General features: G+C 37.4%; 1 protein-coding gene across 2 annotated transcripts; it reads left to right on the forward strand.

The window, feature by feature from the left end:
• The first annotated feature begins 60,271 nt into the window (after positions 1-60,271).
• LOC122741344 (liver carboxylesterase 1-like) lies at positions 60,272-104,544 on the forward strand. 2 transcript variants are annotated; one of them, XM_043984721.1, is made up of 14 exons: positions 60,272-60,326; positions 63,128-63,332; positions 64,967-65,111; positions 66,585-66,718; positions 68,062-68,215; positions 76,000-76,104; positions 76,510-76,614; positions 77,818-77,856; positions 83,881-84,021; positions 85,828-85,908; positions 87,151-87,298; positions 92,626-92,757; positions 95,314-95,386; positions 104,206-104,544. In XM_043984721.1, the coding sequence occupies exons 1-14, from the start codon at positions 60,275-60,277 to the stop codon at positions 104,435-104,437; spliced, it is 1,746 nt and encodes a 581-aa protein (XP_043840656.1). In that variant the 5' UTR covers positions 60,272-60,274; the 3' UTR covers positions 104,438-104,544. The 2 variants fall into 2 exon arrangements, with proteins under 2 accessions (XP_043840656.1, XP_043840655.1); XM_043984720.1 differs by having other exon boundaries at positions 60,275-60,326; positions 83,881-84,027.
• Positions 104,545-128,976: the final 24,432 nt, after the last annotated feature.

Here is a 128,976-nt window from a genome sequence, read left to right on the forward strand (position 1 = left end):
CTCAGTGTCAACTTTGACTTCTTACTGTCACCTGCTATATTTAGTTCTCCAAAATGTCGTTTCTTCTGCCATGACTTTTCATGTCTATATTTTTCCTTCCACTCATAAGGCCACAACCCTAGTTCAAACTTCTTCTCTGACCTGAATTCTTCCAATACGTTTTTAATTTTTCTCCCATATTCGAGTCTCTCCCATACTTTAGTCTCTCCTTTATAAACTGATAGTTGTGTTCACAATGTAAGCCATTGTCCACATGACCGCCAAATAATACATTCCTGACATTTCTCTATTACTGGGCAATTCATCCTGGCTCACTATCTTAATGTCATCCTCAACTTCACACTCTCACTCATACCATGTTTCCAATATGTTAACAAATATTTTAGCAGCTCATATATGTCCCCTTCTCTCCACTTTCACAACAACTACCCTAGTTCAGTAACTCATCACCTCTTGCCTGGACTATTGCAATAGCTTTCTTTTTAACTGATCTCTCTGCCTTAAGTCTCCCCTACCTGCAATCTACTTCCACTTAGCTGCCAAGGTTCTATCCCTAAGGCATAGATTTGGCCATTTCACCTCCTCCATTCCCCAATCAATAAACTCCTGTGGTTCCTTCAGGTTCAAATGTAAAGACCTCTGTTTGGCATTGAAATTTCTTTGTAACTTGGCCCCTTTCTACCTTCCAGTCTTCTTACACTTCATAATCCTGCATGTACTTTGTGAATCTATGCACATTGGCCTGTTTGCTGTTCCCCGCAAATAATCCTTCATCTCCCATCTCTGTCTGTCTGTCTGTCTGAGTCTTTTCATTGGCTTTTTGAAATGTTCTCTCTCTTCACTTTCACTTCTGGGTTTCCTTTCAGCTCCAATCTGACCTTTTTTTCCCAGGGGGCCTTTCCAAGGTCTCTCAGCTTCTAGGGCCTTTCCCTCCAAGATTACTTTCTTTATTTGCTCTACAGATGGCTTGGATGTTCAGTATTTAGTTATTTTTATATTTGTCTCCTTCATTAGAAAGACGACTCCTTGAGGACAGGGATTATTTTTGCCTTTCTTGGTATCTACAACACTTAGAATAGTACTTGACACATACTTTGTGATTAAAAAACAACTGACTAAATGGTAGATTTCATCTCCCGTCTTTGTATCTTTGAACAATATGTCCCCCATGCCTGAAATGGTCTCCCTTTTCATCTCTACCTCCAGAAATCCCTATCTTCCTTCAAGGCTAAACTGTTAGTAACCCTTCCCTCTAATTATTTGGTATATACATTTATATACATATGCATATATGTATATAGTGTATAGGTGCTTATATGTATACATATATGTATTTTAATACATATATAAAATATTATGTGTCTATTTATCTATGCAGTTAAGTTATATTTATCTTTGTAAATGTTCTCTTCTTGGTACCCCCTCCTCCTCTAGAATTGAAGTTCCTTGAGGACATGAACAGCTAGGTGGTACAGTGAATAGAGTGCCAGGCCTGAAATCAAGAAGACTCATCTTCCTGAATTAAAATCTGGCCTCAGATATTTACTAACTATATGACTCTTAGCAAGCCACTTTATCCTGTTTGCCTCAGTATCCTTATCTGTAAAATGAGCAGGAGAAGGAAATGATAAACCACTCTAAACCACTTTCTGCCAAGAAAACTCCAAATGGGGTTACAAAGAGTTGGACATGTTTTAAATAACTGAATAACTAACAAATAACAACAAACACAACAAGACATGTCTTTTGTATCCCCAGTACCTTCACAGTGCCTTAGGTATGGTAAACATTTAATTAATGCTCACTGAATAGAATTACAATGAATCAAATTTAGCTCATGCTCATTTCTCCCCCTAGTGGGAACTTGAAGCTGGTCCTGGATAGAAGAAGCATGTTCCTGTATGATAGACTGTTTGTCCTAGTGACTATATAGAGTCATCTGAGTATTAGCCTCAAAGCCTAGAGAACCCAGAGTCAAGTCCTATCTCTGACACATGCTGACCATGTGACCCTGGACAAGACAGTTACTCTCTGAATGCACTGGACGGCTGCAGTTGGAAGTCTGCCAGTTGCAGAGAAGGTAATGGCCTGCATTGGTAGAGGGAATTTCCTTACCTTGGAATTTTCTAGACCAATTAAATCATGGGTCTATTTCTTAACCCAATCCCTGTTTCTGTGATCTTGCACAAATCACTACTTGCTTTCTGGACCTTATTTTCCTTTTTATATGAGATGACTGGATTACCAGATCAAGGCTTTTTAACCTGGGCTTTATGAACTTGTTTTTACAAATATAATTGGTATTATTATATTACAATTATAAAATTATACAAAATATGTAAAATTACAACCAATTGTAAAAAAAACATAATTGGTTTGCTTTGGTTTCTTGTGTGTTTTATTTTTTGTGCTTAAAAACATCATTCTGAAAAGGGGTCCATAGGCTTCACCAAATTGCCAATAGAGTCCATGACACAAAAAAAGGTTAAGAATTTCTGCACTAGATAATATCTAAATCCTTTAACTCCTGAGGCAGCTGGGTAGTGCAGTGGATAGAGTTCAGGTCCTAGAGTTAGGAGGAGCTGAGTTCAAATCGGATCTCAGATACTTACTAGCTGTGTGATCCTGGCCAAGTCATTTAACCCTATTTGCCTCATTTTCCTCATATGTCAAATGAGCCAGAGAAGAAAATGGAAAACCATTACAGTATCTTTGTCAAGAAAACCCCAAATTAGGTTACAAACATCAGATATGACTGAAATAACTGAACAACAGCAACAACAGAATTCTCAAGTGAACCTCAACTGTTGTTCAAAGATGTCATCTCCATATAGAAGGCAACCAACCTAATCTTTCTGACCTGTACATAATTGTTTGAATGCTCTCTCTCAAATTTTAATTAATTAATTAGGGTGGGGTCATTAGAACTTTGCTTCATGGCATGAAAATGTAGAAGGCGTTGACATCATTCGTTGTCCTTTGAAAATGTAGAAACAATAAATCTTGGCTTGGTTGGTTATAATTAGTAATTATTTAAAATAGGATACTACTAGAGATTGATGTGGTAGCTTCACCTCTCCCAACCCAATGCCACAGCTTTCCCTGGCAGTGTCTCAGGGTGCATTTTGTGCTATGTACCGTAGACACAAATATTGCTAATTACAATTCTGTAGCCAAGGCTAATTTTTAGTGCAACTCATATGATCTGGCAATATCCTTACTTACACCTTTGATTTGTCATAATATTACAGTGGCCCCACTGCTATGTTACTTGAAGCTGTGAGACTGGCTGGCATACTGGGTAGAGAATGGAACAGAAAATTATGTGCATTCTTACTATTTTTCCCTGGGTTGAATTTTTTATTACAAAGCATTCATTGGGTGCAAGGATTGATCAACACTGGTATCTGGTTTTTGGAAAGGTTCCACACATTGGAAGCTGAGGGAGAGCAAAGGATATTCTCTGCTTGGGCCTAGGATTACTCAGACAGGCAACAGAGTGAGAGCATCTGAGAAATGAGGTACCATCAGAAAGCAAGTGGGTAAAAAAGTAACCTTGCTTTCCCAGGCTTGGGCGTGACAGCTGAAATCAAACCTACTTATAACCAGGAGATTTCTTGGCATTGGATTCCCACTGGTTCATCAGCATGCAGGGATTATAAATGCTTGGGCAGGAAGACAATATGCAAACATCTGTGTATATACAAGATATGTACAGTGTAAATGGGAAGTAATCCCAGAGAGAAGGTACTCGTAGTAGAAAGGGTGGATAGGGTATCATGGGAAGGGGGAGGTGGTGGTTAAGAAAGGCTTTCTACAGAGGTGAACTTTGAACTGATCCTGAAGGAAGCCAAGGAAACCAAGAGGCAGAAGTGAAGAGTTAGTGGACATTTGGTTGTCATAATATTGTAGAAGGGTTATTGGACATGGAGTCAGGACATTTTGCTTCAAATTCTGATTCTGACCTGTACTAACTTGGCTGTGTGATGATGGGCAAATCACTTAACTTCTCTTATCCTCTGTTTTCTCATCCACAAAATGGGGAAAATAAATGTAATGTCTATTTCTTAGTTTTGCTATGAAACAACTGCTTTGTAAATCAAAAAGTGCAATAGAAACTTCAGTTATTGCTCTATCACACTGTCCTCCTTCTTGTACTGGATGCCACAGGCAGACTGGAAGACTTATTGTTCCCTGAACAAGCCCCATTCCACACTTTGTCCATATCTATGCCTTTGCTCACATAATGAGAATTTAATCAAATGTATACAATCTGATGACTTTGTGAGTTATACATTTATCCCAGAGAGAGAAAAAATAAACCCTTCCATAGTAGCATACAGTGATACTTTCAGATGTTATAAGTCTCTTGTTTCCAAGGCAACAAGAGATGACAGACTGCTGCATTAATGCCTAGAACTCTTCCCATGGCATTAGGCATGGATATAGGTGGGGGCCTCAGGAAGAGCTGAAGAAGGATTCCTCAGAATTTCCTCTCCGTTCTTTCACTCATAACACAGGGGAATGAACATTCTTGAGGAAACTGTGGCTTCCTGTACTAAATTACTGCACTACATAGGGTCCAGAGGAACATGGCCTACTTTGGAAGAGATTTAGGCTTAGTAATGTGGAAATTTATTTTGATTTGGGGACCCTACCTTTAGGCTGAGATTAGAAAGCCTTAGGCCCTCAGGGTCTTTTCTGTGTGGGAGGTGCTGGTGCCCCTCCCCCTCTGCTTCAGCTGAGCCAAAAAGCCCCGTGGGCTATACAAGATGCCAGGTCAGACAGCTGGGGGGAAGGGAGCCTGAGCTCCGTCCACCCTGAGAAAATCTATCTGAGAGATCCCAGGCTTGTCCAGGCTGGGCTCTGGCATAGCCCATGCTGAGGTCCCAGATGTGCAGCAGGGGGCATGGGCCCGTGGAGCCCTGGGTATGGTATGCATGAGACACTCGAGCATCCCTGTCCCTCCAGGCACAGCCCTGGCTGGCGGATTAGCTTGGTGTGTATGGGGGTGCAAAAAGCCCTGAGATTTGAGTGGAAAAAAGGAAAATATATATAGACCTAGGAGTTAGACTAAGGGGGTGCTGACAAGATTAAGAGATCAGGAAGGCTGGAGCACTAAGAGACAGGGGAAGGAGAAAAAGCTAAGAGCAAGAAGGGAGGAGGCTGAAGGACTAGGAGGAAGGGGACTGACAAGATTAGAAGAACAGAGAGGACGCTGACAAGATTAAGGGAATAGAGAAGGACACAGGGGAAGGCTAAAGGTCTAGGAGCAAGGGAGAGGCCGGAAGGTTAAGAGGTTGGAGAGGAATGGACAGAAAGGGGCTACAAGGAGGGAACAGAGACTAGAGATGCTGGAAGGAGGCCAGAAGATTAAGAGGAAAGTTCGAAGAAAGTAGCTGAGCAGTGAAAGTAGAACATACCCTTAGGCAAGAGATGGCTATGGCCCTTATTGTATTAAAAAAGTTCCAGGCCCAGCAGGTAGAAAGAGACTTCCAGAATGTAGTCAGGTTGTACATTTTATTTCCCTGTATTTTTATGTTTAAATAGTATCTCATAAATAAACTCTGCTTTGATTATTTAGTTGAGGCTTATTAATCTTTTGCTTATCAATTTGGGGAGTGGAGCAGTGTGGTGGAACGTTATAAATGGCCCATATTAAATTATTAGCAGTAAGATAGCCACTTAGCTAAAAGTCCCCAGATTAGTAATCCACAGATTAGTCCCCCAAAATTAGGCCCAACTAGTTAAAATATTTCTACATTTAAATGGCAACCACGAAGGGATTTATGGCCCAATTATAATTTTTCTAAATTTATAATTTTTCATATAATCATAATTTTTCATGAGTCCAATTATATAGTTTTCAGATTAGATATAGTTATTAATAATTAATTTTTTCACAGTGAGCATCTTTAGAGAGTCAGCAGGAGCCATGAGTGTTTCCAGTCTTATAGGTAACTGACTTTTTAAGCTAGATAAACCTTGGATCCTGTTGCCCCCCAAAGAGAGTTAGGGTAATTATCCTTTGGGACAAGAAGAGAGCAGCCACACTCAGCATATCTGATTAAGGTCCCAGTCCCTCTCCTTGTTTGAGACTATCCATAAGTAGGTTATAAATGCCGAGTCACCCCAGAATTTGGGGTTAGCTTCCTTAAATGACCCTTATACTGAAGAACTGACTCTGTTGTCATAAGGGAGAGCAGAACAGTCAGGTGAGAATTTTGCATCAAGATTCCTTTGTGATAGGAGACAAGACCAAAACAGGGAAGCTCTGAGGAATTCTTGTTCCCTGGGAGACCTTCTCTGTGTGTCTCTGTCTGTGTTCTTGTACTTAGCATGTGTAGCACTGAGGAAGGTCTGGTGCCCTGGATTATATTGGGAGCTAATGGAGGTCTTAAGGCACAGCATATATCAAAGGGATGGTTGGTGATGGATCTATGTCACAAATCCAGTGACAGCTATTTCCTTTCAAGGGATCCTGCTGATCCCTTCTCCTATCTCTACGGCTTACCTGTGTGAGACATTAGAGGACCTTGGAAGGCAGCGGGTACCTTAACGTGGTAGACTTTGGACTTCCTCAAAAGTTTACTTTAAAAGGGAGCTATGACTGGAGGCTGGTCACTGCCTTTATGCTACCTTCTCTTGCTCTTCTTTTCCCCACAGATTCTGTCTCCCATGGGTAAGGGTCTATTCCACAGAGCCATCCTGGAAAGTGATGTGGCCATCTTGCTGTACTTGAAGGCTTCGAATTTTGAAAGGGATTGTGATGTAGGTCTCTCATGGCTAGCCAGTTCCCTGTTGTTAGCCTGTAGAGACCATGATCGAAGAACTGTCTCATCCAAAGTTATAACTTCACTTTGTGACATAACTATCCCAGCTTACTGTTCATAGAAATGTCTGGTGCTCTCTCCGAAAGGGAACCTAAGTTTCTATATGCATTGCCCAGCTTGATGTTTCAGGTATATGATGAATTCTTTGATATGAATAGCTAGGGTGTAAATGTATGCATCTTAGGGTATAATTATTTCCCAACTCATTTGTGAGCAGAAATGGCAGATATGATTGAGGCATCGTGAAGAAATAAAAAGAGGACTGAGCCTACATTTAGGACATATGGGTTCAAATCCTGGTTCTGCCCTTTGCTAGCTATTGTAACCCTAGGAAAATTACACAACATCCCTGAGCCTCTGTTTCTACATCTGTAAAATTCAGGGGATGAACTAAAAAATCTTAAAGGTCCCTTACAGCTCTAGCATCCTATGAATTATTCAGTAAGTATTTACTGAACAATAGGGTTGGCCATTTGGTTCAATAATGAAGCCCCTACTCTGTGTAGAGCATTGTAATCTTTTTCTCCTAGGGCATCTAGGTGGTACAGTGGGTAGAGCACTGGGCTTAGAATCAGGAGAACATGAGTTAAAATCTCACCTGCTGTGTGACTCTGAGCAAGTCCCTTAATCCCAATTCCTTGAAAATATCTAGGCCCATCTCCACTCATCCTGATATCTATCTTGCCACTAGACTCAGATGGCTCTTGAGGAGAGACTGAGGTTGGTAACGTTGCACAGTCCTCCCTTACTCAAAGCCAATTCACTTCAAGTCATGGTATCATCTTGATGTCTTCAAGAATGAAGGACATAGGGGGGCAGCTAGGTGGTGCAGTGGATAGAGCACCGGCCCTGGATTCAGGAGGACCTGAGTTCAAATCTGGCCCCAGTCACTTGACACTTACTAGTTGTGTGACCCTGGGCAAGTCACTTAACCTTCATTGCCCTACCAAAAAAAAATAATGAAAGACAAGCAACAACAACATCAACGATATTTTTCTTCTAAATTTTCCTCAAGGGTTTTGTCTGAATCTCTACTTTGCCCCATCATCATCTACCTCATAATAATTATGAATGTATATGTCACATTTCCCCTTTGTCTATTAGATTGTAGCATCCTTGAGGTCAAGAACTCTGTTTTTCATCCTTATATTTCTGGTTTTTAGTACAATGTCTTCCAAATAGTAGAAGTTTGGCAAATGTCTAGTGAGTTGAATTGAATTGAACTCAGTTCAATTGCTATTTGCTAGAAGAAATGCCAAGTGTATATAGGAAAAGTCCTTTGCCCTCATTAATTTGATAGTCTAGTATTGAAGGTTTGTCTAAGATATGGTTCCTGCCCACAAGGAGCTTACTATCTAGTAGGTGGAAACACCATTACATGCTTTCTGAAAAATCCCCAGAGAACTATAGCAGGGAATCAGCATTCCCACTATATAAGCATGTGATATTTTTGTTAGCTTCTTATGTACTCATTCCATACAATTCAACTCCACAAACATGGTTTTCCAGCTGATTGGTGGTGGAAGGCAAAGGATCAATAGAATCACCTTGAAATCTCAAAGATGGAAATTACAATAGTGGACAACCTTTTTCCTAACTGAACTCACCCTTCCCCCCCACAGCAAAGATTCTGCCACCATTTTATTTGGAAAAACTTTCCTCAGCCTTCCATTTCCTTGAAACTTTCAGCCTCAGCCTTTCTTTCATCTTCTCCCTCTGTTACTGATCCTTGTTTCTTCTCTTCAAATAGCTGCAGGTCCTTGCTTATTTGTGCTCTTGTGATAAGAAGGATTCTGGTCTGGTGCCTCTAGGACAATGCAGAGGATGAGATCCTAAGTATCAGCAGGATGAGGAGAGAACCACATTGGGAAACAAAGTTGCCCTTTGTCTCAGCAGGAGAAAATCCCTGCTGGGGAAAGGGATACCTATTCTTAAGAAAGTGATCATTTGGATCCATGAAAGAATTTCACAGAGATGCAATTCATGAAAGTGGCTTTTTGTTTGCTTTAAATGTGGTAACAGAGACACAAGCAGAAAATAGACCATTGTGGCTTTAAATTCAGAAGCTACGCAGTATAAAGAAAAGAGACCTGGGCTTAGATTCAGGAGACCTTGGAGTCAGAATTTAAGCTTTAATATATGCTAACTCTGCAACCTTGGGCAAAGAATTTTTCTGTAGTCTGGGCCTCAGTTTCTTCATCTCAAAAAGAAAGAGATTGGAGGAGGCAGCAAAGTCTGTTGTTGTTTGTTGATGTGATGATTTGCACTGAATTGGATTTAAGTGAGTGAGAGCTGTATAATGTCATCAACTTCAATCTTACTTCCAGAGCCATGTGGGTCCAGTGGCAATATACATACATACATACATACATACATACATACATACATACATATATGTGTGTGTGTGTATATATGTATGTGTATGTGCATCTATCTATATCTATCTATCTATCTATCTATCTATCTATCTATCTATCTATCTATCTATCTATCTATCTATCTACCAGAATAACTGGAGATAGCCCAGGATATTTTAAGGCAATTTGGGTTCACACAGCTAGTAAGTGTCTGAGGTGAAATTTGAACTCAGGCCCACCCTACTTCAGGGACAGTGCTCTATTGATTGTACCACCTAGCTCCTCCAACAGAAAAATCTAATGACCAATCTACTAGATTTGGAGGTAGGAAACCTGAGCACTAATCCAAGTTCTGCTATTTACTATATACATGACCTGGTGCGAGTTCCTAGATCTCAGCTTCTCCTTTGGAAAATGTGTTCCACTGGACTCTATGATCTCTAAGGCATCTTTTGGCTCTAGATCAAAGGTTCTACTGCCTTTGCCCAAAGCTGCCTCAGTGTTATATTTTTCTACATTCAGGAATAAGGTCCTTATTATCTTCTCTATCACTCATCTTTTAAAGAATTCTAAGGGCAGAGCCTGATGGATCGACGTGTCCTTTCCTACCTCTCTCCAACCACCATAAACCCTTCTTATGTCATAGAATCACAGAATGTCAAGGTTTGAAGGGATTGTAGAGACCATCTAGTTCAACATCAGCCTGCCTAGTTCAATAAGAAACTGTGTGGTGGAGGGGAAAGAAGACTGGATTTAGAATCAAATTACTCCTGTCGCGTAATACATATGTGACTTTGGACAAGTTACCTAAACTCATTGGGTTTCAATTGTCTCATCTGTAAACTGAAGAGTTTGGATTAAATGACCTCTAGAGTTTCTTCCAGCTCTACATGTATGATCCTTTTATAGTATACTTCACAAGTGGTCATCCAGCCTTTGCTTAAAGAACTCTGAGGGGAAAGCCAATCACGAAGTTTTTCCATACATAAAATCAGAATCTGTCTTTTTCACTTCACTTCACAAAACATTTATTAAGCACCTACTAGGTACTTGGCAATGTGTTAAGCACTGGGGATTTAAAAAAAGGCAAAAGGCAGTCCCTCTCCTCAAAGAATTTATAACCTAATCTTTGAACTTTTAGGTTAGCAAAAATCCACTTAGTTAAACCTGGTAACTTAAGTCGTATGTATATTAAACAAATAATCTGGATGAATGCCAGCTTTCAACATACATCATGTAGGCATAGTTTAGGTTCATCTGAAGAAAGGTTCTTATGTACTACAGTCAAATGATCTAGGCTTGGTGGATGAAGGTCAAAATGGGATGAGTCCCAAAGGGGAGGAAAACAAGGACACTTTTATTGGGCTGAATGAACCAGATTTTTTTGAGGCAGAATTCCTTTTATAAATTGACAGAGTCTAGGCTTCCTTTGATGGATTTGGCTTTAGGGTATTTCTTTTCTGAGCAGACATAAGCAGCTGCATTTTTTCTCTTCACTCTGGCAGAAGGTTGATTGCTTCACTTGAGTTGTTGATGGTGAATTTCTTTCCCAAAGTCCCCTGGAGCTATTTTCTGACCCTAATTTCAAAGCTGTGGCCTCCATCATTGGAGTCAACAACCACAAATGTGGCTATCTTCTGGTTAAAGTAATACTCAAAACTTTCCCTTCCCTAGAATGAGTTTAATCTCCTTATGACAGTGGCATATTTTATTGTTCATTTTTGTGTCTTAGATTATCTTGGCCATACAGCAATTGGGCCAGTGGGATCCAGTGGAAAGACCACTGGATTTGAAATCAGAGAACCTGGGTTTGAATCCCAGAACTGAAACATAATAACTGTATCATTTTGAATAATTAAGTCCCTTAATCTCTCTGGACCTCAGTTTCCTCTTTTATAAAATAAGGGATTTGGACTAGATTTCTTCTAAGATCCATTCTTGCTCTAAATCTCAATGATCCAATAATAATAATAATAATCCAATAATAATAATAATAATAATAATCTTATGATCCAGTTATGCTTTCAAAGAAGAGCCCTTCTTGGGAATTAGAAACTTGTATTCTAGTTCTAGTTCTAGTTCTGTCACTAAGTAGCTGAATGTCCTTAGGCATTACTGCTCTCTCCGGTCCACAATTTTGTTATCTGTCAAGAGAAGTGATTGTCCTAGGCAGTCTCTAAATTTCCTTTTTGTTTTTCAGTTGATTCATTCATGTCCAACTCTTTCTGACCACATTTGTTTGTTTTTGTTAAAGATACTGGAATTGGGGCAGCTAGGTGGTGCAGCGGATAAAGCACTGGCCCTGGATTCAGGAGTACCTGAGTTCAAATCCGGCCTCAGACACTTGACACTTACTAGCTGTGTGACTCTGGGCAAGTTACTTAACCCTCATTGCCCAGCAAAAAAAAAAAAAAGATACTGGAGTGATTTGCCTTTTCTTTCTCCAGCTCATTTTACAGATCAGTAAATTGAGGCAAACAGAGTTAAGTGACATGCCTAGTGTCATACAACTAGTAAGTGTCTGAGGTCAGATTTGAACTCAGGAAGACCAGTCTTCCTGATTCCAGGATGGGCACTCTTCACTATAGCTCCACCTAGAGGCCATCTGTCATCAGTCAAGATAAGAGATTGTCATAGATGGGCCCTAAATTCTCTTACAATTCTAATATTCGAATATAATGAGCCCTATAAATCAACTGAATCATGACAGCCTGTCCTAAAAAGAATTTCTAAACTGGGTACTTGATCCTAGAGAGACTATTGAGTTGACTTGCCCAAGGTCACAGAGGTAAACATCAAGAATAGTTGGAAATGATTCTAAATTTAGGGTGCTAAGTGGGTGAGTCCTATCCTCTGGGAAGGACAGTGGTATTGAATGTGCTACCTTTTGAAAGTAGAGGAGAGATACACAAGCTGAGTCAAATCAAGGGCAGGGTAGATGAATGAGTATGTTTCTTATCTAGGGAAAGATGGGACTACATGCCAAATCTCAGATGAGCAAAGAAGAGTCCTTTTTTGTTTTGTTTTATGCTACATTATTAAATTATGGGGGAGGGGGAAAAATCAGTCAGGTCTGCAAGTGTGAAAACCCAGGTTCAAATCCTGACCACCATTTACTAGCTGTGTAATCTTGGGCAAGTTACTTGTTCTCCTGAGACTCAGTTTTCTTATCTTACAAAATGAGAGACCGGGCTAGATGTTGCTCCTCTTTCCACTGTTATTCAGTGATAATGTTTAGTGGGGAAAGATGAAAGTGAACTAAGTGATTGCACTGAAAAGGAGATTTGTCTGTTTTAGAGAGGGAAAAGGATAAGCATTTACATAGCACCTTTAATGGTCAGGCACTGTGCTAAGGGCTTTTTACAAATATTATCTCATATAATGACCTGAAAGGTTTAATGTGACTTCTACAGGCCTCTTGATGGGAACCAGGGAGCAGAGACGGTGCAGGGAGAAGATGGTTTAAATAAACAACGTCTGGATTAGAGTCTTATAGAGCCATATTCTCTTTCTCTGAATAGACAGAGGATCCCAGTGTGACAGCAGGGACCAATGAGGAAAATGCAAACTTGTTAATGAATTCTGGGCTGCATGGTGATATGATTATCACCAAATGGGGATTGCCAAGCCCACCCAGCAGAAGCCAGAGTTCTTGCTGAGGAATTCCCTAAAGAGCCATGGCTACCAGAACTTTTGGCTCCTTTACAGAGGTTTCTTTTATTTGCTAAGCACAGAACCAAAATCATAGTATCAGAGAATGTCAGAGCTAGAAGGAAATCTAGACATTTTCTACTTCATTTTACAGTTGAGGAAACTGAAGACTTGGAGAATGTATTTCCAGACTAGAATTCAGACTTTGACACTTCGTAGCTTGTTGTTCTTATATTTCCCAGTCTCAGTTTCCCCTTCTATAAAATGGGTATAATAATATACCATCTACCTCATATAGTTTTTATGAAGAAAGTATTTTGTAAATCTTAAAATATTTTAGAGAAGGAAATCCTTAGTGGGAGCATTTTGGTCTACTGGAAAGAGCACTGACCCAGGTATTAGGAGACCTGAATTCAAATGTAGGCTCTGGCATTTGTTAGTTTTATGATTCTGGGTAAGTGACCATCTTTTTGAATTTTAGTTTATTTACCTGTAAAATAAATAAATAAATAAATAAATAAATATATGTATATTATATATGTATCTATGTATCATCTATCTATCTCAATGTATACACACACTACCTACTCCATATAGATGATTTTAGGAACAATGCAAGCTTTTGTTTTTGTTTTTGAAGATCTGAAAAATGCCAAAAAACACTCTTCTCAAAAAAATTTCTCTCTCATTCACCAGTTGGCCTGTGAGAAACTCTCACTTTGGTCTCTTTTCTTAAAGTTTTGAAGGTCCCTATGAAAATGTAAGCAGATTATACTCCTAGGTATTCTTATGAGCTTTGTGGAACCAGAAGGTACCTCAGGCACTCTAAATAATTAATTTTGCAAAAAAGGAAACTGAGGCTCAGGGAGGAAAAGTTAGTGCCAGTGTCATGACTAGAGCCCAATTCTTCTATCTCTAAGTTCAGTGTTTATCTCATCATACCATCTTCCTTGTCACAAATTAATTTGATCAGATAAATGGTTTCCTGAACAGAGGCTGAGGAAATGAGTCACAGGAGAGGTAAGTTTTGATGGGGAGGGAAGGTCAGACAACAGCTCAACTATGAGTTATTGTAAGAGGAAGGGGAAGGATGGTAGAGGAAGGGAATAAGTATTTACAGAGGACCTACTATGTGCCAGGCACTGTCCTAAGTAAGCCTTTTTTCCCAAATATTATCTCATTTCATCCTCACAACCACCTTGGGAGGCAGATGATATTATTAATCCCATTTTCCAGGTGGGAGGCAAACAGAGACTAACTGACTTGAACAGGGTCCCTCAGCTAGTAAGTATCTGAGGCTAGATTTGAACTCAGATCTTCCTAAATCCAGTACCACTGCTCTAACAATTATACCACTTAGCTCCCTAGGATCAATTGGGTGGGGAGACAAGGTTCAGCAGTAGAGAGCTTGTTCCATCCTGAGGACAGGTACCAGTGGATCCTTAAAAACAAGAGTGGGCTCTCTAGATGAACTTGGCTTACTTTTTAGTTTTGTTGAGTGTTGACTCTATTTTTGAGTGGATTTAGGAGGGTGATAGAGCTTTAAGGAAATTGAAATCCATGTACTTTTTCTGGGAGAAAGAAAGATGTCTCTAAAATGTTGTAGGAGACCAAGCCAAGTCATTTGTCACCAGGTTGATGGTGAATATCCTGCTCATATCGTTCTCACAGAACATTCCCTCAGAGTTTTGGGGGACTGTGTCTGATGAGTACTTTGGAGCCACTAAGGACCCACTGGAATTAAGAGACCAGCTGCTAGACATGATAGGAGATGCATTCTTTGTCATTCCGGGGCTGAAAACATCTGCTCCACAGAGGTGAGACTCTAAATCATACACTTGAATTACTCTTGCCTAGTGCAACCTTCTAAATGAGATCGAGTCCATTTTCTGGCAAGAAGCGACTTTGGAACCCCATTGGAAGCTCTGTTATCCATCTGAAGTTCAATGATAGGTTAGATAACCAATACAGCCTCATATATACCTCTTATATCAGAGGCCAGATTTGAAATTGGGTCATCTTGACTCCAAGGCCTGCATTCGATAGAATGCATTACATCCTCTTGCTGAAGCTTCTAGTAGACCTAGAAAAATCCCTGAAGTCAATGCATGAATTTGCTTTTGATTTGATTGGGAAGGCAATTTTTTCTTTACTCTCTTACAGTTTGCTGCTTCCTGTTGATATCTACCACTCCCGATCATGGCTCATCTAGAATCATAAGATCATAGGATTTTAGACTAGAGGCACCCTCAGATTTTATCTAGTCCTATCCCCTCATTTTGCAAATGAGAAAATTGAGGTACACAAAGGTGAAACATCTTGTCCTAAGTATCAGGATTTTAACCCATCACTTCTGACTCCAAACCCAGTGCTCTTTGTTCCATACCTTGCTGTTCCATTTTATTTAGGGTAGGATACACTATGGTAGAGTAGGTTAGGGTAGACTGGGAAAAATCCAAGATGTCAGACCATTGGTTGATTTTCAGGTGATGGGTCACAGTTGTTACCTCTCTATCTTGGAAAGGGTACAAAAATGCTGGCTTCTCTACAAAACCAAGTGATAGATATCTAATTGCCCTATGCAGAGGAATTTTATGCTGACTCCATTTTACCTGAAGCCCCATTACAGGCTTCCAGGATTTGATCTTCTAAGTTATCAGTATAACTTCTAGGTTTTGCTTGTGTGAGATGGAGGAAATTCTCTCTGCCAATGAAGATGAGCAGCTGCTCTGGAACTCAGAGCCTAAGAGAGTTTCTGGATTCAATGAAAGGTTAAATGATTTGCCCAGGCTCACAAATCCAGTATGGGTCAGAGACAGATTTGAACCCAGATCATAATGGAACCAAGGCCTGCTTTCTTTCTGCTACATCACCCTGTCTTTGGCTAAAGCTCCTAAGGGGTCTTTAAAAATCAATGAAGTCGAGAGATGCAAATTAAAACAACTCTGAGGTACCACCTGACACCTATCAGATTGGCCAAAATGACAAAAAAAGAAGATAATAAATGTTGGAGAAGCTGTGGGAAAATTGGAAAACTAATTCATTGTTGGTGGAGCTGTGAACTGATCCAACCATTCTGGAAAGCAATTTGGAATTATGCCCAAAGCTTTATGCGATAAAGCTGTGCATACCCTTTGACCCAGCAATTCCACTTTTAGGTCTTTTCCCCAAAGAAATCATGGAAGGGGGAAAGGGACCCACATGTACAAAAATATTTATAGCTGCTCTTTACGTGGTAGCAAGGAATTGGAAATTGAGGGGGTACCCATCAATTGGGGAATGGCTGGACAAGTTGTGGTATATGAATACAATGGAATACTATTGTGCTGTAAGAAATGATGAGCAGGAGGAGTTCAGAGAAACCTGGAGGGTCTTGTGTGAGCTGATTATGAGTGAGATGAGCAGAACCAGAAGAACATTGTACACAGTGTCATCAACATTGAGTGTTGACCTACTGTGATGGACTATATACTTCTCACCAATGCAATGGTACAGAAGACTTCCAGGGAACTCATGGTAGAAGAGGATCTCCAAATCCAAGAAAAAAAAAAGAACTGTGGAGTATAGATGCTGATTGAACCATAATATTTCTTTTGTTTTGGGTGCTGTTGTTTTTTTTTTCTATTTTGAGGTTTTGCATTACTGCTCTGATTTTTTCTTTTATAACAGGATTAATGCAGAAATAGGATCAATGTTATTATGGGTATATATATGTGTGTGTATAGATAAATATATATATATATATACACATCTATATGTATATGTATATAGATATATAGATATAACCTATATCAGATTACCTGCTGTCTAGGGGAGGGGGGAGGGAGGGGAGGGAGGGAGAAAAATCTGAAATTGAAAGCTTGTATAAACAAAAGTTGAGAACTATCTTTACATGTAAGGGAAAAAATAAAATACCTTATATGTAAAATAAATAAATAAATAAACAAATAAACGAACAAATAAATAAATAAATAAAAAATCAATGAAGTCAACATATAACTTTGTCTTTGATGTGGTTGGGATAACAATCCATTCTATAGCTAGTGTCTGAGGCCAGTTTTGAACTTAGGAAGATGAGTCTTCCTGACTCCAGGCCTGGTACTCTATCCACTATGTCGCCTAGTTGGCCATTTTTATTTTACAAGTGAAATAACTGAGGCCTAGAGAGATTATGTGACTTGCCTAGAATCATATAGCTAGTAAATGTTAGAAAAAGGAATTGAGATGGTCATCTTGACTCCAAGTCTAATACTCTATCCACTATAACACACTGGCTATCTTCTATTTTCATTATTATTTACTATAAAATTTAGACTTTTCACTGTTATACTGGATTCCCCATTAATTAATAGAAAAATTAATACATTTTGTTCCTAAGAGCAGTGATTCTAGTGAAAAGTTTCATTTGGGCTCTCTTTAGGTATCTTCAGTACTACCTCTTGGTGCAATTCTCTAGGCCTCCTAGGAATTCAGATTATATGCCTTGGCTAAGAGCTGTTGTCATGACCACTTCACCTTTTCCTTGAAATGGGCCAAAATTAACTCTCTGTTGTTTTTCTTTCTTTTATGCTTCTTATCCTCTTCATCTTCTTCCTCCTTTTTATCTTGTTCTTGTTCTTTTACTCATGTCCCCTTCCTACTTCTCTTTACCTGTGATTCATTTTCATCTTTCTCTTGTTATTTTACTTTCTCTTTCTCCAATCTGTTTTTCTCCTCTTCCACTTCTCTTTCTATTATTTTAAAATTTCTTCTCATTTTCCTCTCCTTTCTCTTTTTCTCCTTGCCTTCTCTTTCTCCTCCTCTCTTCTTTTTTCTTTTTCTTCTTTTTTGTTCCTCTTTCATAGCTTTAACTTCTCTTTTCTTCCTCCTCCCTTTACTCTTGTTCTTATTCTCTTACCTTCTACTCATCTTCTCTCCACACTTCACTTCTTCAGTTTTTCTTCCTTTTCCTCCTTTGACTCTTCTCCTTTTTGCTTCCCTCCTCTTTGTCATTCACTACATTTTTTTCTTCCTTCTTTCCTTTACTTGAAGCTACTGAAAAAGAGCAACAACTTAGAAAAAAGATGATGTGGGGGCAGCTAGATGGCGCAGTGGTTAAAGCACCAGCCCTGGATTCAGGAGTATCTGAGTTCAAATCCAGCCTCAGACACTTGACACTTACTAGCTGTGTGACCCTGGGCAAGTCACTTAACCCCCTATTGACTGCAAAAAAAAAAAGAAGAAGAAAAAAGATGATGCAATATTGGGTCAACTTTGGACTGGGTAAGAGCTTTAAGTAACATCTCCACATGAATGGAGTATTTGAAGAATGAGTTTGTCTTCAATTGAATTCTTTTTTTAAAAAATAAAAGTATTTTATTATTTTCCAGCTACATGTAGAGATAGCTTTCAGCATTTCTTTACATAAGATTTCCAATTTCAAATTTTTCTCCCTCCCTTCCCTCCCTTCCCCCTCCCCCAGACAGTAGGAAATTCGATATTGTTTATATATATATATATATATACACATATATACACATACACACATATATGTATATATATACACACACATATATATATACATATACACATACATAACAACATTAAACATATTTCTGCATCAGTCATGCTATAAGAGAAGAATCAGAGCAATAAGGAAAAACCTCAAAATAGAAAAACAACAGCATCAAAAATAAAAGAAATAATATGGTTCAATCAGCATCCATATTACATATTTCTTTTTTTCTGGATTTGGAGAGCCTTTTCCATCATGAGTCCCCTGGAACTCTCTTGTACCATTTTATTAGTGAGAAGAATCCAGTCCATCACAGTTGATCAACACACATTCAATTGAATTTTTGACACTGTCTTCTCTAGATGTCCCCATCAGGAAGGTTTGCTGCAGTGGCCAGTTTATGACCAGACTGAGCAGTACTTAGACATTGGTACTCATTATTGGAAACAAGCTAAAGAATGAAAGTATGGCATTTTGGATAAAGACAAAGACTGTGTTACTTATCATCCTTAGTCGGGAAGCCACTTTGCTATGACTTTTCAATGTTTTTCCTACTTTGCTACTTTTAGTTGGTTTGTTTTTCCCCACCTTGAACTTTACTCTCAATCTTTAGTCTCCTCATATTTTAAATGACTGATTTATGAGGAACATTTTGAGAGAGAACCTCTTTGATAGTTCTTTATGGATAATGCCTTTTAGACAGTTCTTGTATCTTTATTTTCAAAGTAAAAGAATTGACTTTGTGTGGGAAGGCTGCCAGATTCTCCCAGTAAATTTGAAGTGGAATTGCATACTATTTTGTACATTAATGCCCATAAAGGTACATGTTATCCATATGAAATAAAACAGTAATGGGACAATTTTTATTAGAAATGGGTTTAGTATTATTCACTGTGTTTATACACATCACACACACACACAGACACACACACACACACGTGTTAAAGGCTCCTTGCCCCATTCCATCAATCCCTTTTTAGGGGTAGGCTCTGCACAAAAAGAGAGGCCACTTGCCTTTCTTTCTTGGTAGAACCTCTATCTTGGGTTGTGAGTCTCAGACTCAGGAATCTGTTGGTGCATGAATTCACTCATTGTTTGAAACAGTTAGGTAGCTAACACAGTTCAAAGGGTCAATAGCAAAACCAATTCATTAGCAAAGGGTGTAATCAATATGAGGAAAAAGAGAAGGGCCTAGGTAATGCCTGTCAGCTTTCATGGTAAAGTGATGGGCCTAAAATAAGGGGATATGAAGAGAAGAGGACCAAAGACATATAATGATTGAACAAGCAGATATAGATGCTCAGTTTAATGGGTTCATGCCACAGGAATTTTGAGCCAGAGGGCACAGCATTAACTACACTTACCTATTATGTTCAATGAGCTACAGCTTCTATTGCAGGTGGTAGTGACACTGGTACTGATCAAGAGGACAGCTACATAGTACCTGGATTTGGAATCAGGCAGATGTGAAGTTCAAATCCTGCCTCAGATACTTATTGGCTGGTGGGACCTTGAGCCAGTCACTATATTTCTCTTTGCCTTAATTTTCTTATTTGTAAAATGAGGGCATTAGAACCTAAGGTCTTCTCCTCCCCACCCCAAGATCTAATTGGATGATGCTGTAAGGCTTTGTTCCTTTCATGTCAGCTGTTATCTGGAGTTACTTATGCATATGGAGAGGTAATAGTGTGTATTTCCCACTGGAGGAACCATCAATCCTCTTGGCTGTTAAAGTTGTTATTCCAAAGTTTGCCAACATAAACAAACTTACTGCTACATCACAGGCCATATGTGTTTCCAACTTCAGACATCATACTGCTTTAGGATGCAACTTTGTTATCCTCTGGTCCAGTGGTACCCCAAGAGTGGTGTGAAAGGAGATATCCTTGTGAGCAGCTTTATGTCCATTAGAATTCTAAGGCAGAGGTGTGCTGGAGTCAGCTTGAACCAGCTTTAGAGATGATACTTAAATGTTTAAAATGCATTTAATGCATCAGAAAGAAGCACATGTTACAAATAAGGTCATGCTTTGTTGTTTTGTTGATTTTTAGACTTAAGAAAGTGATGGAGAAAGTGTAAATGATGCAGATTAAAGTAGGATGAGGGAGACATAAGATTGGAGTGAATAATAAGGACTCCAATCGGGCAACAGATCATCAGAACAGAAAAGAATCTCTGGGGCTCTGGATTGTGCTAATTCCACCTCCCATATACTGATCTGACCCCCAATGTTTAATTTTTTTGACCAGTTAACCTGATTTCCTAAGTAAGCCTTGATAGTGTAAGAAGTGCTATAAACCTGAGTTCAACTTTGGAAATATTAAATTACAAGAAAACATGGCAAGACTTGTATACAGGTAATGAAGAGTGAAGAAAGTGAAACCAAGTCAATGTATACATTGAACACAATAATGTGCACCCTGTGGCACACTCTTAGTCTGGGTCCTTAGTTAAACATTCCCTATCTTGTGGGTCAGAATTTGTTTGGGGAAGCTAGGTAGCACAGTGGATAGAGTGCCAGGCATGGAATCAAGAAGACTCATCTTCAAGTCTGGCCTCAGACTTGTGACCTTGGGCAAGTCACTTAACTGTTTGCCTCAGTTTCCTCACCTGTCAAATGAGCTGAAGAAGGCAATGCCAAACCTTTCCAGTATCTTTGCCAAGAAAACCCCCAGTGGGGTAACAAGGAGTCACACATGACTGAAAGAATTGAACAATAACAACAACAGATCATAAGCCCTCACAGATGCTTTGTACACATACCAACCAGCCAACTATAGAACTTTTAGTTCTATAGTTTTTAGTTTTTAGTTCATAGCAAATTAATTAGCAATGTAAAAATTATGATACCCTTTCCAATATTGAGTACACTTTTCTTTGAATGTAGTGGGAAGAGTGGACCTTTAAAGTGAACAGGGGGAGAGGGAAGGGAAGTGAAGGTATGAGGGAGAAGCTCAAAGGACTGTAGCCAGGTGGGAAATGAAAAGAAATAGCTAGCCTGGGGGCCCCCCTTAAATGGAGGTTTGGGGAGGAGCTCCTCCCTCTAATCAAAGATGTCCCAAGGGTAGAGGGTATTGATGAAGTGTGAATATGAAGATTAATATTGTCAGCTGGATTGAACCCCACTAATCTGTGGATGGCTGGAGCTGAACAGAGCAGGCTAGAAACAAGAGAGTCAGGAATGAAACAGAAATTTAATTTCAAAGTGAGGGAAATGGCTTGCAAGCAAGAAGGGTAGACACATGCACCAGGCCCTGCCCTTAGTAGGGAGACCTGCTGTAGGTGGGGAAATTTCAATACTTATACCAATGGCTACGCAGTGAGCTGTAGCCCTGACAATGAGGGGCAACAGCAACAATGAGACAAATGTGATTCCTACTGGGGCTTTGTGACCAGAACACGGGGACTTTCACAGGCTTGCCCAGTGCTTCTCCAAGCTCAGAGAACACCTGGTGCTGGTCAAAGCAATACAGTAGTTTTATGATTTTGTTGGAGAATGAGATCATCCAGAGGGTGAGCACAAAGGATTGTTGTTATGTCAAGTTCAGAGCACAGCTTGCTTGCTAGTCCTTTGCTCTGGAAAACAGGGTGTCTCCTAAGATCTTGACAATATGTATTTGCAGGATGAGTTTCCTGAAGGCATGATGGAGAAAGAAGTACAAAGCAGAGCCATCTGGGTAAGAAATGAAAAATGGCTGTCCTGGGGCCCCATCTTAAATGGAGGTTTGGGGATGAGCCCCCTGCTCTCCTGTATAATCGGAAAGGTTTAGCCAGAATATGTATGGCCATCTGGTCCACATTTGTAACAGAAGATAGCTTTGCCTCCTAGATGGACTTATATTGGTTGTATCCTTGCATCAGATTGTTGTGATTTCTTGTCCTCTGATCTTTTGTTTTTCCAAATAGAAAATTCTATCCATGTTCCCTTTCTTAGAAAGCTTTCTATAAACTCATGTTCAGGTTAGCCTAACTTTTTTGGCCCATGAATTAGAAGATGTTCTTCTGGAGTTAGTCAAAGCTGGATTGTCCTGCATTAACTCATTATTTACAGACCCAGACTTGACTTCAAACCATTTATTCTTCCTTTCTTTCTCTTTCTTTCTTTCTTTCTTTCTTTCTTTCTTTCTTTCTTTCTTTCTTTCTTTCTTTCTTTCTTTCTTTCTTTCTTTCTTTCTTTCTTTCTTTCTTTCTTTCTTTCTTTCTTTCTTTCTTTCTTTCTTTCTTTCTTTCTTTCTTTCTTTCTTTCTTTCTTCCTTCCTTCCTTCCTTCCTTCCTTCCTTCCTTCCTTCCTTCCTTCCTTCCTTCCTTCCTTCCTTTCCTTCCTTTCCTTCCTTCCTTCCTTCCTTCCTTCCTTCCTTCCTTCCTTCCTTCCTTCCTTCCTTCCTTCCTTCCTTCCTTCCTTCCTTCCTTCCTTCCTTCCTTCCTTCCTTCCTTCCTTCCTTCCTTCCTTCTTTCTGTCTTTCTTTCTTCCTCTCTCTCCTTCCTTCCTTCCTTCCTTCCTTCCTTCCTTCCTTCCTTCCTTCCTTCCTTCCTTCCTTCCTTCCTTCCTTCCTTCCTTCCTTCCTTCCTTCCTTGCTTGCTTGCTTGCTTTCGGATGAGGCAATTGGGGTTAAGTGACTTGCCCAGGGTCACACAACTAGTATGTGTCAAGTGTCTGAGGCTGGATTTGAACTCAGGTCCTCCTGACTCCAAGGCCGGTGCTCCATTCACTGCGCCACCTAGCTGCCCTAAACCATTTATTCTTTATAGCAGTTGTTCACGAGCCAACTGTTTTCGTTCAAATAACATACCAATTTGGAGCACCCTCTCTATTAATGGGTAAATTAGGGGAATAGAAGGGCATTGGATCTGGAGTAAGGAAAAAACTTTTTCAAATCCTGCCTGAAACAATTACTAGCTATGTGACCCCATTCAAATTTTTGAACTTCAGGATTTCTTAATTTTCACATTATTCAACTTATTTGTACTTCTATTTTCTTAACTACCTTGTAGGGATAATAGTAGCACTTATCTCAGGGTTGTTGTAAGGATCAGGTGAGACAAAACCCTCACAAACAGTGAGGCACTTGTTAAGTGTGAATTATTTTAATATTATTTGTTATCTATAGGATTCTTAAACATAGCTCTTGTCTCATTGTTTCTTTCTGGGAGGTAGGGAGGATAAGTAGGCAAGGAAATACAATGAAATGTGACTAATGACAAATCTGAGAGATAAAGTTTATGGGTAATTAATAATTTATTAATTAGGCTAGGAAACAGTCAATATATTGCTAGTCAGTGGTCTCTCTTGGTGACCAAAGACAAAACCATGGAGGTCATCAAATGCTTAAATACCTTTGGAAAAGTGGGTGCCCCAACAGGTAGAGATCAGCCCTGATTAGTGAACAATTAATGAAGGGGTGGAGGAGGTGAGCTAAAAGTATTCAGTTCCTCAGGCAGAGAACATAGCTTAATCATGAGACTCACCTGCCTCCAACTATCTGGATAAAGGCATCTATCTCTACCCAGACCACTCAAATTGAACAATGGGGAAGTGGGTTTCAAGGGTGTGAGACTAATGTTTTTAGATCTGGGATTCACCTAGAGTAGATTTTATTTTTTACTTTAACCAAAAGTAAACTCTCCTAGTTGGATGAGGTCCCATCCAAGATTGAGGAGAATGTTCCCAGAGGACTAAGCCAATCTCATCATCAGCCCTGTCCTTCAGAGACTGACTGACCTACAAGGACTGGTCCCTAAATGAAGAAATGGAAAGGAAAAAACCCTCAGTCCTAATCTAATAATTGGTTAGAATAGAAAATAATAATTTCTCTCAGAAGCCTAGTGATAGGAGTAAAGCTGTCAGGTGCTCTTAGTCACATCTGGCTTTCTGGAAATGATGGATTTTAAGCTGTAGCAAAAGCACAAGGAGGGTGAGGTTCAACAGAGAGGGTTGGGGATCATTTGAGATGGGATGAATGACCTAGTAAACGTCACTTCATGCATAGGTCTCCCCAAACCCCATTTAGGGAGTTCAGGCAAGAGAAGAAAGGGATGATTTGGTTCAGTTTTTGTTTTTTTCTCCTCTGATGGACGCAGGGAAAAGGTAGTGAAACATCAGAGACTTAGGCTCTAGTCTGATTCTTTCATTAAACATCTGTGTGACCTGAGAAACCAGCTCTCCTTTTTGGTCCTCAGTTTCTTTATCTGTAAAAAGAGGGGTTTATACCAGATAATCTATAAGGTCACCTAAAACTGACATTTTGTGATTAGGGTTTTCTTAAGGCATTATCCAGGATATAGTTAGGAAGCCCTAACAAGTCCATTTGGTCTATTTGATGAATAAGAAGGACATAGTATCCTGGGTAGGTGCATGTGGAACACATCAGAAGCATTGGGGCCAGAACAAAATCACTAAGGGCATTTTCACCTGAGAGCTGCATCCAACCATCTCACTGTGCCCATGGAGATGAACAAGCAGATCAGAGTGAGGGCATACCTTTGACCAGTACAGCATTTCTCTGTAGCTTGTGCTCCATGGCCTAGGAAGGGTAGTGTGGAATCCTCCTACCTCTGGTGGGCTGTGATAATCAGTGACACTGGGGGAGCTCAGACTTGATTCAGGGCACAGTAGATGGGCCAGGGCCAGGGCCAGGGAATCCTAAATAGTTATGCTTTTTTGTGTTTCCTTCCTTTGTATCTTATTGAGACACTTTAGTGCTTCCCATTAGGTATAGTCTGAGAGTCACAGCTGTGCCACAGAACACAACCATGCATATCCTTGGCTTCTGATCAAGTACATGACACCTATTCCACACTTTGTTTTCCTTCTTTTGTTTTACATAAAAGCAGGAATGGCCTTAGAGAAAGTCAACCCCACAAAGCTCAAATTCTTCAGTTGGTTTCTTATTTAATTAGCTTTTAAATTGGTCTGAGTTACAGCTTTTCCAAGGGTGGTGTGTATGTATGTTTATATGGATGGATGGATACATCATCTAGCCACCCACCCATCCACCCATCTAGCCACCCACCTATCCATTCATCATCTCTATCTGTCTGTTTGTCTGTCTTCTATCTATCTATCTATCTATCTATCTATCTATCTATCTATCTATCTATCTATCTATCTATCTATCTATCTTACTGGGAAATGAAGATCATTACACTTGAACCAGACTCAAGAAGAAACTTTTGACATCATGTAGTTCACTCTCTTCATTTGAAGAATGAAAATGAAGAAACTGAGGCTCAGATAGGAAAGAAACTTTCAGAGTTGGGGAAAAGGCACGGAAGAGGAAGAATAAGAAATGAAAAGATCTAGAACTGGAAATTATTTGTCAGATGAACAAACTAAGGATGAGAATAGTTAAATAAATTCCCTAAGGTCACAGAGCTAACTGGAATGTGAGGCACATTCAAACTTAGGTCTTCCTGATTTGAAAACAGTGATCTATGTGCTGTACCATCTAGCTGCTTAAGGAGTGGCAGAGATTTCAATAGGGCAATTAGATGGTATAGTGGATAGAATGCTGGTCCTGGAATCAGGAAGACTCATCTTCTTGAGTTCAAATCTGACCTCAGACACTTAAAACTATGTAACCCATGGCAGGTCACTTAACCCTGTTTGCCTCAGTTTCCTCATCCACAAAATGATCTGGAGAAGGAAATGGAAAACCACTTCAGTACTTCTTCCAAGAAAACCCCAAATGGGGTCATGAAGAGTCATATGTGAAAGAGAATGAAAATTGGCACAGGTGTGAGTATTAAATACTTGGGGAGGGAGGATCATCTAAGAACCTAGAAGTAAAAGGCTAAAAGCCATGTTGAAGCTCACAGGAGTTTGAGATCATGTTTCTCTAGACAGGGAAAATCAACATTCCTTAGCTAACCTTTATTGAAACTTGTAGAAAACTTTCTACCTAGCATAGGGGCCAGGGCCTATGAGGAAGAGCACAAAAGTTGACTCTTTGACTACAGATCCCATGTGAACATAGGATATCAGAGCAGGAAGAGACTTTAGAATTTGTTTAGTCCATCCTCATTTTCCAGAAGAAGAAATTTAGGCTTATAGAGTGGAAGTGACCACAGTACATGGGCTGTTAGAATGGGTATAGGTTTTAAAGCATTTAATATTAGAAATAGAATCTGGAATGGCAATACTGAAAGGGAACTTAGAGATCAATAGTGTCACCCTGCCATTGTCTTACAAATGAGAGACTCAGACAGCAGAAATGACTTCTTCAAATCCTAGCAATAGCAGGGGCAGAGTCAGGGCTAGAATTCATGTATTCTGATTTCACTATTCAGAATACTGGGGCAGCTAGGTGGCACAGTGGATAGAGCACTGGCCCTGGAGTCAGGAGTACCTGAGTTCAAATCTGGCCTCAGACACTTAACACTTACTAGCTGTGTGACCCTGGGCAAGTCACTTAACCCCAATTGCCTCACTAAAAAAAAAATAGTTTCAGAATGCTACACAGTCCCATGAGGTATATATATATATATATATATATATATATATATATATATATATATATATATATATATATATATATATATATATATATATATATATATTCCTCCTACTGGTAGAAAACAAACTCCCTGAGGGGAAAAAATGGTCTCATTTTTGTCTATATGTCCTTTCCACCCAGTACATAGTCAATGCTTAATAAATGCTTGTTGACTGATATGTACAATGAAATATCAAAATATCTTGTCAGTTGTTTTCCAAGTATTTAAACCCCTTAAACTCCTTTTCCATATTTCCCTTCTCATATGTCTGGGCCAGATATGCAAATAATAACAATGATGTCTTATACTTCTGCAGAACTGTTTCACTTTTTCAAGGTTTTCAACAGATCTTATCTCACCTGAGCCTTTCCCAAACCTTCTGAGGTAGGTAGGGCAAAGATTTTTATCCTCACTTGACAAATGGAGAAACTGAATCCCAAGGATGTCAAATGATTTGGTGAATATATAGAAATAAAATGCAGAAGTCCTTAGTGTTTACAACACAGATTGAGTATGTTTTCTACCCCTACACATGGAAGTGTCCTTATGTCCTGTCTGGTGTGAATAATACTTTATGTAGTACTTTAAGGTTCCCAAACCAAACCAACCTATCTTCCTCACAACAACTTTGTACAGTTGGCAGCAAAAATATTGTTGTCACCACTTTATATATGAACAAACTTTGTTGGTGAAGGTGGAGCAAATCAAGGTCATGTAGCTTGCATTAGAAGAAGGAAGAAGGAGAACCCAGATATTTTAACTCCAAGATTCCCACTGTACTGTGTTTAAAACAAAGAGTGATAAGAGAGTTAGTCTGACAACTTTTTCTTTCGACTCTGTAAAAACCCTTCCCTGTTTCCACCTTTACTCCATTACATCCATTTTTTTTCTTCTCAGGTCAAAGCACAAAGTGTTTTAAACCAAATTCAGTTAAATTCTACTTTTTAAAACAAAAAAGCTTTTTTTTTTTTTTTTGGGTGGGGCAATGAGGGTTAAGTGATTTGCCCAGGGTCACACAGCTATCAAGTGTCTGAGGCCGGATTTGAACTCAGGCCCTCCTGAATCCAGGGCTGGTGTTTTATTCACTGTGCCACCTACGACCATACAACTTTAACAAAAATTACAGCTATGGGAAGTGAGAGTTACAGCGGTAAAGGCCTGAGGGATTTTTATATGATCAGCATGAAATTATTTTAGTTGTTTGCTTGAAAAAATGAAGCACAGTTATGTTTAACCTCAAAGTCTAATAGAATTGAATTTGTTTAGTTTCAGTCTTCAGGTCAATAGGCTATGGCACAGAGTCATCCACTACCCATGACCCCAAGGATGCTGGGTCAATACAGAATAGGATTAATCCTGGGTAACTGACTTCAAGACTCATCATCTCTCTTTGTTTCATTCCCAGGAATATATCCTAATATGTTCATTGCATAGTTTGTTTCTAGGTTTCTCCAATTATAGGTAGAAGATAGACCCACCTCCTACCTAAGCATTCGAGACACCAGATGCATATCAGGTAGAGGCGAGATTTTATTTTTCCTCACAGAAAATTCAGATGGAAAGGCTCATAGGAGTGAATAAAACACTCAGCTTGGTAATTTGCCCTCAGAAGAAAAATGAAATTGGGGTTATTATCAGGTCAATCCTTTTAACATTCTGGTCCCTTTCCTCCAGATATTTCAATAGCCTCCCCTCCCCTCAAGATTTACAGTACTACCCTGTGATTTAGACTTCCCCCAGAAGATAACACATGATGGGGGCTGCTGACCAACCACCCAAATTTCCATCAAACTTATAATGTAACTCATTGGTTCTGCTTTCCAAGAGGGATGATGCATAGGGAATATGTAGCCGATAGTCTTTGTTCTCCAAGTAACATGTTACACCAGGAAATCCTCTTCTTTCTCTAAAAGGTCTTGAAGTAGTTTTTCATATTATTTGAATACATTTAAGTGAATTCCTTTCTCATCCATATCTCTCCAACTTCTCTACAGGAATTAGATATTTTATCAAATGCTTTGCTGAAATCAAGGCAGACTACATTTATAACATTCCTTCATCAAGTAGTTTAGTAATCCAGTCATAGGAAAAGGTTAAGAACCTCCATTAGGGGGAAAGTATGGTTACTTATATCTTGCTCATTGCCAGAGGGATGCTCCCTAACAATGTCATCCTGTGGTGTGTAGGGCTGGACCCCATGATACTTGATGTGGATATGGTGGGCCATATTGCATCCCCAGCAAGCAGATACTGGAGTGGGTACCTCTGTTCTGTAGAATTCTCCAATGACAGCCCACTTTACCCCTGACCTAGCTCTCCCATCCATGCAAAGTGGAAGATTTTCCCAGGACTGATTTGGGAAGGTGCTGGATGGACAAACACTTAATTGAATTTGCCACTAAAGGGAAGCATGACAAACACTCTCCTCCACCCCCAGTAGAGGGCACTTAGTGCATTCCATTATGGAGTATTAAGAATTCTTGGTACCACTAACCACCCTTTTGCTTTCTCCTTGTTCTATGAGAGTACACATGGCACAATGGAAAGAATGCTAGATTTAGAGTTCAGAAGACTTGAGTTCAAATCCTGTTTTTTTCACTTATTACCTGTGAATCCTTAGGCAAATAACTTATCTCTTCCAGACCCCACTTTTCCCAAAATAAATAGTTGAATTGATAGTTGGCAAAAGAATTATGAATAGCACTATTATCAATGACATCACACTTTGAGGAACTTTGTACTGATCAATAAACTCATCCTGCATTTTAGTAATACTATTGTGACTATTATGTGTCAGGCACTGGTGTTAATCATCAAGGATAAAAGAAGGGAAATAATAGTTCCTGACTTCAAGGAGATCATATTCTCATGAGCGAGATAGCCTATGATCATACTATAATATTCTATGATCATACAAGATACATACAGAATAAATGGATGCCGATATCAAAAGAAGGAGGTGTAGGAGGGGGGCACTAGATTGAATTGGGAATGCCTTCTCTAGTAGGTGGGCTTTGAGCTGAGTCTTGAAGAAAGCCAGATAGAGAGCATTCTAGGTGTGAGGGAAAGCCAGTGCAGAGATGGAGCACTGTGTTTAAGAAATAGAATGTAGACCCATGTAGCTGAATTGTAGAGTGTGTGGAAGAGTGAAGTGAAAGAAGACTAGAAAAGCAGGAAGGGACCACTAAGCACTGAAGAGAGGATTTTATATTTGATCCTAGAGGTAATAGGAAACTATTGTTTATTTAGCTCAAATGGTCAGATCTCTGCTTTAGGAAAGCTCACCACACTTAAGGAAAATTACTTTGGTAGCCAAGTAGAGTATGTATGGGAATCATAAGGAATTTATCAATAAATCATTATATCTACATGTTATATTACATAATTATACATTAAATATTTGTGTAATAAGAAAAATGTAAAAAAATTCTTAATTTTGTTTGAATCAAGTACAAACTAGGGAAATTATTTGCAAACATTGTAATTTTTTTGGTTAAAAAATTACTTAAATGATTAATGTTTGGAAACTGCTGTATTATAACAAGTTTAGAAGTTATTGTTCTCCTCTTGGTAGAGAGAGCCCCTATTAGATTTGTAGATAATTGAAATGTCCCAATACTATTATGCCTCTACTTTAGGCTTCTCTTCTCTTTCCTAAACTCACCTATTTCCTCTTTTTTTTTTTTTGCAAGTGATCTTCAGCTTATTCCAATGATAAAATCACTTTCTCCTTTCATTGATCTTTATCCAAGTACTTTCCATCATTCTTTTCCACTTTGCTTTCTAGATTTCCTTCCAGAAATATTCCTTTTTGATAAGCAATTCTCTCCTCACTTTACTTATTCATTTTTTAAAAATGAATAAAGTATACTAATTGAGCGATAGTGTAGTCATGGGTTCCATCCTATGATGCCTTCATGATATCCATGGGGTCAAATGGTCTCATTGTGTTAATATTTTTACTCTCCCTTGCTTGTTGCCTAAACTATGAGCATCAGTGCATAGATATTTGAGGTTATAGTTTTTGCTACTAGATCCTTTCTTAGAGTTTGTTGACTGAATTTCTACATGTCTGAACTGTTCTTCTGTCACTGTAGTTGCTCTCTAGCTATATAGAAGCAGTTTTTTCTATTGTTCCTTTTTGTCTAAAACCTCTTTTAAACATTAGATTCGCACGATGCCCCATTCATATTCTTACCAACCTTTGTTAGGTATATGCAATCCCTTGTCAGAGGTCTGTCATCCTTATATTTTAATCCATGGTCCAGAAGTCCTAATTCTCAGACCCCATATAGATAAGACTATCCAGCTGTTCACTTCTCAAATTAATTTTTGTCTTCTATATTCCTTGACTTCAATGGATAATAATGAGAAAAACACAACTTTGGTTTTCAGTTTCTTTTTTTTTTTCAGGGCAGTGAGGGTTAAGTGACTTTCCCAGGGTCACACAGCTAGTAAGTATCAAGTGTCTGAGGCTGAATTTGAACTCAGGTCCTCCTGAATCCAGGGCCAGTTCTTTATCCACTGTGCCACCTCTCTGCTTCAGTTTTTAGTTTCTTATACAAGATTATAAAATCGTGGACATTACTTTTTTAGATTTATTTTTCTGGAAGTATTGTTATGGTCTATGTGAATAACTAGAAGAGGGGAATAATCATCCATTTGATGGGTCTTGGGAAATTATCCATTATTTCTTGGATACATACCTTAGGAAGACAACAAACCTCTTTATTGTTATCATGTTGACACATGGTTACCTCAGTACCCTTGAGCAAGGAATCACCAACCACCACTACTCTTTGCTTCCTTCTCTGATCCTTACTTCTACCTGATAGCTTCTGTAGCTCTATGATATCATTCCTTAGAAAATAAACAGCTTCATAATTCTCAAAGCACCTAACTCTTTCCTTTTTAAGAAGACCCACAAATCTTTTCTTTTTAATTTCCTGAAGTACTGCTGGTATACTCTGCTAATATTCCATTCTTCTAATGAGCATTGACCTAACCCATTGAAATTGTTTTTGTTCAGTCCAGTTGTCTTGTACCCCATGTATGATTATATTTTGTCCAGTAGATGGCAGAAGTATCATGGGAAAAAATCACTTTTGTTCCCATTCACTTTAGCCAATGCTTATTAAGTATTTGTTTGCAAAGCATCATGCTAGACACTGGGTAATATACAATTAAAGAAGGGGCAGCTAGGTGGTACAGTGGATAAAGCACCAGCCATATATATATATATATAATTAAAGAAGATATAGTTCTTGCCTTCATGGACCTTATATTCTAGTAAGGGGATAAGGGGATAAGGCACAAACACAGGTAAAGATAATGCAGTATAATAGATCAACCAGAGAAATTAACTAGAGAAGCACAAAATGTAAAGTAAAATGGTGTGGAGGTGGCAGACAAAGAAGTAAGCAGTTAATGAATTGTGGAGATGTAAGAAGGCTTCCTGGAGTGGATGGTATTTCAGAATCAAACATTTTATTGAAAACTTAATAATCAACATTAATACAACTTCTTAAACATGTTTTGAACCACTTAGATTTAAATGAATTCATTTCAATGAACAAAATATAAAAACTTCACCCCCCCCATTTCTTTTATTTCCAATTATCTAAACTTCAGCCTTCCATCCCAAATAGAAAATGTCCCTTTAAACACATATGTGTAATCAGACAAAATGAATAAATACACTGGTCATGTCTAAGAAATCATGCCTGGTTAGGCACCTCTTATCTATCACCTCTTTGCCAAGAGGTAGAAGGTAGAAGGTTACTTGAAGTTATGATTGTTTGTTACTTTGATCAGGTCACTCAGAGTTGTTTCCCTTCATATTGCTGTTGTGGTCATTGAGCTCTCCATATTTTTTTTTGTTTGTTTTTTTAGTGAGGCAATTGGGGTTAAGTGACTTGCCCAGGGTCACACAGCTAGTAAGTGTTAAGTGTCTGAGGCCGGGTTTGAACTCAGGTATTCCTGACTCCAGGGCTGGTGCTCTATCCACTGTGCCACCTAGCTGCCCCGAGCTCTCCATATTTTTGTGAGTCTATGATATTTTTCATTTTTTTTTTGCAACCCATGACTCAAAGCCCAATTAAATAAGATTCTTTTCATTGCTGGAGATTGATTACTCGATGTTCTAATAATAGCATGAGCAGAGGAGTTAGGGAGAGCTAAAGAGAAGAGAAACCCTGGTCTTTTGGCTTCCAGATTTGAGATTGAAACATGTGGTTCTAGATTCTCTTAAGGTCACTGAAAGGAAAGAAAAACTCTGGGAAGAAGTCCACATTTAGAAGATCCAGGACATCAATCATGTTCCTGGCCTCAGTTTACTGTAGTAATCATAGCTAATAGCTGATATTTATGTAGTGCTAGTAAGCTAGTATATGTGCTAGGCATTGTGCTAATCATTTGAACTTTACAATAACTCTGGGAAGTAGATACTATTATTATTCCCATTTTAAAATTGAGGAAATTGAGGTAGACAGAAGTTAAATGGCTTGCCCAGGGTCACACAGCTAGTAACTATTTGAGGCTGAATTCAGACTCAAGTCTTCCTTATTGTAGGCCCAACATTGTATACACAGTGCCACCCCTTGGGTGAAATGTGGCATTCTCTCTTGATTGGATTAAGAAATTGTGTTCCCAGTGGGAGAACTAATTCTCTCTGTGTATGTTTTGGTATATTATCACCTGTATGATTCTCCATATTTCTATTTGCTATCAGCTTTGATAAATGTATTTTATTTTCTATTTTCTACATGTGTTTTTTGTTGAACTGGAATTTGGTGGGAAGAGAGTTAAACCTTGAATACATAGCTTGGCGGCACTTCTTTCCTCTTAAGAGACAGCACGCAAAAGCTCAGCTTGAATCTAAAAAATATTTCCCCTAGATTAACAGTATTTAGGAGAGCAGATATATGTAATTCAGTTTGGTATCCCCTCTCTCTTTGGAGAACAGCATGGTCAGCGTCTGGCTCCACTTTTCTGTTTTGCCTCCTGGCAGGAATCAGATAGGCAGAGGAGACTCTACACATAGTTATCCATATCTCCCTGTGAGGTTAGACAAACTTGGATAGACACATATAATCGACAGGGGCTACATAACACATACCACACCCTTTACAAGTGCTTATTTAGAAATAAAATTCAATTATATTCATATACTCTGATTTACTGGGCCATCCCCCAATTCATGAACATATATTTTGTTTAGTAGGTAGCATTTGAGTTGGGTTTTAAAGGGTAGGTAGAAAATCAATAGGCAAAAGGGTTTTGGGGGTGGGGAGAAGTATTCAAATCTCTGGCAAAATTTTGACAGAGCATAGATGTATTCATTCATTCAACAAGTATTTATTAAATTCCTGCTATAGTAGTGAACAGTGTTATATACAATCCCTGACCTCAAGGAATTTGTGTTCTATTGGAGGAAACAACATGAAGACAGGCAAGCAAATGAATGACTGAATGACTGAATGAATAAATGAATGTATATTTATATATACAGAAACACAAGGTATTTTCAGAGGGGGGTGACTAGTAATTTGTGACAGGGAAGGAAGCAGGACAATGCCCATGTAGCTTGTGGGGTATCTAAGCTGAGTCTTGAAGGAATAATGTAGAACAATCTGTGATAACATGGAGACAGGACATAGAGTATCATGTGTGGGGAAAATCAAACGGTCCAATTTGGCTGGTTCATAAAGAGTATGGAGAAAAGTAGTATTCAATCAAGGCAACAAGTCAATATGTGCCAGCATTGTGCTAACTTGAGAATAAAAAATGCAGCAAAACCCCAAACAAAACAAGAACAAGAACAATCAAACAAACAAACAAACAAAACCAACCAAAAACCAAAACACCAAGACAAAAAAAAACCCCAAAACAAAAACAGTTGTTGTTCTCAAGGAGTTCAGTATAATGGAGGCAACATGTACACAATTATGTAAAATAAGATGGACACAAGACAAAGTATTGGTAGTCTCAGAAGGAAGGCACTAAGATTAAGTAGGACTGGAACAGGCTTCTTGGGAAAGGTTGAGATATGAAGTTAAGGAAGCTAGGAGGTGGAGACAAAGAGGAAGAGTTTCAGGCATGGGAGTCAGTCAGCGTAAGGGCAATCTATCTGATAGGCAGTGTTGTGTGTGAGGAAAGGCAAGGAGGTCAGTGTCCCTGGATCACCAAATTGTGTGTGTGTGTGTGTGTGCGTAGGAAGTAGTAAGGTGCAAAAAAGTTGGAAAGGTATGAAAGAGTTAAGTTATTTCTATGCAATAAGATTAGAAAGGACATGGGAAAAATATAATAAGTCCAGTCTTTTATATACTTTACATTTAGGCAAAATGACCTGCTTGGTCTTCTCCAAAGGTGATAGTTCATTTTCTCCTTCCATGCCTCTGTACAGACTGTCCCTTTTCACCTTTTCTTTTTATAATCCCTTGCTTCCTTCCAGACTTGATTCATGTACCATAATCAGTGGAAAACTTTAACATGATCACAAGATAGATTATATTATCTTTAAAGAGTTGTAGCTGAAAAGAGGGTAAAGCAACTTCAAAAGAAGGCAATCTGTATCAGAAAACAAATGGAGCTGAGGTGGTTGTTATGGAAACACTTTAATATAAATTTTATTGTTTATAATATGCAGTAAAATTGTTGGTCAGGAGAGAAGTGGGGGATCTCAAGTAGAAAGATAAACTCACACACACACACACAAACATCTAAAGACTCAGCTGGGCAGGAAAACTGATGATAAGTGGAAACATTTTTGAAAATAAATGTAATTATATTAGAGGGTGATCATGATACCACATAACTGTTTCTTCTTCCTGAGTCTTCATGAGTCAAAACCCATCCATCTTTCTAACTTCCCTATTTCTGTTGAGAGCATTAATATCCTTCTAGTCAACCCAGATGATGACCTTTAGAGTTATAATTGATTCTTCCTTTACTCCTCCAATCCATAACCAGTCATTAGTCAAGATTTTGTCTAGCTCTACTACATACTAAAGTCTATCCCTTTCTTTCCATTCATGTGTTTATCACCCCAGTTCAAACCAGTAGCACTGCTAGCCTACTACAAAAGACTTTCAATTGACTTCCTTACCTCTAGTCTTTCTCATCAGTCTTCACACAACTGCTATATTGATAATGTTAAGATGTCACTTGTGCTCAAAATTCAATTTAACCAGTCTATAAGTATTTTTGAAAAGACTCCTTTGTGCCAGGCACTATGCTGTTCATGGGATAAAAATATTGAATTGAGACAGTCTGTGACCTCAAATAAATTATATTCTATTGAGATAGAGTAGATTTGTAGATAAATACATGTGGTGTATATGCAACATAAATACACAGTGCTTTGGAGGCAACAATACTAAAAACTGAATGAATCAGGAAGGAGGTGGCACTTGACCTGACTCATGAAGGGAGTTGGGGTTCCAAAAGGGAGAACATTTTAGGCATGAGAGACAACTTGTGTAAAGGTGTGGAGAGAGAAGATAGGATGTTGTTTAGGCAAAAATAGCTAGGTCATTTTGGCTAGGACATAGAGAACTTGAGTGAAGGGTCATGATCTATAGTTTACTTGGAAAGGTAGATTGGAGATAGACAGTGAAGGATTTTAAATGTCAGAGGCATTTTTATTTAATTTTAAAGTCAATGGGGAACCACAAGTTTCTTTGAGCAAGACTTACACTTTAGTAATATCCATTATCCATTTGACATCTGTTTGGAGAAGAGAGAGATAGGAAGTGAGGGGATCAATTAGGAGATTACTGTATTAGTTTAGGCAAGAGGACATGAGGATTTAAACTGGGGTTGATTTTTATATAAGAGAAGGAGGTTATTGGAGAGATGTTTTGGAAGTAGAATCTACAAGATTTGAAAACTGATTGGATGTAGGGGTAAACTCCTGGGTTTTGATTTGGGCAATTAGTAGAACAGGGTGCCTTCAGTAAAAAATAGGGAAGTTAGGAGGAAAGGTGAGTTTGGAGAAAGATGAGTTTTGTTTTGGACATGCTGAGCTTGATGCCCATAGGACATCCACGTGTAGATGTCCAGCAGACAGTTGGAAATGTGGCAATGGAACTAAGGAGAAAGATGAAGATGGATATATAGATCTGGAGTCATATGCACAGAAACAATCATTTAATTCACAGGAAGTGATAAGGTAACCAGGAAAAAGAATAGAGAAGGAAAATGTGGACCAGAACAGAGCTTGGGGCTACATAGTATCAGAGTTAGGACATAAAGGATAATTCTGCCAAAATCAATAGGGACTGATCCAACAAAGGATAAGTAGGTCCTTCTTGTTTCCAGAATAAAATACAAATTCTTTTGTTGGATATATAAAGCTCTTCACATTCTCCAGCCTATCATTTCTAGACTGATTACATATCACTTTGCCTAACTCCTTCTATATTCTGGCCAAACTGGTTTATTTACTGTTCTTTGTAACTGAATACTCCATTTCCTGCCTCAGAAGTGTTTTCCCACAGATTTCTCTCCTTTCTCCTTTCTGTCTCTTGAAAGCCATAGTTTTACTCAAGATTCAGATCAAATTCCATTTTCTGTACAAGTACTTTATTGATTCCTCCCCATACACTCAAAATTGTTTTGTATAAACTTTGTATTTATTTTTAGATTTACTTATTTGTATACATGTTGCTTCTACCCCAAAGAATGTAAATTTCTATTTTCACTTTTGTCTTTGCATCCCCAGAACCTAGCTCAATGCTTTATGATATCTGTTGAATTGAATTCAATGACATTTATTATCACTATTTTACAAATGAGGAGTAATTAGTATAGCCAGAACTAGAATCTGGTCATAAGTCTTCTGACAGGCACAGCTTCTCCCCACCAAGAGTTCACTTAGCTTTGTCACCTAGTGTACCAACCTATGGAAGAAGGCAGGCAGAGCAGCACCTCTTCCCTCTCCCTACCACCAGATGGCAAACCAGATCTCTAACCAGCTTTCACAGTTCTCAAATACCCTCAGCCAAACCCTCTTTGGTGTTTCAAATTCCTTTCCCTACCTAATACGGCAACAAAGGTATTCTGGATTGTGACCCTCATGCCTGTGATCAATATCTATTCTATAGGCTGCCACTAACTTCTTTCCCAATGTTGCCAGGAGAGCATGTGATCACTGAGCACTGAGCAACTTTCTTCCAGGTGGGATGAGAAACAGATGAGATCTAAGCCCTTGGAAGTAATTCCATAAGTCTTTGGACTTGTTATAATAATATGAAGACAGGTCAGATGGGCTTGTGGTCCAATGATGCCCTCACTGTTTGGTGCTTTTTTTATTGGAAATATAAAAGAAGGAATGAAAATGGAGTTAGCAGAGTTTAAGTAATAACCTCATAACCTTTTCAACTGTATTATTCCTTATGTAGTTTAATATCGTTTATATAGTTTAATCTTCATCATAATCCTATGAGATAGGTGAGGCTAGTTACTGTCCTAATTTTTTGATTAGGCATTGACTCCCTTAAGGTCACATAGAGTGACAAAGTTGGAATAGGACAGTTGTGAAAGGTCATTTTATAGCCTTTGTCTATACCTTGTATGGCATTGTGACTATGATCCTCTCTTACCTGGTCAGCTTCCTCTGGATATGCTCCAGTTTGTCACTGTCCCACCTAAAATATGGAACAGAACACTGAAGGCAATACAAGAGAAGTTATTTGATTGGGGCATAATACAGTGAAGCTATCACCTCCTGTATTCTAAGCTGTCATGGAGTACTCTAAACTTGTTTTGGGCTTTCTCTCCATGAAAGCCACAAGAAGGTCTTTTCCTCATGTATTGTTGCCCAATCATGCTCATTCAATCTTATAATTAAGATGTGGATGAGTTTTTTATTTTATACAAATTTATTTTAATTTCCATGGACAAATAGGTGTTTAAGCAAATAGTAAAGAACATAAGAAAAAGAAATAAGAAGAATGAACATGTGAGATAAAAAATGATAGGAAAATAGGCTGTAAATGATTATTTGCTACATTGTTCTGGTTTCTGAGAAGTTCTATGAGCTTCTACTAATTTTTGATTTAGTTATTGATTTATTCCAAAAGGTGAGGATAGTGATTTGAATGTAGTAAACAAACAATCAACAAATATTTATCAAATACCTCCTGTTTTCCAGGAAATGTGTTAGGTGCTGGGGATATAAAGTTCCCATATTGTCCTCCCCCCTCCACCATGATTTAAAGAAACTAGTTGTCCCTCCTCCATCTACCCCACCACCAAGCAACTCTCTTTACTGTGTATATAAGTTTAGCAAGCATGTTCCCCATCCAAGCCTCATGATACCCCTTCCTCTTAGAATTATAGGTTTATTCCTAAGGGGATACCTTTTCTCTACTGCTATAAGCTTTAGTTGTTTACACCTCATTAGCCACCATTGAGTCACTAGTGCCCCATTTCCATTTAAACACTTAACATCATTTAGCTTTTAGTAGGAGATATTTACGTCAATTTTTTCAAGTGCTCCCCCCCCAATTATATATAAAAACATTTTTAACCATTTTTTGGGTAAACTTTTGAGATCTGAATTTTCTTCTTTGCTCCCTTCCCTCAGGCCTTCAATGAAAAGGCAAGCAATTTGATATAGCTTATACATGAGCATCCATGCAAAAATATTTCCATATTAGTCATGTTGTTTAAAAATAACACAGACCAAAAAAAATCCCAAGGGAAAAAAAAAAGGTATGCTTTGATCTGTATTCAGACCCCAGTAGTTCTTTCTCTGGAGGCGGAAAACATTTTGCATCATAAGTCCTTCAGAATTGTTTTAGATAATTGTATTGCTGAGAATAGCTAAGTCATTCACAGTTGATTATAATATGATATTGCTATTACTGTGTATGATGTTTTCTTGGTTCTACTCACTTCATTTTGCATTAGTCCATGTAAGAATTTCCAGATTTGGGGCAGCTAGGTGGCACAGTGGATAAAGCACAGGCCCTGGATTCAGGAGGACCTGAGTTCAAATCCTGCCTCAGATACTTGACACTTACTAGCTGTGTGACCCTGGGCAAATCACTTAACCCTCATTGCCCTGAAAAAAAAAATCCAGATTTTTCTGAAAGCATCCTGCTTGTAATTTCTTATAGCACAATAGTATTCCATCACAATCACATACCACGATCTGTTCAGTTGTTCCCCAATTAATGGTCATTTCCTCAATTTCTGATTCTTTGCCACCATTAAAAGAACTGCTATAAATATTTTTGTATGTATCTTTTTCCTTTTCCCTAATATCTATAAGATACAGACCTTATAGTGGGATTGCTGGGTCAAAAGACATGCACAGTTTGATTGCCCTTTGGGCATAGTTCTAAATTGCTTTCCAGAATGGTCAGATCAATTCCCAACTCCACTGACAGTTGTGACAAGTAAAACTGAATTTGTGGAAGCCTATTTCTGTCCCATATGTACGGAAAGCTAGCTAGGGTTTACTTGTAAATTAGAAGCTTTAGGACCAGTCTTTGGGCGTTAAGCATTTATCAAAGAATAAAGAGAGAACATGTGGAGTTCAGAATGATAGGAAAGCCTAGCTAGGATCTATGAGAGAGAGAGAGAAAGAAAGCTGCCTTCACCCATGAGTCCCGGGCCACCAAGAGGAAGTTCCTGTGAGCAGAAGCTCCCTGTGGGTCCATATGACAGGCAGTCCCTACACACAGTTTCAAGCTAATTGGCTGGTAGCATTGAAGTCCATTGAGTGACATGACTTGAACGTGGTCCATGAATTGTGAGGTAACTTCCTGACACTGGGTTGACCTTAAATCAAAGCTCAGCCTGGCATTCTCAGCAGGGGGCCCCTGGTAATAATTTTCTCACACCATGCTTGTGTCCCAATTTTCCCACATCTTCTGCAACATTTATAATTTTCCTTTTCTGTCATATCAACCAATCTGATGGGACTTCAGAGTTGTTTTAATTTGCTTTTCTCTAATCAATGGTGATTTAAAACATTTTTCATATGACTATAGATATCTGAATAAAAATAGATATAGACATCTGAAAACTGTTCATATCCTTTTATGATTTATCACTTGGGGAATAACTTTTATTCTTATAAATTTGACTTAGTTTTCTACATGTTTGAGAAATGAAACTTTTATCAGAGACATTTGCTGTAAAAATTGTTTCACAGCTTTCTGTTTTTCTTCTAATCCTGGTTGCAGTGGTTTTGTTTGTGCAAAACCTTTTTAATTTAATGTAATCAAAATTATCTATTTTATATTTTGTAATGCTCTTTCTCTCTTGTTTGGTCAAAAATTCTTCCCTTCTCCATAGATCTGACAGACAAACTATTCCATGCTCCCCTAATTTGCTTATGGTATCGCCCTTTATATCTAAATCATGTACGTATTTTATAACTAAATCATGTACCCATACTTTATCTTGGTATATGGTATAAGATGCTGGTTTATACTTAGTTTCAACCGTACCATTATCCAATTTTTCCGACAATTTTTGTCAAATAGTGAGTTTTTATCTCAGAAGCTGGGGTCTTCAGGTTTATTAAACACTAGATTAGTATGGTTATTTACTACTGTATCTTGTATACCTAATCTAGTCCATTGACCCACCATTCTATTTTTTAGCCAGTACCATATAGTTTCGATAATCTGGTATGGCTACGCCACCTTTGCATTTTTCATTAATCCCCTTAATATTCTTGACCATTTGTTCTTCCAGATGAATTTTGTTATTATGTTCTATAGCTCTATAAAATAATTTTCTGGTCGTTTGGTTAGTATTGCACTGATTAAGTAAATTAATTTAGGTAGAATTGTCATTCTTATTACATTGGCTTGATCTACCCATGAGAGGTTGATATTTTTTGAATTATTTAGATCTGACTTTATTAGTATGAAAAGTGTTTTGTAGTTGTGTTCATATAGTTCCTGTATTTGTCTTGGCAGGTAGACTCCCAAATATTTTATATGATCTACTGTTATTTTAAATAGAATTTCTCTATCTCTTGTTGTTGGGCTTTGTTGGCAATATATAGAGATGCTGGTGATTTATGTGAATTTATTTTATATCCTGCAACTTTGCTAAAGTTGTAAATGATTTAAGTAGTTTTTAGCTGATTCTCTAGGGTTCTATACTATTATAGCATATGCAAAGTTAATAATTTTGTTTCCTCATTGCCTATTCAAATTCCTTCAATTTCTTTTTCTCCTCTTATGCTATAGTCAACATTTCTAGTACAATATTGAATAATGGTAATGATAATGGACACCCTTGTTTCACTTCTAATGTTACTGGGAAGGCTTCTGTGCTCTCTAGAACTCTGTGCTCAGTAGAGTTTGAATACTTGGCAGTTTAGCTCAAGAAAGGACCTGAATGTCCAGTACTTCTTGCCAGGTGATCTTCAGATTTTTCCTAAGACAATTCAAATGCACTATGATGAAAAGAAGCAAAAGATACAGTTCATTTTTTTTGCTTTTATATTAATTAGAGATACTAGTCTTTTGATATCTTTTTCTACTTTGTCTCCATGAATTATATATCTGGGTCATATGGCTCTCATAGAAGAAGCTTGGTTGGATAACATCTTTCCTTATTTTACAAATAATTTATACAAAAATTTAAATTGTTTTTTGAAAATTAAAATAATTCACTTTTAAATACATGCAAGCATGTTTTCTTTGGGAGTTCATTTATGGCTTATTATGTTTTCTAAGATTGGGTTGTTTAAATTCTCTAATTCTTGTTGTAAATTGGGTATCATATATTTTGCAAATATTCGTCTATTTCATTTATTGTCAATTTTCTTGGCAAATTGTTGGATAAGATCGCTTATAATGGTACTTTTAATTATAATAATACTTCATTAATTACAAATTACCTTTTTCACTTTTGATATTGGTAATTTGCCTTTCTACTAAAACAATCAAATTGACTAATCATTTACATGTTTTATTTTTAGAATGGCTCCCAGTTTTATTTATTAATTAAAATGTCTATTTTTAACTAATTTCTTTTTTGAATTCTAGTATTTTATTTAGATGTTTAATTTTTAAAAGTTATCAATTTTTTAGGTTTTTTTTTTGTTGTTGCATCCCCAATTTGCTGATCTGTTCTTTTTCTCTCCTCTTAACCAAAGTGTTTTGAGTTATAAATTCTCTCCTAAAGTCTGCTTTGGTTGCCTTTTTTTTTTTTTTGAGGGGCAAAGGGTGAAGTCACTTGCCCAGGGTCACACAGCCAGTAAGTTTCAAGTGTCTGAGGCAGGATTTGAACTCAGGTCCTCCTGAATCCAGGGCTGGTGCTTTATCCACTGCATCACCTAGGTGCCCCCTGGCAGCTTGAAATTATTGATCATTTCTATGATATGTTATTTGACCCATCAGTTATTTAGGATTTGTTTATTTAATCTGTTTAACTTTTATTTTTTTCAATGACCCATTATTAAATATAAGTTTTCTTGTAGTATTTTCAGTAAAATATGTGTTTAATGCTTATGCTTTTCTCCATTTGTGAATTTTTTATGGCCTCATATATGGTCAAATTTTGTAAATCCATCAATTACATCCATAGTTGATATACAACTATATATACAACTATATATACAACTATATATATATATATATATATATATATGCATATGTACACATATATATAGGCATATGTATATACATATATGTATGTGCATTTACATCCTTTCTATTCCTCAATCATAATAACCAGCATTTTATTATATTTACCTTTTGTAAAACACTATTTAAGATCTTAACTTATTTATTTTTGGGTTAGATTATCTAGTTCTGTAAGGGATATGTTAAGGTTCCCTACTATTACAGTTTTACTATCTATTTCACTCTGTAATTATTTAACTTTTTCTTTAGCCTTTAGATGCTATGCCATTTAGAGAATATCTGTTGTGTTGAAATTGTTATTGTTTATGTTATCTTTCTGCCAAATGTAGTTTCCCTGTTTATCTCTTTTAATCAATTCTATTTTTGCTTTTTCCTTCCCTGAAAGATTCTGCTTCACATCAGTTGAAGTATAATAGATTTTTCTTGTCTCTTATTTTAACACTTTGTGAATCCTTATGTTTCAGAGTATTTTTTATTTATTTATTTATTTTTTGTGGCGCAATGAGGGTTAAGTGACTTGCCCAGGGTCACTCAGCTAGTAAGTATCAAGTGTCAGAAGCCAAATTTGAACTCAGGTCCTCCTCAATACAGAGCTGGTGCTTTATCCACTGCTTCACCTAGCTGCCCCCTCAGTATTTTTTTATAAAAAACAAACATATTGTTAGATTCTACTTTTTAATCCATTCATATCCTTTTCCATTTTAGGTATGAATTTATCCCATTCACATTCATAGTGATGATGGTGAATTACATACTTCCTCTACCCTATTTTCTTTTGCTTTTTTTTCTCTTTACTCCCCAGCACTTTTTACAAAGAGGGCTGTGGAACCGGAGTGTGCTCAGCATCAGTACTCTATCCTTGATACAATTAGCTTCTGCTTCCTTGCTCCTTTTCTTTTCCACTTACTCAGGCCCCAATCACAGGTTCTTAGTCTTTCTTCCTTTCCTTTTAAATCTTTTTCAGACCTTGAGATTTATTTTGCTTAAATCTAATCTCTCCCTTAATCTACCTTCAGCCTAATTTCTTCCTTTTCCTTCTTCCTGTTCTCTCCTGTTTTTCTTTTGAATTCAATGTATTTCTATGCCAAACATTTTGTGTGTATATGTGTCTGTGTTCTATCATCCTTTAACTAGTTCAGATTAAAATGGGGTTCAACTGATGCCTGCTCACCCACTTCTATCTTGTTTGTATATACTTGTATCCTCAGCCATGTGAGATAAAAAGTTTTTCATCCAAATTCATATCCTTTTTTTCATAGTGTATCCTTGATTTGCTTCTTTTCCTTTCTTTTTTTAAAAAAAAAGATGATTATAACATAATCACTCTCAGACTTTCTTTCTTATTTGATTCCCTCTATAATTTCTGCTAACATTAAAGTTCTGAGGGGATGCTTGTATCATTCTATTCCCTGATAGGATATAAACATTTGATCCATATATAGTCCCTTCTGACTCCATTTACCTTCATATATTTCCCTTTACTCCCACATATGTATCTCAAAGTTTCTAATCATTTCTGGACTTTCATCAAGAATATTAAGAAGTCCTTTATTTCATCAAACATCCATTTCTCTCCTTTAAGATTTTACTCAGTTTTTCTAGATAAATTATGAATTGTATACCGATGTAATTTTCCTTTTGGAATATTACATCACATGCTATCTCCCCCTTTATAGTAATAATTGCTAAAAAGTCAATAGTCAATAAAAATTTAGTAACTGCCTCCTGTGTGCCAGGCACTGGACTAAATATTGGAGAAACATATAGGAAAAAAAGAAAGTTCTTGTCGTTAACAAATTTGTAATCTAATTAGGGAAGACAACACACAAAAAGAAGACAAAAAGCAAGTAGACAGTGAGGTTGTCAGAAGAACCTTGGTATGGTGGCATAATATTTGTGGAATAAAACCTAATTAGAACAGTTGATGCAAAATGGAATTTGCTAGAAAGTTCTGAGTCCTATATAAAGAAAGGCTTTGATAGGAGTTTATTGCTCTGTCCCCTGGCTCTCCAATCATAGGGAAGAGGCATCTGAGGGTGATGAAGAGATGTTGAGTATCAAAACTAGATCAAAGCTGGATCAGTCTCCATGATGACGAGATTTTAGGCTATGATAAGCTTATCCTATGGGGCGGCATGATACTTATGGAATTGAAACTAAGCAAAGCAACTCAGAGAAAATGGAAAAAAAAAAACATCTGTATGAATGAGCCTTACAGTGATTCATTGTTAAAGAATGCTGTATTATTTTTTATTTGATTTGGAAGTTTTGAATTTTGCTTCTGAAATTCCTGGAAATTTTCTTTCTGGAGTTTATTTTAGGGGATTATTGGTGGATTGATTTTATTTTTACTTTACCCTCTTTTTCTAATATGTATGAACAATTTTCTTTGATCATTTCTTGAAATAGAATACCTAAACTTCCTTTTATGGCTTTCAGGAAGCCTCAAAATTCTTCAGTGATCTCTTCCTGATTTATTTTCCAAGTCAGTTGTTTTTGATATGAGATACCTTATATATAATTTTATTTTTAAATCTTTTGACTGTATATTTCTTGTGTTGTGGAGACATTAACATCTGTGTGGTCCAATCCAGTTTTAAGAGAATACGTTTACTTGGGTAAGGTTTTGTATCTCATGCTCTTTCCAAGATTTTCTCCTAAAGCTGGCGGGCTAATGTATTTGTATTATCCTTAGGAGAAATAGCATTTCAGTGGCATAGGCACAGTAAAGATAGCTACAGCCAGAAACTTCACACTTGCAGTCTAGCTTCCATACCCATCACTCTGTTGAAATTGCTCAGTCCAATGGCCTGTTCTCATTTTTCATCCTCCTTAACCTCTCTGGAGGTTTTTACATTATTGAATAGTTTCCTGAATTTCTTTTTTTTTCTTGACTTTCATTGCACTGCTTTCTCTCTGTTAATTTTTTTAAACCTATTTGACCACTTTGTACTATTCACTTCCTTGGTCCATTATCATTCTTTCATTTTCTCTGTGTCACTGACTCCTAAGGTTTGTTCTGATAACTCTCCTCTCTCTATCCTTTCTGCTGATCTCATATACTCCTATGGGCTTAAACATAATATTTATGCAAGTGTAAGAGAGGCAGTATGCTTTCACGGGTAGAGAGCTGGTCTCTGAGTCAAGTCACCTAAATCGAAGTCCTACCTCTGACTCATACTGACTGTGTGGCCCTGGGCAAGTAATTTAACCTCTGAGGTAATTCCTAAGACTATAAATTAAAGACATGTTTCTTATCTGTGTTGGTAAAAAGGAGTCTCCTCTATTGGGAAATAGCCCTACAGCAATTAAATTATATATAATATTTTTTCATAAATTTCTTCTGCAGTATTTTGAATTATGACAAAATAGATTGCTAGACTCTGAGCTTTATACGGACAGGGTGTTAAACTTTCTATTTCTCCTACCCCTGGAACAGGACTGTGTACAAGGTAGATGCTTTGTTTGTTGATTGTTTTGCCTTAAGGGGGCCTAGTTATAAGGAAAAGGAAGCTGATTTTTGAATCCAGAAGATGTGGATATGATTCCAGGCTCTACCTCTATGACTTTGAATAAGTCATTAACCATCCTGGGGACTTAATTTCCTTACCTATAAAATGACAGAGCTGGGCTAGATAATCTTTACAAACCCTTCCCAATCCCGTTCCTATGATTCTAAGTCTTGCTGGGCTGGAGGGAGCTCATCTGACAAATGGAAATAGTAATATTTTTTCCACCTGTCTTGCAGGGCTGCTGTAAGAATCAAATATGACCATATATTTGAAGGTGCTATAAAAAGTACAAACCTTGTCACAAATACAAGGAATTGCTATTAATCTTCAGCTGTGATTCTTATATAACTAAGTTAGGGAGAAGTGCTTTGAAAAGAACAAGGATTTGTAATCTAAGATCTGCGTCTCACAAGAGGTTTTGTTTGTTTTGTGGAGTAAAAGGCCTTTTCTCCCCCATGTTCTCACCTGGTGCCACCTCTTGGCTAAATATTGTCCTTTGAATAGGTCATATGGTCATGCAGGGTACCTGAAATATTCACACCCAGCCCAATGTCTCCATGCATGTGACCTTCTGTAAGCCTCCTGGCCTACCTCTGGTGGGGTATAGGAAGGTGTGGGATTCAGGGTAGAGAATCTGTCTCCCTTCTCTCTCTGTGGCTCTGAATTCTTTGTCTTCTACATCTTTTATATTTAAAAAAAAATTTTCAGTGAACAAAAATTGATTTGCTCTCCCACCAACCATTCAACATTGGGGAAAAATATGGTAGAAAAAAACCTTTATGACAAATATTCATAGTCAATTAAAACAGGTTTCCACATTGCACATGATCAAAGATCCTATGTCTCATTCCATACCTCCAAATTCATCAGCATGTAGGTAGCTTGGTTCATCATTGATCCTCTAGCATTATGGTTGATTTTTACAGTGATACAGTGATCAAAGTTATTATGTCTTTTAAAGCTGTTTTTCAGTGTTGCTATAAGTGTATAAATTGACCCCTGGTTCTTTTCACTTCACTCAGAATGATTTCACATGTCTTCCCAGGTTTCTCTGTGAAACCATTCTTTTCATCATCACTTATGGCATAATAATATTCCATTCCATTTACATTTCATTCCATTACTATTCCTCAATTTATGGGCACCTCTCTAAGTTCTAACTGTTTGCTACTATAAAAAACTGCTTATAAATATTTTTGCAAATATGGAGTCTTTTCATCTTTCTTTGATCTCTTTAAATTGAGTATTGCCCTAATAGTGGCATTGCTGAGTCAAAGATTACGTACAATATCATGACTTTTGGACATAGTTACAAATTACTTTCCAGACTGACTGGAAGAGTTTTCCTTTGGTTCCTTTTTAAAATCCAAGTCCAAGGACCACCTGGATCATGTAAGTTCTGTGATTAATGTGTTGTCACCTCATCGTAGCTGTTTCAACTTAGTGGGTCAATTATATCTGAGGTGAATTTGCACCTTGGCCAGAGAACTCATAATCTGTTCAGGAGACAGTAGATGAATATATTTTGTTTCAGGGCTGGGCAACAGTAGGGAAATGAGTGTGGAAATAATATTTTATTCCTTTGTATTTCTGCTGCTTAGCCTCAATAAATGGGGGTGGAGGGTTGGGGAAGTATCTGGATACAGGATAATAGAATTATTAAACACTTAGAGGATAAGGAGATATGACTAGGAGGAAGAAAGGGTCATAAAAGGGAGTTTAAAGTGCTCCAAAAATCAGCTTCCCAATTTTGCCTGTTGCTGGTTATTTCTTGAGTGGGTGGAAAAAGCACTGGAGATCTGGATTCAAGCCCTAACTCAGTTACTTACTATACAGGTGTGGGTAGGTCACTGTTAAGGGCTAAAATTCTAGCTAAACTGTCTAAAATATCTAATGAGTGGTCGCCAATAAATTATAAGCCTTAGCAAGAGTTAGGCTTTTAAGCATTTATTAAGGAGAATAAGAATTTGGTAAAGACAGAGAGAAAGGCCTAGATTCCTATCTATTAAAGGGAGAGCACATTTCTAGCTCCCTTCTCCGCTAGAGTCCCCAGGAAAGAGCGTGAGACTGTGCGCCGGTCTCTTCCTTCCTCCTCCCACTAGCCCGCGTCACTTCCTGACGCCAAAGAAAAGACTCCTGGTCTTGCCCTCAAAGACCTTCGCTTCATGGGCGGAACTCTTCTACAGTAAGTCTCCAATCGTTACATCACTAAACCTTTCAGTGCATCAATTTATTTAACTGCAAAATATAAATAAAAACATATGCCCTGCCCATCTCTGAGTTGTACTGAAATTGGTAATTTGAAAACTTTTGTTCTTAAGTAGGGGTTTCCAAGCTATTTCTGTCCCCATATACTTTAGCTTTCAGTAAACCTTCTTATACCTCCTTGTTCAGTAGGAAAGGAGATAAATTCTAGGTTTGCATTGCATACATACATGAAAAAAATAAAGAGATTGATTATGTTTATAAAGAAAATTTTATATGGTAGACTTTTTAAAGTATCATAAAGTTCTTAAATGTTTATCAGAACACAAAATAAATTGGTGAGATTCTTGATTCTGTCTTTTCAACCAACAGTTTTATTCTTGGTATAGTTTCTGAAAGACTCATTCACATAGCATATGCATTGTCTTTTTTGAATTTTCTTTTTTGATTTGGATTTGATTGAAAATAAGACTGAGACTCCTTGTTCATGGAAATGAGTAGCTGTGAGTGGTTTTAAAACCTCTTGAAATATCCCTAGTGGATAATACATTTATTTACCAATATTCCCCTTACCTCCTTAACAAACCTCTCCTATCCCCCTGAGGGTACATGTATAAAAGATTGGGAATCCCATTGCTAGAGAAATGTGAATTATTATTTCTATTATGTTGTGATTATTTAAAATTGTTTTCCAGATATTATTAATAGCTCAGCAAACTTTTGATTAGAGGAGTTCCTTGATCAGTTTGATATTTTTACTGTAACAATAGGACTATTTTTTAAAGTCAGAAGGAATCTGAGAGGCTATTTAATTAACCCCTTTCTTTTTATAGATAAAGAAAATGAGGCCAAGAGAAGTAAAAGGACTTGGCCAAGTTCATATCAGTAATAAATGTCAGAGCCAAAATGTAAACCTTTGCTTGGGACCTTTGACTGTAAATATCTCTCTCCATAGGTGGTATTGACTTAGCCATGGGCTCTTTTTAAGGGGAAAAAAAAAAGAAATGGCTTGATTAAACACCATTGAGTGAAACTTCCCTGATATGAATTAGGTTGGACCCTTGGGAAGATGGAATCTGTTGGAAATAGTCACTCATTGTGTAGTCCTACAGAGGTAAGCCAACAGAACTCAGTCCTTTCTGAGATCCTTTTTGCCTTTTTCCTCTATATTCTGAAGAAGCATAACCCTTGGGGGAATTCGGGAGGCATATTTCTGCAAACTACCCCTCCCTCCCCACCCCCAGAAACCTTCAATGGCTGCCTTGGAGCAGAAACAAATGGGAGCTCTGTGTGTGTTCATCCTCACAGCCAGGATTGAGAGTTCCTGACTTCATCCTGCCTTTCTTTTTTTCTTTCTAAACACCAGGCAGACCTGAAAGCATACTTTTATGGGTCTAGAGATTATGCACAGCTTGAGCTGTGGTGCAGTAATGAAGCTCCATGGACTCAGCCTGAGGGGGAATTCCATGGATCCTGTCTTCTAGGTATTTAGGGAATTTTTTAGGTTGCATAGTCCCAGATAGATCCTGCTAGTTGAAGACTTCTTGGGCAGCTTCTTGAGCAAGCCCGAATTTGAGAGTTCAGAGGTCTGGCTTTCTCTCCAAAGAAGGGGAATTTCCTGAGCAAGTGTGTTTCTTAATGAGAGAAGGTTATATACATTCCTACCACCATCCCCACTCCATAGCTGGAGGAACAATAAGGACCTAAAATTATGACATAGGAACACAAAAAGCTTTGATTTTTTTTCCTCACTGTTATAATGAGTTATTCTGACAGGACACATATGATGAGAAAGAGGTAGCTACTACAAAGTTTATTGCCTTTCCTGCGGAAGCCCCTCGTCCCAGGGTTCTATGCAGTATACTATGTAGTACCTTGAGGGAGAAAGGGAGTTTCCAAAATAATAGTGTTACTTCACTGGTAATCTGAGGCTCACTGCCCTTCTGAAAGGAGTCCAAACCACAAGGTGCTTCTGAGCCTTGAGGACTTTGGGAGCCTGTGGGAAAATAAGACCCACTGGAAAGAAAGAATTAAGTTGCTTGTTTGTGAATTCTTTTATGTGCTTTCCACCTTTGTTTATATATTCCAGAATCTTTTGTGCTTTGTACATTTTCTGTGATGTGAGATAAAGACTTTATTCTACCTAATATCATTTGTCACCTAGAATTCAGGAGGCACATACAGGAACTATGAATCCTGTTATCCACATCCCCAAGAAAAGGGATTTTTAATCTTTTTGTTGTGGACCCCTGTGGCAGTGAGGTGAAGATTGTAGAACTCTTCTTATAATGATATTAAAAAAAATTGGAGGTAATGCTATATTTTAATTAAAGCTTAGTATAATAGTGATTACTCTGGCCTCCACTGCATGAAAGCCAGATGTGTTACATGACAACCCTCCTCCAGGGTTCCCTAGTACCATTTAGGAGGTTTGGAATTTTGTAGGCCCTCTGTCATTGGCTCTAGCCAGTGTTCTGGTTCCCCTAATTGGAAGGATGGTCCTATTTATTGCAATTTCATTTAACCACTTAAGAGTCAGATTAGATTTTACAAAGACAGACCAGAGCATAGGGCAGGTGAGCTAGGAACATGCCTTTCCTTAAATCATACCACCTGAGACCCTCTGAAGCTTGGGACAGTGTGTCCTGGAAGCAGTGCCCCACTTTAAGAAGGAGTTAAAAGTCAAGATAGAGGCTAGCTGAATGAACAGACAGAAAAAGAAGTAGACCATAGAAAGTTTCTTTGGTGACAAGGAAGATCAAAATACACCCTCAGAAGAAGATAAAGCCAAAGCTTCCAAGAAAAATTTGAACTGGTATCAGGCCATAGAAGTGCTCAAAAAGGACTTTGAAGATAAAGCAAGAGAGGTAGAGGAAAAAAATAAGAGAGGTAGAGGAAAAAAGTGGAAAGACAAATGAGAGTGATACAGGAAAGTCATGAAAAAAAAGTCAACAGCTTCAAATGCCAAATGGAAAAAGTGTCTGAAAAATATGATTGCTTAAGCATTAGGATTGAACAAATGGAAGCTAATGACTTTATGAGAAATCAAGACACAATAAAGCAAATCCAAATGAATGAAAACATAGAGAGCAATGTGAAATATCTCCTTGGAAAAACAGCTGACCTGGATAATAGATCCAGGAGAGATAATTTGAAAACTATTGGACTATCTGAAAACCATGATCAAGAAAAAGCTTATATACAATTTTCCAAGAGATTGTCAAGGAAAATTGCCCTGGTATTCTAGAAGCAGAAAGTAAAAGAGAAATTGAAAAAATCCACCAATTATCTCCTGAAAGAGATCCCAAAAGGAAAACTTTCAGGAATATTATAACCAAATTCCAGAGCTCTTAGGTCAAGGAGAAAATATTGCAAGCATCAAGAACCAATTCAAGTACTATGGAACCACGGTTCGGGATAATGCAAGATCTGGTGGCTTCTACATTAAAGGATCAGAGGTCATATAATATGATATTCTGGAGGGCAAAGGAATTGGGATTACAACCAAAAATCTCCTATCCAGCAAAACTGACTATAATCTTTCAGGGGAAAAATGTGACTTCTGTGAAAAAGAGGACTTTCAGGCATTCATGATGAAAAGATCTGAACTTAATAGAAAATTTAACTTTGAAATACAAGACCCTAGAGAAGCATAAAAAGATAAAACAGGAAAAGGAAATCATGAGGGAGGTTAAAAGGTTAAACTGTTTACATTCCTAAATGGGAGGATAATACTTCTAACTCATAACAACTATCTCAGTATTAGGACAGCTGAAGGGAATAGATTTAGACAGAAGACACAGGTGGCAATTGATTATGAAGGGAAGATATCTATGAAGTATTTATTTTTTGTTTATCTTTTTTTTTCCTTTCAGGGTGATCAGGGTGGGGTGGCATGTCCAGGGTTGCACAGTTGGGAAGTGTCTTAAGTCTGAGGCCAAATTTAGGCTCAGGTCCTCCTGGGTCTAGGGTAGGTGCTTTGTACACTGTGTCACCTAGCTGCCTCATGATGACATCTTTAAAATAAAGTTAATGGGTAAGAGGAATGCACTGGAAGAAAGGGAAAGGGAGAAGTGCAAAGGGGTAAAGTTTCTCACATAAAAGAAGCAAGAAAAAGATTAAGGTGTGGAGAGGAAGATGGTGGAAGAGTGGGGGAGTGATTGACGTTTACTGTCATCAGAATCAACTCAAAGAGGGAATAACATACACACTCAAGTGGGTATAGTAATATATCTTGCCCTGTGGGGAAGTGGGAGAGGAAGGGGATAAGGGGGGAAGAATGAAGGAATGGAGGGCAGATTGGGGGAGGGGAAGTCAGAAGCAAAACACTTTTGAGTGGGGAAAGGGTGAAAGAAGATAAAAAATAGAATAACTATTATGGGCTGCAAATAGGATGGAGGGAAACACAGTTAGCCACAATTACTGGGAAAAAAAATTAGAAGCAGAGGCAAGAGCAATGTAAGATGAATATGATGATAATTAAGGTGGTACTTACTTTTCTGGACTATTGTAAAGAAAATTCTAGAATATCAGGACAATTTTCCCTGACAGTCTCTTGTATAAGAACGTACCTTGTATAAGGTACTATATATTATTTTTGTAACAATAATAAACCTCATGAGTGTTTTGCAAGGAAATCTCCATTTAAAGTACTATATAAATATAGTTTACTATTAAAAAAAATGAGCAAGATGCTATCAGAAAAACCTGGAAAGATGTACATGAGCTGATGCAAAGTGATATGTACTATATACAAAGTAACTGCAACATTGTAAGATGATCTGCTGTGAATGACTTAGTTACTTTTTTGGAGGGGGGGGGCATGGCAATGAGGGTTAAGTGAATTGCTAGTAAGTGTCAAGTGTTTGAGGCCGGATTTGAACTCAGGCCTACTGAAACCAGAGCTGGTGCCTTATCCACTGTACCACTTAGCTGCCCCAACTTAGTTACTTTCAGTAATGCAATGATTCAAGATAACTCTGAAGGACTTATGAAAAATACAATACATCTACAGAGAAAGAACTGATGGTATCTGAATACAGATGGAAGTACATTTTGTTGTTGTTGTTAGTTCCATTTTCTAAAATTTTTTGTCTGCTATGTTTTGCATCACTGCACATGCATAACTTATATTGAATTGCTTGAGTTCTTAAGGGGTCATAGGGAGAAAGGAAGATAATTTAGAACACAGTTTTAAAAACTGATGTTACAATTGTTTTTACATGTAAGGTAGACAAAAATTCTAAATAAGTAATTTTTTTTTAAGTGTACTGACAAATATGCAAACATATTCCCCAATCCTTGGAGTAGAATCCTCCCCTGCATTACCACATTATGGGGGATTAGGTTCATATCTTAGTTCATATGTAGTACACAGTCCAAAGCTACCCTTGTGCTCAAGTCTTAGGCACCCTGGCTTCTCTAGGCTTTCCTGCTGGACTGGCTAGCTGTAGCATTCAGCCATGAATCTTGGCTCCAAGGTCACCATGGCTTGATTCTGAGTCTTGTGGGGATTAGTGCTTGGATGTGGAACTGAGAAGGACAAATGAAACAGACCAAACAGAAACCTCAGGCCTAATTCTCAGGGTCATGGGGACTAAAATGAGAAGAGAAAATGTAGCCCTTCCCCCTCTCACCAGTTCAAGTCATAGTGCCCATGCTCCAGCTAAACCTTCACTGTCTCTGAATACCACAAAGGAAAAGAACACACAGAAAACAGAACTGCAGTTTGGCAGTTCAAAGATGTTGCCTGCTCTGGCTACACAAGTAAGCTAAGGGAGTTACTCCCACCCAGGCGGGAGGGGAATGCGGGATGTCTTCTCCCAGAAGCAAGATGCCTTTGTCAACCTGAAAATTAACAAAATAATCAATATAAAAAAATGAAGGTCTTTAACTTGGGATAGTGCAGAGCAGATGCTAAAGAAAACACGAAGATGGGATTTGGGGGCAAGGTTTATATGAGGTAACAGAATAGAGAGGAAAGACATTGCCTCTTTGAAGAGTATGTTTCTCACAGATAGGAATGGAAACCAGGTGAGGATCAGTCAGTAAATTGTGTTTGTCATTTCCTTCTCTTGGTCAAGAAAAATTCTGGAACACTGTTGCTAACCAAAAAGTGCCAAGGATAAAGAGTTATCCCACAAAAGTTGACTTACTTTATAAAGGGGATTGATTTTATACACATTTACCAGTTCTGTAAAGGAATTTACTCATGGAAATAGACAATACAATAACAATAACAACTAGAGTATATTCAGTATCTGGTACAGGGACATAGGTTACAAAAGTTGAAAATTAATGCAAACTCAGGCAAGGAACACAGGATTCTCAGCCCATGTCTGGTGTCTTGGGAATGTGGTCTCTCCTTGCTGTCATCTGGTTATTTTTCCAGGTTAGATGAAGTTTGGTATTGCTAGGGGTGGTCCAGCCAACCATTCAGGCTTTGGAGCCTTCTTCAGAAGTGATAGGTGTATCCAGTTGTTAGTTCCTTTCAATTTTGTAGCAGAGTGGTCAGTCAGCAAGACTTGGTAGGGACCTTTCTACCTGGGCTGTAGGAAATCTTTGCATAGGTGCCTTTTCCAATAGACCCAGTCTCCGGCTTTCAACTGGAGGGTCGGCTGATTTAAGGTTGAGTCTCTAGAAAATGACTGAGAGACAAGATGGTTAAGGTGATGAAGAGTTTGGGTGACTCCTCTGCAGTAGGACAGAAGAGAGATCTTGGTGATAAGGAAGTTGCTAGAGGAAAAAAGGAGGGGTATAGGATGTGCAGTGATTACTTCAAAGAATGAAAGAGAACATTTACCAAAAGGGGTTGCCCTAAAATTCAAAAGAACTAGGGGAAGGGCTTTTGGCCATGGCAGACCCACGTCATTCATGAATTTGGCAAGCTCTTCTGGGGTTAATATTAATTTGAGATGGGCCCAGCAGATATAAAGGAAAACAGGTATCAAATACACAAATCCATCTTAATATTTGAATGCTACAAGAATGAAAACTTGAAATACCTGTGAAGCTTAAAAAAGACAATAAATTTTGTTTTTAACTATCACACCATTATTAAAGAGTGTAATATTTCACTAGTATGTAATTGGTCTGACTTTAGATTAGAAAATGCTTAACAGAGCTATTTTTTAAAAGCCTGTCAAAATCAATACTATGGCTAAGTGGAACAAATTTCTCTAGCCTATTAGGGAAACCTCTAATTATCAATTTTTTTAAACTTTTCTTGCTATTTACATGGAGAAGGCAAATCATTTTGCCCAGGGTCGCATATTCCTTAATGCCTAGCGAATATCCCAGAGGGGAAACTTGAACCCATGTGTTACTGACTTTGAGATCACTTCTTTGTGAATTTACAGTAATATTGTATTTCTAAACAAGCAGTTTCAAGTACCTGATGTCAGTCTTTTAACAGTTGAATCTATAATAATTTAACCCAAAAGAATACTGATATATAATTATCAAATATCCACATTATAGATTGGTGAACTGAAGTAACTTGCTTTAAGATCATACTATTAACTTCCAGATCCATGAAATTTTTAAACACTTTGTCTTAATGCAAATATCAAAATAAATACTGACTTAAAAATCCATCTTATTAGGAGACATATTCCACTTAAAGTAACACTAGATTTCCATTACAACTGGATCTATTTTCCCAAATGTTATAATTCCCAATTTATCTAAGGCCCCATATACTATTAGCATTTCAATGTAATCATTATTATCAATAAACTAATTTTTACATGGTAATAAAAACTGGTGACTGAGGAGCCAGACAGTTCCCCAGATTTAAATTGAACCTGATCTATTAACTTCAATTTGGGGGTCCATAAAAAAACCTGGATTTATAATGTCTAATATTGGAGATTAATGTCCAATTTAAATTTTAACAAATTTCTTAAAAGGAGTTTAAAAAATCAAGCTAGAATCACCCTGTAACTGCCTCTATGTGTAAATTACCTTTTGTTGTTGTTGTTGTTGTTTTTTTAGTGAGGCAATTGGGGTTAAGTGACTTGCCCAGGGTCACACAGCTAGTAAGTGTTAAGTGTCTGAGGCTGGCTTTGAACTCAGGTACTCCTGACTCCAGGGCCAGTGCTCTATCCACTGGGCCACCTAGCTGCCCCTTGTAAATTACCTTTTTGACAATTCTTCTTTGAGTGGCAAAGAGAATTGCATAACTCAATGCAAGATAAGGACTTAGCTTGGATAGCAAGGGCGGGGAGAAGAAAAGGAAATTTAAAAAAACAAAACTTATTTTTTACTCAGGGACACACACATACACACAGAGAACATTTTTAACACAAATAGAACTCTACAAAAAGAGACACAAAAACAGTAAACAGTAGTGGTAAAGATTCTTATAATAATTTAGCATGCACAAATTAAGTCTTTCTCTAATCTGCAAGATCCCATTAATTTCAGCCAGATCAATTGGTCTTTCCTGTCTTTCCCCCTGCCTACAATTTCTTTTCCCTTTTTAAATTTGGAGACCTTTTACTGAGAGACAAAAATCTTATTCCCTCCCTGCCACCCCACACATTTTTGGACTCTATAATATCTGGAAGGGAAGAGAGTTCAGATTCCGATTCCTGCTTAGTTTATTCAAAATGCCATCTAAAAATAATGAGTCCCACTCAAGGCCTTTTATCGTGGGACCAGCTAAATCAAGATTAATCTGCCAAAGAAAAAATCAATTCTACTGCAGTCAAAGGAGCTCAACTTTGATCAACAGTTTTGTAGGTCAGACTCATTTAAATTTTGCCAGTTTTCCAAGTATGTGCAAGAGCGTGGTCCATGATTTGAAAACATATAACTGGCAGCAGTCTGTTCTGGTGGACATGCTAAAGTGGACCCCAAATTACCCATGGGTTTTGCCAGATCCCTGATCAAAATGTTTTTTTGTTTGTTTGTTTGTTTTGTAGGGTAATGAGGGTTGTTAAGTGACTTGCCCAGGGTCACACAGCTAATAAGTGTCAAGTGCCTGAGGCTGGATTTGAACTCAGGTCCTCCTAAATCCAGGGCTGGTGCTCTATTCCCTGTACCACCTAGCTTCCCCCATCCCTGATCAAAATGTTGAGGGGACTTGTGACCTAGATCAGGGGGTAGCTCACCCAAAGAATTGGAGGCTCATAGTGAATCTTATAAGATAAAAAAGATTTTTTAGGAGAGAGGGATATATGGCCAGGAGACAGAATCACCATGGAGATTGTCTACCTTGGGAAAGTTTAAGGATTCCTTGGGGGTTTCTTGGAGTCCCACATCCCATTACAAAGGAGCTTTCTGACATTAAGGGGAAAAGACTTTTAACTTGGGGTAGTCCATAGAAGATGCTAAAGAAAACCCAAAGATGGGAACTAGGACAGGGTTTCTATGGGGTAACAGAACCGAGAGAGAGAAGAGATTGCCTCTGCACAGAGAAAGTTTCTCACAGATAGGTTCTTTTGCATTACATAGTTTCTTTTGCATAATAAGCTAAAGTCTAGGAAGAAAGCTTTGGGAACCTCTGGGAGGGGAATAGTTTGGGAGATCCACAAAACAATCTGAGTATGGAACTGACAAAGTCTACTCAGTATCAAGCAATTCATTGATCTGGGAATGGAGATCAGTCAGTTCTTAGTAAATTATATCTGTTACTTCCATATTAGGCATCTGGGCATACATAAAGCAAGACCATATCATAAGAGTGAAAAATAAAGATGAAATTTTTTCACTATCTGATATTGGGAGAAAGCACGTGGGTCCTTAGGATTCCTCTGTAAAGAATTACAGTCTTGCACAAGTCCTATTTAGGAATAAAAGAACAGGTTTATTGGGGTACAAGAGAAACTGGCTGGGAGGAAGGTTTTAGAAAAAAATGCTCTCCTCCCCTAGCTTGGGGAGCTCCCTTTTACAGGGCTAAAATGGTGTGGGTAAAAATGTCCCTTATTGGACGATGAGTTGGAGGTGGGCTGGGGTAGTTTGATGATGGGTCATGGGCAATCTGGTGATGGGCATTAACTCCATCCTGGTGGGTCCTAGCAGTCTGCTGGTGGGCGGTTCCTGTGTCTTCTCCTAGTGTAGCCACGCCTAACTAGATTACCTCATCCAGGTGGTGAGGAGGGCTGGAATGTAGGGTGGTGGTCCTGGAACTTGCTGGGTCCTGCTTATCTCTTTTGGATGTGCTTGTCCTTGGTTGAGCTCAAGGAGAGGCCTCTTTGATTTCAGGGGAAAACTCCTGGGATTTCAAGGAAAAAGTTCCTTGACCTCCCCAGACAACTTCTGGGGTAACTGGGGCCCATAAACCTCCTATAACACCATCCAAGTTAATGGATCCACAGAAGACCTCTGGGCCTATACATGAGTTATACTGGGAAAACTCTCAAACTTGGATCTAGCATATGTGAGTTTAGCATTTTGGGAGGCCCTAGGGCATAGATTACATGGGTTCCTTTGAGAAAGGCACTTCCTATCTTGTTTCCTTCAGAATCTTCTCCAAACTATATACAAGTTTACTGTCAGCACTCATTTTTAATTTTTTTTTTTGAGAAATCACAATGCTTTTTTTTTTTCTAAACGACTCAGACTCCCTGACTGTTAAGGATTCATACCCATTCTATTGATGAGAAAAGAACATCGACAAAAAGTTAGGAGGCTTCTTCAAGTCATTAAGACAGATAGTTTGGGTGAGCCTATGGGTAGACCCAAGACTTATTTAAGTCTTCAGTCTATCCCACTAGACCTGACCACCTCTTACACCAAGATATGTGACTATGTCCATCCTTGAGACAAGGAGAAAAGTCAGATTGCATGTAGGGTTAAAATCTACTTAATGTAATTTTTACCATATTCAGTGATCTGGAGGTTGAGTTTGTAATCTGAGTATTTTGGGAATAGAGCCAAGCAGGTGGAGAGGGTGGGTTATTTACAGGGATAGCTTCCAAAACCCAATACTTTCTAATAGAAGAACAATATTTGGAAGGGGATAAATTCATTTATTGTTTTTGTCTGATTTTACTTTGACCTTTTCAGTCAGTCAGACATTTGTGAAGCTCTTTAATACAGGGAAGCACCTGCAACTTTAATGCCTGTACCAGGCACCCGGGAAAGCATTTTTCCTGATACAATGTGGTTGCTTTCTTTGGTCTTGTGTTCCTGCCTTGCTTTATCAACTTGGGGTAAGTTTTTTTTCCATTCTATATACCTTCAAAAATAACTCCAAAACTTTGGATATTGCCTGGCAGAAAACTAGGCAAAGACTGGAATTTCTGCTGGAGTTCAGTACCAGAATTTGCCTTCCTGTGGTTTTCTTTGGAAAGAAGTTGGGGGTTTTATTAAAGCAGTAGCAACTCCTTTTGCTGCTGACACTGTACTCCCCTGCCACCTGCTGGATGTCCAAGTCCTGCTGGCTTTAGTTTGGTTTAGTGGGTGGATCTTTGGGGGAATGAATCACTTAGAGAAGCAACAACCAAGTAGAAGTTACATCTACTTAAAATAAAGATGATGTGTTATTGGCATCTGCAAATGTGAAATTGGAAGGTAGGGCAATTATAAAGACAAAATTAAAAAAAATATGCCTGCTGAAAATACAAAAAAAAATTTGGCAGTATAGTGTTTTATCAACTTTGATGATCCAAGGGTAGAAGGAAACATCACCATCATCTATTTTCCCTATTGGGCTCCAATTTAGCAGATTCATTTGTCACATATTTATTCTTCCTCTGAGGCATAAGTATGAATGACTAAGGGGCTGAGAAAGGAAAAGGGATGACTGAATAACTGATATTATACACTTTAGACAGTCTGACAATATAAAAGTGAAATTAGACAGTTCTAATATTCTATTGGTCTGTAAGTTCTCATGGAGCAAATGAAAGATGGATATTGAGGAAAAGAAGCCAATAATAGCTAGGAAATAATTTCTTACAGTCTTCTGGACTAGGCAAGAAATGTCAACTTTTGTAATCAGGAAAATTGAACTAGTTTGTCCTTATTAATTTAATGCTATTCTCCAAGCTGTAATATCCACTTTTGTAAGAGGAGGGAGCTAGACTAGATAATAACAAAGGTCATTTTCAAGTAGAAATTACATAATTTGTGACTTTGATGGTGCTGTATCAGAGCTTATGGGAATAGGAGAAATATAGAGATATTCAGACAAGCAAAAGAATCCTTACATAATATTTAAATGTTTTTATCTTTCCTTCTTCCTTTGTTTCTTTCCTTCTTTTTTCAAGTGTCTGAGGCCAGATTTGAACTCAGGTACTCCTGAATCCAGTGCCAGTGCTTTATCCACTGCGCCACCTAGCTGCCTCCTCTTTCCTTCCTTCTTAAAGTCAGTATATACAGAGCTTTGGTTCTGTGATTTCATTCCTGCAAAATATTTACCTTTATAATTCTTACCCAATGGGCCAAAGAGCAGAATTCCTGATAGCAGATTTTCCCAGAAGAGATGACAATAACTGCAATAGCAACAGAGTTCCCATAGAAGTAATGACAATTACTTGCAAGCTGAAAGGAATTCACATGCATTGTTCCTGAATCCTCACCTGCTGTGTAGAAGAGGAGGGGGGGTTTTTATCATTAACTAGTTATCATCCTGGGTCCATGTTCTGCCTCTGACATGAACTTCCTGTGTGAAGCTGGGCAAATCTCTTAACCTCTCAGTGCTTTAGAAAACTCTCTAAAACTATAAGGTATTTACGTGAATTGATATAGGGAGTTTCCTCATCTGGGAGTTTTCCATAGCAATGAAATTGCATCTATAAATATACATATATGTATATATATATATATATATGTTCATGTATATACATATTCCTCCTTCTCTTCCTCTTCTTCCTCTTCCTCCTCCTCTTCTTCTTCCTCTTCTTCCTCTTCCTCCTCCTCCTCTTCTTCTTCTTCTTCTTCTTCTTCTTCTTCTTCCATTATCGCTATCACTACTATTAATTACTATCCCTGATTTGTGTACCTAGAAACAGCATGATAGAGGATATGGAACAAAGTGCTGAGTTTGGATTTAAGAAGTTCTGGGTCTGGAGCAGCTAGGTGGCGCGGTGGATAGAGCACCGGCCCTGGAGTCAGGAGTACCTGAGTTCAAATCTGGCCTCAGACACTTAATACTTACTAGCTGTGTGACCCTGGGCAAGTCACTTAACCCCAATTGCCTCACTAAAAAAAAAAAAAAAAGCAAAAAAAGTTCTGGGTCCAAACACTGCTTCTGATACTTCCTTGCTATGTGACCCTGGGCAAGTCACAAACCCTGTGCACTTCAGACAACTCCTTAGAATGTAGGTGTTGTCAGAGACAGTCTATGGAATCTGTTAATGATATGATAGTTGCTGTTTAAGCTTCCTCCATCAGGGACTGGGTGTTATTCATCTGTGCTTCCCTTAGCATCTAGCCCAGTGCACTGTGTATAACAGGTCCTATTAATATGTGTTGGATAAAGGAACTCAGAGATTCTCAGGAAAGGAAATTGTATAAACGTGCATTTCTGTTAAACCTCATTCTTAAAGGCAGCTGTGGCATAGTGGAAATGCTCAGAACTTGGAGTTCAGAGATGCCTACTAGCTATATGACCTTGGGCAGGTGTTTTAACCTCTAGGAGCTTTGGTATTTCCAGCTATAAAATGCGGCCCATAATACTATTTACTTTATTCAGTTGTGAGCAAAGCACTTTGTTGAATCTTAAAATACTGCAAAAATGAGTTGCTATTATGACTGTGGTATCTCTATGGCATTTTCACTCATTTTTTCTCATTTGATATTTATAACAGGGAGATAGTATTGTCTCTAATTTACAAGTGAGAAAACTGAGGCCCAGAGAGATTGTTAACTTTCTGAAAGTTGGCACATAATTAGTGAAGGACTGAGAGGGGGAAAGATGCCCAGGTCATTTAACTAGTTCAATGTGATTCCACTCTACCATGTTGTCTTCTCAAGTGAAATCACTTTTTCCTTTCTCAATGTTGCATAGGGCAGCAGGCCTCAACACCTATAGTGGATACTCAGTATGGGAAAGTCCAAGGCAAATATATGAGCCTAAAAGGATTTAATAAAGCTGTCCAGGTTTTCCTGGGTGTCCCTTTTGCCAAGGCTCCTCTTGGATCCCTGAGATTCACTCCACCTCAGCCTCCTGAGCCCTGGGACTATGTGAAGATAACCACTACATACCCACCCATGTAAGCCATCAGTCATCAGTTTTTTCTTGGTATGGGAGGGATTAAGTTGGAGGCAATCATGGGGAATTCTATTTTTATTCTTTGGTTTTTCCATATCATTTCATTACCCCAGGTCATTTCAAAATCCCCTATATCACCTCTGGTGAAATGTTTCTATTTCTTCTTCCCAACTAAATAGAGAGATAGATATACAGAAAGAAAAGGAAAGAAAGAAAGAAAGAAAGAAAGAAAGAAAGAAAGAAAGAAAGAAAGAAAGAAAGAAAGAAAGAAAGAAAGAAAGAAAGGAAAAACATTTATGGAACACTTTTTGTATGTCAGACACTGGCCTAAGCGCGGGGATAGAAATACAAATAAACAAGATAGACTCCTTTCTTAAGGAGCTTATGTTTCTATTAGGTAAAAATACCACATAAAGGAGATGCTGTAAGAAGGAGGCAGGAATGGTGGCCCAAGCAGAGACAGTGTAGTTTGGAGCTGCTAGTTGCAAAGGGAAGTGGAGGCCTGGTTCCAGGCAAGATAAGGGAAAAACTCACCTATCTAGCTCCAAAGTCTCTCCTTTGGAGGGGAACCTATCAAGGATTCCCAGTGGACTGTTTCCTGATTTGCAGGATGATTCACCCATCCTAGAAAGTCCAGCCAAGTTGAATTGCTATAGCCTCCAACCTGGACAGATGCTGCTGATATTCCTGATAACTAATGGCTTGTTTGCTTTCTCACAGTCAAATCCCTATGAACACACTGCCTGGAAAAATGTTGGATACCCTTACCTTCCATTCTTCAATAATATCAAGACCCTTTGAATCATAAAACCATGACTCCTTTGCCACTGATCTGTCTAGTAGTTTTAAAAATAATGCTTTTGGAGAAAGAACACGTGGATGGAAATCAGGACTTCAGTTCAGACTCTGCCATTTAATAACTATGTGATAATGGGCTAATTGCTTATCTTCTCAGTTTCCTCATTAATGCAGTAGGGACAATGATGACTCCTCTAGTTGCCTCATAGGCTTGTGTGAAATAAGTCATTGCCGTCTTGCCAAAATGCTGCCATTTGGCTATGGTCTGGAAGACCCTAGAGGCACCACAATGTTTCACATTTCTCTGGCCCCTCTTTCTTACTATAATTACCCTCCTCCTTCCTACTATGTTCCTAAATTCACTAAGTATTTATCCATAGAAATCATTCATTGGGAAGCCAGAGATGGAAGAGATCTTAGAAATCATTTAGTGCAAACTCCTCATTTTTTCAGAGAAGACTAGGGCCTAGAACAGGGAATGACATACACTGGGACACAAAGAAATTTAGGGTCTCATTCCATAAACATGAAGAAAAATAATGTAAGGTCTTTTGTTAAGCCTTCACTGGAGTAAGTGGAAAAAGAAGAGTAAAGGGAGGAGTCTGATGACCCGAGATGGAATACTGTCTCTGTTATTCCCTGTATGATTTTAAGCAACCACATTTCTTCTCTGTGACTCAGTTGCCTCATCTCTAAAATAAGGGTGCTTAACTTGATGATCTCTAAGGACCCTTCTAGTTCCAAAGCCTAAGATCTAAGATCTGTGATACTGTGACCCCAAGTTATGTTTCCATAATGTGCTGTTGAAAAGAAATGATCTCATGTTTCATTGCACAGGTGCATCCAGGACAAAGATGAAGGACAGTTATTCTCTAACCTTTTTACCAACCGGAATGAAAAAATTTCATTGGAAATGTCTGAAGACTGTTTATACCTGAACATTTATAGTCCAGCTGATCTGACAAAGAAGATGAAATTACCTGTAAGGATATTAAATCTAGGGTTGATCAAAGCTTTGGATTCTGTGGGTTATGGTTACTTCTTGTATCTATAGCGGGGAAGAAATGGAAGAATCAGTATGTTGGGATCCTTAGTTCTCCCTTGGTCAGTCCATGTGACCTGAAAAAACCTCCCACCAATTTCACTTAGCTGAAACTCAATTTTCCTTGATTATGGATTGGAGCATGATGGGACACTTACCCTGGTACATGATAGAAAACAATAGTAATGCCTTTAATTTGCAAAGGACATTTATACATGTTCTTCCATTCAATCCTCAGTCCACATCTGACAGGTAGAGATCAATGTTATTATTCTTATTTGAAAAAAAAAGAGGATTAAGAGAGGCTAAATGATTTGCCCCAGGTCACATAGCTGGTTAGTGACAGAGTTGGGACTATCGGTCTCATAGAATCTCAGAAATGGAAGAGCCGTCTTAGTTCATGTAATTCAACCTGTACTTGAAAAAGAATCCCCTTAAAATACCTTCAGTGGTGGGGAACTCAATCTATCTTAAGGAAGCCCATTCCATTTTTTGAGAGCTCTTATTGTTATGAAGTTTTTCCTGACATTGAGTCTAAATCTATTGGTCTTCAAGTTCTACCCAGACTGTACCATGTTCTGTTCTCCAGGACTAAGGGGAAAAAATCTAATCCTTCTTCCACATGACAGACTTTCAAAAATTGGAAGACACAGTTCACACCCACTCTTCAGTTCTTCTTTTCTTTGTGCTAAAAATCCCCATTTTCTTCTTCTTCTTCTTCTTCTTCTTCTTCTTCTTCTTCTTCTTCTTCTTCTTCTTCTTCTTCTTCTTTTTTGCGGGGCCATGGTGGTTAAGTGACTTGCCCAGGGTCACACAGCTAGTAAGTGTCAAGTGTCTGAGGCCAGATTTGAACTCACGTACTCCTGAATCCAGGGCCAGTGCTTTATCCACTGCGCCACCTAGCTGCCCCCTCCCCATTTTCTTCTACCCATCCTCAAACCCTGGTTTCTTGACTCACAGTTTAATGCTCTTCTAGTAGACTAGGAAAAGCAGTGAGAAATTCTCTCTCTCTCTCTCTCTCTCTCTCTCCATCTCCATATACAGACATATATGTATATCTGCATGTATGTATATACATGTATATGCATATATTTCATACAGTGAAAAGATCAAATCGAATATAGCTCTCAATTGTCTGCAGCCAATCAAAGGGGAATAGTAACATGAATGATGCAATTTAGTTTTTCATATTGTCTTTGGCCTTTTTGCCCCGTGCCACCCCCCGCCCCCACTTTTCCTGAAGGCAGTTTACCTTTCTAATTCTGTTTTCCTCTGGAAGTTCTGAGAATGACTTCACATTCCCTGAGCACAATGGGAGAGAAGTATTCCCAGGAACACATGGGAAACTTTTGGTTAGGACTATAATATTGGCTGGGTTTATATGACCAATAAGATTTCTCCCTTCTTCCCCAGGTGATGGTGTGGATCCATGGAGGGGGTTTGTTGACAGGTGCTGCATCAACTTATGATGGGCTGGCTCTTTCAACCCTTGAAAATGTTGTGGTTGTGACCATTCAGTACCGTTTGGGAATTTTGGGATTCTATAGGTAAGATCTAGGGTCCAAGAACCTGGTGGACATATTGGACACACCTACTAGCATGGCCCTGCCTTTAGGCTTATGGCAATGACTCTCTAGTAGCCCTCTAAAAATAAATGAATGTGGTCAACTTTCTTTAGCAGAGTATATTTCTACTTTTTCCCCTTTGGTCTCTTGGAAATTGACCTGTGTCTGTATGGGCCTAATGAGTTTCTTCTATGTCTTTTCCTTGAGATTAGGTACTGTGGCATATGGTATCATACACATCTTACTATTATTGTCAATGTTACTGATATCTTATGATTATTTGGTTATATGAGGGTAGGGGTGTCATTTGCTGTCAGCTCAATTCAACAAATATGTATTGAATGACTATTATTTCATTTAGTGAATTCTTATTGAACCCCTTGTATACTCAAATTATATGATTCTTTTTTTTTTCAGGGCAATGGGGGTTAAGTGACCTGCCCAGGGTCACACAGCTAGTAAGTGTCAAGTGTCTGAGGCCGGATTTGAACTCAGATCCTCCTGAATCCAGAGCCAGTGCTTTATCCACTCTACCACCTAGCTGCCCCCAAACTGCTACCTCCCTCCTTGAATTTTTTTTTTTTTGGCGGGGCAATGAGGGTTAAGCGACTTGCCCAAAATCACACAGCTAGTAAGTGTCAAGTGTCTGAGGCCGGATTTGAAGTCAGGTCCTCCTGAATCCAGGGCCAGTGCTTTATCCACTATGCCACCTAGCTGTCCCTATATGATTCTTAATTGAATAATTGAAATAAATACTTATTAAGTATCTTCTGGCTTCTAGATCCTGGGAACGCAAAGATAGATATGACATAGACCTTTTAAAGAGGGGTTTATGATAAAAAAGGTTGTGTTTGTGTGACCCTGGGCAAGTCATTTCTTACCTTGGTTCTTAGTGACCTAGAGCAAAGACTTTTTCACCTGATGCATGAGCGGGGCATAGGTGGGGTCAAAAAGAAGATGGCACTAAAAACATGGAGATTTTTATCTGGTCTTTCTTAGGGGATCCAGTCATTAACATTGAAGAAACATATAAGAGAAAGGTGGCTGGAAAGGAGAGGGAAGGGAGGTCAGGGAAACGTTCTCAAATCAAGAAATAGGTCAGTGAGTTTTGGGTGGGAATAATAAGTAATTTGGGAAATTGGGATGCCAGCTGACCTTCCCACTTCCAGTGAATTCAGGCCATCCCCCCACTTTGTTATTTTTGCACCTTATTTGTTGGTCTTGTTTGCTTATTAGATGTAATCTCCCTGAGGGCAAGGACAACTATATACCTCAACTGGCCCCTGAAGTGCTTTATCAATATTTATGACTCCTCTCTCTTGCAGCACTGGTGATGAGCATGCTGGGGGAAACTGGGGTTACTTAGATCAAGTGGCTGCACTCCACTGGATCCAGAAAAACATTGCTAGCTTTGGAGGAGATCCAGGCTCAGTGACCATCTTTGGTGAGTCAGCAGGAGGCGGATGTGTTTCTGCACTGGTGAGTTTTCAAGATGCTATACTTTGATTCAGGAGGGTTCAGCCAATGACTGTTGATATAGAGGGTTAGCCTCAGATATAAGCAGATGTCATTAGTATCAACAGATGATTTGGCCCTTCCGACAGTCCCCAAGAATCTATTCATGTTTCTTGGCACTGAATTTCTTTCTTAAGTAGGAAACCTAGAACCAGGGAGCAAAGTGTCTAAGACTTGAAGGGAAAACTGGCCATGAAACTCTTTTTAAAAAATTTTTAAAAATTAATTTAATTTTTTTCCTGAGACTCTTGATTGAGGTAAGCTACTGGTAAAAGTTTGTGTCAGGGTGGCATATATATATTTTGCAATATACTGTTCCTCTTATAATAATACATTTTATAATGCTTCAAAAAGAACTTTCCTCATAGCAATCTCATGAGACAAGGAATGCAACTATTATGGTTCTAATTTCACAGATGAGAAAACAGAAGTTCATTGATGGTCTTTATGTTATCTAAGCTCATACAGTTAGGGTATGACAGATCTTAGAATCAAACTCAGGTTTTGATTCCAAATCTAGAGATTTTCTGTCACAACATGCAAAGTGGCTCAGAAAATCATGACAAGTAACCCAGTGTCTTTCTATGGCAGCCCACATGGACTGTAGGAAGGCAGAATGAGACCAATTTCCTTTAAGCTTTATTTTCAGCATTAGAAGGCATAGACTGAGATATGATAGTAATACAGCTTTGTAAGGGCTTTTCAAAGAACCACTTTCTGAGAGAAAGGAAACTATTCTAAATCCTACGGAACATTTCTCCCTGACTTCCCTATGAGATAGGACCAGTCTCAGAATACTTGAGGAGAAGGCAAAGGGTGATTTTTAGCACCCAACTTCTCCAGTTTCATTTACCTTTCTCCTTTCCTCTCTTCATTTCCTTCTCTTTTTCTTTATTCATTTATTTAATATTTTGAGATGTCTACTTGCTATGGAATTTTGTACTAGTTACTATGGAAAACACAAAATTGACATAAGAAAAGTTCCCCATACTAATGCAGTAGAGGTAAAAGACACAAATAAATATCCATAGCACACAATATGCAATAATAAAACCAGTAAATACTGGTTAGGCTATAAAGAGCAAGCATACTCATTCACTCATTGCTGGTGGAATTAAAGGAGTACAATATGAAAATATACCATAAAAATTACCAAAAGAAAAATCATACATATATTTAACCCAATCATTCCATTGTTGGAAACACAACATGAAATATTATGAAAAACAAATAGAAGAACTCTCCATTCAAAGACTCTTAATCACATGTTCCTATCATTTTTACTTCACCTGCTCTTTTTCTGAGCTTCTCCACTCAGAAATATAACAACATCAAATGTAATTCATAATAAAACAGAAAAAACAACATCTGGGAAACAACCTATTTTTTAAAATAAGGGAATAAAGAGAAGTTCCACTTAAAATAACTGCTGACACTATAAAATACTTTGGATTCTACTTGCCAAGACACTCACAGGAACTAGATGAACATAATTGCAACATGCTTTTTATACAGATATATCCAAACAATTGTAGAAACATTAATTTCTTATGGGTAGATTATTTAGTAATAATAATTTAATGCCTTTTCAATGCATAGGGGAAGGTTTGGAGGGAAGGCGAGAATTTAGAACTAAAAATTAAAAAATAAATGTTGAGAAATTAAAAATAAAAGTAACAGAATGGTTAGATAAATTTAGAAAAATTGATATAAATAATTTTATGAAGCAATTAAAACTACCATGCATGAGAAACACAAAGAAATCTAAGAAAATCTTCATGAACTAATGCAAAGTTAAAAAAAATCAGAACCAGAAAACTAGAGTACATATTTACTATGCTCATTTGAACATAGTGATTGTAGAGTGTGTGGACCCTATGTGGCAAATGTATTCCTTCTCCAGTCTGATTGGCTTAGTCACCTTAACCTGTACTCATGATGGAGGGTCAGGGCAAGGAGGGGAAATCCCAGAAGGGGAGACAACCATTGCTGTCACACTCTTATATATCATTCTCAGAATCCTAGGGCTACCTCCAGTTTGGGGGAAAAATATACATTAAAATAGTGACTGTAGCTTGTGAGAGTCTACCATCATATTTTCCATTTATACAAATCAATAAAAATAATCTCTTTCAGTCTTCAACATATAAAGCAATTCCTAACAAAGAAGCAAATGCTGTAATATTAAAATATATCAGCTCATTCATAAATCTGGGTCACTATCTCTCACCAATACCCACATTGTTTGTGGGGGAAATGAGAAGAAGCTTACAGAAATGTAGTAATGGGTCACATTACATCCTATGTACTCTGGGCAATTCAAAACTCTGGACATCAAGCCTACATGTCTATGCTCTCTTTAAGGAAAGGTTTGTATCATCCATCAATTGTTCCTCTTTTGAGCCTCTCTATTCTGCAGGACAAAGCCTTTTTCCCCTTATATCTTCAGGCCTCTGAAGTAGTGCTAAGTTCTTTTAACTAATGGTAACCTTAAGCTAGAGATCTACAGAAGTGCTGGAGTCCTATCCGTTGTTTAGGTGTTAAAGCAGTATGAAAATCTTTCATGGATGGGATTCTCTGGAAAGGGAAAAAAAAAACCAGTTCCTTTTAATCCTGGGAACTGCAAAACTATTCAAGTCTTGGGTTCAGCTTTGATGAGTTTTTCTCTCTGAAGACTTAGAGGACAGTAAAGAGCAATGTAGGCAAGACTCTCAGGAAGCTCCCTTTCTCTAGCTCTAGATAGCCCTAGAGATCTAAATCTTTTCCCCAAGCAGCAATTCTCACAACATAGAATGCTACTTTTTGCCACTCAGCACCCAAAATGAAAAATTTCCTCCAAGCCCTTATGTGAGGAAAACTAAAGAAGAATAAATGGACAAAGAATATTGATTGGGACTTAGAAAGACTAAGAAATGAGTTACAAACCATTAGGTATTGAAATTAATTAAAACATCATATTAAATTTAAAAAGGTTTTGTACACATATTATTTTTGCAATATGTCTGATATGGGGATAAGTTTTTCATGACTTTATTTGAATAATTGATATTCTATCACTTGCCTTCTCAAAGTGTTGAAGGGAAGGAGAGAATTTGGAATTAAAAATTTAAAAATAAATGTTGTAGCCAACAACGTGTCCAAAAATAGAAGGAAAGCAGAAAATTGGGAAAAAATTTTCATAGTCTCTCAGATAAAGTTCCCATATCTCAAATATATAAAGAAATTTGTCAAATTTATAAGAATAAAATCATTCACCAATCAATAGTCAAAGTTTATGAATAGCTAATTTTCAATAAAGAAATCATAACTATAAATAGTCATATGAAAAAATCCTTTAAATCATTATTGATTAAAAAAATGCAGATCTTTTTTTCTTTTTTAAAGTATTTTTTCCAATTACATGTAAAGATAGTTCTCAACTTTTGTTTATACAAGCTTTCCAATTTCAGATTTTTCTCCCTCCCTCCCCTCCCTCCCCCCTCGCCTAGACAGCAGGTAATCTGATATAGGTTACATATATATATATACACACACACACACACACACACACACACACACATAATAACATTAAAACATATTTCTGCATTAGTCATGTTATAAGAGAAAAATCAGAGCAATGATGAAAAACCTCAAAATAGGAAAACAACAGCACCAAAACAAAAGAAATAGCATGGTTCATTCAGCAGCTATACTCCACAGTTCTTTTTTATTTTTTTTTCCTGGATTTGGAGATCCTCTTCTATCATGAGTTCCCTGGAACCCTTCTGTACCATTGCATTGGTGAGAAGAATATAGTCCATCACAGTAGATCAGCACTCAATGTTGATGATACTGTGTACAATGTTCTTCTGGTTCTGCTCATCTCACTCATCATCAGCCCATGCAAGACCCTCCAGGTTTCTCTGAACTCTTCCTGACCATCGTTTCTTACAGCACAATAGTATTCCATTACATTCATATACCACAACTTGTCCAGCCATTCCCCAATTGATGGGCATCCCTTCAACTTCCAATTCCTTGCCACCACATAAAGAGCAGCTATAAATATTTTTGTACATGTATGTCCCTCTCCCCTTTCCATGATCTCTTTGGGAAAAAGACCCAAAAGTGGTATTGCTGGGTCAAAGGGTATGCATAGTTTTATAGCCTTTTGGGCATAATTCCAAATTGCTCTCCAGAATGGTTGGATCAGTTCACAGCTCCACCAACAATACATTAGTGTTCCAATTTTTCCACAGCTTCTCCAACACTTATTATTTTCCTTTTTTGTCATTTTGGCCAATCTGATAGGTGTCAGGTGGTACCTCAAAGTTGTTTTAATTTGCATCTCTCTAATCATTAGAGATTTAGAGCCTTTTTTCACCTGGGAATAGGCAGCTTTGGTTTCTTCATCAGAAAACTGCCTGTTCATATCCTTTGATCATTTCTCAATTGGGGAATGACTTGGATTAATATAAATTTGATTTAGTTCCCTATATATTTTAGAAATGAGGCCTTTATCAGAAGTACTGGCCATAAAAATTGTTTCCCAGCTTTCTGCCTCCCTTCTAATTTTGGATGCATTGCTTTTGTTTGTATAAAACCTTTTTAATTTAATGTAATCAAAATCATCCATTTTGCATTTTATAATATTCTCTATCTCTTGTTTGGTCATAAACTGTTTTCCTTTATAAAGTTTTGATAGGTATACTATTCCTTGTTCTCCTAATTTACCTATGGTATCACCTTTTATGTCTAAATCATGTATCCATTTTGATCTTATTTTAGTATAATGTGTAAGATGTTGGTCTATGCCTACGTTCTGCCATACTATGTCCAGTTTTCCCAGCAGTTTTTGTCAAATACTGAGTTCCTATCCCAGAAGCTGGAGTCTTTGGTTTTATCAAACACTACATTACTAGTGTCATTTACTACTGCATTTCCTGTGCCTAGCCTATTCCATTGATCCTCCACTCTATTTCTTAGCCAGTACCAGATAGTTTTGATGACTGCCGCTTTATAGTAAACCTCCAGGTTTGGTACTGCTAATCCACCTTCCTGTGAATTTTTTTTCATTATTTCCCTGGATATTCTTGACTTTTTGTTTTTCCAGATGAATTTTGTTATTATTTTTTTCTAGCTGTATAAAATAATTTTTAGGTAGTCTGATTGGTATGGCACTGAATAAGTAAATTAATTTAGGTAGTATTGTTATTTTTACTATATTAGTTCTGCCTATCCATGAGCAATTGATATCTTTCCAATTATTTAGATCTGATTTGATTTGTGTGAAGAGTGTTTGGTAGTTGTGTTCATAGAGTTCCTGGGTTTGTCTTGGCAAGTAGACTCCCAAGTAGAAAAATGCAGATTAAAAACATCTTTGTGATATTATCTTATATCTATCAGATTGCCTAAAATGATAGATGCCCTTCATTTGGATAATGGCTAAACAAGTTGTAGTACATGATTATAATGTAATACTACTGTGCTATAAGAAATGATAAACTGGTTGAATTTGGAAACATGGAAAGATTTACATGAAATAATGAAAAGTGAAATGAGCAGTACCAAGAGAACATTGTTCAAAGTAACAGAAATATTGTCCTAAGAACAATTTTGAATAACTAATTCATCTTGAGTATCATAAAGACTCAAATGAAGTACAAAGGACCTATGTAGGAAGATGCTATAGAACTCCAGAGAAAGAACTGAGAAATAGAGATATGTATAGTATGGTTTTACATATATAAGTGTGTGTGTGTGTGTGTATTTGTTTTTAATTGTAGCCTTCTCTATAATAGGCTGGGGAGGGACAGAGAAAACAAAATGCAGAGAATGAAAGAAAAGTTAGAGGTAAAAGCAGGGTACTTTTAAAAACAATATGTAGCATGTGTTACATAGTGGGGTTTTTTTTTAAAGTAAACAGTCTGAAATGGAAATTCATGGTTTTATATTGAATCCTCTCTTTATGATCTGCTGTATACATATAAATGTTCTCTTTTTTCTCTTTTTATATTTAATTTCAAAATGAAAAAAATTTTAAAGGAATAAATTAAATATTAATAATTAAACAAGTTTAAATTTTTTTCTATTTATCTACAATGTTTTGACTAAAACTTTTAATATAAATAAAATGCATTAGAGATAGAGAACAACGTGTTATTTGAGATCTGAAAGTGAAGGTTTTTACTTAATTGAAAGTATTAGGGGAGAGTTTATGGCATTTGGAAAACTGGAAATAAATTAAAGAAGAAAATTCTTTTTTCTTCTCTTCCTCTTTTCTCCCTCTTTTGGTCTCTGTTCTCTTGTCTTTTTCTCTCTTTCTGGTTTGGTTATGGGGAGAGACTGTTTAAGGCTTTTATAGTGAGGCATGAATAAAGCCAGACTTTCTAGTTCCTTTTTACCAGCAGGTACTCCACTGAGAATCATCTGAGTAATACAGCAAAAGAGGAAATGACTCATCTGAAGAAATCCTCTGTCTCTGTTGATCTCAGCCTTCTGAATCCTACACTGACATAGCAAATTATTCAGGCCTTTCTTGACCTACTACAATTTTTAATCCCTTTTAATCCTTTTGTAGCAATGAACAGTTTGGCAGCAGATGAGTACAGAACCAAGCTTATAGGCAGCCACAATTTCAGGGCCTCCCAAAAGGTTCCCTTGTCCAAAAAGACATCCATTGGTTTCTGATACTTTATTAGAGCTTCACTACATTTAAACTTTGTTCACACTTAAAACCTAAGTCACTCTAGGAGGATCAGTGTATTAAATTTCAGCAATAATCTAAACTTCTGTGTGAGCAGCTTTTCTTAAGAGTGGGTTTTCATAGGGAAAAAAAAGGAAGGAGGGTACAATGAGAATTGCAGAGGGACATTGAAAGGGAAGTCTAATGATGCTGGAAGAAAAATTCTACTCATTTCAGTTTTTCCTAAGTTTTAAAAAAATGCTAGCCCTTTTACACATTCATCGCTTATATCACTCACACTTATGCTACTTGCTTAATTTTTCTGAGTTTTTTTTTTCTGAAAAACTAAATTCTAGGAAAGACAGTCAACCTTGGCAATATCAGGACACTAAAGAGGAATGAATAAAGGAACAAAAAAAGCCTCCTAAATTAATTGATTCTTGGCCCTAAATAGTGGGCTAGTCATCCATTAGCATTTGTTAAGGCTAAATAGTCCTACCCTGACACACCCAACTAGTTGGCTAGGTTAGTATGTCTAGTCATTTGGGCACCTAGGGCAAGCTTCACAAAATGTGTCTAAGGCAAGTAATATGAATCATTGGACAGATTATCTTCTAAAGACAAATTGAGGTAGAGGGAAATACTTTGGGGACAGAAATATTCAGGTGGGGATTGGAGAGAGTCCAGAACTCTGGTTTGTTTTTTCCAATAAACATTTATAAAGTACACACTATATACAAGGCAATATGCAAAGAACTTGAGATTTAAAGACAGAAAGAAAAAGTTATTGTTCTCAAGGAGCATAGATTCTCTTGGGGGGCAAAACCACATACTAATTTAGATGTTTTTTTTTTCTGGATGTGTTGTAGATTGGGGGGAACTCATCTGGGGGAGGAAGTATAAAAGCAGTTAGCTTCCTATTTGAAATAATTGCTTTTGATAATTAGGTACTAGGCTCAATTATTTGATGCTGTGGACAGAATAGCCTTTGTCATGTTCTCTGGGGAAAAGTCACAGTTGCTTCAACTCTGTTATGGCTCTGCTCTGAAATCATTATTTTAATTCCCCTCTGTTCCTCTTTCAGATTGTATCTCCTTTGGCCAAGAATCTCTTCCACCGGGCTATTTCCCAGAGTGGAGTTGTCCTTATGGAATCTCTGTTCAGTTCTGACATCAAACTAGTAACTGAGGTAGCCTTCTTCCATTTTGGGGCATCACATACTGGCATATATTAATAGAATTACAAGATTTAGAACTAAAAGGGCCATCAGACATTTTCTAGACAAACTAGCTGTTTTATTTTACAGAACAGACAAAAAGTCTAAAGAGATGTAACTTGCCCAAAGTCACACAGGTTATAAAGGTGCAGAGCTGGCATTTGAACACAGGTCCTTTGACTTCACATCTAGTACTGCTTATGCTGCCCCATGCAATCACATTTTTAAGAACATCCTGGTTTGCTTATAGCTATTCTCCCTACATAGATAGACAGAAACTGCTCCTGGAGTATAGGAATGATAGAGATAGATACAAAGATATCAATAGATGGGTAGAGATAAAAATGAAACATAAAGATAGATTTTTTTTTTTGGCAGAAAATTACAAAACTGATTGGATGTAAAATAACTACTTCAGCCAGCATGGTTTCTTGCATTCGGCAGAAAACAGAGGAAGAGATCCTGAACACAACTGTGCAGATGGTGGGTGACCCAGTAGTTCTTACACAATACCCCTTTAGCATGTTTCATTGTACATTATAACTTTGGATCCTCTAGTTGCCCCAGGCAGCATAGATGGCCTCCCATGTATGAGAAGCTCTGACCTTTAGAGTTGCATGTAGCCATGCTTTTAAGAATGAACCTAAACATCTCTTCAATTCACCTTGATTGATGTGAAAATTTTCCCAAGTCATGATGTGGGAAATGACTTTCAGGCTTTTATATCTGCTGTCCTTATGTCCACCTCTCTGAGGATGAGGAGGGTAGACCAGAAAAAAAAAACACTAGAAATCCCTCTCCATTTACTTATTCAATAGTCAAATATTTCTAGAATATGTCATCCCAGGGAAGACTAAGGTAGAGGACAGTGGGATGTGTCTTCAGGAGACTGTGGAAAGCCAAAATATTGGTCCCTTCTCTGTAGAGAGTAGAGAGGGAACTATGTTCCACATGGAAGGGAGTGAAGAGAATAAACATTTATATAGTGTCTGCTATGTGCCTGATACTGTGCTAAAGGCTTTACAAATACTATTTCATTTGATCCTTACAACAACCCTGGGAAGTAGATACTATTATTATAGTATTATTATCATCGTTTTATAGTTGAGGAAACCAAAGCAGGGCCTTGAATGACTCGGATAACTGCCACAATTGTCTGCTTTTTTGCAGAGACTAGTGGGGAATCTTTGGAGAATTCAAAGATTCTGGAACATCCAAAATGTCTTAGATAGTGCACCTGTTCCTGTGTAATTTATAAAGTGGAAAATGAGGGGACTGTTCTTAGATTTGTTCCAAGGCCACTGACAAAAGTTTCTACCAAATGCAACCTTACTTGCAGGATCATGTGAATAAAAAATGCTGTATTTTTTCTCCTTAGCTTTACACCTAAAGTAGTGAGGTGCCTTATACAAAAGAATGAGAAAAAAAGTGACATTCTTCTAATTTGTAGGCCTGCATGTCTCAGATCTGTCTTTTCCAGAATCCTAGAATTAAGGATAAGTAGGAGAAGTGGTCCAGAGCCTAGAATGATGATGACTCCAAGGTTGAGTTCCAACAGACCTTGTCACTCTTAATGGAATTTACTGCTCTGTTGTGAGGGGCTCTCAGAGAAGCAACCTAATCTTCAGGTGAAATAGCAAGAAAAGCTCTTTTTGAGAAATTCATTTATCTTTTTTCCCCCTACAGAAATTATTCACTGTGGATTTTCTTGGAGACCCTACACAGGTAAATTGTTCTTGTCTTTTTAATTAGGAATTCTAAGTCTGGGCTTCTTTAAGCTCCAGTTAACAAAAGGAATGAAATCATTTACTACCAAAATAACAAAAGGAATGAAATCATTTACTACCAAAAATCAAAAGGAATGAAATCATTTACTACCAAAAAGAATGAATTCCACTCTCCCAATGGAATAATTTCAATCCCATGCCCTGCAATATTGACTTGTCCCGTCTAAGATACACAATTACCTAACTACACATACAAAGTTTTATGCCCCTTCTAGAAGTTGACCTTATGTATTTCAGATAAACACTTGGTGAAGCTCCTGAGCTGGGCTGCTGACTCCCCTTAACTAACTTTCAGAGATAAGGCCAAGTCCCCAAGTAAACATGGCTGTTTTAAAAAAAAAAAGTCCCTGTGAAGTTAATATTTGCTACAGCATGGCCTAGTTTGAACTCATTACCAAATCAAAATTAGAGAGATTTGGAATGTTAGAGATTCCAAACCTCTTAGTTCAGCAATAAGTAACATTCTGCTCAGCCCTTCTTCCATCACCATCACAACAAAGTTATTTGTCCCCAGACCTAGTCTCATATTCATAGAAGACATTCAAACTTTTTTTCTTTGAGTTGTTCCTGAAATCCCACTTGTTCAAGATGTATTCCTAAGTTAAATGGATGATTATTTAACCCTCTAACTTCACTGTCTCTAAATATGGGCCTCTCCTGGATTTCTGTAGCTCATCACCCATGACTGTCCTCAAATCCTGGCTTGCATATAATGGAAATATTTATTTTCTCCTTGACTTAGTGGCCATAATAAGAAGGCCTATCTCGGTATTCTGTCTTGAATAAATGACAACATGGCAAAGTAGAAAGAAGCTTGGTTTAAGAGTTAGGAGATTTATTATCATTCCAGAAGTCCTGGCTTTGCCACTGACTAATAAAGAGACCACAGTCAACTCATACCCTCTTCCTGAGCCTCAATTTTTTCATCTGTAAAAGTAGAGAGCATAGAAGTCTTTATTTTACAGTTGAAAATAAGTTTCTTGAATGCAGGAACTAATTGGATTTAAAATTTTGTCTTTCTAATGACTAGTACATAACAAACATATTTAAAAAACTATGGATTTAAGATCTAAAACAGACCTTAGAGGCCATCAAGCTGCAACCTCCTCTATTTTACACTTGAGGTAATTGAGGCACAGAGAAGTTAAAGCTACTTATTCCGTGTCACATAGGTAGTATTTACTGAGATAGGGTATGAACTCAGGTACTCTTGATTCCAATTACACTACATAACTCTGACTTTTTTTAAATCATAAAAGTATTTTACTATTTTTTCCAGTCACATATAAAGATTGATTTTAAAATTTGTTTTTATAAGATTTAGAATTCTAAATTTTTCTCCCTCCCTCCCCCCACCCCCGCCAAGACAGCAAACAATCTGATATAGGTTATATGTGTACCATCACATTAAACATATTTCTACATTAGTCATGTTGTGAAAGAAAAATCAGAACAAAAGGGAAAAACCTCAAAAAAGAAAAACAATAAGCAAAAGAAGTCAAAGTATGGTTCAATCTGCATTCAGATTCCACAGTTCTTTTTTCTGGATGTGGAGAGCATTTTCCATTATGAGTCCTTTAGAATTGTCTTGGATCATTGTACTGCTGGAAAAAGCTAAGTCTCTCATAGTTGATGATCTCACAATGTTGCTGTTACTGTGTACAATGTTCTCCTGGTTCTGTTCACTTCACTCCACATCAGTCCACTTCAGTCTTTCCAGGTTTTTCTGAAATCTGTCTGCTCATCATTTAGAATTCTAAATTGTACTAGTCACTAGAAAGATAAAATTTAAAACCCAATTAGTCCCTGTATTCAAGAAACTTATTTTCAACTGTAAAATAAAGAATTCTATGCTCTCTACTTTTACAGATATGAAAAGGCAGTTTTCAGATTAAGAAATCAAAGCTATCTATTATCATATGAAAAAATGCTCTAAATAGTTTTTGTTTAGAGAAATTCAAATTAAAACAACTCTGAGGTACCACCTCACACCTATCAGTTTGGCTAATATGACAAAAAAAGGAAAATAATAAATTATGGAAAAGCTGTGGAAAACTTGGAACATTAATGCATTGTTGGTAGAGTTGTGAACTGATCCAATCATTCTGGAGAGCAATTTGGAACATAGCCCAAAGGGATATGGGACTGTATATACCCTTTGACCTAGTAATACCACTATTAGGTCTTTTCCCCAGAGATCTTACAAAAGGGAAAAGGACCCACATGTGCAAAAATATTTATAGCAGCTCTCTTTGACCATTTCTCAATTGGGGAATGACTTGCATTCTTATAAATTTGATTTAGTTCCCAATATATTTTAGAAATGAGGCCTTTATCAGAAACACATGCTGTAAAAATTGTTTCACAGCTTTTTTGTTTCCCTTCTAATTTTGGCTGCATTGCTTCTGTTTATACAAAAAGTTTTAAATTTAATGTAATCAAAATAATAATTTTGTATTTCATAATATTCTCTATCTCTTCTTTGGTCATAAATTATTCTCCTTTCCATAGATCTTAGAGGTTAACTATTCTTTCCTCTCCTAATTTACTTATGGTATTACCCTTTATATCTAAATCATGTACCCATTCTGATTTTATTTTGGTGTACTTTCTGAGATGTTAGTCTATGCCTACTTTCTGTCATATTCTCTTCCAGTTTTCCCAGCAGTTTCTGTCAAATTACTAAGTTCTTATCCAAGAAGCTGGAGTCTTTGGGTTGATCATAAAGTAGATTACTACAGCATTTACTACTGTGTCTCCTTGCCTAACCTATTCCATTGATCCACCATTCTATTTCTTAGCTTGTTCCAAATATGACTCTTACTGTTTATTGAATTGAACATTTGTTGAATAAGGGATCCTGACCTACTGGTGGTACAGTGGTTAGAGCACTGGCTCTGGAATTGCGAAGGCCCAATTCAAATCTAGACTCAAATACTTTCTAGTCATGTATCTCTGAACAAGTCCTTTAATCTTTGCTTGCCTTAGTTTCCTCACTTGTAAAATGGGGATAATAATAGTAACAAGCTTGAAGGATTATTGTGAGGATCAAATAAGATAGCATTTATAAAAAACTCTTAGTACAGTACCTGATAAAAAGGAGATAACTATATAAACACTTAGTTCCTTCCCTTCTCCTTTCCTTCCTTGACTAGATTATCTCTAAGGTCTCTTGCTGCTCTACATTCTATGAACTCTCACCCCTTTGTGACTGTTTCCTCACCTGTAAAATGGAGATAATTCTGATACTGCCTAATTCACAGGCCTGTGAAAACCAAATAAGATACTAGATATTAAAGGGATTTGTCAACTGGAAAGAATGATTTACACACACACACACACACACACACACACACACACACACACACACACCCTGATATATATGATATTACTTCTGTTTCTGATATAGTAGCCAAAAATTAAAAAAACAAAGCCACTGAGATCTTGGGCTGCTTTAATAAAGTTATAGCTTCACCTCAATTAAACTTTAAAAAAAGATCAGAAGGAAATCCAGGAGACATGGACAAGCAAGATGGTATTAGTATCATCATGTCAAACTTAATATGTACTTCAAAAATAGCTATACATAATAGGAATTTGTGGTTTTATATTAAATCCTTTTCACCCACTTTGGGCAGGGTAGAAGCATTTACTAAGCACCTACTATGCAGGTACTGTGCTAAACACTTTATAAATATTATAGCATTTTATCCTTACAACAGCCCTGTGAAGTAGGCTTTTATCCCCATTTCAAAGTCAAAAAAACTGTGGTAAACAGGTTAAGTGACCTGTCTAAATTCATACTTCTAAATTCATAATTCAAAAAAGGAAAGAAAAACAGAAAGGAATAGCAGCCACACACAAGGATCAGGCAATACCTTGGCTCTCCTCTTCTGCTCTGGTAAGAGCAAATCTTGAATATTTATTCATTTTGGGGGGCCACCTTCTAGAAGACAGGGATGAGGATGGTGAGAAGTCTACCTCTGGTTTATGTTATCTAAGGATGTGGGGAAGGAAGTAGGGATATTTTGCCTGTAAAAGCCTTGAAGGATATCATAACTGTCCTTGGGTGCTTGAAGGTGTATTATTCCAAAGAGGGATTAAATATGTTCTGGTCAGCATGGAGGTTAATTTAAGTTGGATGTCTTAGGTAGGAGTGAATTCTTATTCCCTACCCCTATTTGAAGTCTTTATGGAAAGGCTAGAAAAACACCCGTTGATTATATTGAAGATGCAATTTTTTTTCTGATCTAAGTTAGATTAGATATTCCTTGAGGTACCTTCCAACTCTGAAATTCTGTGATTCTCTTTCAAGACATAAAACAGAGACTCAAAACAGAGTATAGACATATAGACAAATGCAGCGTATAGACTTAAAATAGAGTATAAGTTAATGTAAAGTGGTATCAAGATGTGAACAAAAATTATGATGGAATGCCACCTCAAATATCTATAGGATTTTTCTTTCCTTACAACCCTAAGAGACAGGCAGTGCAAATATTACCATTCCCATCTTAGAGATCCAGAGGGTAAGTAACTTGCTCACAACAAATAAACAGGAAGTATTAGAGTCAGAACTCCAACTTGGATCTTTTAAAATTCTAATTTCAGTGTCTTCTTTATGTCCCAAGGAATACTGGATAACTTTGGATGAAGAAGAAAGATGTATAGATTAGAATGATGAGGGAAGGCTTTCTGGGGGTTATGGTTGGGGTGAAGCTTCAATTTGGTCTTGACCTTGAAAAAATGGGGTGACAATGTATATTTGGTCTGATAATCACTTGGCGCTTTTTATGAACTACCAACTGAGACTGGCTAACTATTCCAAGGGATCAGATTTTATATTCTCATCCTTTCCTTTATTTTGACCAGAAGTTAATGATTGTAAGATGGGCAAAAGTAATTGATTCATTATCCATTTATTGGAGAGGTAAAGACACTGCCTTTGGATTGTATTGTGGTTCAGAGACAGGGTAGTGCAAAATTTCAGGTTTTCTTCCGTGTTGACCTTACCCTTGGGTATGGTTCATTCAGCATCTATACTCCACAGTTCTCTTTTGGTTCTGGATTTGGAGATCACCTTCCATCATGAGTCCCCTGGAACACTCCTGTCCCATTTCATTGGTGAGAAGAATCTAGTCCATCACAGTTGATCAACACACAATGTTGGTGATACTGTGTAAAATGTTCTTCTGGTTCTGCTCATCTCACTCATCATCAGTTCATGCAAGTCCTTCCAGGTTTCTCTGAACTCCTCCTGCTCATTGTTTCTTACAAAACAATAGAATTCCATTACATTCATATACCACAACTTGTTCAGCCATTCCCCAATTGATGGGCAACCCCTCAATTTCCAATTCCTTGCCACCACAAAGAGAACAGCTATAAATATTTTTGTGCATGTGGGTACTTTTTCCTTTTTTATGATCTCCTTGGTAAAAAGACCCCAAAGTGGTATTGCTGGGTCAAAGGGTATGCACAGCTTTATAGCCCTTTGGGCATAATTCCAGATTCCTCTCCAGAATGGTTGGGCCAGTTCACAGCTCCACCAACAATGCATTAGTGTTCCAATTTTTCCACAGCTTCTCCAACATTTATTATTTTCCTTATTTGTTACATTAGTCAATCTGTTAGGTGTCAGGTGGTACCTCAGAGTTGTTTTAATTTGCATCTCTCTAATTGATAGTGATTTAGAGCATTTTTTCATATGGCAATAGATAGCTTTGATTTCTTCACCAGAAAACTGCCTGTTCATATCCTTTGACCATTTCTCAATCAGGGAATGATTTGGATTCATATAAATTTGATTTAGTTCCCTATATATTTTAGAATTGAGACCTCTTTCAGAAGTACTGGCCATAAAAAATGTCTCCCATCTTTCTGTATCTTTCTGCATGCAATTCAATTCTTTGGGAAAGTGAGAGGGAGGTAGAATGGATGTGTAACAATTTTTTTCTTACAGAAAATTGCATTCATACCTGCAGTTCTGGATGGTAAATTTTTCCCTAAAAACCCCAAAGAGATCCTTGCTGAAAAGCAGTTCAATCATATCCCCTACATTGTGGGAATCAACAACAATGAATTCAGCTGGCTTCTTCCAACTGTAAGAGTCCTTTGGTTTCTTCTGGAATCTCATCATTCCTTTCCTTTCCAGGACCTAGAAAGTTCCTCTAATTAAGTCAGGAAAACAATCTATGACTTGATAAGGCTATCTGCTGCTTCTTCTTAGTGAACTTTATTCCCTAAAGCCTCACTTCTAAGAATAGGACTATATTCCCAAGGAATTGATCTGAACACACCAGGAGATCTTAATTATCTTGGTGTAATGGACCCCTTGTACAGCTTGGTGAAGTCTATGGAAAGTTTTTTCAGCATGATGTTTTTAGATGCATAAAATGAAACACATGACATTACAATACAAATAAACTATCCTGAAGTACAAATAAATTTTTTAAAAATCATGGACCCCACTTTAATCATGGACTCATGGATACTCTAGGCAGTAATCATATTGTTGCAGAGAACAAGCTGCTCTCTTACTGATAGCAATCTTTGAACTTCAGAGCTGGAGTTGATCTTAGAGATCATATAATCCAAACTTTTCATTTTATAGATGGAGAAACTGAGGCCAAAAGGAAAAGGAACTTGATTTGCATGGTAGAGTGAGTTAGTGGCAAAGCTAGAATTAGAATCCAGACCTTCTCACATTTGTGGTTCACTCCACTACCTTCCCCCAATTAGGTGACCGGTGCCCTAACAATGGGCAGTTAGGTGGCATAGTAGATAGAATGCTGGGTCTATAGTCAGGAAGACTCATTTTTTCTAAGTTTAAGTCTGGCCTCAGACAATTACTAGCTGTTTGACCCTGGACAAGTCACTTAGCCCTCAGCTTCCTTATCTGTAAAATGAGCTGAAGAAGGAAATGGCAAACCATTCCAGTATCTCTGCCAAGAAAATCCTAAATGAGTTCATGAATAGTTGGACATGACAGAAATGAATGAACAACAATTTTTTTTTTGATCTGTTTAATCTCTTTTCTATTAAAAGTGGAAAAAGATTTGTATTGGGCCCTAGGTTAGAACCCAAGTTTCTTCTCCAATATAGGGGCAATGTGATATGATGGAAATAGCACTATATTTGTGATATGAGGACCTAAGTGTGAACTGTGGCTCCATTCCTTCCCACATTTATGACCTTGAACAAATAATTTCTACTGCACCTTGCTTTTCTCATGTGTAAAATGAGGTCATTAGACTTTACTAGATGATCTCTAAGGGTCCTTCTAGCTCTCAATTCTGTGATAAATTAACTAACAATCAGCTACAAATAATTGATGTTCAAGTGTGAATGAATGATTCAGTGTATTACCTGTCCCAATGAGACTTGCATTCTAATAAGGGCACACCTGTGACCTAAAAGAATGAACTTTTGCTTGTGGAACTTTAGTATCAACAAAAGACAAATGGAAGAAATATACTCTATTGTTATTGTTAGAAATGGAAGTAAATAAACAAGCATTTATTAAACTCCTGCTATATGCTAGAAGCCATGCTAAGTGTTTCACAAATATTATCTCATTCAATCCTCACAACTTCATCTCAAATACTTTCAGGTTCTTCATAGATAAGTACTAAGAGACAGGAAGCTAGCTGGGCACTGATCCTCTCTGGGCTTAAGATATCGTATCTCCTATTTCCATGATTAAAAAAAGTTTCTTATATTACTATTTTTGATTTTTCCTGGTACATGTTGTAAGCTAAATAAATTCGCTGAACTAACCCAACTCATCAGAGAGTTTGGTTCCACAGCCTAAATTGAAAGTTTTTCTTCCTTGTTTCTCGCAGACTGCTTTAATTTATTTATTTATATGCTCATACTTCTTTATGTGAAATTTATTTCTTTTGTGCAGCTTATGAAGTATCCTCCATTTGAAGACAGAATGGATCAAGAGAAGGCAATGCTTCTGGTTTGGAAGTCCTATCCACTTCTTGTAAGAGATCTTGAATCAAAGGCAATCAGGACAGGAAGGGAACTTAAATCATAGATTGTCAGAGATAGAAATAATCTTTAGAACATAGAACATTAGTCCTCAAAGGACCTTAAAATTTATCTAGTTCGACATCTTTATTTTACAAATAAGGGAAAACCAGGGTCCAGAGCAAAGAAATGATTTCCCTAAGGTCGCACAATGATTTTGATTTTTTTTTTGTGGGCCAATGAGGCTTAAGTGACTTACCCAGGGTCACACAGATAGTAAGTGTCAAGTGGCTGAGACTTTGTTTGAACTCAGGTCCTCCTGAAGCCAGGGCCAGTGCTTTATCCATTGAACCACCTAACTGCCCCCTACACAATGTTTTGTTTTTTTTTTGGGGTGAGGCATTTGGGGTTAAGTGACTTGCCCAGGGTCACACAGCTAGTAAATGTCAAGTGTCTGAGGCTGGATTTGAACTCAGGTCCTCCTGACTCCAGGGCCGGTGCTCTATCCACTGAACCACCCAGCTGCCCCTACACAATGATTTTGTGACCGAGCCAGGACCTGAGACCAAATCTTCTAACCCCCAGGTCAGTGTAGTTTTCACTTCATAATGGTTTCTCCCATTCAGATTAAAAAAAGGACTCAGAAGAAAGTGCTTTAACTTATTTTCCCTATGGTAACATAAAAGCCTGTGAGAAAATTCATGTAATGGTTTAATGAGGTGCTCTTAATTCACTCCTTCCCTAAGTTGAAAGTACTCTCTCCTACTGCAGTAGCACCATGACATGTTGTTCATATCTCTCTATTTTATACTTAGTTTATAAAATCTTTGCTTACAGTTATGTTTGTTACTGTCATCTCTCTACTAACTCTAAGCCTTGAAGAGAGGTGAATTGTCTTATTCATCTCCATATCTTTCAAAGTACCTGACACAGGAGCCCAGCACATACTAAATGCTTGATAGGCATGTTCTACCTAATATCAACAATTCGGTTCACAAAACAGGATATTAAGAAGAACAACATTGTAGGGGACATTATTTTTAACAGGAATATGATAAATGAGTTATTAGCTAATTGGGATTATTATTATAGGGTTTCATGGTTTTAGGGTGAGTTATATGCATTAACAATGTCATTGTAAAGAAAAGATGAGTTGTGGCAACGTTATGTGGAGTATATAGTTAGTCAATAGAAAAAAAAATAAATGAATACCTATCCAAATACTTTTCAGTTCTTACTTAATTGATCTTTTCAGAAAATCCCCCAAAATCTTATTCCTTTGATAACTAAGGAGTATCTTGGAGTTACCAATGATCCTGTGAAAAAGAAATATCTATTTATGGACATGATGGGAGACTTCTTCATTGGGATCTCAGCTGTGATGGTGGCTCGATTTCATATGGGTGAGTTATGAGGAAAATCAGGGAATAGGGTAATGACAAAACCAACCCTATCTCTCCCATGTTTTAGCCAAGGATGCTTGATCTAAAGCTACTTGGAATAGGCATTGCCTAGATGTTGAGTACACTTTTTTCTATGTAAGGAAAAAGGTGCTGGACTTGGATTTGGAAGATCTATGTTAAAATTCTCATTGGAACATAGAACAGTGAGGAAATTCTTCTTTTACCATTTTTTTCTTTTCTGGCTCATCATTTCACACCATACACCCCAACTATGGGTCTACACCAAGTCCCTGTCCTGTGTCACTAGGTGATTATATTAGTTTCTATGAAATTAATTATTGTCCTTGGAAGATGACTCCCAGATTTCTGTTCAGCCCTGTCTTTTGACAAAATTCTAGTCACCATCTGCCTATTGGGCATTTCAAAGTATATGTTACAGAGATTTCTCAAATTATATTTGTCTAAAATGAAACACATACTATTTTCTTCTCCACCTACTTTTCCCCCACTTCCAGTGGTTCCTTTTCTAACCTTCCCTATCCTGTCAAAAGATCATTGTTACTCTAGTCACCCAGGTTTAGAACCTCAGTGTCACCCTTGAACTTTTAGTTTCATTCACTCCTTTTGGGTAATCTGCTAACAAATACTATCTCTTCTATCTTCACATCTCTGACATCTGCTCTCTTCTCTCTACTCACCCAGCTAATTCATATCTTTATCACCAGTTGCCTGATTATTGTAGTGATCTTCTAATTGATCTTCCTACCCCAAATCCCCCTGCCACCACTGCATTTTATACTCCATACGCTAGCAAAGTAATTTTTCTTAAGTACATGTATAACCATATCACTCCCATACTCAGTATGGTCAAGTGGTTCCCTGTTGCCTGTAGGAAAGAATATGAATTCCTTTTTGTCATTTAAAACCTTTCAAAAACTAGACCTAATATATGTTCCCAGCCTTATTGTATACATCCTTCCCCTTCCTGCATTTTATAGAGAAGATAAACAGTCCTTTTTGCTATTCTTCATATCCAGAACTTCTCTCCCATCTCTTTTACTTTGCACCAATCCTACTCCATGCCTGAAATGAACTCACTCTTTGTTTCCACTTTTTAGAACCCCTTGTTTCCATAAAGGCTCAGCTCAAGCACCATTGTCTACCCAGAGTCTTTCCTGATCCTCCAGATACTAGTGTCCTTCCTCTCAAAACTACTTCAGATGATGGTGGAGGAAAGGCAGTAAGCTCTCAGAACTCATGACAGGATCACTCCAAAAAACTTACAAATAATGCCATTGGACAATTCCTGGAGCAGCAGAACCCACAAAAGAAATAGCTGAGATCATTTTCCAGCCAAAGATGGCTTAGGTCAGCAAGAGGGGGCTGCTGTGCTGGGGCAGGAGTGGAGCCCAACCCAACAGTCACACTGACACAGATCTAGTCCCAGACAGGCTGAGCCAGGGAAAGAGACTCCTGGAGCCTCTGAATCATCTGCAGTACAAGTGTGGTCTACAACTAAGCTCACAGTCTGGTGAGAGGACTGAGCAATTGACAGTGGGGAGATTACAGGGGTCTCTGCTGGTGCTGAGGTGGAACTTGGGTGTTTCACCCCTGCTGGGAACCAGGAAGTAAGCTTGAGTGGTGGTGGCCCATGTGGGGAAGGGGCATAGACTCATTGTAGCTAACAACCACAGCACACGATGTTTTGCTGCCTGGTTAATTAGCAAGTTGGCCTAGGGTTATCTACAGACCAGGGAACAGGCCAGGCAAGTGAAGAACCTGCTCCTCCTAAAATCATACCACCTAGGATCCCCTGAAGCTTGGGACAGTGCAGCCTGGAAACATTGCCCCACTTTAAGAAGGAGTTAAAAGTCAAGTAAAATATAGGCAAGATGAGCAGAGAAAATTGAGGACCATAGAAAGTTTCTTTAGTGACAAGGAAGATCAAGGTGCACCCTCAGAAGAGATTAGTAACATCAGTGGTCCTACATCCAAAGCTTCTAAGAAACATGAATTGTTCTCAGGCCATAGAGGCACTCAAGAAGGACTTTGAAGATGAAGTAAGAGAGGTAGAGGAAAAAATAGAAAGAGAAATGAGAGTGATGCAGGAGGATCATAAAAAAAAAAAATCAACAGCTTGAAAAGCCAAATTGGCCTAATGTAAAAAGGGGTAGAAAAGCTCTCTGAAGAAAAACATTGCTTAAAAATTAGGGTTGAACAAATAGAAGCTAATGACTTTATGAGACATCAGGACACAATAAAACAAATCCAAATGAATAAAAAAATTGAGTGCAATGTGCAACATCTCCTTGGAAAACCAGCTGCCCTGTAAAATAGATGCAGGAGAGATGATTTGAAAATTATTGGAATACCTGAAAACAATAATCAAGGAAAGAGTTGAGACATCATCTTCCAGGAAATTGTCAGGGAAAATTGCCCTGATATTCTTGAAGCAGAAGGTAAAATAGAAATTGAAAGAATCCACAGATCACCTCCTGAAAGTGATCCCAAAAGGAAAACTCCCAGGAATATTAAAGCCAAAGTCCAAAGATCCCAGGACAAGGAAAAAATGTTGCAAGCTGCTGATGAGATAAACAAGTCAACTATTGTGGAGCCACAGTCAAGATAGCACAAGATGTAGCAGCTTCTACATTAAAGGATCAGAGGGCATGGAATATGATATTACAGAGTCCAAAGGAATTGTGATTACAATCAAGAATCACCTATCTGGCAACACTGTGTATAATCTTTCAGGGGAAAAATGGGATTTCAATGAAAAAGAGGACTTTCAGGTATTCATGATTAAAAGACCTGAACTGAATAGAAAATTTGACTTTCAAATACAAGACCCTAGAGAAGCATAAAAAGGTAAACAGGAAAAAGACATTAAAAGGGATGTTAAAAGGTCAAACTGTTTATATTCCTACATGGGAAAATGACAGTATCAGGGCAGATGATAGAAATAAATTTAGACATAGGGCAGAGATGGGAATTGATTATGAAGGGATGATATCTGTAAAGTATCTTTTATTGTGTGGGTGGTTGGAGTTGGGTGACATGCCTGGGGTTGTGCAGTGGGTGAGTGTCTTGTGTGTGAGGCGGGATTTGGACTCGGGTCCTCCTGGGTCCAGGATGAGTCTTTTGTCTACTGTGTCACTTAACTACCTCATGATGACATCTTTAGGGTAAAATTGAGGTGTGAAAGGAATTCGCTGGGGGAGAGGGAATGGGAGAGGTAGAATGGGGTTAAATTCCACATGAAAGAAACAGGAAAGGGATTATGGAGTTGGGGGAGAAATGGGGGAAGAGCCAGGCAGTAAAAAACCTTACACTCATCAGTATAGTCTCAAAGACCTTAGTCTCATCAGGGTTGGCTTAAGGATGGATAAACATACATACACAAATGGGTAGAGTAATCAAAGATGTGCAGTGAATGAGCTTCACACTCATCAGAATTGCTTCAAAGACCTTAATCTCATCAGAGTTGGCTCAAAGAGGGAATAACAAACACACTTAATTGGGTGGTATAATCTATCTAACCCTTCAGGAAAATAGGAGGGAAAGGGGATAAGGAAGGAGGGGTAAAAGAAGGGAGGGCAGATTGGGGGACATTGCAGTCAGAAGTAAATCCCTTTTGAGGAGGGATAGGATGAAAGAAGATAGATAATAGAGTAAATATCATGGGGAAGGGAATAGGATCCAGGGAAACAGTTAACTATAGTAACTGAAAAAGAGAAAAGGGAAAAAAAAATTGTACAAAAAATATTTATAGCAACTCTGTGGTAGCTAACAATTGGAAATTAAAGGAATATCCATCAATTGGAGAATGGCTGAATAAGCTGTGGCATATGATTATAATGGAATATTATTGTGCTATAAGAAATGACAAGCAGGGGGCAGCTAGGTGGCGCAGTGGATAAAGCACTGGTCCTTGATTCAGGAAGACCTGAGTTCAAATCTGGCCTCAGACACTTGACACTTACTAGCTGTGTGACCCTGGGCAAGTCACTTAACCCCTATTGCCCTGCCCTCCCCCCCCAAAAAAAAATAAAAATCAGGACTCTTAGAAGTGACAAGCAGGATGATTTCAGAAAAAACTGGAAAGACTCATATGAACTGATATATAATTGAATGAGCAGAACCAAGAGAACATTGTGCACAGTGACACAGTGTTCTATGAGCAATTGTGAATGACTTAGCTACTCTTAGCAATACAGTGATCTAAGACAATCCCAACAGACTAATGATGAAGGAAACTATCCACCTCATAGAAAGAACTGCTATTAATTGAACACAGACTGAAGCATGCTATTTTGTGCTTTTTCTTTTTTTTTTGCCTTGAGTCTTTTTATGTAAAATGACTATTATGGTAATCTTTTACATAATTGTACATGTATAACCTATACTGATTGCTTGCAAGCTTGGGGAGGGAAGAGGGAAGGAATGAGAGAGGTATATAATTTGGAACTCAAAATTTTAAATAAACAAATAAATGAACAAATATAAAAAACTCTACCTCATGTTTTATATATATCAAGCATAAAATTTTGAATAATATTTATATGTTATCTCCCTCAATAGAATGAAAGCTCCTTGAAGACAAGGATTATTTAATTTTTTTTCTTTGTATCCCTAGTGTATTGCACAGTGCCTGCCACTTATCAGGTACTCAGTAGTGCTTATTGATTAAAATGATTGCTGGAGGTAAGAGGGATTGAGGCACTGTTCTGCCTAGATTGGGGGCATTATTCTGCTGGGCACATCATGATGACACCCAGAGCCTGGAATCTGGAATAAGTTGTTTTGCTCTAATAATCTTGATGACTATTAGTTGGGAATGCCATAGAGTCCTAAGTCAGATGAGACACTGCACAATATAACCTCTAAGTTTTTAGCCAACTTTAAAATTCTTTGATCAGGGAATTGGAGAACACATTTCTTACTGAATCACCATGGGATGGGCATCAATATTAAAGTGCCTTTATTCAGTATGGGCCATCACCCTGCATGCCTCCATTGGCATCTTCAGGTGTATTGTGTCCTTAGGACCTAGGGTCTTAGGGTCCTAGTATCATAGATCAAGAAACAGAAGGGAGCTACTTAGCCTAAGCTTTTATTTCAGATAAGATAACTAAGGTCCAAGAAGGTGAAGTGGTTTGCTCATATAGGCCATACAGGTAGTAAGTATCAAAAGTGGGAGTTAATTTCAAATAAGGTAGCACATACATTTTCCACTGTCCCTTCTGAACTCTCCCCACCATGTAAATATATCCAAGTTAGGGGCCTTGGAATACTGAATTTTCCATAATTTACTTTTTTTTTTTTAGCTTCAGGTGCACCCACCTACATGTATGAATTTCAACATCGGTCAAGTTTTTGGGGAAACATGAAACCAGAAACTGTGAGGGCAGACCATGGGGATGACATTTTCCCTGTCTTGGGAGCTCCATTTTTAAAAGGTGATGGATCTATACTGGCTAGAAAAACCTCATGAAAAAATTTGAAATAGCCTCTGTTGTCTAACTTAATTCTTACAGTAGCCCTGTGAGATAGACTGAATCAAAAGAGATAAAAGTTATGAAGATCTTTTGGTCAAATAAAAGGGCTGAATAAATGTTAGGGCTACTTATTATTTAGCCTTTATTATCCATAACTTATTGGTAAGAAAACAAGGACCAGAGACGGGAAATGATTTGGCTCTGGTTACTGGTAGACATGGAGCCAGAGCAAAGGTCTTTTGTCTCTCAGTCCCAGGTTAACTTGACCTGGCAATCCGTCCTAAACCTGATGTGTAATCACTAAACAAACATCTCTTCTTGCTTAATTTAACCTTGAGGATACATTAACAAAAGAAAACTTTTGAGAAGAGAGATAGAGGCTATTTCTGCTCTACTCCTCCCTGATCAACCACACCTGAAACATCTTCTTCAGTTAGGGCACCACATTTCAGTAATGACACTAATGAGCTAGAGAATATACAGAGGAAAGTGAAAAAGATGGTGCAGGGCTTTTAGAGGCAGGCTCTCTTACCCTCTTAGGTCAAGCTCAATTTTGAGGCAAAATGAGGCCCTTATATTGCAGTGAACTATTAACAATATGTGATTCACTTGGACCTACCATAGCAAGGTCATATAACAAGTATACAGTAATATTTAGTTTCTATATATATAACCCTCTTGTCTCAATAGGACAGATCATGATTATTCTCAGGTCTTCAGATATCCATAGAGTCAGAGGTTCTGGACTCCATATTGGTGGGTCTGTTCTATGTCTTTAGGTGATTGCAAAGCTGCATTAAGGGAGACCGGGGCTGATAAGATCTTAGCAAAAGATTTGTTGCATTTTGGAGAAAATTAATCTTTATTGTAGGAAAAAAACGGGGAGAACCTTAGTCCTGTCAGTGGGTCCTTATTATCATACCACATGAAGAATGATAGAGAGAAGAAGGGATATTCAGACTTTAGGGAAGATTTTGGTGGGACTTAATGGCTATCCTCAAATATTTGAAAGACCGTTATGTGGAAGAAGTATTAGATTTATTCTCTTTCTTTTTTTTTCCTTTTTTTCTTTTCGTTTCTTTTTTTTTTAAGTGAGGAAATTGGGGTTAAGTGACTTGCCTAGGGTTACACAGCTAGTAATTAAGTGTCTGAGGCTGGATTTGAACTCAAGTCCACCTGAATCCAGGGCTGGTACTCTATCCACTGCACCACCTAGCTGCCCCAGACTTATTTCCTTTCAACAGAACTAATAGTAATGAATGGAAGTTGCAGTGAAGTGGATTTTGGCTCCAATCTAAGGAAACATTTCCTAACAGTAAGAATTGTCCCAAAGTGTTCTTGTTTTGCCTCTGGATGTAGTGGGCTCCCCATCAATTGTGGTCCTATATCAGAGGGTGAATGATAAATTTTTGTGTATATTATTGAGAGGATTCCTTTTTTACGATGAGTTGGACTAGTTGTCCTCAGAGATGTTCTGATTCTGAATGCATTTCCATTGGTCTAATTCTGTGAGTGTCCAAAAAAGTTTAGATCCAAGGGCTTAATCTGCACTGCTCACCTGTTCTGTTTTGGAGGATGGTTGGGGAGAGAAGTGGATAGATGTTGATGTCATACAAGTTTACACAATTCTAGGTGAAAATACCCAATGACACTTTTGAGTTTCATTATATTGCCATGTGACTGGAATTCCTTCCATCTTAGAGCTTTGGCCTCTATAATTTCCTCCAGGTTTTGATTCACATTTTCTCATCATCATTGAATATTTGAATTTCAGCATAAAGCATCATTGAACATCTGCCAATTAAGTATTCCATACTCTTAGAGAAAAACCTGAGTCCTGGCTTCCTTTACCTTTGCCTTTCAAGGGCCAGTACTAGCAATGACTTTGACAGTAATACTGTGTCTTCTCAGGTTTTAGATGCAAAGCTAAAAATAGTATAATTACACCAGTGGATTTTCAATTGTGGTCTCAGGGTTCAAATCCTATCTCTGCTCCTTATTACTTGTATGACATTGAACAGGTCCTTTAGCTTCTCTGGTATTCAGTTCCCTTTTCTATAAAATTGAAGGAGTTAGACTAGATGGAGTTCCTTTGAGCTTTAAAAACTAATGTTTTTACCTTTATGATCCTTCTCAAAATCTCTCTACTACTAGTCTATTGCTGATACCTGAGAGTTTACATTAGAAATTCATTTCTTTAAGTTATTATCTTTTGTTAATATATAAATGTCTTAAAGAATGATAGTATATGCAATGTAACTAACTCTTATAATTATTAGTTCTGAAAGTTAATTCTTGGGAAGAGTTAAAACAAAAGCCTGGTAGATTTATAGACAACTTTGGGGCATTGTCTTGGTATGGTACATTAGGATAGGACACCACATAAGGTAGAAGATCAAGGATAGCCAGGAGGATAAGAGGAAATGTAAGTGAAAGGAAAGTGGGCTATGAATTAAAAACAAATTTTGTTCCTTACTATATTCATACCATACTAATATCTATGGTATTCATCTTTAGAGGGTGCTTCTGAAGAAGAAAAGCAACTGAGCAGGACAATGATGAAATACTGGGCCAACTTTGCTCGGAATGGGTAAGATTTTTTAAAAAGGAAGGGGAGAAGGGCAGCTCGATGGCACAGTGGATAAAGGACTAGCACTGGATTCAGTAGGAACTGAATTCAAATCTGGCCTTAAACACTTGACACTTACTAGCTATGTGATCCTGGGCAAGTCATTTAACCCTCATTGCCCAGCCAGAAAACAAAAACAAAAACAAAAAAAGGAAGGAAAGAACTTAATATTTAAGTACTAGGGCATTTGCTTTAGCATTTTGGTGGGTGTCCTCCTTTGTTTTCTTTTTTAAGATGATAGATTTAGAGATGAAAAGCAGGATATAATCCATCTAGTTCAACCTCTTCATTGTTCTTTTTTCTTCTTAATTTGATTTATTTGAATCAGCAAATATTCGTTCTCCCTTTCATTGAAAGCAAAAACTTTGTAAGAGATGTGTATGGTCAAGCAAAACAAATTTAGTTATTGGCTATTTCATCCATCTATCTGTCCATCTATCTATCTATTTATCTATCTATCATCTATCTTTTATCTATTGACAGAGATGTATAAGTTATATACAAGTTATATATGTGTATTTGTAAACACATAATGTATGTGTATATATATACACATACATATATGTATATATGTGTATATATACATATATATACATACATATATATATATAATGTCTGTACATTTATAGTTATATTTGCACTCAGAATCCACAGACATAATAGGAATTAAGGAGCATGTTCATCATAAGTCCTCTGGAATTGAAGCTGATCAAAGTTCTTCAATCTTTCAATGTTGTTTGTCTTTCCATTATTGTTGTTATTGTACAAGTTGTTCCCTGGGTCTGCTCACCTTCTTTAACTGTTCATACAAGAAAGCTCAGTTTTTTCCTCCCCCCACCCCAGGTTTCTTTAAAAATGTTCCTTTTGTTTCTTCAATGATTATGGCTTTCAATCATTTTCAAATACCATAATTTGTTTCCCCAATTAATGGCCACCCCTCAGTTTACTGTCCTTTGCTACAGCCAACAGAACTGCTATAAATCTTTTTGTAAACATGGATCTTTTCCCTCTTTCTTTGACTATATAGTGGGTAAAAGGTGTACATAGTTTAATAACTTCTTGTGTATAATTCTAAATTGCACTCTGGAATGGCTAAACCAATTCACAGCTCTACCAATAGTGCATTAATATATTTGCTTTTCCATATCCCTTCCAACAGTCATCATTTTTTTCTTTTGACAATTTTGACATTTGTATGTGGTGAAGCCTCAGAGTTATTTTAATTTGAATTTCTCTAAATATTCATGATTTGGAGCATTTTTCATCTGATAATTGATAGCTTGGAATTCTGCCTCTGAAAATTTCCTGTTCACAACATTTGACCATTTATCAAGTGGGAAATGGCTTTAATTTTTATAATATTGAATCAGTTTCCTATATATTTCTGAAATGAAACCTTTATAAGAAAAAATTTCTTCAAAGAGCCTTCTGAGCTAATTACTTGTTTATTTTCTAATTTCAGCTACATTGGTTTTGTTTGTGTAAAAATTAAAAAAAAATTTTGTAATCAAAATTGTCCATTTAACCTCCTATGAACCTCTGTATTCCTCATTTGGTCATGAACTTTTCCTCTATGTATAGATCTTCCTTTTTATTTGTTTAGGATGCCATTCTTAATGTTTAAGGAATATATCAATTTGGAGCTTTCTTTGACCTAAAGTGAAATCATGTTTCATAACTAATTTCTGTCAGATTCCTTTCCAAATATCCCAAAAATTGTTGTTGAAGAATGAGTTCTTTGCCCAATAGCTGGGACCTCTGGGTTTAGCAAACACTAGGCTACTGTGCTTTCTTGCACTGTTTGTTGTATAATTTATTGAAACGAGGTGGCATAGTGAATAGAGTGCCAGGCTTAGAGTCAGGAAGACTCATCTTCCTGAATTCAAATCTGGTCTCAGATGCTAACCATCTTTGTGATGCAAGGCAAATCACTTAACCCTGTTTGTCTCGGATTTCTCATCTATAAAATGAGCTGAAAAAGGAAATGGCAAACCAGTCCAGCATCTTTGCAAAATAACCCCCTCAAATGGTGTCATGAAGAATCCTACATGACTGAAAATGACTGAATTATAACAACAAAATATTGTGTAGTTAATATGTTCCACTGATCAGGCTCTCTATTTCATAGTACTAAATTATTTTGATGATAACTGCTTTGTAGTAGTTTTTGAAATCTCATATTGCTAGGTTTCCTTCCTTCCAGTAATTTCACTATTTTCCCTGAGATTCTTTACTGCTTCTTCATCCAGGTGAATTTTGTTATAATTTTTTTCTAGATCTCTAAGTTAATCCTTTAGTAGTTTGATTGGTAAGGCAATTTTGGTAGTATTTTCATTGTATTGCCTTTACCTACCTCCCCACCCTATTACTATTTCTACATTTAGTTGTGTATTTATTTGTATAAAGAGCATTTTGTAGTTATATTCATTTAGTTCTTGAGTATCTTGGCAGTTATATTCCCAAGCATTTTATAAATTCTATAGTTATTTTAAATGCAATTTCTCTATTTCCACTAAATTTTGTTGTCAATACATAGAACTGCTAATGACTTCTGTGGGTTTATTTTGTCTTCTGCAAACTTGCTGAAATTATTATTTCAATTAATTTCTTGTTGACTCTAGTATTCTCGAAGTAAATATTATCTGCAAAGAACAATGGTTTTCTTTTCTCTTTGCCTATTCTTATTCCTTCAATTTCTTTTTCTTGACATTGCTATAGCTGATATTTCTGTCACTACATCAAATAATAATGGTGATAATGGGCATCTTTGTATTACCACTGATCTTATTGGAAAGGTTATTAATTTATTGCTATTATAGATAATGCTATTTGATTTAGATATATAGATATTTTGGCTTTAGATAGATATTACCTATTTGAAAAAATATCCTTGTATTTTTATGCTTTCTAATGTTTTTAACAGAAATGGGGCCATATCTTATAAAAGCTTTTTAAATATCTACTGACACAATCATATGATTTTATTTTTTTCTGTTATAAATGTAGTCATTTTTGAAAGAAACTTTCCTGCTCTTGTACCAGTCCTTCATTCTGGGTATAAATCTAACTTGGTAATTGTATATAATCTTTGTGATATGTTGCTTTAGTGCCCTTGGTAGCATTTTATTTTAAAATTTGCATCAATATTCATTAAAGATATTGGCTTATAGCTTTATTTCTTTGCTTTTATCTTATTTTAGATACAAACATCCTATTTATATCCAAGAAGAAATTTACTAGGTTCTTTTCCTATTTTTAAAAATAGTTTTGATGACACTAGAATTAATTATTATTTAAATATTTGATAAAATTCACTTGTAAATCTATTTGCTCCTGGAATTGTTTTGCTTTAGGAACTCATTTGTGGCTTTTTAAATTTTTTTTTTAAATTGAGGTATTTGGACCTTATTCTTTTCATCAGCATATTTTATATTTTTATATCTTTTTCCATTTAATTTAGATTGTCAGTTTTGTTGGCATATAATTTGGTGAAATATTTTCTAGTAATTTAATTTATTTCCTCGTTGGTTATAAATTCATTTTTTATTTTTGATACTGATAAATTTAGTTTTTGTCTTTCCTTTTGTTAATCAAATTAGCTAATGGTTAAGCTATTTTCTTTCTTTTTTTAAAGTTAGCTTTTAGTTTTATTTATTAATTAAATTAGGTGTTTGCTTTTGATTTTTGTTAATCTCTTCCTTGTTTTTAGAATTTCTAATTTGTGGTTAAATCAGAGTTTTTCATTTTTGTTTTTTAGCTTTTTATATATGTATATGTATATGTGTATACATATATATATATGTCCAATTTGTTGATGTTTTCTTTCCTTTATTTGTTAAAGTGTTTAGTGATATTAATTTCTCTCTAAGGCCTACTTTTCATGCCAAAAATTCTGATGTTTTCTTATTGTTGTCCTCATCTATTTATTCCAATAATTTTGTTTTCCAACTCATCTTTTAGAATTGTTAGTCTCCACCTAATTTTGATCATTTATTGAATATAATTTTAAATTGATTACAGTCTTCAAAAGATGTGTTTAATGTTTTTCATTTATTTGTGATGTCTTTATGTCCAATATATGTTTGAATTTTACAAAGTTGCCATACACAACTGAGAAATATACTCCTTTCTATTCCCATTAAATCATCTCTAAAGGTCTGTCATATGTAAGTTTTTTCTAAAATTCAATTCAAGTCCTTAACTTATTATTTTTTGAGGGCAGTTAGTCTTGTCTAGGTATGAAAGGGGTTTATCTAATTCTGCTACTATTATTATTATTATTAATTATTATTATTACTTTGCTATCTATACCTGTAATTCATTTAACTTTTTATTGGAATTAGTCATATGCTATGGCATTCATTATCTTTGGTACCTTTCAGCACAACATAATTTACCTCTCCAACTATTTTGATTAAAATTCATTTTGTTACCTTGTCTGAGATCATACTTGCTACCTCTGCCTTTTTTAAAAATTTCAGCTAAAGCGTAATAGATTTTGTTCCAACCACTTATTCTTTTTTTTTTTTTTTTTTTTTTTTGCGGGGCAATTGGGGTTAAGTGACTTGCCCAGGGTCACACAGCTAGTAAGTGTTAAGTGTCTGAGGCCGGATTTGAACTCAGGTACTCCTGAATCCAGGGCCGGTGCTTTAACCACTGCACCATCTAGCTGCCCCCTCAACCACTTATTCTTAACTCTGAATGTATATTCTTTCAGGCATGATTTTATAAGCAACCATATTCTTTGAATTTGCTTTCTAATCCTCTTCCATTTTTATTAGAAGATAAATATTCCATCCAACCCTCTCTGCTATCTTATCCCATTCACAATTATGGTTATGATAATTAATTTTGAATTTATTATTAATATGCTTTCTTATTATTTTGATTTTCTTTGTTTCATACCCTGTCAATATGAAGAGGGTGGCAAAGAACAGGAGTGTGGTCAGCATCTGCTTCTGTTCCCCTGCTGCTCTTTCTTTTCCTCCTCTCAGAGGCTAAGCACAGCATCTTATCTATTTTTCTTTCTCTTTAAATACCACTTCAAGATTCTCTTCTGATGATAAAGTTTGTTTTGTTTATGACTAATTCTTTCCTAACCTACCCTCCCATTTTTTCCATTTCCCCCTTTCCCTCTTACTTCCATTTGAGCAAAATGTATTTCTACAATTAGCTGTATGTTTTTTCCCTCCTATGACTGGTCTAGATGATGGTGAGCTTCAAGTGTCATCCACCTTCACCACCCCTTTCTTCTTATTTGTATAGTTTTCTACTTGTGCAACATAATTATTGCAATAATTTTATTTACCTTTCTTCTCCCTCCCTATCCTATTCTTTTTCCCTCCCTTTCCTTTCCTCTTTTAAGATAATCAAAACATTTAACAAAACACCCCAAGGGCCTCTCTCTATCATCCCTAATGATGATAAGATTCTGAGAGTGCACAAGCCTCATCTTCCCATATTAGAATGTAAACAGTTTACCCTTGTTTTATTCCTTTTTGTTCTCTTGACTCTTGTATTTGTATTTCAGTTCTGGTCTTTTCATCAAGAATATTTGGACATTCTCTGTTTAATTAAAGACCTATTTTATCCTATGGGTTTATACTCAGTTTTTCTGGGTAAGTTTTTCTTGATTGTAAGCCTATATATTTTACATCCTGGAATATTGTGTTCCAAGATCTTTGCCTCTTTATCTTAGTACCTACTACACTTTGTGTGATCCTACCTCTGGTTTCCTAGTACTTACTTTCTGGTTGATTACAGTATTTTTTCTTTGATCTGGAAGCTCTGGATTTTTACTTTATTGTTCTTGGGAGTTTTGGCATTTCTTTCAAAAGGTAACTGGTAGATTTTATTCTCCCATTGTCCTCTGTTTCTAAGGAATCTGGGAATTTCTCTTTCATAATTTCTTTTTTTTTGTTTTTTTGTTTGTTTGTTTGTTTGTTTGTTTTGTTTTTTTCGGTAAGGCAATTGGGGTTAAGTGACTTGCCCAGGGTCACACAGCTAATAAGTGTTAAGTGTCTGAGGCCGGATTTGAACTCAGGTACTCCTGAATCCAGGGCCGGTGCTTTATCCACTGTGCCACCTAGTTGCCCCCATAATTTCTTGAAATGTTATGTCTAAGCTCTCTTTAAGTTTTGTCATGTCTTTCAGGTAGTTCAGCTATTCTTAAATCATCTCTCCTGTTTTCCAAGTTTTCCAATCTGTATTCTAAGTCAGCTGTTTTTGCTAAGGAGATGTCTTATATTTTTTTCTGTTTTTGTAGACTTTTAACATTAAAAAGGATTGTTGTTTGTTCAGGTCCTATTTGATTTATACTAGTTTTCAGGGAATCTGTTGCTTGGATAACGTTTTCTACCCATTGTACAAGCTATAAATTTTCTTTCTAATGCTTCCATAGATTTCTTTTCTTTTTTCTCTCTACAACTCTCATTTCATCTATGAAATCATTTTAACTTAAAAACATATACTTTACTTTAACATTCAAAAATTCTGAGTTGCAAGTTCTCTCCTTCACTTTAGCCTCTCTCCCACCTACTGAGAAGACAAGCAATAAAACTCATGCAAAACAAATTTCCATATTAGCCTTACTGCAAGATAAACTTGAAAAAGTATGCTATATGAAAAGAATGCTATAAATATTTTTGTAAATATAATTCTTTTTCCTTTATTTGATGCTTTGGGGATATGGACCTAGTAGTGCTATTGCTGGATTAAAGGGTATGCAAAGTTTTTTTAGCCCTTTGGGCATAGTTCCAAATTGTTCTCTGGAACATTTTGACTTTTAAAAATACCTCATTTTTTTCTTTTTTTGGCTATCTTTTGAAGCCATTATCTTCTTCTATTTTTGTGTTTTGAGGGGTTATGTCACCATATTAACTCTTTATGGTGGGATTCTTTGCTCATTATTCTATCTACTATTTGACTTTGTACTTTATGTTGTGCCCAGAATTTCCATACTTCTAGAGGGAATGGTGAGGCAATTTCTGTATCCCATTGTTGCTTTCTCAGATTATTGAGTATTGTGATATTCCAGTATCTCAGAAATAGCTCAGACTAAGAAACTACAAGATTTTAGTATTCCCCAAATGGTATATTCCAGGGAAATTCTGACCATCCTTCCCTTCCTAGTCTGAACTCTGCAAGTTCCTGATCTGGGTTTGAGTTTGAGCAACGTACCTTTGGAGAGAGATGGTAGAATAGTAGAAAGAAACATTATCAAGTTCTTCCTTACCACTTCTCCACAAAGATCTAGAAAACATACAAAATGAAATTCTTCCTTGGAAATACAAAGAAAAGCATGAATCACTTTTCTAGCTCAAGTCTTCATACAAGACAAATAGAAAGGTTTGGAGACTCTGGAAACTGTGTATAGCCAGGAACACATTGCATGAAATCTGCCAGGTCAGGACTGAATAAAAGTCTGACTGCAGTAGGCCAAGAGGAGATCCCCTACTTACCTGGGGGGACTTGACCTGATGGCAATATTTCTTTCTATCATTTCACCATCTTGTTTGGTCTTCCCCCACCCCATTTTTTGAATGAGGCCCCTGAGGCTTATAGAGGTTAAGGAACTATCCAGGATCAAATAGAGACTAAGTGACCAGGGCCTTGGACTCTAAAGCCATTCCTCTTTCTACTGTGCCATGTTGCTTTCATCATTTCCTCCTACTGATCTGTTTCTCCTCTTCTTTTGCTTCTCTTCTGTCTCTTGTTTTTTCTTTTCCTTTTGTTTTCTCTGCTTCTGATGTTGGTTTTCCTTCTTCAGATTTTCTTTATCTTCTTTTAATATCTGTTGCTGATGTTTCTTCTCTTGCTGTTTCTTTTTCTATTATTGCTATTTTATACTTCACCTTCTGCTTCTTGTGTTTTAACATTTGTTTCTTCTACTTCCCTTTTTTCTCTTCTTGCTGTTCTTCCTTCTGTTTCTCTTCCTTTTTAATCATTCCTCTTCTTTCTCTCTATCTTGTCTTTTTATTTCTCTTCCTTTTTCTCTTTTATTCCTCCTCTTCCTCCTTTACTTTCTCCTCTTTTCACTCATCCTCTCCCTTTTCTTTATCTTCCTGTTCCTCTCTTGAGTTGCTACTGAAGAAAAGAAATAGCTTAGAAAAAAAATAATGATTTACCAGTCTAATTTTGCTTGGCCAAGATAAAAGCTATAACTTCTACTTCTACATAAATGGGGATTCAAATGTTTGAATTTGGCTTCAATTTAATTCTTTTCAGAAGTAAATTTTATTTTCTTTTACATTGCCTGGATTTTTCTCATTTATTTCCCTATCTACCTCCCAGAGACCTTCCCTTAAAACAACAACAAAAAGAAATAAAAAAGAAGTAAAAAGAATCAACAAAACTGATCAACCTATCAATGAAAAAAATCTAACTACATGTGTAATATTCCACGTACAAGTACAATAATCTCTGGCAAAGGATCAGGGGGAGGTATCTCTTCATAACTCTTCTTTGGGGCCAACTTGTTCTTTATAATTCCACAACATTCAGTTTCTTTTTAAAAATTGTTTTTGCCTTTACATTGTTGCAGTAATTTTGTGTTTTTCTTTCCTGCTTCTGATTACTACACTTTGCAATAGTTCATGCAAATCTTTGCATATTTCTCTGTTTTCATCATATTCTTTTCTTATAGCACAACAATATGCCATTGCAGTTAGGTATCATGAATTGCTTAGCCTTTTCCCAATTGCTAGGCATTTAATTAATTTACAGTTCTTTGCTACCATTGCTATAAATATAAAAGTTAATTCCAACAATTTCATTTTTAGTGATCCTAATGGAGAAGGTTTGCTGAAGTGGCCAGCTTATGACCAGGATAAACAGCACTTAGAATTTGATATAAATCTTGCTATTGGAAAGAAACTGAAGGACAAGAGGCTGGAGTTTTGGTTAAAGACCCAAAGACAAGAGATGGTATCTTCTGCTGTCTTTCACAGCTCTTTTCACTCCCTGGCTGCCATTTCTCTATTGCTGACTTTGATATCTTCTATCATTTCCTAGGAAAAATGTGTTTCTCTGAATTTAAAAATTCCCTGGCTTTCCCCTCATAATTGTCAAAATTCCTTTTAGTTGGAATATTCCCTTAACAACCCCCTCCCACACCTCACCCACAGTCTTGTTCCTGAACATTATCCTCTAATTTGTCTCTTCTTATTTTAAGTGACTAATTTATAAGAGATTTGTTATTTTGTTCAGAGAAATAAAAATTTAAAATGTATGGATATTTTTCTCATTTCAAAAAATCTCTCTCCTGCCTTCCCTATCTAGCAAGTAATCCCTGCAAGGAACTTTTTTCCAAGGAGAATCTTTTTATTGACATAGTACACTTTTGATTGTCTTTGAACATTTACTTACAAAATTAAATAATTAGTTGTTTGTTTATTTTATTTTTGTGAAAATACTTTTTCAACAATCTTGGGGTGAAATTTCTAATAATGTTATATATCCCTGCCTATTTTCTATAATTTAATAATATGAAAAAAACCTGAAATATATATGTGTATATATGTCTATGTGTAGGTATATGTGTGTGTTTGTATATATGCATATATTTATATATGTAATGGTGTAGTATTATTTATTTAGTTCAAGTTCCAACTTAAAGGATGTTGTCCTATTCCACCAAGAATCTCTTGAGGACAGGGTCTGCAAAACAGGTAGCTCAACTTCCATTCTTGGTGTACCCTTCACCTGAAGCTTTGATGGAGGAGAAGAAGAAGCTGATACTGGGGCCAGCAATTTCTCAAAATAGCCAAAGATCAATCCATGTATAGAGAGGGATTCTCATTTAAAGAAGTTTGGCTACAACAAAAAATGAGCCCATGTGACTTTAGCCAAACAGCTGGCCTGAATCAATGTGGACTGCTTTTAAATTTAGGGAGCTTAAAATATGTTATTAATAAAAAATAAAAATAATAAAAGCCGTAGCTCAGGGCTTTCAAATCATAATCAAAATACGGTCAGTAGGACGAAGTTAAATCACCCTGACCTCATTTTTATCTTGGTTATTGTTAATGCTCTGCATTTCTATCTATCTATTAACTTCCATAATTCCCCATTTCCAAGAAAAAATACACGCGGTACAAAACATTAATGATCAATCTTGGGTTTTATGTAAAGCAAAATCAAGATAAAGAAACCACTTACAGAAACAGTAAGAAGAAGAAATCACTTTTTAAAAAGAAATAAAATAAAAAGCTATTAGCAAACATTCAAAGGGAGAGTGAAATTGAAGAAAGATAAAAACTCACTATAATTCTTCAAGAGCTAATCAACGGATGAGCTCATTTTAAGTTCTTTGAGACTTGTCTCTGAGGACAGCTTTACATATGAAGTGCTCGGTCCTAAATATATATACTGGAAGAGTTCTGCAGGAGTCTGATGGCTATTCATTCTGCTATTCCCATGTAGATGCTTCCCCACCATAACTGCCTTCTGGTATGTCTTTCAAGTTTCAGAGGCAACTCAAAATTCACAATATACAATACTCTTCCTTCCAGGATGGGGATAAAATAACACTTCAACTTTTACACACAACCCCTCCCCTAATTTCCTCAAAACACGGTCTAAAAATCACAACCACACATGCCTTCAGAGTAAGCTGACAACCTCTTTTTATCCTGTTTTTTTTTTCTTTTTCATTTTCCATTGGAAATTGAAATGGAGAAAGTCAGTCCCACAAAGGTCAAACTTTTCTCTCACAATTGACTCCACTGGGGGAAAAATTGTACCCATAATATACTTTTAAATTGAATTGCCATTATTAATATTTTTCCATCATTTTATTATGATGCAATCCAAAAAACAACAAATCAAGCCACAATTTTTAATATTTGTTGATTTCTAAAATGTAAGTGCTCACAGTAAAAATGTAACAATAGTTGACAGTTCAAGCTAGTTTAGGACACCCCTGAATAGAGAGCATAATAAGGGACATGCATGTCTTGAAATTTCATCCTAGTTATGGATATGATATTCTATAGATAGATGGTTCATTCAATTTTAAAAGGGATGCTTAGTTACATGTTGTAAATGTAATAGCCAGAACTGGGAAATGTAGTGCCAACTGGACCAGACTCCAGAGTAAAGTTGTATGTTTTCTATCACTATTACTCTATATGACCTATGATCCCACTAACTGCATGAACATGGAAAAAGAATTGCAAGAGAATCATGAAAGAGATGCAAGAGAATCACAAAAAAAAGAACTAATAGCTTGATTGAATTAAGTACAGAAGTGGAAAAAAGACATATGAAAATATACTAAAGAATATAATTCCTTAAAAATAGAATTGGCTAAATGGAAAGGTAGCAAAAAAGCTAATTGAACAAAATAACTTATTAAAAATTAGAATTGGTCAAATGGAAATTAATGACTCCATGAAACATCAGGAAACAATAAAAAAATAAAAAAAATAGGAGGGTGGAGCCAAAATGGTGGAGGAAAGGCAGAAACCTCTGGGAGCCCCCCACAAGATCACACCACACCGAAAACCTCCAAATAATGCCATAAAACAATTCCTGGAGCAGCAGAACCCACAAAAGGATGGGGTGAGATCACTTTCCAGCCAGACAGCTTAGGAGGTCAGCAGGAAAGGTCTGTTGTAACTGAATGGGAGTGGAACACAGCCTGCAGCCATGCCAACACAGATCCAGCCCCAGGCAAGCCATGCCAGAGAAAGAAACCTCCAGAACCTCTGAATCAGATACAGTGGCAGCTTCTTCTGGAATTCAGCTCACAGTCTGGTAAGAGGGTTGAGTGGTTGGCAGGGGGAGATTATATCAGGCTCTGCTGGTGCTGAGGTGGAAATTGGTTGTCTTGCCCATTCTGGGAACCATGAAGTAGTCTTGAGTGGCAGTAGCACATGTCGGGGAGGAACACAGACTCACCTGGACCTTGCAACCACAGTGAAACAGAATTTTGTTTCTTAGCCTTCGTGATGAAAAGACCTGAACTGAATAGAAAATTTGACTTTCAAATACAAGACCCTAGAGAAGCATAAAAAGGTAAACAGGAAAAAGAAATCATGAGGGATGTTAAAAGGTTAAACTGTTTACATTCCTACATGGGAAGATGATATATCTAACTCATAAGAACTTTTTCAGTATTAGGGAAGCTGAAAGGAATAACTTTAGACAGAGAGCACATGTGGGAATTGATTATGAAGGGTTGATATCTGTAAAGCATTTATTTTTTGTTTATCTTTTTTTTTTGGTGGGGCAGTCAGGGTTGGGTGGCATGCCTCATTAGGGAGTGTCTTATTTCTGAGGTCAGATTTGGGTTTAGGTCCTCCTACGTCCAGGGCAGGTGCTTTGTTCACTGTGTCACCTAGCTGCCCCATGATGACATCTTTAAACTAAAATTAAGAGGTGAGAGGATTGCACTGGGAGAAATAGAAAGGGAGAGGTGGAATGGAGTGGAGGGGAAGATCAGGGAGAAGCAAGGAAATGAATGAGTGGGAGAGGAAGAGGATAAGGGGGGAGGGATTAAGGAAGGAAGGGAAGATTAGGAGGGGGCAGTCGAAAACAAAACACTTTTGAGGAGGGATAGGGTAAAAGAAGATAGAAAAATATCGTGGGGAGTGAATAGGATGGAGGGAAACAGCAATAGTACCTGGAGAAAAATTAGAAGCTGAGGCAAGAGCAATGTAAGATGAGGATGATGGTGGTGGTGGTGGTGGTGGTGGTGGTAGTGGTGGTACTTACTTTGCCTGGCTATTGTGAAGAAAATTCTTTGTCAGGTATAAGGTACTATACAAATGTTAGCTATTGTTGTTGCAATAATCAACCTCATGGGTGTTTTGTAAGGAAATCTCTCTTTAATGTAATACATAAATGTAGTTTATTATGAAAAACAGATGAGCTGGATGCTATCAGAAAAACCTGAAAAGACTTACATGAGCTAATGCAAAGTGAAATGTATTGTATACAAAATAACAGCAATATTGTAACATGATCTGCTATGAATAACTTAGTTATTTTCAGCAATGGAATGATCCAAGACAACTCTGAAGGACTTATGAAAAATGCAATCCATCTACAGAGAAAGAACTGATGGTACCTGAATAGAAATGGAAGCATATTTTGTTGTTGTTGTTCTTTTTTCTAAAGTTTTTTTTTGTCTGCCATGTTTTGCATGACTACACATGTATAACATATTGAATTGTTTGAGTTCTTAAGGGGGAATAGGGAGGAATTATGAGAATTTGGAACACAAAGTTCTTTTTTGTTTGTTTTTTGTTTCTTTGTTTGTTTTTTTAGTGAGGCAATTAGGGTTAAGTGACTTGCTCAGGGTCACACAGCTAGTTAAGTATTAAGTGTCTGAGGCCGGATTTGAACTCAGGTTGTCCTGACTCCAGGGCTGGTGCTCTATCCACTGTGCCATCTAGCTGCCCCCAGGACAAAAAGTTTTAAAAATGGATCTTATACTTTGTTTTTATATGCTAGGAGTTGAAACATTCTAAATAAATAAACTGAAAAAAGAGAAAAAATAGAAGAAAAATGTTTTATTTCATTAAAAGCAACCTTTAAAAGTGGGAAATAATCTGTAAATATAAGTAATATAAAAACAAAAGACATCAGTGATCAAAAAATAAATAAACTATGTCCAAAGGGCTATAAAATTGTGCATGCCCTTTGATCCAGCAATACCACTGCTATCTAGACATCCCCAAAAAGAGAAAAAGACCTATTTGTACAAAAATATTTTAGCAGCTCTTTTTGTGGTGGTTAAGAACTGAAAATTGAAGGAATGCATATCAATTGGGGAATGACTAAATAAACTGTGATATATGATTGTGATGCAATATTATTGTGCTATAAGAAATGACAAACAGGATGATTGCAGAAAGGCCTGAAAAGTGTTATATGAACTGATATATAGTGAAGTCAGCAGAAACAGGAGAATGTTGTGCATAGTGATAGAAATATTATTTGATGAAGAACTGTGAATGACTTAACTATTCTCAGAAATACAATCATCCAAGATAATCTCAAAAACCTAATGATAAAGTATACAATACACCTCCAAAGAAAGAACTGATATTGATTGAACACAGACTGAAACATATTATTTTTCACTCTTTCATTTTTTCAAGTTTTCTTATACAAAATTACTAATGTGGCAATGTTTTACATAATTGCACACACATAACCTATATTTTATCGTTTACTGCTTCAGGGAAAGAGAGGGGAAGAAGAGAAGGAGGGATAGAATTTGGAACTCAAAACTTTAAATAAAAATGTTTATTATACTTTTTTTTTTTTTAGTGAGGTAATTGGGTTTGACTTGCCCAGGGTCACACAGCTAGTAAATGTTAAGTGTCTGAGGCCAGATTTGAACTCAGGTACTCCTGACTCCAGGGCTGGTACTCTATCTACTGTGCCACCTAGCTGCCCCTATTATATTTTTAAAAAGCCCAATTAGTTGCAGAGAAGAAGGTAGATTTCACAGAGAGAGACTGATAAAGGTGAAGAAAAAGTCTAATACACATAAGTAGTCCTTTGGAGTTTCCTTGAATTTGTTCAACCTCAATCTTTGAGGTATGATATAGACCATGGTGACTTGAGATAACAGAGAACAGTCAACTAAAGCTGGGGAAGGGTGTCTTCAGAAGGAAAATGAAGGTAAGAAGCATTTTGTCATCAAGGACAACTTAGGAAAAATGGAGGGAAAACGAACAAACATTTAAAGAAAAGGGTAATCTTAATGGGTATCTTTAAGCAGCAGTGTGGTATAGTTGCAACAGTGCTAGTTTCGGAATAAGGGAACCTTGATTCAAATTTCAGTTCTCTCACTTGATACCTGTGTGACTTTGGTCATGTCAGCATAATACAATTTAAAAAATAAAGAAAGAAAATGAACAAAAAGATAGGCTTAGATGAAGACTAAGTAATGGCATCGAGTAATGAGTGTACCATAAAACAAATCATGGAAAGAATAAATAGCTACATTAAAGAGAATGACAGTGATAAGACAGCATATCAACATTTATAAACTGCAACTAAAGCAGTGTTCTGAGGAAAATATATATCTCAATCAGAAATAACAAAGCAGGGGTGAATGTGGGAAAATGAAAACATATTAGGAAGCAAAAAAATGCCAGACCCCCTGAAAAAACTCCATCAGGGCCCAGAAATGCATACATCTACTTTGCTATAGAAAGAATCATCTAGTGGACTCACCTCCCAACCCAGGAATACAGATGAACCCCCTACAGAGTAACTTGAGACACAGGGCAGAGGACAGAGCACATGCAGTTATCCCTAAAATAAAACTCTCAGCTTTACTCTTGCAGCATTACCTGCCTGAGATCAGGGGAACCCAAGCCCAACTAAGCTGGAGATTTCCCCATGGCCTGTAATTACACAGAGTGACCGGGGCATTCTCAGAAAATCTAGACCCTCTCGATTCTTCCTCAAACATATGGTTGGCTGTGTAAGCCTGGCTAGGGAAAGAGAAGCCTTGAGACTTGGATTCAATGTAGTATTCCAAGAAATAGATTGAGATTGGTCCTCTCAGTCTAGCTGAAAAAAGAAACTCGGGAAGTATCAGGTAGGACCCAACACATCACCAATAATCCCAGTCAAGCTATGGAAGAAAGGACCTAGGCAAAATTTATCCTAAGCCTGATGTAGGATTCTTGTACAGATGTATATCCTAAGCTTAGCCCTAGAAGGGAAGGACTGCAGATGGATCTTTTACAGTAATGAGAGGTCCCAGAGCCTTTTTATGAAGAACTTTCAGGAAAGCCCTGTGGTCCCTTGACGGAGAATCCTAACCTGGGTGCTATGCTCAGAACCAGGCAGACCCTGACCAAATTATTCAGTTGTAGAGCTTAGGCCAAGTACAAGATCCTCCAGGCAGGAAGGGACCCAGATTTCATCATAAATACTCTTATTCGATGACAGAGAGCCTTGGAAGAAACTAAATAAAGCGTGATTCTATCTTGGAGTACCCCCCTTAGAGCAGAACTAACTATAATGAATGAAGAACCCTGACAATTAGAATTGCCATAGCACACACTATCTTATGAGATCACTAGAAATGTATTGAGGTTTAAGAATGTAAATATAGAAACTGCAGAATATCAAAATGGCCTTGTCATTTCTGTACTGTTATTTAAAGCAATATTACTAGAAACCCATAAACATGGATGATTATGCCATGTGTAAATAGAACAATACTTGAAGCTATCTTACTGTTTCCCTCTGTTAATAACTAAAATTGATATGTTCTATGTCTTTGACATCCCATATTCTTCGGTTGTGGTGACCTTCACAAACTAAAATAACATGTCTCATCTCAGATATTTTCTATAGGCAAGTAGTCACACCACACATGAATCTATCTTTCATGCACAGATATCTTTACATAAAAGAGGCAGGTAGGTGACTCAGTGGATAGAGTACCGGGCCTGGAGTCAGGAAGACATGGGTTCAAATCTGGTTTCAAAGACTTGCTAGTGGTGTGAGCCTGGGCAAGTCACTTATCCTCTGTTGGCCTTGATACACTGGAGAAGAAAATGGCAAACCATTCCAGAATTTTTGCCAAGAAAACTCTATGGAAAGTATTGGTGTGATATGATCCATGGGAACATGAAGAGTCAGATATGACTGCATGACTGAACAATAACAATCTTTACATTAAACTCAACTAAACTTACTTGAGATCCCTACCAGTAGCTGCCCCTCAAGGGATCCAGCCTGTGGGTGCTAGTCAGGGGAATAGATACAATAAAATGGGGATAATCATGCTTGCATTACTTATACCACATAGTTGATGTGAAAAGGCTGGTTTATAAACCTTAAAGTGTTAGTGAAATGTGATTATTATTTCTTTTGTGTTGCCATTAAATTTTATTTTCTGAGGGTGTCTATTTTTCCAGTCAACTTGAATTTCCTTTGACCAGGTACATACCTTGATTTTTCCTTAATATCTTTTCATATTATACTCATCCCATAATTGCACTTAGGGATCCTTAGTGAATTATATTCATTCTTTAGAGAATTTAGCCTATTTTATAGACAGGTATTCATACCCTTTTCGTGGATGAGAAAAGTAAGAAGTTGGATGAGCCATTCAAAGTCATTCAGCCAGGCAGTGTATTTGGGCCTAGGGGTCAAGTTTTCTGGGGCTATTTATTTGCCCACCAGACCCAACTCCTCTCATCACATAAAACTATGGGACTGACTTTGCCCTAAAAACAGGGTGATTAAGTCATGAGGTATCTCGGCATCCAGCATTAAAGTTTATCTTATGTAACTTGTCTTGATCAATATTCTGATGATCATTTGCAAACTGAGCATGGGGGTGGGGGTGTCTAGAACCACACAAATCATCTGTTCCCATTGAGATGATCTTTGTAATGAAATAAATTCCATTTTTGTTTCTATTTTATGCCCAATTAATGAATTGGGTTCACCTGTGCATAACTTAAAATAACTGAAATACCAAGAAATACTCTAGGAAAGCTTAAGTCCTTGACCAGGCACTTGGAGGGGGTCAGTTCTAAGATGTGGGCCCTTTCCCTCGTCCTGTGCTCCTTCTTTCACTTTATAATTCAAGGCAAATTGCACCACGAATTCCACCCTTCAACACTGCTAGCTATAAGAATGTTGGCAGAAAACTAACAGGGACTGATTTTTTATGGATATCAAAGCTTTCTTTCAAGAAAACAAAGTTTCCTTGGGACGAAGTTTATTTAAACTGCTTGCTTGTGTTTTTCCTTGGGTAGAGGTTTTACTAGAGCAAGAACTGACAGCATGGGTCACCCACCTTCTTCAAGAATAAATGGTGCCGGGGGCAGCTAGATAGCACAGTGGCTAGAGCACCAGCCCTGGAGTCAGGAGTACCTGAGTTCAAATCCGGCCTCAGACACTTGGCACTTACTAGCTGTGTGACCCTGGGCAAGTCACTTAACTCCCATTGCCCCGCAAAAAACCCCCCCAAAAAACCAAGAATAAACGGTGCCCTACTTAGTGTAACTGAAAGTGCTTCTGGCTTTGGTTTCTAATGAAACCTTGAGAGAATGGAACACTTTAAGAAAAAAATGAGTCCCTGATTAAAATAAAATCAGTGGAATGTTGGTGTCTGTACCTATAATGTAAAATGGAAAACTGAGATAATTATTTAGATCATGGAAGATATAGAGAAACTCCTCTCCCTCTCCCCCCTATTCTAAACAGTTAAACTACTGCGGGGAGGAGAAGACCCTGGAGCAGTAACTCTCCTTTTCTATTAAAGATCCATATCTGCTCTGGATTCTGCTATGAGGATTGAGCTAGTTTAGTCCTTGGGGAGCTTGACCTCTATTGAGAAATGTTAGACTCCCTTTTCTTATACTTTTTGGCTTGTTGTATCCCTAACCCCAGGTGCTCTGGAGAAAAGTTGCAAAAAGCTTAGGTTTTGGTAAGAGGGTAGTAGAAAGATACTCAGAGTCCAATCTGTGGTGAGTATGTTAGTCCTACACACAAAAGAAATGCCAAGAACACATTAAAAAAGACTTAAAACAATTTAATGATGACTTGTAATATCATACTGTTACTATTTCCCTAGGACCCATTTGGTTTCTTTGTTTAATTATAATCAAACAAATCCCTGGGAACAGACTGCCTAGCAGGATGCTAAATGCCTTTTGTCTCCATTTATCTGTTGTGCCAGGACTATGGTGAGTCAAAAGCAAGTTACTCTTGTACCAGTGATGGTCTTGACTTTAAAGAACATTATTTTGGAGAAAAAGCCCTTTAATAAGAATTAGGATTTTAGCTCAGATTGACAATTCATAACTGTGTGACATTAGGTCTGTTTGTACAATGGGATCAAAGTTTATTCTTCTACTTAAGAAAATCAAGGACCAGACTCTTGCTATAATGCAAAAGAGCTTTGACAAAGTGTATGATATTCAGTATGGACAAATTATAATGGAAGGTTGAGGGTCCATAACATAGGAAGGCACCTAGAAAATGGGCAGGCAGATCTCTTAAATCCATACAGGAGCTTCTCAAAGGTGTTCATTTGGCTTCTGGCTATCTTTGGTGCTGGCTCATTGTTTTAAAAGGAAGCCAGACATCTCCATATCCTCTGAATCACTAAGGCTCACCTCACCTTTCCCACTCTGTTGTTCCTAATTCTAGTATCTAGTGTATTATTCATAGAATATTTTAGTTAGAAGAGATATTAGAGCTATGTACTCCAAATGACTCATTTTCTGGTTTCTTTTGGTCTCTGTTTCCTTCTCTGTAAAACAAGGGAGTATAACAAGATTTTCTCTGAGTCAGGCAATGAACATTTATTAAGTACCTAATGTGCATCAAGTACAGTGCTAAGCACTAGATATACAAAGAAAGGAAAAAAAAACAAGCATAGTTCCTGTCATCAAGGAGCCAACAAACTACTAGTGGACAATGCATGCAAATAATTATGGCCTGTGATCTATGTAGAGTTTCTCCAAGATGCTTCAGAAAATAAATGATTGTCTCATGTTTTATTTTACAGGTATTCCCAAAACTTAGGTGGAGAACAAGCATTCTGTGATCAGCAGAATTAAAAAAATTTTTTTGAACATTTCTGAAGACTGCATGTATTTGTGTATTTTTAAGATAATAAACATTTTTAAAGTTTTCAGTTAAAAATATTAAGGTTTGAGTTCCAAATTCTATCCCTACTTCCACACCATCCCCTCTTCTATCCTTTCCTGAGGCAGTAAGCAATCAGATATAGGTTATGCATATATACTTCTGTAAAACATTATGAAAACTGTATTTAAACATTTATACTCCAGCTGCCTTGACAAAGGAGACCAAACTATTTGTAAGAAGTGTAGGACTTGGGGAAGCAAGGTGGTGCAGTGGATAGAGAACTGGCCCTGGATTCAGGAGTACCTCAGTTCAAATCCGACTTCAGACACTTGACACTTACTAGCTGTGTGATCCTGGGCAAGTCACTTAACCCCAATTGCCTCGCCAAAACAACAACAACAACAACAACAAAAACCATTTATCCCTTCCACATTGTGATTTCCCCCATTGTGGTTTTGAGATATTGGATTGGCATAAGAAATTAAATGGGAATTTTGGGGGAGTTATTGTGGAAGCTGCAGACAACATGCAAAGGCCAGCATATGACAAAGGAAAAAAGTTTATAATCTCAGAAATGATTAAAATATATCTATAGTATTGTATAATATCAACTCAGATCTTACAATAAGATACTCTAAATACCCCATAAAAGAAAAAGAAAATAATTCAGACTTCTCTGGTATGAAGGGAGGGAGAAAAAATTTACACAGATTTTCTAGATCTCAGGAACTCCACACCCCTAATCCCCATGATGTGGAAGGGATAAGTGTAGTCCTTGGTATGGATGTGACAACTGTTGGAATTCTTTGTGCATGCTCTTTGTGCTCTTCTGGTCCTCAGTGCCTTTACTGTGACTTTAAAAATGACATTTAGTTTTCCCACATCTCTGGACTGGGGCAGGAGTGGGAGGTTCACAATAAGGAAAAACAATAACAATACTATATAATAATATAAGTATTACAACAAAATAAATATGAAAAAAATATAAAAATAAATACATAACATGTGCATATATTTATAAAAATATAAATAACAAAAATAATGTATTTGCAAAACAGTTCTCTTACATTATTCCATTTAACTTTCAAGCTCTTTACCCTTTTAGGTATGGATAAATATGATTTTTCTTATTTGACAGGAGAAGAAATTGAGGATCTGAGATGCTGAGTGACTTGCCAAAGGTCACATAGCTGGGATTATCAAAGTATCACAGAATTTCAGAGTTGAAAGAGAACATCTCAGAGTCAATCTTGTGCAATACATACCCAAACAGGAATCTTGTACAACATGCCTGAAAAATGGTCATCTGACTTCTCCTTGATAGTCTCCAATGAGGAAGAACCCACTAACTACCTCTTGAATAGTCAATTTCACCTTTGGATAGCTCCATTTTAGATAGATTTTTTTTGTTTGTTTATTTTTTTGGGGGGGTGGGGCAATGAAGGTTAAGTGACTTGCCCAGGGTCACACAGCTAGTAAGTGTCAAGTGTCTAAGGCCGGATTTGAACTCAGGTCCTCCTAAATCCAAGGCTGGTGCTTTATTCACTGCACCATCTAGCTGCCCCCCAGAATAGGTCCATTTTATAGAAAATTTTACTTACATTGAACTTTTTCTGGCCTCACTGTGACTTCTAACCATTGTTCCTGAATCTGTTCTCTAGGTCTAAGAATGAAAAGTATGAATTTCTCTTACATATGACATATTTTCAAATATTTGAAGAGACCTATCATGTTCCTTGCTCATCTTCTGTAAGCTAAATATCTCCAGTTCCTTAACCAGTCCTTGACTCCATGTCTCAATTCACAGGACTCTACTAAAAAGGTAGGAAAGTCAGAGAAAAGATTTCTTCAGAGAACAAAAAGATTATGTTAGATTAACTCTCAATTATCCATACTAATGGAAAAGCATAATAGCAATATGAATTATAATTTAAAACACTGCATCTGGTTTCTGTAGCCTACGTTCTATGTTTTTCTTGAGCATTCCCTTCTGTTATATTTTTTTGGCCCGTGCACCTCTGGAAAAGAGTCTAGATTTTCTGAGTATATGGAGAGGATGGCTGTCACTGAAGACTTTTAGGAGTGTTGGAGTGTCAGCCTTAAACCTAATATGTATTGTAAAAGATAATGCCCTTGAGCATCTTTGCATCCCAATATATCTCATTTAGACAGAAGATTCTGCCTCTCTAAATATAAGATATAAACTCAAACTCCTTTGCTTATGTCAGTACCCAACTTCTTACTCTATAATACCGTTAGTTTATTGTTGGACAGCTCTGATTGTTGGAGATTTTTCCCTTGGAGTGAGCCAAAATATACCTCCAATTGGTCCTAATTCTGCTATCTGTGATCAAGACAGTGAACAAGTTTGGCCTGGATTTTCACCAAGTTAAACACGATATTCTGTTAACTAATCATCATGGGAGTTTGGAATCTTCTCAGCATGCTAGTTGCTCTCCTCTAACTTAACTACTCTTAGAGCTTAAAAAGTCTTATAAATTATAACTCCACAAGTGTCCCCTTAAAACATAGCTAACAAGTAGCAATCCAGTTAACTCAGAAGGGAGCCTGTTACCTACTAAGCTATCCTGCCTTGGAACAGCTATAATTGTTAAGAAGTTTTTCTTACACAGAGCTAACATTTACTACTCTTTGACTTCCACTACTGATCCTATTTCAGATTTGTAGGCCAAACATAATAGGTCTAACTCTTCAGTTTTGTGACAGCCTTTCAAATACTTTAAAGACAGTTTTCATGGATACCTTAGGTGTTTTCTTCTCCAGGCTTCAATACCCCTTACTTTCTTCAACTGATTAGAATTTGAAAAGCTCAGTGTTTCTTCCTATTTTCCTCTATCACCAATAATTTCTCCTTCAAATTAATCAGATGTGGGACAGCTAGGTGGCGCAGTGGATAGAGCACCAGCCCTGGATTCAGGAGGGCCTGAGTTCAAATCCGGCCTCAGATACTTAACAATTACTAGCTGTGTGACCCTAGGCAAGTCACTTAACCCCAACTGCCTCACCAAAAAAAAAAAAAAAAAGAAGAAACAAATTAATCAGATGCATAGATCTGCATTATGTATATGTATGTATATACATAATGCTTAGACCATTAAGATGTGAATTAATTTATTTTTGTTGCTTAACATATTATTTGACAATGTCAAGGACAGAGGTATTTAGAATAGAAAGGCATTGGCTCAAGGGGAAAGAATATTCTTTCCTTCCCTCCCTCATTCTCTCCTCCCTTCCTTCTTCACTCAGTATCTATGGCAGTGCTCTAAATTGCAGAACACACAAAGTAAGTGTTTAGGAAAAGTTTATATTTCTAGTGAAATATAAACCCTGGAGAGTTCTACTAGGCTGGAAAGGCTTCATGTGCAGGCCTAAGAGTTTATTTCATTCATGGGTCATCTTAAATAACTTTTGAAAATCTCATCTTTAGATCAATGGCTACTAAATGAAAAGCATCTACTAAAGTGAGAAGGGGTTTGCTGTGATTTGTGTCAGTGGAAGAAGTCTCTCACCAATAAAGACTGTAGAAATATTTTGACTTACTTGCTGGCCTAATTTGGGGGGCCTAATCTGACTGGAGGACTAGTCTGGGGGGTTTTGACTGCCTGGCTATCTGACTGCTATTAATTTAATATGGGCCGTTTATAAAATTCCATCACACTGCTCCACTCCCAAAATTGATAAGCAAAAGATTAAGAAGCCTCTTCCATTTTAACAGCAGAGAGTTTATTTATGAGATACAATTTAAAATTAAGAATACAGGGAAATAAAATGTCCAACCTGACTGCGTTCCAGAGCGTCTCTTTCCACCTGCTGCACCTGGAACTTTTTTAGCCTCCTCCTGCATACCAACTGACCTTCTCCTAGCGTTCTCCTAGTGTTCCAGTGTCCCCCTGGCCTCCTTGCTTTCTCCAACCTGTACCCTGTGCTGACTGCTTCTGTGCTCTCCGCTGCCTCCTAGTCCTCTGGCGCCCCTTTCTGTCCATTCCTGCTCCGTTAGTCCGCCCCCCGGGTTTCTATAACCTCCTGTACTGTCTCCTCCTCTGTCTACGTAGCCTCACTCTCCTTAGTGTCCTTGTAGCCCCTTTCTGTCCGTTCCCTTCCAACCTCTTAACCTTCCAGCCTCTCCCTTCATATATGTTCCTTCTCACCCCTCAAATCTCGGGCTCCCTGCGGCCCCACACACACCAAGCTAATCTGCCAGCGTCACTAGGGCTGCGGCTTGGGTGAATGCTCTAGTGTCCTGTGCGTACCACACCCAGGGCTCCAAGGGCCCGTGCCCTCTGCTGTGCACCCAGGTACCTCTGCACGGCTATGCCAGAGGCCAGCCTTGACAAGCCCAGGATCTCTTGGATAGATCCGCTCAGGGCGGAGGGAGCTGGGGCTTTTTCCCCCAGCCATCTGACCTGGCGACTTGTACAGCTCACAGGTACTTTTGGCTCAGTTGAAGCAGAGGGGGAGGGGCACCAGCCCCTCCCACACAGAAAAGAAAAACCTGAGGGCCTAAGGCTTTCTAATCTTACCCCAATGGTAGGGTCCCCAAATCAAAATAAATTTCCACAAGACCATGGCTTTTCTGAAGTGTAACTCCTCAGGTCACCCAATTTACAAATGGCTCTCCCCACCATGGTTAACAGGTTCAATGCACTCCATATATCTGCACGAACTCAAAATCATAGCTCACAAACCCCCACCAATGTTTGTTTTCACTGGTCAGATAGAGGACATAATTAATCAAAGGCAAAGGCATTTAATTAATTTGCATTTTACAAAAAGGAGAAATGATTTATTCTCTTCCATGTAAACATGTAAAATTTTCCACAAATACCCACAGAATCCATGGGAATAATGAGCATACACAGATACCTGAATTCGGGGATACTCATGGAGGGAATATATGTGATCAAGGTGTGGCAGGTTAAACTATATGTGGTAGCCTTATTTTTGTCTCAAGTTTGGGAAAAATTAGCTGGGGTTTCTAATATGGTTATTACTTATAAATTAGAAGCTTTAGCACCAGTTTTGGGGGCAGTGAGCATTTATTAAAGTATATTAGATATTAGTAAATGTAGAGCACATTGCCCTGAAAGTTAGGAAAGCTTAGCTATCCTAGAGGAGAGGATAGAGCTCAGCCTGGCCTTCTAGCCTGGAGGGGAGGATAGAGCTCAGCCTGGCCTTCTAGCCTGGAGGAGAGGATAGAGCTCAGCCTGGCCTTCTAGCCTGGAGGAGAGGATAGAGCTCAGCCTGGCCTTCTAGCCTGGAGGGGAGGATAGAGCTCAGCCTGGCCTTCTAGCCTGGAGGGGAGGATAGAGCTCAGCCTGGCCTTCTAGCCTGGAGGAGAGGATAGAGCTCAGCCTGGCCTTCTAGCCTGGAGGAGAGGATAGAGCTCAGCCTGGCCTTCTAGCCTGGAGGGGAGGATAGAACTCAGCCTGGCCTTCTAGCCTGGAGGGGAGGATAGAGCTCAGCCTGGCCTTCTAGCCTGGAGGAGAGGATAGAGCTCAGCCAGAGTTGTTTCTTCCTCTAAGTCCTCTGTCACCAAGAGCGCCTCTGAGAGAGAGTCTAACTGAGAGTAACTCCCTGTGGAAGCTTTTTCTGGGTCAGGAGGAGAGGCAGTCCTTACACACTGCTTTAAGCTAATTGGCTAGCATCAACCAAATCCATTGGTTCACTGGACTCGAGGGTATTCCTGTGTTGAGGTCAGAGTTCACACCCTCTTGAGGGCCAGACAGGTATGGTCTTAATTGAATTAACTTTAAGTGAGTTAATCAGTGAAGTCAGTCAATCAAATCAATCTTAATCCAATTAATCTCCTCCACTGGGGCCTTTGGGCATTCTCAAAACCCTATTATTTTCTCACATTGGCCAATATATAAAGGGACAATTTACACCTTTTCTTCACATACCACTACTCAATAAACTCCAGTGGTTCCTTATCTCTAGGATCATATACAAAATCCTCTATTTGGTGTTCAAAACCCTTCTTTTGTATTTTTTTTTTTTTGGCAGGGCAATGGGGGTTAAGTAACTTTCCCAGAGTCACACAGCTAGTAAGTGTCAAGTGTCTGAGGCCAGACTAGAACTCAGGTCCTCCTGAATCCAGGGCTGGTACTCTATCCACTGAGACACCTAGCTGCCCCCCAAAGTCCTTCTTAATCTGTTTCTCTGCCCAGTCTTTCTAGTCTTCTTATACCTTATGCCTTACCATGTACTCACTAAAAGACACTCTACTTTGATTTAGGACTTGAAATTTCTAGTGGTTCCCTGTTTAATTTCCAATTGTTCAACTATTTATAGGTTGCACTTTCAATAAATTATCAAGGACTGTATTGGTTCTGAACCCCACTGTGAGCTTTGAGTTTCTTAGTTTGGTGTGTCTATGCTATCAAATACAGTGTTTTGTTACTAATAGGAAGTGGGTTATGTTCTTATTGTCTTCTTTCAGAGACAAAAAGTGATATAAACAACATGCCAAAAATACACTGGTGCTTATACACTCTAAGAATATAGCATAAATTGGCAGGACTTTATTTTGAATTTATTGGGCATGACTCTCACACTTCTTATATACATGGCTGTCATTTGGAGCCAGTAAAATATGTGCCTTATTTGCTCATGTTCTCTCTTCACCCTCATATTGAGGCTGCTTTGGTAATAAAGTGAAAAGCTTTAATCAGGACTACTTCCTTGTACTGCACATGGGAGAAATTCAGTCTACCATAAATTGCCCAGTTCCAACTTTTGACATTGTTTCAATAGTTAGTTAACTTCCTAGAAAGAGGCTTGAATACTATTGCCTTGAATTGTATCATTTTGTGTAATTATTCACCAAGTTCTGTTGTTGCCACCTGTCCTCTAAGGGCAATTTTCAAAGGTTGGTTCAGTGTAATAAAGTTCACAGACACTAATGAAACAGTCCTAAACACTACACCAACTCCATTTGACTACATTTCAAATTCCTCAGTATCACAGATAGTCTTCATTAATTCTATGGGTATCAATTTTTATGAGTACATTGGAATCCTGAGACTGATGGGACAGAACATCTTCCCCATTTATCTACTCTTGAATAATAGCATATTTTGAATCCATAGTTGGTTAGTTCTGCTGCCAGTCTTTGGCTATTCAGCTTAGTTATGGTGAAAAAAATAATTCAGCAGACTGTTGTGTGTCCATACTTGAAATTCAGCACCACCATAAAACAACAGTAACTAGCATTTACACAATGCTTTAAAGGTTTAGAAGGCATTTTACATATGTTAGTGAATTTGACCCTCACAACAATCCTTTGAAATTTTACAGTTGAAGAAAGTGAGTATAAGGGATATAAACTGATATCCTTAGTCACATAGCCACTAAGTTTTTAAAGCAGGAATTAAACATGTCTTTCTAATGTCAGGTCCAACATCAATCCATTGAACCACCTATTTGTGTCAGCAATAATTTTTTGAAATTACATTTTCTTTTATTTTCAGATCCACATTCTCTCTACCCTTCCTTCCTGCACAACCTCAACTGAGAACATAAGAGAAACAAAATCCCTGTTATAAATGTGTACAATGAATGTTGGTCAGTACTCTGAGTCCATTACCTTTCTTCAGGAAATGAGTAATATGTTTCATTTTGAGTCCTCTGGAGTTGTCTTGGTTAGTGTATTGATCAGAGTTCTTAAATCTTTCATAGTTCTTTGCTTTTTACACAATGGTTGTTATTATATCAATTGTTCTGGTTCTGATTATTTCACTCTGTATGAGTTCAGACAAGTATTTATAGGTTCCTCTGAAACCATCCTTGCCATAATTTCTTTCAGCATAATAATATTCCATCACATTCATATGCCATAACTTGTTCAGCTATTCACCAATTGATAGACATCCCTTTAGTTTCCATTCCTCACAAACACACACACACACACACACACACACACACAAAACCTAAGAATATTTTTATACATACAGGTTCTTTTCCTCCATTTCTTCGAAATATATAGCTACTAGTAGTATTGCTAGGACAAGGTATATACAGAGTTTAATAGATTTTGGGGAAGAGTTCCAAATTGCTTTCCAGAATGACTGAACCAGTTCATAGTTCCACCAACAGTACATTGAAGTACTCATTCTCCCACAGACCCTTAAGCATTTATCATTTTCCTTCTTTGTGAATTGTGCCAATTTGGTGGATGTAAGGTAGAACCTGAGTTATTACAATTTACGTTTCTCTGATTATTGATTTAGAGATTTTTTTCCCAGTGGTTATTGATATCTTGGATTTAGGCCATTCAAAAGGGGATGGAAATAAGCATTTATAAAATGATTGCTATGTGCCAAGGCATTATGTTAAGTACTTTAACAAATATCTCATTTGATTCTCATAGCCAGACTTTGAGGCAGGTTATATTGTTAGCCCCATCATGTATCTTAACTAGGGTTACACAACTAGTGTCAGAGTTGAATTTGAACTTAGTTTTTCTTGACTCCAGGCCCAGCACTCTATTCATTTTAACATGTCATTACCTTTAAGTCATTGTTCATATCCTTTGACCATGTATCAATTAGAGAATGGCTTTTATTCTTTTAAATTTAATTCAGTTCTCTATATACTTTAGAGATTAGATACATATAAGAGACAAATGATGAAAATATTTCCCAATTCTCTAAATTTAGCTGCATTTGTTTTGCTTTATTTAAAAAATGTTTAATTTTATATTATAAAAATTACCCATTTTAACTTCTATGATCCTCTCTATCTCATGTTTATACATGAATAATTCCTTCATTCATATATATTACAGGTATTTTTTTCCTTGATCTTTTAATTTGTTTATGACATCACTCTTTAAGTTTAAATCATGTGCCCAGTTCAAGCTTGACTTGTTATGTTGTCACACATTTGGCACTCTTGGTTATTCCTAGTTCTAGTATTTGCAGACATCTCAGTCAATTTCCTTATGCTGATTCAGACTGGAAAATGAAACATTGATTTTTTTCTTTGAATTTGCCAATAGAGCTTAGTCTGAGTGGCAGCTAGGTGGTACAGTGGATAAAGCACTGGCCCTAGATTCAGGAGGACCTGAGTTCAAATCTCATCTTAGACACTTGACACTTACTAGCTGTGTGGCCCTGGGAAAGTCATTTAACCCTCATTGCCCAACCAATAAAAAACAAAGAGTCTGGGACACTTTTCTAGATATTCATGGAAGGGATATATCAGAGGAGCTGGATTATACTTCTCACTGTTTAACTAAGCAAACATTTATGAAGTGCTTACTATGTTTCAAAAGTGTGGTAACAAGGGATATAAACAAAACAAAAGAAAACAAAATTTCATTCTAATGGAAGAGATAACCCATATAAATCACTACACATACAATAAATACAAAGCATTGTAGAAGACCTAGAGGAATCTAGAGATTCTGAGACATGAGGTAAAGACAGTACAATAAATTATCTGGAAAAGAAGATAATTACCTATTGTTTAGCAAGAACAAAATAATAACAGCAGCAAAAAATTCAATAAACCAGTAAGAGATTTGTTTTAAAAAGAACACCTGGGGCAGCTAGGTGGCGCAGTGGATAGAGGACTGGCCCTGGAGTCAGGAGTACCTGAGTTCAAATCCGGCCTCAGACACCTGACACTTACTAGCTGTGTGACCCTGGGCAAGTCACTTAACCCCAATTGCCTCACTAAAAAAAAAAAAAAAAAAAAAAAAAGAACACCTGAAGACTTTATTCACAAGGCTGTAAAGAATCCACCAAAGGAAAAAACAACAACTCTTGAGCCTAATAGATTCATGGGATAATTTTAATGAATGTTTGAAGAATAATTAGTAGCAATATTATACAACTTATTCTAAAATTGATGAAGTGGGGCAGCTAGATGGCACAGTGTATAAAACATTAGCCCTGGATTCAGGAGGACCTGAGTTCAAATCTGGCCTCAGACACTTGACACTTACTAGCTGTGTGACTCATTGATCCACCAAAAAAACAACAAACAAAACAAAACAAAGCAAAGCAAAGCAAAAACAAACAAACAAACAAAAATTGATAAAGTACCCTACCAACCTCTGTTTATGATACAAATATAGCCTTTATACTGAAACAAAAACAAAACAAAAAAAGGCAAAGGGCTATAGATAAATACCATTAATGCACATCCAATAGTTAAAAAATAAAATTATATCAAATAGACTGCAACAATTCTTCTAAGAAATAGTTGGCTTATATTCCTAAGAAGGCTAATAATTAGGTGAAAAAGCATTCATATGTAGTAAAACAATTATAACAGCATTCTATGATAGCAAATGATTGGAAATAACATAGATATACATCAGTCAGAGAATGGCTAAACAAATTGTAATATATGAATATAATGGAATATTACTATTCTATAAGAAATTATAATTATGATGAATGAAGAGAAACATGGAAAGATCTATATTAACTGATGCAGAGTGAAGTTAACAGAACCAAGAAGTCACCATACACAGTGATGACAACAATGTAAATGGATAGATAACAAAAAAAAATCAAAAATGAATGTTGCAAAAATATAAAATCAATGTTAACTGAAAGAGATATGAGTATATACCCCAACCTTATTCCTTTGCAAAGGTGGGAGTTACCCAAATACAGCATATTGCACATATTTTCAGATGTTTTTCAATATATTAATGAGATTACCTGATTTTTTTTCTTTTTCTTTTTTATCTTGAAAATTGTTATGTATTATATTGGAATGTTTCTCTGGGAAAGGAAAGGGAGTATTACTGGTGGAAGTTTTAGTAATATTAAAAAACAAATGATATCAATAAAATTATTTTTTTAAAAGAAAAGAAACAGAAGGAAAATACATGGGGAAATAAAAGGAGATAAAAACCTTTCTTTGTTTTTTTTTTTTTTTACAGGGCAATGAGGGTTAAGTGACTTGCCCAGAGTCACACAGTTAGTAAGTGTCAAGTGTCTGAAGCCGGATTTGAACTCAGGTACTCCGGAATCCAGGGCCGGTGCCTTATCTACTGCACCAACTAGCTGCACCCTTATATCAATTTCTCAAAGGAGATAACAATACATATATAAACAGAACTGGGTATAGAAATGCCTACTCACCTGGGAAACATCAGCGAATGAGCAGAGGGAAAAGAGAAGGGATAAGATAGAGGGTATATTCAGAAAGAGTTTAGGTATGAATAAAACAAATTCTAACTTCAGAATATGGATCATAAGTGAGAATTTGAAAAGAATGAATGGAATGGTTAAAAACCTTGTGATTAGGGTCTTAGAGAGGGTAAGAAAGAAGTGCAGGGGCGGAGCCAAGATGGCGGAGAGGAAGCAGCAAGCTGCCTGAGCTCTCCTTCTGTTCCCTCAAAACGAACATTAAATCAAGCCTCTGGACGGATTCTGAAACTACAGAACCTGCAAAGAGACAGAGAGACACAGTCCTCCAACCAGAGATAATTTAGAAGACTTCAGGAAAAGGTTGGTCTGACTCGGGCAAAAGGGAGGCCCAGCGCAGGACAGCAACCCAGCGCCGAGGGGGTCGGGCAAGTCAGCAGGAGCTGCAGGCCACAGCCGAACAACTGAGGCTCCTGGAACCTGGTTCAAAAATCTGGTGGCCAAGAAGGACAGTGGAAAAACCTACCTGCACCGGCCTAGAGGGCCACGAACGGCGGGATCAGACGCCGGGGTCTGGCGCCTGGCTGGCCGAGCACAATCAGACAGGAAGTGCAGGGCGGGGGATCTCCACACACCATAAAGGCCTCAGAGTAAAAGCCGGGTCACACAGCACCTATACCCCTGCACAAGAAGCCCAAAACAGGGACCCTGGTGCCCCCAGAGCAGACTTCAACTTAAAGAATAAATAAATAGGCTGCAATAATGAGTAAGAAGCAAAAAAGAGCCCTCTCCATTGAGAGCTTCTGTATCAATAGGGAAGAAGCCAACACAAACTCAGATGAGGACAATAGCCTCAAATTGGCTACATCTGAAGCCTCACAAGGGAAGGTGAATTGGTCACAAGAACAAAAAGCCTTCCTGGAAGAGCTCAAAAAGGATTTTAAAAATCAATTGCAAGAGTTAGAAGAAAAAATGGGGAGAGAAATGAAAGCAAAACAAAAAAACTATGAAAAAAGAATCAGCAGCTTGGAAAAGGAAGCTGAAGAAAACAAAGCCTTAAAAAATTCATTTGGCCAAATGGAAAAAAAGCTGCATAATCTCACTGAAGAAAACAATACCTTAAAAAATTCACTTGGCCAAATGGAAAAAAAGGTGCATAATCTCACTGAAGAAAACAATACCTTAAAAAATTCACTTAGCCAAATGGAAAAAAAGGTGCATAATCTCACTGAAGAAAACAATGCCTTAAAAATTAAAGTGGGACAGTTGGAAGATAAGGAATCCATGAGACACCAAGAATCAGTCAAGCAGAATAAAAAAAATGAAAAAATAGAAGAAAATGTGAAATACCTCATTGGAAAGACAACTGATCTGGAAAACAGATCGAGGAGAGACAATTTGAGAATCATTGGACTGCCTGAAAGCCATGACCAGAAAAAGAATCTAGACACCATATTTCAGGAAATTATTAAGGAGAACTGCCCTGATATCATAGAATCAGAGGATAAAATCATCATTGAAAGAATCCACCGATCACCTCCTGAAAGAGACCCCAAAAGGAAAACTCCAAGGAATATTGTAGCCAAATTCCAGAATTATCAGGTGAAGGAGAAAATACTCCAAACAGCCAGAAAGAAGCAATTTAAATATCATGGAGCCACAGTCAGGACTGCTCAAGACCTGGCAGCTTCAACATTAAAGGACCGCAAGGCTTGGAATATGATATTCCAGAAAGCAAAGGAGCTTGGATTGCAGCCGAGAATCTATTACCCAGCAAAAATGTTCATTTTCTTTCAGGGGAAAAGATGGACATTTAATGACATTGGGGACTTTCAATCTTTCCTGGTGAAAAGACCAGAACTGAATAGAAAATTTGATCTCAACATATAAGACTCAAGAGAAGTTTAAAAAGGTAAACAGAGGGGGAAAAAAAGTTACCCTATTAGGTTAAACTGTTTATATCTCTACACAGGAAGATAATACTCATAACTCTTAAGAACTGTAAATGTATTTGGGCAGAGAGAAGGACTTTATATAGAGGGTATAAATATAAATTGTCTTTGATGTGATGATACAAAAGAATTAAGGGTATAAAAAGGGAGTCTATGGGGAGGAGAGGAAAGGGGAGGTGGAATGGGATGAATTATATCATATGAAGAGGTGGAAAAAAACCTATTACAATAGAGGGAAAGAAAGGAGGGGGGAACATGGTTTCAACCCTATTCTCATTAGATTTGATTCAAAGAGGGAATAACATATACGTTCATTGGGATAAAGAAACTTAACTCATTCTATAGGGAAACAAAAGAGGAAGGGAAAGGGGGGGGACTGATAGAAGGGAGGACAAAAGCAAGGGAGAAAAGGGTAAAGAAAAGAGAGGGGGGTGATAAAAAGGGAGGGCAGATCGGGGGAGGCAGGGGTAAGAAGTAAAACCTCGGTGAGGAGGAATAGGGTGATAGAAGGGGGGAAAAGTACAAAGGGGGTAAATAGAATGGAGGGGAATAGACAGTCAGTAATAATAACTGTGAATGTGAATGGGATGAACTCTGCTATAAAACGGAAGCGAATTGCAGAGTGGATTAAAAACCAGAACCCTACAATATGCTGTTTACAAGAAACACATTTGAAGCAGCGAGATACACACAGAGTAAAGGTAAAAGGCTGGAGCAGAATATATTATGCCTCAGCTAAAGTAAAAAAGGCAGGGGTAGCAATCCTTATCTCAGACAAAGTGCAGGCAAAAATAGATCTCATTAAAAGAGATAAGGAAGGAAATTACATCTTACTTAAAGGTACTATAGATAATGAAGTAATATCAATATTAAATATGTA

The sequence above is a fragment of the Dromiciops gliroides genome, chromosome 2, assembly GCF_019393635.1.
Source record: "Dromiciops gliroides isolate mDroGli1 chromosome 2, mDroGli1.pri, whole genome shotgun sequence".
NCBI lineage: Eukaryota > Metazoa > Chordata > Mammalia > Microbiotheria > Microbiotheriidae > Dromiciops > Dromiciops gliroides.

Excerpts from the sequence above, each read along its gene's own strand:
- LOC122741344 (XM_043984720.1), top strand. The coding sequence starts at position 60,275 with ATGTGGTTGCTTTCTTTGGTCTTGTGTTCCTGCCTTGCTTTATCAACT. Across the intron at positions 76,615-77,817 it reads TGAACACAACTGTGCAGATG|AAATTATTCACTGTGGATTT; the intron begins GTGGGTGACCCA and ends TTCCCCCTACAG. Across the intron at positions 84,028-85,827 it reads GGCTTCTTCCAACTGTAAGA|CTTATGAAGTATCCTCCATT; the intron begins GTCCTTTGGTTT and ends TCTTTTGTGCAG.